Source organism: Pristis pectinata, chromosome 20, assembly GCF_009764475.1.
Source record: "Pristis pectinata isolate sPriPec2 chromosome 20, sPriPec2.1.pri, whole genome shotgun sequence".
In the NCBI taxonomy this organism is placed as follows: Eukaryota; Metazoa; Chordata; class Chondrichthyes; order Rhinopristiformes; family Pristidae; genus Pristis; species Pristis pectinata.
Window position 1 is genome coordinate 35,501,216 of NC_067424.1, and position 144,179 is coordinate 35,645,394.

Sequence of the window (144,179 nt, forward strand, 5' to 3'; positions counted from 1 at the left end):
TAGGAGACTTTTAACTTCCCCAATATTGACTGTCTCTTCCTTTATGCAAGAGGCTTAGATGGGGTAGAATTTGTTAGGTGCAGTCAAGAGAGGTGAGATCCCAGGACTGGAGTGTAGCCAATGTTATTTCTTTGTTGAAGGACAATAGAGATAATTCAGGAAATTATAGTGAGCCTCACATCAGTGGTAGGAAAGCTATTGGAAAGCATTCTTAGGGATAGAATTTACTCACATTTGGAAAAGCATGGGCTTATTAGGGATAGTCAGCATGGCTTTGTGCAGGACAGGTCACATCTTACAAACTTGAGTTTTCTTTGATGGGGCGACAAAGATGATTGACAAGGGTAGGGCAGTGGGTGTTGTCTACATGGACTTTCGTAAGGTATTTCACAAGGTCCCTCATGATACGCTGATCCAGATTAAGATGCATGGGATCCATGGTGACTAGGTAGACCGGGTTCAAAATTGGCTTGGTCATAGAAGACAAAAAGGTAATCGTGGAGGGTGTTACTTTGACAGGAGATCTGCGTCCAGTGGTGCTCTGTAGGGATCAGTGCTCGGACCTTTTGTTTGTGATTATGATTTTTTTTTAAATAAATACACACACACACACAAAGTAGGCTGATTAGAGAGTTTTCAGGTGACACAAAAATGAGAGTTTATGGATAGTGAAGAAGGTTGTCAAAGGATACAGCAGGATATAGATCAGTTGCAGATATGGGCAGAGAAGTGGCAGATGGAGTTTAATCCAGGCAAGTATCAGGTATTGCACTTTGGGTGGTGAAATGCAAGAGGAATGTATACATTAAGTGGCAGGACCCTTAGGAGCATTGATGTATAGATGGATCTTGGGGTCTAAATCCATCATCCCCTGAAAGTGGCAACACAAATAGATAAGGTGATAAAGGCAGCATATGCCTTCAGTCAGGACATGGAGTATAAGAGTCAGGAAATCATGGTGCAGTTGGCATAAACTTTGAATAGGTCACTTTTGGAACATTATGCAAAGTTTTGGTCGGCCCATTACAGAAAGGATGTGCAGGCTTTCAAGAGGGTGTAGAAGAGGTTCACCAGGATGCTGCCTGGATTAGAGAATTAGCTACAAGGAGAGGTTGGACAAACTTGGATTGTTTTCTCTGAAGCATCAGAAGCAAGACCTAATAGAGGTTTATAAAGTTATGAAAGGTATAGATAGGGTAGATAGTCGGTCTTTTTCTCAGGGTAGCAATGTCAAATACTAGAGGACATAACTTTAAGGGGGGGGGGGGAGGTTTAAAGGAGATGTGTGGGGGTAGTTTTTTTCTTTTCAAAAAACAGCGATAGATACCTGGAATACACTGCCGGGGTGGTGGTGGAAGCAGACATGATAGTGAGTTTAAGAGGCTTTAGACAGGCACATGAACATTCAGGGAATGGAGGAATATTGATCATGTGTAGGCAGATAGATTTAGTTTCATTTGGCATCATGGTCAGCATAGGCATCATGGTCTGAAGGCCTGTTCCTTTGCTGTACTAATCTACCACTATGTTTAGGGCATTCTCCACACATAAGCAAATTCACTTGCACAGGCAACCAGTACACAATTTCCTACAGCACATATTTTTGCATTCTGAGTTGCTGACTACTTTAAGCAATCAATTCTGGGGTTATTTAAGTATTTCATGTAGCACTGCACCACAGGGTTTCTTGTTCTATCTCCAAAAATAAAGTAGAACTGGTGTCAATCTAGGTTTTGTGCTCAGGACTCTGGATTGGGACTTGAACCCACAATGTACAGACCAAGAAGAGTGTTCTATCGCAAAGCCGGGGATGGCTTGTTTAGTTTGTGTTTCGTGGTGGATCTTTTCCATGACATGTTCTTCTTGTACCTTTGGCTATCTTTCCAGTCACGACATAATCAAACCATTGACAATTTGATTTGTCTAATTTAAAAATACATTTCATCGTTTTTTCCAAATTAAATCAAAGACCAGAGCCACACAATACTGCAGGTAATATGAATTTTCTGTGTTATTACCATGCAGTAGACAAGCTTTGTGTCAGCATTAGCAGGACAAAGCACCCTGCTGAGTGCAGGTCATTGCTGATAAAGACAATAATCAATCCAATCACTGTCAAAAGCTTCCTCACTTGCATTTCCACTTCAAAGCAACAATTGACCTATTTTCATGAGGAAAAGCTACAATAATAAAGCAGCATCAATCCACTTCACTGGAACCGAGATCTGACAAGATAAACCAGACTCACTGTTTGTAAAATGTTCAGTGATCAACAAAGTTCAAACGTTTCCTTCATCTACCAGCTATTCAAACATCCCCTCAAAGGTCACATTTTTGATCTTTGGTATTGGTGGTTTAAATGAATAGACTGAGGCAGGAATTCAGTGATTCCCTGGGAAACAAAAAGTGATGCATTTCATTTGATGATTCAGTGAGGTTGAGCAATGATCCAAATTAATTGCTTCCACACACCCCCCCCCCACAGAGAGGGGTACCCAGTATGCATCTAAATTCTAGCCAGAAGGAAAAGCTGTTGCAATCGATTTTTTTTAAAATAAGAAAAGAAACATGCACATAACAAATGTCAATGTTATCAAGGAATTGATAATGAGTCATAACAGATGGTAATGAAGCGAAACCAGAAATGAGCGGTTAATCTTAACAGCAAAGACTGAACATCATGGCAGCACTTTCATTAGAAATTGAAAGGCTAAATGAGATGACATATTTGATAAAGCAGTTGTGAACATATTTTTAATAAAGCTGAATTTTTTAGTTTTTATTTTTGGTTCAGTTATTTTTTTCTTGGTTGGCAAATCATAATTTTGGATATTACAAAACCTTAAGAGATGCATCAGCTTTCTCTCTTTCAGTCTCTGTAAGGATAATAAATCAAAAGGAGTAATAATGTATGTGTATTAAAAATAATGTTATTTAATTATTTGCTTGTGCCCTGGTAACTTTCTTACAAAATTCTAGTAATAAAATTTTAAAAAGTGTACAAAACATTTACTTACAAATATGAATATAAAAATAGACATTGATTTGTCCACTTAATATTAGGATTCAAAAAATTCATTGTACAAAATATGGCACTCATTTTTAAGGGGTCCTCAAGATGCAAATCTGAGAGAAGGAACATTGTACATTTCCACCAGCTCTGGGCAATTCCAACAACAAGAAAGGTGGCAAATTTCAGCATTATGAACACTGCCCTTTTCGTTATCCAAATGCTGTAACGATGATTTGTAGTGGGCATGCATTCCATAAACTGAACCTGCCACCTCAATCTTCTTCCCAAGCAAAACAGTTAAAGGATAACCTGAAAATCAAAAAAAAGACTGCAGGTGCAGGAAATATGAAGCAAAAAGAGAAAATGTTGAGCGTCAACATCTGAGAACCTATCCAGCACCCAACACATTGATGCAATCACAAAGGCAACATGCCAACAGCTCTACTTCATCAGGAGCTTGAGGAGATTTAGTATGTCACCAAAGACTCTTTCAGATTTCTGTAAATGTACGGTGGAGAGCATTCTGACTGGTTGCATTGGAGCCCGGTATGGAGGCTCTACTGCACAGGATTGCAAGAGGCTGCAGAGGGTTGTAGACTCAGCCAGCTCCATCACAGGCACAACCCTCCCTGCCATCAAGGTCATTTTCAAGAGGTGATGCCTCAAAAAGACCACATCCATCACTAAGGACCCTCACCATCTGGGACATGCCCTCTTCTCATTACTACCATCAGGGAGGTGGTACAGGAGCCTGAAGACCCTGAACAGCTTCTTCCTCTCCACCATCAGATTTCTGAAAGGTCCATGAACACTACCTCGTTATTCCTTTTTTTGCACCATTTATCTTGTAATTTATAGTAATATGTCTTTGCACTGTACTGCTGCCACAAAAAAAATAAATTTCATGTCATAAGTCAGCGAAAATTAACCTGATTCTGAAAGACTCAGGTCAGGCAGCATCTGTGGAGGAGAAAAAACAGTACAAGTTCATTAGAACTTGAAAAGAAAGCAAAGGTAAGATTTTAAATTGCAGAGAAGTTGGGAGGGTCAAAGGTTTTGCCTGGGTCAAAAAGGGCCACGAATGGTGGCTTGTGTTGCTCCCTGTACTATTCTTGGAGTTGTAGTGCAGTGAAGATCATGTCCACTAGGCCTGTGGATGGATAGAATCCAGTGATTCAGGGAACAGTTCTTCAGCCATTGGGAGAAGTTGGTTGAGGAGAACACTGATGATGCATTTCCCTGTGGCAGAAAAGAGGGCAATCACTTTGTAGTTACCATAGTTGAATACATCTTTCTCAAAAGTGATCACCATTGCAGTATGAGGTCTGCTGGTGAGTCACCAAACTTCAGGCATTGTGTCAATCTACCATCTATCCTTTAGGTTCTGGGTTTTTTTTGCTTAACCTTTCTCTTCTGGTAGACAGGCAGAGCCCTCAGTTCACTAATCCTTCAAAAAAAAATCCATCTGGTTCCTCTTAAATACCTCTAATGATTGAGCCTCCACAACCCTCTGTGGTTGAGAATTCCTGCAATTCACCACTCAGATTCTCTTGAGAAAAGCAACCACTGACTGCACCCAAAGACACAGAAGCAGTTCTTATCCTGATGATGCCACATGTTGCTATCTTATGACTTTGAAACTTAGGAGATGCAGAAGTGTTGCCAAACTCCAAGGACATAAATATATTTATATCTATACTCAGATTTTGTGTAGCCTCTATCAAGGGATTCATACCACCTGTTTTCCTCTATGAATGCAGACCCCACCAGAAGAATACATTACTTACCCAAGTTAGCTTAGCCACAGCCACACAAAATAATTCTGTACCTCATTACAAATAATGATGGCTGCTGCACAGCTAATTCCTTGAACTACCCTGCTCCTGTAGTCTAACCTTAAAGCTATGCTTGCTTTGAGCACCTGCTTATAACTTAATGGCAAGAACTTGTGGAAGCATTTGACCAGGTGGAAAACCTGGTCCACCCTACCTTTAAAGATAGCATCAAATGACTATTGGGTAATTGACCTCCTGCAGGTTAGAGCTTTTAAGTTCAATTGCTTGAGAGAACATACCACCAGGCTCAACAACAGCTTTTATCCCACTGTTATCAGACTCTTGAGTGGACCTCATGCTAAAAGATGAGCTCAGTCTTCCAGTCTACCTTGTCATGGTCCTTGCACTTTGTCTTCCTACACTTTCTCTGTAACTGTAACATTATATTCTGCTTTCCTCTTTACTACCTCGATGTATTTGTGTATGGAATGATCTGTCTGGACAGGATAAACAAAAGCTTTTCACTGTATCTCAGTAGATGTGACAATAATAAACCAATTCAAATTCAAGGGTTCAATTCAGTCAGAAAATTTGAGAACTAAACTTAAATGAACCAGTTGTATAACCATAAAGGACAAACTGCCTGAGGAAGTTCAGTAAATTAGATTTAAAATTTTGTCAGTAGGTGTACAATGGCAAATGTTTATGGATGCATTTCATAATTCCCAATGAAAGATTCCACTTTGGAATAAAAGTACATAACATAGCCGTGGGTAGTGTGCTGAAAAACTGGGAGAATTTTAGGCACAGTATCAACACAAGGTCAAAATTTGATGAGACAAGAGATTCTGCAGATGCTGGAATCTGAAGTAACACAAAATGCTGGAGGAACTCAGCAGGTCAGGTGGCATCGATGGAGGGAAGTAAGCAGTTGATGTTTTTGGTCAGGACCAATAAAAGGGTTGGGGAAGGGGAGGAGTACAGGCTGGCAGGTAATAGAATCCAGGTGAGATGCAAGAAGCTGAGAGGTGATAGGTAGAAGGATTGGCAGGATAAAGACAAATCAAGTAGAAGGGTCTCAACCCAAAACATTGACTGTTTATTTCCCTCCCTAGCTGCTGCCTGACCTGCTGAGGTCCTCCAGCATTTTGTGTGTATCAAGATTTGATAGAGGGATCAGGTACAATGAGAATAATTCAGCAAGGAATATCTTAAAGTTTAGCAAATACTTCAACTATATAAAAAGAAATTTGAGTCTATTGGGGGGAAAAGGCAAGTTATAAGCAGGCATTAAGCAGATACTTTATATTTTTATTTATCATAACAAATAGAAATACACAAGTAGTGGGAAACAAAGGGTCTAATGACAAAGAGGAACTTAATGACAATATTCCAAAATGCCAGATTCTGAAGTAGTCCCAGCAGGTTGGATGATACTACCCAATTATATCACAATTTTCTGTATACTTGATGTACTCAACATCAAGTGTTGGGATAACAGGTTTATAGCTCGTTAAGGTCAGCAACTGAAAATTAAAGAGCCATAAACCTATTATCCCAACACTTGATGTTCAGTACATCAAGTATACAAAAAATCGTGATATAATTAAGTAGCATCAGCATGGTTTAATGCAAAGGAAATTGTGCTTGACAAATCTAATACTCCTCCCCCCCCCAATTAATGGAATTAGCAGAGAGCAGCAAGTTTCTACAAAGGTACACGGATAGGCAAGTGACAGATTTCCTAATGTGGTAGGGAAACAATCTTATTTTTTTTAAGGAGAGAAGGTAATAAATTTTGGCAGCAAGAGACATTCTGGTTTCTAGGAGACAAAATGCAGATACAGCAAGCAATTCAGGCAACAAGTGTTTATAGAGCCATAATCAAACAATATGGAAACGGGACCAGCAGCCCACCACATCCACACTAACCACCCATTTGTATCAGATCTTCCAGCAATTAGCCCGCAGCCTTTATGAGGGAGTCATCTAGACACCCAAAACGTCGTGAGCCAAGCTGCTTGCACCATTTTCTGTGGCAGTGCACTCCAGTTGGAAAATGGTCCCCCTCACATCCCCATGAAGTCTCTTAGCCCTTTGCCCTCAATTTATGTTCTCTACTTTTATTCACCTCTACTAATAAAGTTTATCTTACCTACACCCCTCAATTTTTTATACCTTAAAAACATCCCCGCTCCACGCCAGGTGGGAAATAGGTTATTACTGATCACAGACTCACTCACAAAGCAACTCACCCACCATCTGCGCCACTGAGGCTGCGAACAGACGAGCCGCGGGCGCTGGGTTTTAAACTGGCGAGGAGGGGGCGGGGCCGCCTTCCAGCCATCGACCAATCGTATTGTAGAACAAAAGCGAAGGAGGCGGGGCGGTGGGTGGCGCTCGTGCTGAGGAAAGCTCAACCGCCGGGGCGCGAGGCGGGAAAGGGGGTGAGGGCGCATGCGTGGGAGCCGCTGGCTGCAGCGCTAGGATGGGGATTTGCCCGCGCAGTACCGAGGAGCAGCGTTAGCGGGCGGAGATGGCCACTCACTCCATGCACTGGTTCCGCAAGGGGCTGCGGCTGCACGATAACCCGGCGCTGAGGGAGGCTCTGCGCGGAGCGAGTACTGTCTGCTGCGTCTACATCCTCGACCCTTGGTTCGCTGGCTCGTCCAACGTTGGTGTGAACCGCTGGAGGTGAGTGTGCCCATCACCACGCCGAGGGTGCAGGAGTTACTGGGCACTGAGTGCTGGTTAATGTGCCGTGAATTGTCTCTGCGTAGTTGTTGACTGAAGAGCAACAGTTTGCAATGGGGTCAGTTATGTAAGGCACTTATTAACGAGGTAGTTCCTTGTGGGTGTTGCTGTCCGTCTGTGCTAAGTAGTTCATTCAGTTTTGGTGGACTAATTGAAGTCCAGTGAGGCGAGTAGACCAGCAAGGACCATGGGCAGTGGGTACAGAATTGGCCAGGGAGCGCTCCAATGTGTATCCTGGGGTTTTTGAGGACCCATACTCTTTGAGGTCAATGACCTGGTCTTTGTATGACGGGGCACAAATCTCCTGTAATCCAAACGGGAAGTATTAAGAAACTGCATTTATAATAGTGATTTTAAACTTTTTTTATGTGTTGGAAAAATGCGAATCCTGGAAACGCTCAGCAGTTCGGGCAGTATCTGGAAAGAAGAACAGTTAACATTTCAGGTCGAAGACCCCATGTCAGGGTTGGAACATCTTTATTGCTGTTGTTATTGATTCAGTATGCATGAATAGTTTTCGTTTGATATTTTCATTTTACCTTGTAACACAGAAGGTCATTTGGCTCATTGAGTCAATGCAGACTGTCAGACCTTTCAAAAGAATAGTTCTGTAGAAAAAGTCCACGATCTGCAACCTAGACTTTGATTTTCTCTTTATGGATGCTGCCAGACCTGTTGAGTATTTACAACATTTTGTGCTTTATTTCAGATTGAATGGTTCAGTCTAATTCGTCTAACTTTTAGGGAAAGTTGGCAAAGGTTCACATTTTTATATTGCCTTTTTGTGTGAACTCTTTTGTGAGTGGGTCCATGTCTTCCCCCTCCTTTTAAAAGTAGACGTTTTCTTCTGATGTAGAATAACTCTGAGAACAGTGTTGGACAATACAGGCAGGATGAACAGCTGGTCTGGTGTAGGTTTGTTTTTAAAGTACTTTGGTGATTAATGGAGTGCAATTGAAATGTAAGTAATTCAAAGGTGATCAATGAATGAGATTAAGATAATGTTCCTATATATAATAATATCTGAAGGCACGAGTGAATTTGTTTCTCAGAAATTGCTCCTGTATATGTCTCCGTTTATCACTAAGTACTCTACCCAATAACTTTGTGCAATAATATCATGGCATTTAATGCATGATATTCATTATACTTTTCAAAGAGCTTGCTATTAATCCTTAAATAAAGCTTCTATACAAACTTGTATTTGGATTTATTACAGTTATGTTAACCTTCAGCCCCATCAGACAAAGATTTGATCTGAACAGCAATACAGTAGGACGCATATGTTTTTAAAGCAATGTTATTAGATTTTCTAGGTGGAAAATCATGCAGCTTTGTTACTGGGTGGGTTGAGGGGAGAGGGATGATATTGTGGGAAAGGGTTGGAAGTATTAGGTGGAGGGAATGTTCATGTTATAGAAGACAAATTGGATCCATATTTTAGCGGTGTAAGTGTTGGAGAGAGGCGGGTCAAAGTTTGAAATAATCACATTGTCGGTGAAGTATCCAAGTGAAACCAGTAGTCTCCAGCTCACTATGAAGAAAACCATGGTAAATCATTGTTAAATCTCCTATGTTTAGTTAATATGATATGCAGCTATGGGAGTGCTACTATTTTTCAATACTTCCCTGGATTTTTATTGTTTATAAAATAAGCGATTCCTTGGTTCCACATAAATGATGTCACAGGTGATATGTTTTTGATGCAGGTCTGCACCTCCTGAGTGCCACATTATCAATTGTTACAAAACAACTTCTAGTTGTAGTGGGCCCATAATGAAGTAAGAAGTCCCAAGATGCTGCACAAGAGTGTTATCAAATAAAAATTGGCACAAAACAATTTCTAAATGGCTGAGTAGGAGCAGAGAGAGCTAGTTTTGAATTTGCATTAGTGTTTGAAAGTGGCATGATGTACTGAGAGAACAAGAACAACAGGAGACTCTTGACATCATAAACAGAGGCATGTAATTAATATGAAAACAAGAAGGTTGTGCTGAATGCTTATTAAATCCTGGTTAAGCTGGTGGTTTCCTTGGGCCAAAGAAGACTGGGATATTAGGCAGAGGTTCACAAGTTTTGGTGTGTTTAGATAAGAGAAATGAGAAGAAGCTGTTCCAGTTAGTAAATGGTGCAAGGATTAGAAGAGATGGATTTAAAGTGTAGGGGAAAAGACACGTGGAGTACAAGGATTTTTTTTAATGCTGTGATTAAGATCTGAAACTTTTTTCCCACCGCTCTTGCAAGCAGAGTCTGTCAGGGCTTTAATGGACTTGAACTGCATGGGAATTTTTTTCCATACTCCCATACAGATGAGTGCTAGAAAGAAACTGGGAGTGAAATCCAGAGTTTGTGTCCCTGGTAATTGAAGGTACAGCAATAAAGCTGAAGCTTTTTTTAACATAAGTTTGGGTATGTTGGAGATGAGAATGGGGGGAAAAGCATGGATATGTCAGGGGGTTATAAGGTTGGAGGAGATTAGACTTGGGAAGAGGCAAAGCAATGGAGGATTTGAAACCAGGATGAGATTTTTAAAATCAAGTTGTGCTTAATAGACAGTCAATGTAGATCAACAGTAAATAAAAGTCAACGGAATGGCAGGTGCTGGAAATCTGAAATAAAAACAGAATCTGCAAGTCATGCATTTGGTGTTCACAATGTGGTCTTCACTCTATTGGAGAAACCTAATGTACATTGGGTGATGACTCTGTGGAGCACCTGCATTCAAACCACAGGGGTAATTTGGAGCTCCCCGTTACCTGCCACTGTAATGCTCCATCCCACTCCGGCCTTTTTTGATTGTGGCCTCTTGCACTGCTATAACAAAGTCTAACTTGAGCTTAACCTCATCTTCTGTCTGGGAATGTTGAAATCTTCTGGACTTGATATTAATACAATTTAAGATAACTTATTTTCTCTGTATTGCAACTGTAAGTCACCTATCTGTGATACTGGCTCAGTTTTTTTTCTCCATTAGCATAGCCTGACCTGCTGGGCATGGTCTACAGCCCTACATTTGGCAACTTCTGCTTTCCTTTGTATTTTCACTCTCCAACTGCTTTCAGTTCATAGTTTTTGTTCATGTTCCCTCACTCTCTAACATGTGGACCCCCTTCCTTCCCCACTGCCCCCCCCCCCCCCAGCCCATTGACTGGATGATTTTGTGAACTCTCTAAACTCATTTTAATTCCCATTTTTTTTTTAAATTGACTTGCATTCCTGTCTAATTTATCCATCTCTTGGCTCAATTCCCAGTAAAAGAAAGCTATGTGGCCAAGGGTTCAGGATGTCTATTTAACTTGTATTTTTCGAACATTCATAATTCAAAATGCTAACAACTCTTGAAGAAAAAAAAATGGAGATTGCAATTTATTGATGACTTTTTATTGCTGTAACCAGAATATATAAATGCAGCCTATTGGCTGTTTCTGAATGCTTTCAATTACTAATCTATCAGACCAGAATTGTGCGAAGTATTACTTATTGACATGTTTTTGGCAGCACTATTGTAGTTATAAAGAGCATAGAGAGTACTTTGAATAATTCATTAAAATATGAAAAGTGTGACGGATCTTCAAATTCAGAGTGAATTTTGAGATTTCCATTATATTGAATTATAGGGAGATTTTATTATGCAATTATGGAAACAACTTTTAGTTGTGCAGGACCTTTGATAAAAGTGATCAAAATAATCTCAGACTGAATCGCAAATGGTCAAGTTTCTGAATATCACTTGGGTACCTTCTAGGGCCAGTTCCATCAGGGAAGTTGTGTTTCCTGCTTCCTTTTTGCCTGAGACTAGCACGAACCACACATGAGGCCTTCAGAGCTTAAATCTCTAGGCCATACAATGCTGAGGGATAGATGGTATTCTATCCTCCTCTGAACCTGTTCGTCTGACTTGCAGTCAAAATTTGGTAAGGTAATATAATGCAATATACTGGGCTCTTAGTTCTGAATGTCCTATTTACTGAACTGCTCTTAGCAAAAAAATGTATGAACCTCTTACTTGATTAATATAATTGGTGTGTAATCCTAAATTGGAATAAATTTTATTTAATGAGTATAAAGCACAACAAATTTAAATCTGGCATTTGAGAGAAGTAATACCGAAAATGACGCAACTATATGTGCATCAAAAAACACTAAACTAAGAAATTGTGAGGAAAAAAGAACACGTAATCTGTTCACATGACTACATTTAGTCATAATAATCAAGTTACGTTAGCTGTAGAATATACAGCTTATAAGTACTGTTGTGAACTTGGGGATTTAGACTTTCCAACCAGTCAAGCAATTTAATGATCCTATTTGGCAGACAGCCAAAGTGTGTACATAGCTATTCTTTGACTGTTAAACTAAAGTGACATGCTGATGTTTTACTTAAAAATACAAGCCAAATGGAAAGAGCCAGATCTGATTTGAAGCAGTTTAGCATCTTTAATCTTCTCTATTTCTCTTCCTCATGGAAAGGGAAAGAAGTTTGTTTTAATTCATTAACGTTAGAACTGACTGCAAAAATACTTACTGGATGCCAGTTGAATTCCTTTATCAAATGCAGGAATGTCTTTAGTCAACCAGTCCAATCTATTTTCTGTAGGTGTTATGTTGTCATAATATATTTGACAATCCTCTTAAGTATTTGAATATCCATTGAAAAGCATAGATCTGCTTGCATCCAGGGATATGAAATCTCTTATCTTGAAAATTTTAAATTCAAACTGAATTTGTTGCTCTTTCCTGGCCTATTGTTATTGAATCATGAATGGAGCATTTGGAGATGAGTGTTGACAGTCTGTCACATTTTCATGAAAAGGCTATCAGCCACTGAATGAGAAAGTGGGCTATTCTGCTGGAAACCAACTAAGTTATTGGCCCCTGCCTGTCAGCTGAAATTAGACATTCAAATAGTGCATGTTTGGTAAATCCTTGTTACTTTCATAACCTTAGTTTGGGAAGCTGTCATATGCATAAAATTTGATATTTAAAATTAAGTCACTCTAGCAAAATATACATTCATAGTTTCCAAAAAAAATGTTCCAATACATTTGGTTGTGTTGCTTGATGAGGTACAGTATAAAGAAAAACGTGCATGCAGCTACATCACAGACACCTGGGTACAGGTAACACACAGAAGACAAATTCTACATAAATTATGCCATACAAAGAAAAAACACTGCAAAAACAAGACTGTAGTGCCAAAAAAACCCACAAAGACAAGTCCATAGCAGTGCAAGAGATGGTTTCTAGTGTTCCATTGCTGAGGTAGGGTCAGGGTTATGCAGGTAGGTTCAAGAACCTGATGGTAGTCTACCTGATGGTAGACTTAAGGCTTCTGTACCTCCTGCCTGATGGGAGCAGCATTCATTGTACAATGAAGTTCATTGTAAAACAAAAGGTTTCAAAGATTTTGCATCAGTTGAGCGGAGGTCTTACTGTTAGCTCCAAGAATGTTAGTTGTACATAACTCTAAGCACTGTTAATTATTTCTTTTGCTGTATTTGTCCCTATTTTCTCTCCTTCACCCAAACCTCCTTGTGCAGGAGTTCCCTTTCCATCCTTGTTGAGAGTCATTGAGGGAAAAATGCTTAGAAAGCTTTAGTTTTTAAGTCTTTACTATTTTGTATATATTGTAATGGGTTGCATGCAAGCAATGGGACTTGGTGGATTTCCTTCTATTAGTCTCAATGAATAGAAAATCTGAGCGATTTTGTTATGTGATCCTCCTTGCTATATTTTACTTTCTGAGCTCTTCCCATGTAGGACCTAGTACCCAAGTCAGATTCATTTTGCTTCTGTTTCAAAGTAAATGAAATGAATTAAGAACTTTTCTATTCATCAGATTCCTGCTGCAGTGCCTAGAAGATCTAGATGCTCGTCTTCGAGAGCTGAACTTGCGGTTGTTCGTTATACGTGGGCAACCTGCTGACGTCTTTCCTAGACTTTTCAAGGTAAGTTCTAAATGTCATGAAGTTTACACACTATAACTCTTGCCATTTAGATTTGCTGTAATTAAGCTCCATATTCTGTTAGTCCATTAGAATGAAACTTGAAATAACCTCGTCTCAAATCACAAGTATTTAAGTTTGCTGCTTTTGGATTGCAACTTGCCAGTTTCTGTCTTTCCTTGATCATGTTTAGTGACCAGTATTCTCCATCATTTTGTCCTGATAATGGTTATGGTTGTTCTCTGGAGTTAATATAATTTTATGGGAGTTTTTAATGGGGCATTACATTTTGATTCATTTCTAAGCTCTTGGTGCTTATAGGCTGGACTTTCTGTTCCAGTGCTGCTTTCAAATGGAGATCCTTTAAACCTTTAAATGTCCTTTAAAAGGACATGCCAGTTGCAAGACCCAGTTCACCAGGTTTTCTCTATAGCCCTGGAATGTTTTTGTTCCTCAAGAATCTAACCTGTACCCTTTATGAAATTGACAATTGGATTTGCTTTCACCTTGGTTTCAGGCCGTGAATTGTGGATCACGAGTACTTTCCTGGAAAAGAGTTCTCATTCCTTACCAATTGCCATAATTGTGTAACTTCTGGCTCTTGACACTTCTGCCAAAGGAAACTGTTTCTCTTTGTTGTGATTGTACACACCTCCATCTCATCACCTTTCAAACTTCTCTAAAGAGAACAATCCAAATTTCTTCAGTCTGTCTACATGACCGAAGTCCCCTATTTGCAAAGCCATTCTACTAAATCATTTTCACACTGTCTTTGCAGCCATACTAGTGATGGAGCTGAACCAGTGTTTTGATTAGACATTACTTGTTTTAGTATTAGAAGGTATAATTTGTAAAGCTCAGGATTCTGCATCTCATTTTAATCATTTTCTCAGCCTATCCTGGCACTTCAGAAATCTGTGCACATATTAAACCAGATTTCTCTTTGCCTTTTATTATCCTTTTAAATTATCTTCTTCATCCTACTTAAATATATATCAGTTTACATTTCTGTGTTAAATTTCATCTGTTTTTTTTGTATTTGACCATTCCACCAGTGTCTCTTTTGTGAAGGCATCTTATTTGCTTAAGTCGCAATTATTAATGTATCAATGAAAACAGTGATCCTAGTACTGATCCTTGGGAACACTGCTGTATTCCTTTCTGTAGCCAGTAAAACAACCATTCACTTAAGCTGTTTCCATATCTTAAACCAATTTTATTATTTGCCCATCTTTTTCCTTGGGTTTCTGTTAGGCTGATGATCATATCATGTAGCACTTCAAATATATTTTGAAAGTTCATACACACAGTATTAACTACATTGCTTTATTAATACTCTGTTCATATTAGTTAAGCATGATTAGCCTTTAATGAATCTGAGCTTTCTTTACTAATCTACACTTCAAATTGTTTCTAGTGCCTTCCTCACCACAAAGGTTTAATGTTTGGCTGGTAGTTAATGGGTTTATTTTGCATTCTTTATGCAATCCTCCAATCCAGGCTGCCACAGCTGTGTCTAAGGAGCATTGGAAGACTATTTTGTACCTCTGCAATTGTAATCCATAACTTTCAGCAATCTTGGATACATTCCATCTAGAGCTGGTAACTTAAATACCTTTAATACAGCTACACTTTCTGTACTTCACCTAGACTAGATTCAGGGAGCTGGAAAGGATAGAACCAGAGATCACAACCTAATAGTATGACCTATGCCATTTTGAACTGTGATTGGGAGAAATTTTTTCACCCTATGGATAGCAAGCTTGCGGAATTCTCCATCACTGAAAGCAGTCAAGGCCAAGTCATTAAATATATTCAAGGAGGAGGTACATATATTTCATAATGTCAAAGGGATCAAAGGATATTGGGAGGAGGCAGGAACAGGGTACTGGTGGGTGATCTGTTATGATCATATTGAAGAGAGGAGGAGGCAAAGGACTGAATGTCCTCCTGTTTTCTGTTTCAGTTTTCAACTTGACCATTACCTTAACTATCATTACTATGACCTTGGCATTATCTTCCTTTGTAAAGAGAGATGAAGTGTACTCACATAAGACCTTCAAGCATAGGTCTTTTTGACCCGTAAAAACTAGGCATATCTCTCCTATTTATGTCTAGTTGTTGTCTTGATTCTCTTTGTTAATTGCCAATATACGTTTGTATTCTCTTTGCCCTTGTTTCTCTTTTTACTTCCCCCTATGATTTTTCTGTATTTGGCCTGATCATTTTTATTTTCAACCTGACATCTGTCATACATTCCCATTTCTAATTTTATGATGTGCTGTCATTACCCATCTTATTCCTTGGGTTCCAGCTAACTTCCATCTCTTTCATCTGGAGAATTCAGGCTTTGCTTGTTCTATTTGGACTGTACTCAAACCACTTCCTCTTAAAGGGCTGCCTATTGTTCAATTACAGATTTGCTCACCAACTTTGATTCCATTTGCACTAGTCCAATCCATTTTGACTCCCAAAAAATTATAGTTCCGAATGAGTTTTTTTTTCTAGGTGGCCTTGTTCATAATTAGTCCAAGGCTAATGTTCAATTATCATTCTTCCTTGAATGTCCCACAGACAAAAAGTGGGACAATTAGTTCCCCACAAGGGGGTAGATACACTCTTATGAAAGGGTGAACATGAAGAGAAGGTCCATTTTTGTGGTATGCTTTTTGCTGTCAAGAATGAGCAGGTCTGGCATCTTAGCCATTCCCTCTATGGGATAAGGGAATTCCTCATGGTCTTCCACTCTCTCTAACATGAAAACCAGCATGCTAATGCACATGTCCCAACCTTGGAAGATATGGATAAAGCCAAGGAGAGCTGCTGCTTGGATCTTAAAAAAAATCACTTGCCCACATTCCAGAGGAAGATACACTGATCCTCCTGGGTGACTTCAAAGCAAGAGTCGGAAAAGAGAGAATCTTCTGGTAAAGGATGATTGGTAAGGAGGGAGTTGGGAAGGCAAACCCCCAATCAGGTTGTCCTCCTGAATAAATGTTTGGAGTATTTGTCTTTTCCAGACAAAATGTGTTTAGCCAGAGAGACGATATAAGACCTCATGGCAACATCCCTCATCTAGGCATGGCCACCTTTTACAACGTTATCTTAGCAAGAGATTGCAAGGATGTACTTGAAGGAGAGTGATGATTTGTTGGATTGACCACCACCTAATCCGCTCTGCCTTTCCATCAATCTGGCATCAAAACAATGTCAACAACAAACGCTATGGCAAGAAGATCAAAGTTTCTCAAGACCCGTTAAAAGGTACACCTTCTAAGACGTCACCTCACAGAAAACTTGCTGGCTCCCAGCCAATGGGAGCTGCATAGAATCTGCCATTATTAGAGGAGCCTCTTTGTTGGTTTGTTGAGAATGGCCAGAAGATTTGGGAGGTAATCAACTGCAAATGCAAGGCATACCAGGATTGGAAGCTCCATGTCTCACAGCAAAAGAAACAGCTCACCAGGAACCTGAGGGCTGACGTCCACCATAAAACTTCAAAGGACTCCTTAACCATGACTGTCCTCATAAGTATGCTTTACTCCATCCCACAGCCAATGACCTTGTCCACCTCTGGCCACAAAAAAGTTGTAAAGGCCAAATTCCAACTAAATGAACTAGGTCTATAGAGAGAACTGTATCCTTACTGAAGTTCTAAAACTTGGCATTGAGGAACTTCAGTCACAATTCATATCTTCTCTTTCACCTGGGGAGATGAGGACATGCGAAGGGACTTCAAAGATGCCATAATCTTCAAGAAGACAAATTCAACTCTGGGAACAGAGGAGTCCCTCTGCAGTTTGCCGTGGGAAAGAACTAGAAACAGACTTTTCATGAATAGACATCAAGATTTTTCCCCACCTCCTTTTACCTTTTATATTTTTACTGCCCTAATCTATGTTAGGATGCTGGTCCTCTCCAGTCCACAGTTGCCTGACTTATGTACAGCCTGTATGTGTAAATGAGTGTTTGGGACACCAGTGGGATGGGTTTGCTGGCTGCTGTGGGGCTGCAAGTATCTTCTACTGTGTGGGAACTCAGTTCACGGCTGCATTTCTGACTTGCAAACTGTTTGGATTACGAACTGTTCTCGCAAACGGAACCCTGTGGTAACCCTGGGAGAACCTGTAGTTCAATTCCCTCATTTTCTTTGCCATATAATTCTTGTATACCATTTCCGTGCAGGTTTGTCCCACTAATATCAGCCTAAGAAATACACCCAGAAGCTTTATGACCCTTGATGTTATTGAATCTAACCAGTCGTGCAGTATTCTCTTTAATCAAATCTGCCATACACCACCATCTTCCTTTCCTTTCTTATCTTTCCTAAGCACCTTGTATCTGGGAATACTTAGAAATCAGTCCTGTCCTATTTTGAGCTAATTCCCTATAATTACCACAACATAATCCAGGGCTATTTTGAGCCTGCAGCTCATCCATCTTATTTACTAGGTTTCATGTCTTTACACGCGTGCACAATAAAGCTCTTAGTTCTCCTTGTACTCTTAATGTGATCCCATTTAATGCCGTACTATTTCTTACTCTATCTTGTGTCTGCTTATCCAATCCTTTGAGCACATTGTTTTTCTTAGCTAATGCTCCATCCTGATTTCCATCCTCATGCTAAATTAACTCAAACATCCCTTTTCCATGCTATCCAGCATTTCATTTACAAACCCTATTCCCTGCTAGAGCACTGGTCACAGCTTTTCTGTGGCACATCGTGACCTGCTTGTGCACTTGTTCCAGAACCAGTTTCAATCCCCACAAATGTAAAGTCCTCCTGCATCGTCCCTTCAGTTGCATATTTCTCAGTATTACCCTTCTGTTCTTGCTAGTAAGTGGCACCGGTAGTATGTTGAAGATTGCTACCATTTGTCCTGATTTTTCAATTTTTCTGGCTCTAGAACTTCTCCAGTTGTCCTCATTCTTCATGCATTATGGTCTTGGGTAGTTTCCTGCATCAAAGAGGTAACCTATCATTTGGAATCGCATTTATGGGCCGCAGAAATACTTTTACAACCCTTGCCGCAGCTCATCTACGCTTAACTATTGATCACTGTTACAAGTTTTCCAAAGCCTCAAAGTCAATTATGTCTGGATTAAAGATCAATGTTGACAGCTACAATTCAATGATATTATACCCAGTGCCTTACTAATTGGCATATCACTAGCCATTATCATGACATCTGCTCATACCAGGAATGGAATTTCTGGATGTTTGCCTTCCTTACAGACATGGAGCATAACTCATTTGATTTCTCCTGACATCTGCTGGATCAAGTCACCCTGCAACTGCCTTCTTCCGTAACTTGAAATGAAACTCTATTTTGGTATATGTCCAAACTGACCACTGAAACATTAGTTTAAGCTGGGGTACCCAGAATTGTCATTCCTACCTTGTCTTTCACCCTCTGCTTAAAGTAGCTTGTTACCAATTCAAGCAAAACTAATGTGCATTTTTTTTGCATAAATTGTTCCAATCTTTCAAAAGGTAAACTAAAATCTATTGAAGCAAAATCAACAAATGAAAGCTATTCAGTATTTTATGGTCGGTAGCTGACAATTGTGATTGAATTTTCTCATCTTGGCTCAACCAACTGCAGAGACAGAGACATTAAATGAAAATATTCAAGTAATTTTGAATAGGTTTCTAATTCTAGTTTTTAAATGTGTTGGTTTTTTTGCTAGTCACCAGGTCAAGAATTGAACCAGCACTTGCAAGTTGATAAGCTTCAAAAATAATGATGCACTTAAGGAAGTTAATGGTTAAAGTCTGGAGATTAATTTTCAAGAACTTTTATTTTTGATTTTATTATTCACTTTGAGCTCATTACCCTTTCAAATTGTAATCTAACAGGAATGGAATATTAATCGTTTAACATTTGAGTATGATTCTGAGCCATTTGGCAAGGAGCGAGATGCAGCCATCAAGAAGCTGGCTAGTGAAGCTGGAGTGGAGGTCATTGTCAAGATTTCACACACATTGTATGATTTGGATAAGTATGTACAATTAAATATTTAAACTACCTTAGGTATAGAGAATTAAATGATATTGTAAACTTAAAACTGAACAAAATAAGAGTAGAATAAATGGAATGCAAGCAAAATTTCTGCTTAGATTTTAAAGATCTTATTTTCAATTGAACTTTAAAAGCAGGTTACATGTTAAAATGAACGGCCTTTCAAGCATACAATGAGAGCTGGAGAAATTTTATTTGCGAGGAAGAATGAGTGATTGGGGAGTTGTTGGCAACCCCAAAACAAAGTCCTAATTTAAAGGGGGAATTGGATGCCCTGTTCAATACTGCTGGATGTCTTTATTTTTGTTTTAAATTTTCCCAGACCAAGCAACCAGCCTTTGAAAATGACTTCTGGACTGGTCCAGAATTAAAGAGCTTGGGGATGCTTTTCCACACCCCTTCCTTCTCCCCCCAACTCCCTGGCTATCACCCAGCCCCCAGGGTCACCTCATTTGTAGTCAATTCTCCTCTCACCTCTAATAATAAAAATTGAAACTTGTCTTGCAGCAATTCTTCTGGAAGTTGCTAGTTAGAATTCTTTACCGGTGGGGCAAAACCAGCCTCTCCAACAAGCTATCCCTTATTTTTATTTCTAAATGGTATGGATTTAGTTGATTAAAGAATGCCAATAGTCATGGAGGTAACTGTACCAAAGATGTTGCCATCTCATGGCAAGGGTGTCTTAGTCCATGTCAAGCAGAACCACTACTCTGTATATTTCTTCGCATTTTAATGCTGAAATGCTTAAGCCTGAGTTTTCATACACCAGAAACTTGCCGTGAATTTCAAGTTAAGTATTGACAAATCAAGCAAAGTTAACAGAGGCCAAATTTTTAAAATTTTATTTGCTCACTTCATGTTATCCTTTTCTTGCAGAATAATTGAGTTGAATGATGGACAACCCCCATTAACATATAAACGATTCCAGACACTGATAAGTCAAATGGATCCTCCAGAGCCACCAGTGGAAACAATTGATCAAGGAAGTCTTGGAAAATGTACAATATTGGTGCTCGATGATCACAATGAAAAATATGGAGTCCCATCGCTGGAGGAACTTGGTATGTCTGACATGCAACTGCATTATGTAGTTGAGAGTGATCTTTTTGCTTTCTATCAATCACATCTAACAAAAGTTCATGTAACCTGGTTCAGTAATATTCTTTTGATATCTACATTGGCCCAGAGGAATAGTTCTTTCATGAATAGGGTTGTCTTTAATAGAAACTAAAATTGGGTGACGTGTCAAAAAAGCAGCCAATCTAATTCCACCTGATTTCTTGCTGAAAGATTTAGGTTAAATTATACCTCAACACATTTACTTGATCTTGAATCTGTTATTATCTACCATTGGCCTTTCCATTTGTTGTAGGAGGTCAGTGTTTGTTTCTGGGAAGTGGGCAATTTGTTTGGTCTCTGCACTCTGCGATCTATTCTTATAGCTGTTGATTTTTGAGTCACTGAACCCTAATTATATTAATTATTTTCTTTAATTGTAAGGGAAAAAAGAGCATGTTTAAATCTCTATTGAAGCTAGAAACACAGCAAAAAGAAGTGGTTGTATGGTAACCTTGGCCAATGGAAGACTTTGGTAGTTATTGAGATCAGCCAACAATAAGCAAGGTTTTTGAAGCATTATAATCCTAAAGTGAAGCTTTAATCATATTAATTTAACTATGAATATGTGACTAAATATTAATTGACCACTTGACATTTGTCTTAGCAGGTTTTGATACAGAAGGTCTAAATCCAGCTGTGTGGCCAGGTGGAGAAACTGAGGCTCTAACTCGACTTGAAAGGCATTTAGAAAGGAAGGCAAGCAACTTTTTTTTCTAAATTGTTATACTGAATTTTTCACGATTGGGAAAAGTACTTGGCTTAGTCAGTAGTTTTGGAACGATCACAGTGAACAATGTCGAGACTTCTAAGGGGACTGGGTGAAGTTTGAATAGTTTGTGTCTTGAGTGCCCAGTAATGATACAGGAGGAGGCTGGAATTTGGTAAAATAAATATTTGAACTTTAATATGACGATGTTTTCACTACCTGTTTCTCATGCAGGCTTGGGTAGCAAGCTTTGAGAGGCCCAGAATGAATGCCTTTTCACTGCTGGCAAGTCCTACAGGGCTCAGTCCTTATCTTCGATTTGGTTGTCTGTCCTGTCGGCTCTTCTATTTCAAGCTAACAGATTTGTATAAAAAGGTAAGTTAAGGTTGCATCTTGTGATAAGTTTATTTGTAGTAGGGGCTGTCCCTGTCAATTTGAGGTCGTGGTATACCAGTGACATTCAAGTATAATCCTTCCCTGAATCTCTAAGAACCACACTGAAAAATTACTTGAGTAAGGCTGTTGTGTGGGTGTGGTCATACGTAATGTTCTCATTCTAAAGCAGATTGACGCAATATAAAAAGAAATTATACAACTAGCTATTTTAATGCTTTGATTATGGAAGTAAAGTTTTCATCCAGTCCAAGTACTTTGATTAGTTTTGGGTATGAACGTGACCCAAGATGGATTTTTTTTAATGTATTGGATTTTTTTGGCTGCATCAAATGCACTACCTGAGTTGAGTACAAAGGTAAAAGTCAAAAAGTTGACAGTATTAAGGCATTGCATAATTTAAAGATTGCAAACTTGACTCATGTTTTTTTCCCTATTCCCTCATTGATACTTAGGAAGAATGCAGTGGTGAGACCAGCTTTCAAACATTTGCCAGTAATGTTCCCACCTTGAAATGAACAAGTGTGCAAGAATGGCTAGCAAGTCAACTTTTGATTTGGTTATTCATGTTATCTTTCTAATGTAGAATGTCAGAGTTTATCAGGTTATTTTTGTTTGAGGAAATGTTGCAATTTCATGTGCATGTTTTAGATTTGTTGCTTCTCTTAATGCAGAGTGATATCTAAGCAGGATATTTCTTCCACTATGCCCAAGCTTGCTCTAAAGAACGCCTATGATTATTCCCACTCCCCTACACTTTTCAACGGTTCTGTGCCTTGTTTCCCCTTTTCAAGTATTTATCTAATTCCCTTTAAAAGTTTACAGTTGAATCTATTTCCCTCACCCTTCCAGACCACAACAGCTTTCTGCGTGTTTTTTTTTTGTTTCACATGTTCCTTTACCATTGCCATAAATCTCTGTCTTTGGTTACTGACCATTTGGCCACTGGAGGTGGTTTCTCAAGAAGGCAGCATCCATCATTAAGAACCCTCACCATCTGGGACATTCCCTTGTCACATCAGGGAGGAGCTACAGGAGCCTGAAGACCCACACTCAGCATTTCAGGAACAGCTCTTCCCTTCCGCCATCAGATTTCTGAACAGTCCATGAACACTACCTAGTTATCCCTCTTTTGGTCTATTTACTTATTTTTGTAACTTATAGTCTTGCACTACTGCTGCCGAAAACATACGTCAGTGATAATAAATCTAATTCTGATTACTGAGAGCTCTGTATTTTGCACCTATTGCATTTTTGATTTTGCTCTATAACTGCCCTCATTAATCTGCTGCTCAGAATACTTCAGAATATCCACACAGCAACCCTGACCTCGCCATATTGGAGATATTGCCCTTGTCCTTCCATCCCTCCCTGCTACGTAAAACTAACTTGTTTTCTCTCTTTCCTGGTTCTGATGGAGGGTCTTCAACCTATGTTTCTCTTTCCACAGATGCTGCCCGACGTGCTGAGGTTTTCCATTGTTACCGATTTTTATTCCTACTTTGTTAATGTTGTTAAGAAATAATTCAATAGTTGCTTCTGCTTTTTCTTTCAGGTGAAGAAGAATGGTTCACCAGCACTCTCTCTCTATGGCCAGCTTCTGTGGCGTGAGTTTTTCTACACGGCAGCAACAAATAACCCAAACTTTGATAAGATGGAGGGAAATCCAATCTGCATGCGTATACCTTGGGATAAGAATCCAGTCTCTCTAGCTAAGTGGGCAGAAGGAAAAACTGGCTATCCATGGATTGATGCTATTATGACACAGCTACGTCAGGAAGGTTGGATCCATCACCTGGCTCGACATGCTGTGGCATGCTTCCTAACACGAGGGGATCTCTGGATCAGTTGGGAGGAAGGAATGAAGGTAGTGGAAGAAGTTTAATTATTGTTTGGGGAATAAATGTTGTTTTAAACTATTCAGCAATATAATGGACAATGGTACTGTAATTATTTTTATGCAAGTGCAATAATTACACATTTAAGGTAACAGCATAAGACTGAAGAATTCATTGTCACATTTTCAAAGATTTAGCAGCTAAGTTTTTGTATTGAATTCTGAAGCATTTGCCCCCCACCCCCCCACCACCACCTTTATTTTTTGAACCTTTCTTTCACTCTGCCTGCATAAGTTTTGAAACATGAGGACTCTTATCTCATACAATAAGCTGTAGTGATATCAGTTTTAACAATCTGTCTCCTTAACCACAATCTATAAAGTCATTCAAATGGAAAAACTTATGGCCATTTCGGATTGCCTTGCAGTGAGTTTATCACTTGCCTTCCACAAATTTGTTCCTTTGAGGCTGTACTCTCCAGGAAAACAGCTGAACTGTTTAAGACTAGGTCAGACACACTGCCATCTAAAGCCGATGATTTCGGTGATGAGGGTATTTGTAAGTTGTGCTTGATCACATGGTTTGTAACACCTAACACTTATATTGAGAGTAGATGGTGAAGTAGTAATTATGGAGATTGGATTTTGACTGCTTTTAATTGATCTTGTCACATTGTCAGGTAATTGCCAAAGATATACTACAACAGCTTGGCCAGACGTATACTTGGTTCTGGCACCTCTCTTCAGCACTGCAGCCAAAATCTTTTAGTCTTGGCCACTTTTTGATGTCACATGGAGATGGGTCATCCACTCGGCACTTTTTGCCGAAGGTGATTACAAACTCTTCAGTTGTGATTTTTCTACTCTGGTGCTGGACTGCACCATTATGAATAGGGACATTTTTGGAGCTTTTTTCCTGGTAGCTGATTAATTGTCCATCACCATTCATCACTGGATCTGGAAGGGACTCCAAGGTTTGATCTAATCTGTTGCAGGATCACTTGGCTATCTATTAAAAGTTGCTTTTGCTGTTCTAGCACATGTCCAATGTTGTAGCTTTGCCAGATTGGAACCTAGTTTTAAGTGCACCTGGCGCTTCTCCTGGTATGCTCTTCTACACTCAAATCACAATTGGTCCTCTGGGTTGATGTTAACTGGGACTGAAGGATATGCCAGGTTCAAGGTTGCAAACAATGGCAAAATTTCTGCTGTTGGAGGCTTGCAATGCCTCATGAATTCTCTGTTTTGAATTGCTAAATTTATTGAGTGTTAACACATTGACAGTGCTACACATTACAATGGAGGGTGCCCTCACTCTGGAGACAGGATTTTGTATCCTCGAACTGAAGAGGTTAGTTCGCATACTGTCAAGAACATTTTTTAAATCAGATTTCAGTTGATGAAATTGTAGCTTTATCACCAATGCCAGTCTGGTAGTCATGTCCTTCAGGGCACAGTGTGTTGCTCCTGAGTCATTCTTTCCGTTGAATGTTGATGTTCTCCAGCCAGAGTATACTCTGTGCCTTTGCTGCTCTGAGCTTTCAATTGTTGATCAATATAGTGAAGTAACAATTTGTCACCAGCTGGAGAGTTTTTCTTAAAATTCATCCAATGGAGTGAATTTTATGGAGATGGTCATTGCTTGGTATTGCTATGGCATGCATGTTACTTTCCACTTATCAGCCCATCCCTGAATGCTATAAAGGTCCTCCTGCAAGCATGGGTTATGGGCAGTTATGGAAAGAAACAGCATTTATTTTTTTGCCCATCCCTAATTGCTGCTCGGAAAGTTGTGGTGAGTCACCTTGAACCACTATAGTTGTTCTAATGAAGGTGCTTCCACAGTGCTCTTGGGTAGGGAGCTGTGGGATGTAGATGCAGCAAAAATGAAGGAATGATAAAATATCTTCAGATCAGAATGGTATAACTTTGTAAGGAGCCTGGATGTTTTTATGTTCCTATGCATCTGTTGTCCTTCACGGAGGTAGAGGTTGAGGGTTTGAGAGGTGCTTTTGGAATAAACTGGGCTGTTTATTCCAACTGCGCTGTTTCTTAATATCGTGAGGTGAATGTAATTAGTTGAGGATTAACTTCTGTAATGGGGGGTCTTGGGAAGCAGAAATGGATCATCTGCCTGGCATACCTACGTACAATAATACAAAGTATTAAGGATAAAATTTAATTCACAGCTGGAAAATACAGGTTACTAAGAGATGGTCAAGATGGACTTTAAGGGAAAATAGTTTCTGATAAATCTGGATTTTTTTTAACTAACAGGATTGAAGAAGGTAGAATAGTAGGTGTATTGACTTAAATTCATACAGCAGATTTACTGGACAATGGGAAGCGTGACAGTGGTAACTCTACTACAGTGAACTGGACAACGGGTTCCTCTCTAAATAGAAGGAATGTACTTCTCAGCAATTTGAAGTGCTGATGTCTTATGAATCTAAAGTATTAATTCTGAATCTCTCTCCACAGATGCTGCAGGGTATTTCCAGCATTTTCTGTTGTTAAATACATTTGAGTTCCTAGGGTTTGTATTAGGACTGTTGCCATGCTTGTATTTAAAGGGAAAGGTCATTGACCTGAGACACTAATTGCTTCTTTCAGGACACATGCTACCTGATATTTCCAGAAGTTTCTGATTTTTTTTTTAATTCCTACCTAGCTCCCAGTCTAAACATTTTTCCAATACTTTGCTGCAGGTGTTTGAGGAGCTGCTTTTGGATGCAGACTGGAGTGTGAATGCTGGCAGCTGGATGTGGCTGTCCTGTAGCTCCTTCTTCCAACAATTTTTTCATTGCTATTGCCCAGTTGGCTTTGGACGCAGAACAGACCCCAATGGAGACTATGTAAGGTATGTGCCTGGCTGCTTTTGATATATGGTAAAGGAAGGTGGGGTTTGTACTTAGTTTTTGAATTGTTGGGGAAATTATGGGTAACACTGGAGCTATCAGAAATCTGAATACACATTCTTGGAAGCCAGATTTTTCTTGAATGCTTGCCTTTCAAAATTTAAGTTCATAATTAAGAATTATTTACAGTTGAGGTATATATTGCAAGCTCAGGAAAACTGACTGCACAATTTCAAGGCAGTATAAATGGCTGGAATTGTTAATACAAAGAAGAATATTAAAATATATAGCTCACAGCAGTTAAATACTATAGATGTAGAGATTGACTAAAATTATTATTACGCAATTTCTCTCTTGGAAATGTCATTTGAGATGCTGCTCTGAATTGTATCATTTACAAGTTGACCAGATGGTCAAGTAATCTGGTAGGCAATGTGGAAGTGACTAAAAAGAATCTTAAAATGAACTGTTTATTTCCAGAGGTTAAGTTGGCTGTCGATGGTGCCAGTGCCAGTCATTCTCTGCCTGTGCCAGATTGTTAAAAATGATTCGAAGTGCAAATCAAATTGAGAAATTTGGGATCAATTTCTCCAACTAACATGGCATTGGTATATAAAAAAAATACATTAAACAAGGTACACATCCTATACATTACCAGACCAGACTACCTGGCAATTAGAGCCTTTGCTGCCTCGACTGCTCAGATTCTTCTAAGTGAGGTGTGCAAAGTTCCTCCACTGTTCAGTAGGGAAGTGGTCTTAGACTGAAAATTTATACTCCTGAAAGCTGCAGTTCTGTAGTACACAGCCTTCTGGATCAGAAACATTTGAGGTGCTACCAACTTCTAGACTATCCAAAGGTTTGAAATTCATGATCTACTGATGTTATCAATGTTCCTTGCTCTTAACACCTGTTCTTGTATTCCAACTCATACCTTAAAACTCTGCCAAACTTCTTAGACCGAATTTCTTTGTCTGAATAAATCCTCTATTGCTAAACATCTCTATTCCTTCTTTTTGAACCCTTAAATTCTTATGTTCAAGTAACTTATTCCATGGTTGGCTAACTTGTCTCACCAATTCACTTCCATCTGGTTTCTGATGAATTTCATGAATTTTATTTGCACTTTCCCTCTGCTGTGCCTGTGTAATTATTTTAAGGCAGAGGAAGAAACTTGCATTTCGTTGCTTCTACCCCAGACTGGAGTACCATTTAAGTATTTCTTCGTGTGGTAATAGTATATGCAGAAGAATCATGTTGCTGTACTTTAATAGCAAATTACTCATTTTTATCATTATTCCTGTATCTTCTATCTTAATATTGCTTTGTGTCCTGAATTCACATTCATACTATTTTTACAATGTGTTTTATGAAACTTTTTTCCTGAATTTGTATTACTGTCTTACCATATTGTAGTAAATTGAATGAATAGATAAATTTGACCTTTTTATGCCCAACTTTAAACAATCCTTGTATCTGCACTATGTTTCATATCTTATTAACAACATAACAGCCCATTTGACAGGCAGGCATTCACAACCAACCACGCATTCACTCTCCACCATTGACACACCCACCCACTCGCTCTCACTCTACCACTGATGCACAGTAGCTGCAGTTTGTACTGTCTACAGCATGCGCTGCAGCAACTTGCCAAGACTCTTTAGACAGCACCTTCCAAACCCACCACCTCTACCAGCTAAAAGGACAAGGGCAGCAAAAGCCTGGGAAACACCACCACCCGGAAGTTGCCCTCCTGACTTGAAAATATATTGTTGTTCCTTCCCTCTCACTGGGACAAAATCCTGGAACTCTAACTGCATTGTGGGTATACCCACACTTCAAGGACTGCAGCAGTTCAAGAAGGCAGCTCCCCACCACCTTCTCGAGGGCATCTGGGGATGGGCAATTTAAATACTGGCTCAGCCTGCAAACCACACAACCATTGAATTAATATATTATCTTAAAAAAACAAAATAATGCAAAATATGATGGCATAAATTGGGAGAATGAGAAGAGTTTTTATGTAACTTTTAGTTCTGATTTATTTTGCCTTGTGTTTTAATAAAATTAATACGTTTCAACAATGAATAAATGTGTCACTGCATTTGGCATTTTTTTTCAAAAAAAAAACTTGCTTCACTGTTAAGGTAAATGAAAAAACAAATTTTGTCACAGGCTATGATGCATAAACAGGCCCAAAGTAATTAGCACGTCATAACTTAATGCAAGGAAAGCCATGTAGTTAACCCGGCTTCCCATCATCTCTCTCCAAAGACACTAACAGTATAGGTGAGGTATTTGATGCAGCAGCACGTGAGTAGGGTTTAATGTCCCTTGGTAGCTTCAAGTCTGTGGCTGGTACACATGCATGATCAATCAGAATATCTTTACTTCCAACCGGCAGAGACTAGCACGTGTACTGCCATGCCTTGTTAACCAAATTGGCACTAAAATAGCTCCAGCCATTTAATCATGATTAAACCTTTTCTTCCTATTTGTCTGAATGATTCCAATCTCATACAGCCTTAATAGGGCCCTTGAGCCATTCTGGGGAAACTGATTGTGGGAGCAAAATAAGTCAAGAAATTGTGCCTTGCGTCGCCAAGCTCTGATCCCCACAGGCAGTGTCTCCAGACTGAGCTTATGGGGTAATTTCATTGCTGTGAGGACACCAGTGAAAAGCAGGGATTCATGGCACAGTTGTTTGGGGGGGGGGGGGGGTTGCGAGCATGGGTTTGAATCTGGCTTCTTGCACCCAGGTTCTTGACATAACAGTGGAAAGAGCAGGGGTTTGCACCATGTTCCTGGGACAGCAGTAATGCTGTAATGACCCTCTTATTGCTGAAGTCTCTTGTTCCTGGGACCACATCCCGAGCATTAAGTGAAGTTCCACTATACCATGTGGGGACTTTACCACAACTCCCTCCACTGCTTTGTCCCTTGCTGTTCCTAACCTACACCCACAATCTACAGTTTTTTTTTAAAATGCAAGAAAACTAATGCAGGTTCCACTGGGGCAAAGCAGAGATCCTTGCTTTCCATACCTTTAAAATGTTCTCTAATAGGACAACCCCACTCCTTTCCATTCTGCTCATCTCTTCTAAATGTTTAATATCCTGGAATCACATTTCATTCTATTTTACATGTTATGAATGCTGTATGTATTTGAATAACAGGTCTTCAGATTTGTGTTTTTAGCACTTTTTCCTGCTCTGACTCATTGAGAGTATATGCATAATGTTTGCATGCTTTATCTCCTCCCAACTGCCCACTTCACTATCTACCTTACTTCTAAATTTTTCCTATTCAAATCTTCACACTCATTATTTAATTTAAAGCCTTAACCACAGCCCTGGTTGGTCAATGTGCTAGAATACTCGTCTGAGCCCAATTTAAGTGAAGCTCATCCCAACAGAACAGCTCCCTCTTTCTCTAGATCTGGTACCAGTGCTCCATGAATTGGAACCCATTTCTCCCACAGCAATCTTTGAACCATTCTCTCAGCTACCTGACCTTATTGACCCTGTGCTAATTTGCACGTGGCTCATGCAATTATCCAAATATTGGTACCTTTTGTGGTCCTGCTTTTTAATTTGGACTCTAGTTATTCATGTCCCTTCAAAAGAGCCTCCTCCTTTGTCCTATCTATTTTCAAGGATCCGCTGTGGTGTACAATGTGATATAAGAAATGAAAGTATGTATAGGTGATGTAGCAATTCAATCTTCAGTAAGATCATGGTGGATCCTGTATCTCATTTACTTTCCCATCTGATTCCCATGTCCCTCGAATTCCTTGGTGTCCAATGTATTCAACAACTCAATATCCACTGGCCTCTGGGATAGAGAATTCCCAAGATTTGCAACTCTCTAAACAAAGAAATTCCTCTTCCTTTCAGTCTGAATCGCTGACACCTTGACCTGAGGCTACACTGCCTAGTTCTAGATTCCACAATAATAAAGAACAGCCCTTCTGTATTCACCCTGCCAATGAGATCATCTGAACTCCAATGAATGGAAGACACTTACTTAATCTCTCATTGTAAGGCAAACCTCCTCATCCCACCAAGGAAAGCTGTGTTTAGGTATGCAGACCAAAAGCGCACAGTACTGCAGGTGTGGAATTGCAGACTTTACCAAGTACACACATTACCCTACTTCATCTTGTATTAAACTCCATTAAACTTGGTTTCCTGAATTGCTGGTATGAGTTAGCTTTCTATGTATCATAAACCAGCATAACAAGATCCCTCTGCACCAATATTTACTTGTATCTTTGAGGATCTGTGATTTCACCATGTCTTCAGGGTTTTCTCCATTCTGGAGAACTGCCAGAATAAACATTTGCCTTTGCACTCAGTTAATGAAAAGTATTTAACAATATGTGCAGCTGGGATGATTGCAGTTCTGGCATGCCTTTCAGTATTTAAAGCACTGACTTGTTAAGATCATGTTCAGAAACATGTTCACAGGGTTCCTACCATCTCCCAAGGCCTTATCCTTATCAAGTTTTTTTTTCTCCATTAAGGTGAAAGGTGGGCCTTACATTCATTTCTGTGCATTTTCCAACAAGTCTATGAATAGTTTGTTGGCTATTTGAAAGCCCCTTACTATGTAAGAATGCTTGCTGTTGAACCTCGTTCAGTTACATCCACTACTTAGTGAGAATTTTGATTTTGGATCAAAGTTTTGCTTTAATGGTGTAAAACTGGGGATAGTAGAGATCCAGGCAATTTGCAGATTCATGTATGCAGGTCATTAAGGTGTAGTTAGACAAAAAAGAAAGGTTAGAGTCCTCGAAGACAGAAGATTCATTACATCCATTCAAAACTTTGGTTGGATCACATCAGGGATACAGTGTCCATTTCTGAGTTTCAGGTATCAGGATATTTTCCCTTGATAAGGGGTGTACCATGGAGCCAGAACTCCAAGAGTTGGATTACGTGGAGAGGTTGAATATATATTTTTTATTGGTATTGGTTTATTATTGTCACTTGTACCGAGGTACAGTGAAAAATTTCTTACAAATTGATCTTACAGGTCAATTCATTACACAGTGCAGTTACATCAAGTTAGTACAGAGTACATTGGTGTAGTACAGGTAAAAAAAATAACAGTACAGAGTAAAGTGTCACAGCTACAGAGAAAGTGCAGTGCAATAAGGTGCAAGGTCACAACAAGGTAGGTCATGAGGTCATAGTCCATCTCATTGTATAGGGGAACTGTTCAATAGTCTATCACAGTGGGGTAGAAGCTGTCTTTAACTCTGGTGGTATGTGCCCTCAGGCACCTGTACCTTCTACTCGATGGAAGAGTAGAGAAGAGAGAATGTCCTGGATGGGTGGGGTCTTTGATTATGTTAGCTGCTTCAAGACAACGAGAGGTAAAGACAGAGTCCGAGGAAGGGAGACTGGTGTCCATGATGCGCTGGGCTGTGTCCACAACTCTCTGCAGCTTCTTGTGGTCTTGGGCAGAGCAGTTGCCGTACCAAGCCATGATACATCCTGATAGGATACTAAGTTCATATAACCAATGATATAAAATGTTAAGTAGTGACTTGATTGAGGTTTTGATTGATAAGAGAGGAGTCTTACTGTGCCAGTGCAGAGTCTAAGACAAGGAGACATGTTCTTGCAAACAGAACCAAAACACTTGGAAAAAGTTTTACAATTTGAGTGTGGAATTTGAGAAAGCAGGAAACTCTACAAATAAACCCGTGGAATGAAATTTTGGTAGCCTAAGCTATTGAGGGATATGGAATTGAGGCCAGAGAGGGGAGTCTGGATCCTGAAGGTGGAACAGGCTTGAGTGGCTGATTTACCTCCTCCTGTTCTAACTTCTCTGTATTAAAGAGACATTGTTCAAGAGTTCCCCCCAATGGTCAAGTGAGTAAGTGCACTGGAGACTTATGAAGATCATCTAGATTCCAGCATCTGCAGTCCTTTGTTTCTCTGAAGATCAAATTTAGTTTGTACTGATCTCAAGGTGACAATATATATTCAGAAACATAAAATGCTGGAAATACTCACGTCATGCAGCATTTGTCAAAAGAGAAACCTAGCTAATGTTTCAGGTCCAGAGAAAGCCGATTAGTTTTTATCTGCAGGGGGGTTGGGGAAGGGCAGATTGGACAAAGACCATCTCTGAAAGATGAGGTTAGGGTTGCTCTGGGAAAAAGCCATAAATGAAGTTACCTGGTTGAGAGACTAATGAGTAACAATGTCTTCATGAGGGAGTGAATTGTTGATGAGTGGAATGAGAGAATTGGGGATCAGTGGAGAACAGGCTGCTTTCTTCATTCCCTGACCACCTACCAGACAGTTTTAATGGTCTTTAGAGATTTACAAGGACTTGTTTAACAGGTCCTGAAGAGGGAAACTTGCTAGATTTACTAACTAAAACTTAATCCTGTTTTACAGGAGTTCCCAACCGCCTTCTGATGTGTGAATCCATTTTAAACAGTTTTGTGGGCCACCACATTGTTGCTACTTAATATTTGCATGGTGTTATTTGCAAGATTTAGTCTGTAAGAACAACAAAATGAAATAAGCAGGTACTATTAATAACTAAATGAATTGACAGAGCAGGAACACAAGGGATAAGAGTGAGAGTGATTTGCAGCTGCACTGCCTCAGATAGCTCACCTTGGCTACATTTCCCTGCTTTAACTGCATTTCCTTTATCTCTGACTCACTTGATCCTGGGACCAATTCCCTGTTTTACCTCCATCTCTCTGAGCCCAGGATTTAAAGCATAAACTTTGTTATTCTTTTCACTATGATAGGACCTAGTTACCCAAGGAACTGCATATTAATATTACATGCACATGGAGTTTGCAGCCTAGGTTCATCCACACGGACCTCTCCCTTCACCTCCTGCTTTGTAAGCATCGGCCCTCTCTAGTTTTATACCATGGTCTGCAATTTGGGTTACTTGTCACCTGCTGGTGTCCATGTGTCTGTGCACTGGGACACTTCAATATGTATGAGTCGTGTTCTGCTGTGCTTCAAGTTTTATGATATCATTTTGGAGTGTGCCAGTGTTAGAGTGGGGAGCTGAGGCTTTGGCTCAAGAGGCTTCAGGAAGAAGAGGTGGAGGCTCAGGAGTTGGCGACCTGGAGTGAGAGCAGGAGAATTGGAAAGAAGAGCGTCTCCTTGCTTATGAGTTTCACTTGCAGGAGCTTAAGAGAAGTCAGCTAATTGTTAATTAATAGGTGATTGGCTAATTATCAGCAGCTAATGAAAAGAATTTAGGGTCAAGCAGACCGGCCATTTTGGGGCAGCCATTATGAGAGGGGCTGCTGTCTAGTCAAAGTGCTGCTGTTTGTCCAAGTGTGGGCTTTGGTGAATACCAGGCTTCAGTAAGGAGGGCGAGCAACACTAGGGTGAGGGTAGGTTCTTATTCTTTTTTTTCTGTCTTTATTTTCCCTCAAAGCTTTTTAGTCATGGCAGGTGAGCTCAGACCCATGTCATGCTCCTCCTGCGCAATGTGGGAAATCAGGGAGGCTGCCAGTGTTCTTGATGACTACGTGTGCAGGAAGTCTGTCCAGCTGTATCTCCTGACAGACCACATGATGGCACTGGAGCTGTGCATGGATTCACTTTGGAGCATCCATGATGCTGAGAATGTTGTGGATAGCATTTAGCGAGTTGGTCACACCACAGTTTAAAGGCCTAGGGAAAGATGGGAAATGGGTGACCAACAGGCAAAGCAGTAGCGGGAAGGTAGAATAATCCCTGCGGTCATCTTCCTCCAAAACAGATAGACCACTTTGGATACTGTTGGGGGAGATGGCTCCTCAAGGGAAAGCAGCAGTAGCCAGGATCATGGTGCAGGAAAAAGAGTGGCAGAGCTACAGTGGTAGGGCATTCCATGGTAAGGGGAATAGAAACAAGCTTCTGTGGCCACAAACAGGACTCCCAATTTGTGTGTTGCTTCCCAGGTGCAAGGGTCAGGGATGTCTCAGAGCAGCTACAGGGCATTCTGGAAGGGGAGGGTGAACAGCCAGTTGTCGTGGTGCATGTAGTACCAACGATATAAGAAAAAAGCAGGATGAGGTCCTACAAGCTGAATTTAGGGAGCTAGTAGATGGATTAAAAAGTAGGACCTCAAAGGTAATAATTTCAGGATTACTACCTGTGCCACGTGCTAGTCAGAGTAGGAGTAGCAGCATAGTTAGGATGAATATGTGGCTTCAGCAGTGGTGCAGGAGGGTTTTAGGTTCTTGGGGCATTGGAACCGGTTTTGCGGGAGGTGGGACCAATACAAACTGGACGGTCTACACCTGGGCAGGACCGGGATCCATGTCCTAGGGGGATTGTTTGCAAGTGCTGTTGGGGAGGGTTTAAACTAATATGGCAGGGGGATGGGAATCCATGCAGAAAGACAGGGAAGCAAAGCAGAGACTAGAAGAAAAGTTAGAAAAGAGAAGAGTAAGAGTGGAGTACAGAAAAGTCAAACGCAAAGGGCACAAAGGTTACTGGATTCTAAAGGGTCAATGAGTGTAAGGGAGCTTTATCTGAATGCCTGTAGTATTTGAAACCAGGTCAGTGAACTTCTGGCACAAATCAGTACAAAGGGGTATGATTTAGTGGCCATTACAGAAACATGATTGCAAGGTGGAGATGAGTGGGAATTAAATATTCAAGGTTATCAGGTAATACGGAAGGATAGGCAGGAAGGTAAGGGAGGTGGGGTAACACTCTTAGTTAAGAATGAGATCAGGGTGATAGTGAGAGATGGTATAAGATCTAGGGAGCAGAATGTTGAGGTGGCAGTTGCGTATCGTCCACTGAATAATAACATTACAGTGGCATAGGCAATAAACCAAGAACTATTTGATGCATGTAGTAATGGAATGGCAGTTGTCCTGGGGGATTTTAACTTCCACATTGGGCAATCAGGTTGGTCGAGGTAGTGGTTAGTCAGGTAGTCACGAACCAGCAACAAAAGAAACACACTGAGTCATGATTCAGTGTTAAAAACTATTTTATTAATCACTACTTATGATAGTATGAAAAATAGAAGTAAAAATGTTAGTATGTTAGAAGTAAAAATGTTAAACCTTGAACATTGACCCCAAAGACTAAACTCTTCGTGTGTGTGTGTGGCAAATTCCCAAACTCCAAGTCCAGGAATAGTTTTCAAAGTTCAGTTCAGCAAGCCGTAAGGTGAAACATGAGCAAAGGCTTCTTCAACAACCACCATTGTCTGAAGATAAGACGTAGATGTAGAGAACATAGAGAGAGTAATTACAAAATCCAAATGTTCCACGATGGAACCCAAACGATACCTCAGTGTTTACTCAGTAGTGACTTCCTCACCCCGAAAAGCATCCGAGTCGTGGCTGTCCACACAAATACCTGTTTTCTTCTACAGGTCAGCAACAAAGTGAACTCCACCGGATTACTTCCAATTTCCATACGTGGATTGCAGTGACAGACACAGTTATTGTTTCTCATCCATCGATAGAGAAACTAGCAGGCTGGTGTCTCTCTCTCTCTCCCCTGACTGACTTCGACTGACTTCTTCAACAACGTCATTACATCCTTTATCTTTGGTTGACGTAAGCACGCCACACACACACACACTACTAACTCTATCTTAAAGGGACATTCACCGAGTCCGTAACATGAGAAGGACTTCATAGAATGCATCCGTGATAGCTTTCTTGAACAGCATGTTAGTGAACCTACAAGTGAAAATGCTATCTAATTCTCTGGACTCTGGGCAGGTCCCAGCAGATTGGAAGACAGCAAGTGTCACGCCACTGTTTAAAAAAGGATGTAGGCAAAAGGCAGGTAACTATAGGCCAGTTAGCTTAACGTCTGTAGTCTGGAAAATGCTTGAAGCTATCATTAAGGAAGAAGTTGCGAGACATTTGGATAGAAGTGATTCCATCAGGCAGACGAAGCATGGATTCAGGAAGGGCAGGTCCTGTTTGACAAACTTACTGGAGTTCTTTGAGGATATAATGAGTGCAGTGGATGGAGGGGAACAGATGGATGTTGTATACTTGGATTTCCAGAAGTCATTCAATAAAGTGCCACATAAAAGACTTATCCATAAGATAAGGATCCATGGAGTTGGGGGTAATGTATTAGCATGGATAGAGGACTGGTTAACCAATAGAAGGCAATGAATTGGGATAAATAAGTGTTTCTATGGTTGGCAACCAGTGGTGAGCGGGAGTGCTGCAGGGGTCAGTGCTGTGCCTGCTACTTTTCATAATGTACATTAACGATTTGGAAGAAGGGACCGAATGTAGCATCTCTAAGTTTGCTAATGACACTAACTTGAGTGGAAAAGCAAATTGTGCAGAGAGTCTGCAGAGAGAAATAAATAGGTTAAGTGAGTGGGCATGGGTCTGGCAGATGGAGTCCAATGTTGGTAAATGCAAGGTCATCCACTTTGGAAGGAAAAATAGAAGATCAGATTAGTATTTAACTGGTGAAAGATTGCAGCATGCTGTTGTGCAGAGGGACTTGAGAGTGCATGTGCATGAATTGCAAAAAAAAAGGTTTGCAGGTGCAACAGGTTATCAAGAAGGCAAATGGAATGTTGGCCTTTATTGCTAGCGGGATTAAATTTAGGAGCAGGGAGGTTATGCTGCAACTGAACAGAGTACTGGTGAGGCCGCATCTGGAATACTGCGTGCAGTTCTGGTCTCCTTACTTGATGGAAGATATTTTGGAGGCAATGCAGAGGAGGATCACCGAGTTGATTCCGGAGATGAGAGTGTTAACTTATGAGAAGAGATTGAGTTGCATGGGACTACACTCGCTGGAATTCAGAAGAATGAGAGGGGATCTTGTAGAAACATATAAAATTATGAAGGGGATAGATAAGATAGAGGCAGGAAGGTTGTTTTCACTGGCAGATGAGACTAGAACTAGGGGACATACCCTCAAGCTTCAGGGGATTAGATTTAGGACGGAGATGAGGAGAAACTGCTTTTCCCAGAGCGTAGTGAATCTGTGGAATTCTCTGCCCAGGGAAGCAGTAGAGGCTACCTCGTTAAATCTACTGTATTTAAGACACAGTTAGATAGATTTTTGCATAGTAGGGGAATTAAGGATTATGGGGAAAAGGCAGGTAGGTGGATCTGAGTCCACGGCCAGATCAGCCATGATCTTATTGAATGGTGGGGCAGGCTTGACGGGCCAGATGGCCTCCTCCTACTCCTATTTCTTATGTGCCACCAACAACCAGGACCATTATCCTTTGCGGCAAAGTATGAATCCAACCATTTGATTGTGTTCTCCTTGATGACGATTGACTTTGGATTCAGCAGGACTCCTTGATGCCCGTCTGGTCAAATGCTGCTGAGGGCAGTCACTCTCACCTCTAGAATTCATCACTTTGGTCCATGTTTGGAGCCGAGTGATTCTGATAAAATCCAAACCGAGTATAGTTGAGCAGCTGACTGCTGGAAAAAGTGCAGCTTGATAGCACTGTGGAATGTGATAATAAAGTGCCACCATGAAGCATTGAATTTCAATGCAGGCATCTTCATCCATTCACCAACCTTGAACCCTTAGTCCAGGGTATGCTGTAATTTCCAAACTGTAAGCAATGGGTCAGCTGAGGTGGTGGGGGAGGAGGGGTAGGTGGTGGGAATGGATAGCACTTTAAATGTGCTAAAGTTTATTTTAATTTTTTATATATTTTTATTGGTCCCATTAAAATTTTGCAGACAGATGTGGCTCCCAATGCATAATTGTACATGGAAGATGCTTCTGTTTGAAGAATGAGGCCCTTTAAATGTGCATCAATACTCTGTGGGTGTATGTGCTTCAATCAGAAGGTCAAACATTATAAACACGTAGAAAGCTGCTTTACAAAAGGTTCTATTTCAGATGTATATTGTTAACAGTATTTTCTGAACTGCAACTTGTCACAAACATGATGTTCAATGTTGATTTAATAATGTCCAGTATAATAATCCAAGGATTTATTAGTAATTCAATAATCAAGCAGCAGCATTCCATAGTTGTTTCTACTGCTGGCCCATTGCTTGGCTTTGGTTCAAGAATGTTTGGTTCTCCTTGTATTTTCCATTAATAGTTTTTCTATCAGAGCTTGATATGTATATTGTAATAATGGATTGAGAAGCTAGCTCCATCTGTAGGTCCCCATCAGCCAGAAACTGTTTCAGCAAGAACAGTCAGATTCTGGATGTCCTGTGGAGAGTGACTCTCCAACTAACGAACCAAAAACTTTCTACCATCTACAAGGCACAAATCATGAATGTGATGGAATACCCTCCATACATAAATGATTGCAGCACCTAATAATTCTCAGGCAGCTCAAATACACAGGATAAAGCAGCCTACTTGATGGGCATCCCATCAGTCTCCCTAAACATTCATTCCCTCCACTGCTTGGACTTAGTGGTTTCAGTGTGTGCCATCTTCAAAAAGCATTCCAGTTACTTGCCTCCGGCATTTCTCAAACCTCTGACCTCTAACACTACAGATGACAAAGGCTTTGGTGCATGGAAACACCACCACATGCACATTCTCTCCCAAGTAGCACACTATCGTGCCTTGGAAATACATTGCTGTTCTTTTATTGTTGGGTCTAAACCCTGGAAAACCTTTCCCAGTAGCACTGTGGGTGTATCTTCAGCAGAAGGACTGCAATCTTGAAAAGGCACCTCACCAACACCTTTCCAAGAACAATTGGGGATAGGCAATAAATACTGATGTTGCTGGTGACATCCCAAGCCCAAAAGGCCAATGTAGCCCAACCTACAAAGTATTTCTGTTTTTATGCAGGTTCTAGGTTTGGCATTTTGTGCATCTCTCATAAGGTTGCAACCTTGTTACTGGTAAGCATCTAATTCTGTGTTAAATAGCAATGAACTGCATTTTTAATTTCATTTGTTTCTTTGCGTGCTTTACCTATGACTGGATTCACTAAGTTATCAATGGTTATCTAGGAGGTAGATGTACTTCATGTTTCTTGTTTCAACTTTGGTGATCTCATAACTTCCATTTACAGTGTTATTGGGAACAACACAGAACAGTTTAATGTGAAATATAAGCCTTATTGTTTCTCACATTTTCTTTTTTTGTATTTTCTAAATTGTTCGCTAATTGTGTTGTAATTTTTCTTTCAGCACGTAGATAATGTGTAATTCAGAGTGGGGAATCATTATCATGTTACCATATCAACTTTTCTTTCCTAAGTACTCCCATGTCCTCTATTATCCTAGCACTTTAAATAGCTCGCAGTGGACCAAGGTCACCTATTGCCCCATGGTTTTTGAAAATATCCATGGCAGATACCACGTGAGAATAGTTCTGGTTTTGACTTCTAATATGTTCATGCTAGTGAAAACATCACTTTTATACTTTGTATTATCGTCAGTGGTACAAAGTGTTCCAATAAATATGCTGCTTGTGGTGCCTTATCAAAGCTATCCCTAGAGCTCTGGGATGTTTGTCTCATCACTGAAACAGATTATTGGTCATATTACAAAACTACTCATGGGGTCTGCTCTGTACAAATTGGCTCTTGTTTCCTGCAATAATAAAACAAACATCTTAAAAAAAAGTACATCATCAGGTTTGAAGTGCTTTGAGATGTCCTGAGGTAAGGAAGGTTCTAAGTTAATGTGTGCCTTTTTATTTCCCATCCTGAGCATCCAAGTCAAACCAACACCCTACCTTAAGCACACAACAATGAAATTAACTCATCAGCCCAACTGCTCTGCACTGATATTTAAGCACCACACTAGCTTCCTTCCATTATGTTTCATCTCCCCAACAACATTCCCTTCCATTCATTCCTTTCTTCCTTGTATTTATCTGCCTCTCATTTGTGTAGCTCTGTTATTCTACTCAACTACACTTTGCAGGAGAACATATTCTATCATCTGATCACTCTGGATATATATTTTAAAAATTCCCGAATTCACAATTGAACCTCTTTGTAACTGTCTTGTATTTACAATCTATTACGTAGGGCTTACCCCAATCTCTTTTATACTTTTGGGAGAAATCAGAGACCAAAATGAAATTTACTCATGTTGATGTATTTAATTAATACTTTTCATGTCTTTTCCACGGAAGATGCTATTGGGAGTCTCAGCATAATTGAGATTCTGGATAGGGTTAAAAAACAATAGAGGTATTAGAAGGGCTGGGTGCACTTAAAATAGATAAGTTGCCTATTCCAGATTGAAAGCATCCGAAACCTCCAAATATCTGTAGATGACTGGAAAATTGCAAGTGTTCAAAAAAAGGTATGGGGTAAATCTAATAACTGCAGACCCATCAACTTAACCTCTTATGTTGGGAAAATTTCTGGAAATTGTAATCAGCATCAGAATTAGTTGTCATGTGGACAGGTTTGGATTAATCAGAGAAAGCCAACGTAGATTTCTCAAAGGCAAATCATGTCTAACTAACTTAAAGTATTTATGATGAAGCAGCATAAGATTGATGAGAATATATGTTCTTCCAAAAGGCATTTAATAAAATGCCACATTATGGGTTGTCTTGAGAATTGAAGACCATGGAATAAAAGGAGTTCTAACAGCATCGATAAAAAATTGGCTAACAGGAAATGAGAGTGGGAGTAAAAAGTAGAGTTTTGTACTCCAGTAAAATGTACTCTTGAATTGCTCTGGTGTCAGTCCTGGGGCTGCTGCTTTTCTTAATGCAAATTAATGACTTGTCCTTGGATGTAGAGGATACTGTTTCCAGATTTACAAATTGGCAGGTGCAGTGATGTCATGGACATCGAGGAGCTATAATCAGGCTGCTGGAATGGGCAGATGGATGGCAGATGAAATTTAATGCAGAAAAATGTGAAGTGTAACACTTTGGTAAGAAGAATAAGACAAGGCAATATAAACTAGAGGGCACAATCCCAAAAGGGATGATAAAAAGGAAATATCTGGGTATATGTGCATAATTCATTGAATAGCAGTACGGGTAGAGGAAGTGATTAAGAAAGTGTTCAGAATCCTGTGCTTTATAAATATACATACAGTGCAAAAGCAAGGAAGTAATGATGAAATGTTATAAAACATTGGAGTATTGTGGACAGTTCTGGTGCCATTCTTTAGGAAAGATGTGGCTTGGGAGAGGGTGCTAATGAGATTACCAAAATATTTCCGGGGATTAGAGATTTTATTTATGTGGATAGATTTAGAGAAGCTTGTATTGTTCTTATTGGAAAAGAGAAGGAAGCATCTAATCATGAAGGTAAAGACAGCAATTAGAGAGAAACTGTTCCCTTTGGTGGAAGGGGCAAGCAATTGCATACATAGGTTGAACGTGATTGGCAGAAAAACCAGAAGTGACAATGAATAGTTAGGGTCTGGAGTGCACAGCCAGGGATGGTGGTTGAAGAGTCTGGTACAATTGTAACCTTCATATTAGGAGCTGGATCAGTAGCTGAAAAGAGAGAATCTGCATGGCTTTGGGGAGAGGGATTGAGACAACTAGTTTGCCTTTACATCAAGACAATATGCACTCAATGAATGGCCCCGTGCAATAACATTGTGTGAAGTATAACTGTTTCATATAAATTTACTCTTCTAGTGTCATTAACATAACCAAAGGCCTTGCCACATCAGATGTCAGCACTTGGTCTTTTTATAAAGAATAGATCACCAGCCTGTTGGTCTTTCCTAATAAAGATATTCTGTCATTTTTGGGATCATCCTTGTATACACTTTTGGCACCTTTAGCAAAGTCTCATTCTCCTTTTATTTTAATGGGAATAAGAACTGTGCACAGTTTTCCCAGGTGTTGTCTAATCAAGATTTAGTATTTTAATATAACATCCTAGCTTTTCAATTATACTCGTATAGGAATGAATCCCAATGCCTGAAGAACGGTTCTGACCTGAAACGTTGATCGCTTGCTTTTCTCCACGGATGCTGCCTGGCCTGCTGAGTTCCTCCAGCATCATTGTGTTTTTCATCTAGATTTCAGCATTTGCAGTCTTTTGTTTCTCCAATGCTTTGTTTGCTTTTTTTTAATGTTTTAATGTTTTTTTAAACCTGGATCACCACTTTTTATGTTTTATATTTTTGTACTCCTCAATGTCCCTTTGCTCATTTATTCTTACTGTTATCCAAACAGGATGTCGCCTCTTATAATTTCCCACCAAAATGTACCACCACAAATATATCAATATTGCAAGATTTGCCAATTACCCTCGTATTTTACAAGCTAATTACCCTCTGCAGTTTGTCACCAGTTTGTTTTGTTATGTGTGCCTTTCAGCTTTTTGTATATTGTGCCTTTTGAAATTTAACCTTCTTCCTGAGTCTAAATCTTTACTGTAAAATGTGAACAACAGTGGTCCCACCACTGATTCTGTGGAGCACCACTTCCCACCTTCTGCCAGTCTATGCTGTAACTCATAACTTTTGTTTTATGTATTTTCATCAACATGGTATTTAGTTTTTTTTCCTCCTGAGTTGACAAGCTCATGGTGCTTTTTGAAAATACAAATGTGTTATATCTATTGTATTACATTTTTGTATGTACTGTTTCAAAAAAGAAAATCCTAACAGCTTTACAACTTGCTAAGATCATGATCACTTAATTTAAGAATACGTCAGCAAAACTTATGAGAGTAGAGCCAATTCAAACTCTCTTCACTTGGAACAGTGTGTAACTTCAGTCATGAACTACACTACTGTCTTAATGCAGCATGTTTCCAGGTGCTGAATGTTCGTACATCTGCAATATGTCAAAGCAGCAGCAACCCTACTTGTGCAAGCTAAATGGTTTACACCATCCAGCCACATCATGAAAATCCAAGTGAAACCCGGGAGTATTTGGTCTTGGCGTCAATAAGCTGCCTGATGCCTAATTTGACACTGTTCTCATTAGTGTTTTTTAAATGCATGTTTCCCACTAGGGTCAATAAATAGTATTAAGACTAAGCCCTGCCAGATTTTTAGAATGCTGCAACCAATTATAGACATGCAGAGTTCCTCCAGCAGATTGTTTGTAGTACAGAACACACCTGTTACCCTGGCTATTGGCCAACAGAGGACAGACCATCAGTCATTGGCAAAGATTGGAAATTTTTCCCCTTTCTGTGGCATTGTATTATCTACAATGCCAGTTAAAGTTGATAAAAATGTAGCCTTCCATCATGCCCCAAAATACCATACAAATCTATAAACGTGAAATAGGACTAGAAGGCGGCCACTCAACTCCTCAAACCTCCTCCGACATATGGCTAACTTGATTATAATCTCAACCCTGCATTCCCATCTACCTTTGCATATCCATGTACCTCTACATTAAAAATACTCAAAAGACTGTTTCCACCATCCTTTGAGGAAAAGAGACTCGAAGATTTTTCAATCCCAAGTTGAAAAGGTTTTGCCAGAACTGTCTTACATTGTCACCATTATTACTAATACTGGTCCCCCAGGCTCTAGATTCATCCACAGGAAGAAACATCCTCGCTATATTCACCCTATCAAGACACTTCTTGATCTTTTATGCTTCAACCCAAATCCCTCTCACTGCCCTACATAAGTGATTACGTTTGGTTGTAGTTAACCAGCCACTTCTTTGAAAAGTCCTGAAGCTATGAAAGGTGTTATATAAATTCTCCCAGTAGGACTATAATGGAAGCATAAATGCAGTCCAGAATAACTTTTGACTTGGCCCATCCCGTAGGGTGACTGCAGTTCAGAGTTAACCATATGAAGTTGCATGGCTTGTGACGTATTGAATCTACACCAAATCCTTAACCTTTTAAAATCTATATCAGCATTCTCAGTTAAATGCAAATAGACGCATTGCTGCTGTAAAATAGCTGCATAGATAATTCTGCTTTTGTTAATGGATGTGAGGTGGGGGACTCCATACCACAAAGCAGGAAACTTTCATACCAGAATTACCTTCTTAATACGTTAATATTTGCTGTATAACTTTGTGTTTGCAGACGTTACTTGCCAATTCTTAAAGAATTTCCTACAAAGTATATCTACGATCCATGGAACGCTCCTGAATCTGTGCAGATTGCTGCTAAATGCATTATTGGGGTGCATTATCCAAAGCCCATGGTGATACATGCAGAGGCTAGTCGGCTTAACATTGAGAGAATGAAGCAGATTTACCAGCAACTTTCGCGCTATAGGGGACTTGGTGAGAAATCTATTATCTCCATTCAAAAGCTAAACCAAAAGTCTTCATTTCAAACAGTGCATTTGAATTGTCATTTTGATGCACTATGTGCTCACATTGATATAATATCTTTTATATGAATGTCTTCCTTTTATTTCAGTGAGTTCCACCTGCAAACAGAATTTGTTCTCTGGCTCTAACTCACATCAGGCAGAATGCCTCCAGACATAGTTCTTTAAGAAACTTGTGCAACTCTAGTCCATACGCCATCAGGCTTTTTGCAAGATGATAACCACATTCACAGTATTTCATGATATTTATAACTAAAAGCTAGCCTTAAAGGAATTTACTGCAGTTTTGAGACCCTGATAAATGCCTTTCATTAGACAAGCCTCAGTCTGTGCCCCCGAGACTCTAGCAAATGTGTTGACCAGAGCTCCCAGCTTTGACTCTGCATTGCCTAATGTCAAACATCAAACAGTGCAGCACTGGATAGGCCATTCAGCCCACAATATTGTGCCCATCTTGATGCCAATTTTTACTAAATGTCCTCCTCCTGTGTATCAGCCATATCCCTCCATTCCCTTCACATTCACGTGTCTATCTAAAAGGCTTTTAAGCTCCATGAAATTGACTGCTTCCACTACTACTCCCGGTAACCTATTCCAGGCACCTACTACTCTGTGTTTTAAACAAAAAACTTGCTCCTCATGTCACCTTTAAACTCCCCACCCCCCCCCCCCCCCCCCCCAACTTTAAAAGCATATCCTCTGGTGTATGACATTTCTACCCTGGCGGAGAGATTCTGACTGTCTACCCTATCTATGTGTCTCATAATTTTAAAAACCTCTATCAGGTCTCCCCTTACCCTCCAGTGCTCTAGGGAAAACAACCTAAGTATGTCCAACCTTTCCTTATAGCTCATACTCTCTAATCCAGGCAGCATCCTGTTAAATCTCTTCTGTACCCTCTCCACAGTCTTCACATCCTTCCTGTAATGGGGCGACCAGAACTGCATGCAATATTCCAAGTGCCGTCTGACTAAAGTTTTATATAGCTACAGCATGACTTCCTTACTCTTGTACTCAACACCCCTACCAATGGAGGCAAGCATGCCATATGCCTTACTTACCACCATATCCACTTGCATAGCTACTTCTAGTGAACTATGGACCTGGACCTCGAGATCCCTCTGTACCTTAATGCTATTAAGGGGCCTATCATTAACTGTATACTTTATCCTTTCATTTGATCTCCCAAAGCGCAACACCTCACACTTGACTGGATTAAACTCCATCTGCCACTTCTCTGCCCATACCTGTAACTGATCTATATCCCGCTCTTTTTTTTGGGAGTCCTTTACACTGTCCACAACTCCACTTATCTTGGTGTCTTCTGCAAACTTGCTAATCCACCCATCTACATTTTAAATACTGACACAAAGTACTCATTTAGTACCTCAGACATGTGCTCTGACTCCAAGCACAAATTTCCTCCTTTATCCTTGAGTGGATTTGCCCTCTTCTTACTTATCCTCTGTTTCTTAATATAATTCCTTGGGATTATCCTTGATCCTGCTAGCCAAGGACATTTTGTGGCCCCTTTTGGCCTTCCTAATTGCCTGTTTAAGCACTGTCCTGCTGTTTTTATATTCTACAAGGGCCTGGTCTGATTTTGGCTTCCTAAACCTTACATATGCTTACATAAACAATTGCACTCTTTCTACAAAACCATTATTTGGAACATGGAGGTGGCAGCACTGTCACTATAACCAGGACACAGTCTGTGTAATAATATTGGTTGAAGCTGTGGTTCACAAAATGTAGTATTGTTCTCAGATCTTGAATATGAAGCCTAATGATTCTTGCTCTGCTGTTATCTAGAATATCCCAATCAGTTTAACCCAGCAAAAACTCCAATCTTTATAATCCCTGAATGAAAAATTGAGATTAAACACTTGTCACTAAAAACAAAAGCAAAAGAATACAATGTCAGTTAAACAAACTTACAGTTTAACTTTATACTTGAATAATTTGGTAAACTGTTTCAAATGGCAGTTTAGGTAATTTATACAAATATTGAAGTCTTTGTATTTTCTTTGTACTTTGTTGCATTGGATATTTTTCTATATCTAAGGCACTATATAAATGTTAGCATTTTTCAAATTTTAATAGGTCTACTTGCATCTGTGCCTTCAAACCAAAGTGGAAATGGAGGAATAATGTACTCTTTGGGAGATCAAGTACCTGAGAACACTGGTAAGTCTGGAGTTTCCTGTTTCCTTGGAGCTAAAATAACAAAATGCTACTTTTATTACACATGGAAGGGATGCAATCAAAATAATGACATGTAATAAAAAAAAAGCAGAACACTGGAGGAACTCAGCATGTCAAGCAGCATCTGTGGAGGCAAAAGGTGTATGTCAATGTTTCAGGTCAAGGCCCTGCATTAGGACTGAGAAGAGGAAAGATTGCCGCCGTATATCAGTACGAGGGAGGTGTGGGACAGAGGACAGTAGGCAATAGGTGGAACCAGATGGGAAGGGGTGATGGGCAGATGGAGGAGGAGGGGGAGAGGATGGGAAAGGAGAACAAAGGGAGAAGAAAACTAGATGGACAGTTAGGTGAGTGTGTGTGCGTTTGTGGGGCAATGGAGGGGTTGGGAAAGAAGAATGCCGGGGTGTGGGTAATCTGAAATTGGAAAATTCAATGTTCACAACATTAGGTTGTAAGATACCCAAGCAGAATTTGAGAAGCTTCCCTGATTAGAACAGAACAAAATTAATTGGTGTCCTGTGACACCAGGTGGAGCTCTAGAGGATACTTTGTTCCTAATCCAGGGCGGACTGTCCGCCCTTCAGTGCCACTGTGGTGTGTCTTTATAGAGGGTGAGCCAAGGGTTCTTGTAGATCTAGGACACCCGGACCTACTACACACTAGCTCAATTCAACGTACCGAATGTAGGAAGATGTTAAATCATTCAATTTGGATCCAAGAAAGATAAATAGGAACATTCCCTGGTGAAAGAAGAAATGTAAAGGAACAAAATAAATTGTGTGTCCCACAACACGGCACTTAAAAAATTAGAGCACCTACAGAAAAGTAATCAGAAAGGCCATTAGTAGTCCCTTTGAAGAGAACAGGAATGAAAAGGATAGGATTGAGTTGCAAAGAGCCTTGAGTCACCATCTGAAGCACTCCATTTGGGTTTTAAACCAAATCTGTGGAGTGGGATATTGGTATTTGAGGGGATAGAACAAAAATCCAGAGTTTCAATTAAAAACAGACTGAATAAATTTGACTTTCACATTGGGCAATTCTAGTAGAACTGTTTAAAATAATATAGTTGCAGCAGTTTGGAAACTGGTTCACTTGGAACCCTTTTTTCATAGTGAAATAGGTCCAGTGTGATAATGGTTGTGCTTGCTCATTCCTTATTGGAGTTCACTGCTTTAGCACTGAAATTGTAAGCATTCGGCAAATGTTCCGGAGATGAACCTAATCCTTCAGTACTATCAGTTCTGTCAAGGCCAAGGCCCCATGCTACTGAGAGCCAAGAAATTAGATGAACTTATCAAGAAAGCAGAAGCTTTTAATTCCTGCTAGAAGGAACACTTTAAAGATCTCATCAGCTGTGGTTGTGTCCTTGTCATGAGCTCATGGGTCAGGAGCACATAGAAAATGGTGGAAGAAGTACACCTCCTCTGAAACTACCCACCTACCCCACCAAGCACCTTCTGCCTCACCTGGAGCAAACTCTGTGGGTCCTACATTAGCCTCATCCGACACCTCAGAACCCACAGAACTGGAATGGGAGCAAGTCCCAGGGGCTGCCCAACAGACAGGTATACAAAACTATACAAATTGAAATTAAGAGCAAGATTTAGAAAAGTACTGGGTGGAGAGTGGTTGGCACAGATTGAGGGAAAAGAGGATATGCATTAATAAGGCATGTTTTGTATATTAAAGTGCTTTACTGTCAGCATTTAAAGTATAGATATTGTTGCATTGTGCAATTATGTAGCTATTTTGTGCATTGGCAGGCTGCCACCAAGAGCAGTATGGCAATGACCAAGCAGTGTTTTTAGAAGTGTTTGAGGAATAAATATTGACCAGGACACAAGGGATAATTCTTCCTCCTTTTCAAAACAGTGCCCACCAAGAGAACCTTGTTTTAATGTACGCTTTGAAAGGCAACAGTAATGCACTGGAGTGTGAGCCTAGGTTCTTGTGCACAAGACAATGAAATGGGACTTGAACACGGAGCCTTCTGATCGGCAAGCGTGCTCCCAACTGAGCCATAGTTGACCCATAACTGAAAATGCCGTAAATTATTACCATATTATTTTGTTAACCTGCGGGGAGCAGGAATGTTTCACTTTACTGTGTTTGTTGTGGCTCAGTGAGTGCATTTCAGAGGGCTCCAGGTTCAAGTGCAAATCCACATCCATAAAAGTTTAAACTGACCTTGGAATGTGGTATTGAGGGAGTTGATACATTGGTCTTTTGGATGAGACTGAGCTTGTTTTCTTTTCTTAAAAGTAAACAAACCTATGATGCTGAGCCCATGGATATTCCTCCTTCCTGCCTGCCTGGGCAGTGTTCATCTCAATCACAGTCAAGAAATCAATATCACATTGCCATTAGCTGGAGTTTATGTGCATACATTGACCGCTGCATTTCCTACATTACAACAATGACAAGAGTAGTTCATTGGTGATTGTAAGTATCCAGCCTTGCTCACCCATTGCCGGCATGGCATCATTAACGCTGGGTTCCACTAGTAATGGGGCCTGGCATAAGCCCTAGTAGTGCAATGGCCAAGGCACCAAGACTATAAACTAAGTTTCAGGTCCTTTCTGCAACTGCCCCACATCCAGAGTTAAAATCAGTGATCATATTTCACCATTTTTAATTTGTTTTCCTTTCCCTACATTGTCTTTTGAACCAGGCGTGGTTCAAAGTTGTGCAGGTGGAGCAATGACTGCCAAGCGTGGATTGGAACATGATAATGGTGCTGCTGATGCAGTCGAATCTTCAGCACAAAAGTTCCGTCGTCAGAGCGATGATGTAAGTACTGCATTTGGAAAGTTAGTTTTACTGCTGTCAATTCCCTATACTGTTCAATTATTTAGTCATATGATGGCATGAACTAACACTTCTCATCGCACTCCCTTCCTCTGATCTAACCCTCACCCTCCATTTCAACTCCTCTCTTTTAGATTATAAATTACACAGCATGAAAACAGGCCTTCAACTCACTGTGTGTCTGTGCCGAGCATCAAGGACCACTCTATACTAATCCTATTTTCCACAAACAGCCTACTTCTTTACCCCCCCCCCCCTTCACCACACCCCTCTCTTATTTGGTGGGGGAATTAATTGCTGCTTGTGGTGGAAATGAGCTGTGTTGTTGGAATGCTGCAATCTTTGGTGGGAGAGTCAAGGAATAAATTATCCCTAGTAAATTGGTTCCTTCCAATCTTCTTTCATCCATTGTGTTCCCTTCAGTTTTTAACTTCCCATTTCCAGCATGTCCTGGTGGGAAGGTGGATTTGGGGCCAAAGAATAGATTATCATAATCTCACTGAATGGTAGATTAGGTTTGAGGGATTGACACCTGTTCCTTGCATTCTTTCACACTCTGAGTCTCATTATCAATAACTGAGTGATGTCTCATGTTGCCGGTGGGCACATGTGATACTGGAAGTCACTAATTTCAAAGGGGGATAAATTGTTCCAAATGAGATCAATGTAGGACTGTCTGCTTCCTTCACATTTTTTGCTGACCTGGGCACCTAACCTACAAAGTTGGTTTTTGTGCCCCAAAAGGTCCATTCGACAGGATTTGCAGTTAGAAAAGAGAATCACTACTGCTGACTGCAGAAAGAAATATAAATTCTCATCTCGTGTGCAACTGACAAAAATTGCATAATTGGCCAGGGTGATTTATACCAAAGTGCCAGGTCAAATTGCCAGAGTGTTGTGATCCATGAATGGTCACAGCTACATTCCAAGTTCACAAATGAGTGACTTGTTTCTCAGGCGTAACACAGAGAAATAAAGTGCTTCATAACTCAGTTTCCAGGCCAGGAGTTTGATATGTTAACAGACACTCTCACTTATGGGAAGGAGGAGAGTTGGACGCAAAGAGTTGGTGGCAAAGAGCTGAAGAATAAAGAGGGGTAGAACCCAGTATAACACTTGGCAATCTATACATGCTCTCTCCCATGTCTCTTTCTACCATGTTCTTCCTGGAATTAATCTCTTTCTTACAGTAAAGAATTCAGAGGTTTTCTACCTGGGTTCAAAATTTAACTCCTTTGCATTTTCAAGTTCAAATTAAGCTGAGGAAAGATGGTATCCTTGCCTCCCTCTTGTCTTCCTGTTCCGCTCTACTTAAGTTATCAAGTACAATTCTTGCACCAGCTATAACTCCAACAGGCTGTCATTACTCTTTTTATTCTCTCAAATTAACCCACAAAATAGTACAAACTAAAATCAGAATGCTGCACGGACTCAGCAACTCTGGCAGTATCTGTGGAGAGAGAGTGCATGTTTCAGGTTGATGACAGTAGAGAATAATACTTCCATGGAGTAGTACTACTGGCTTAACTCTTGAAACCCGTCCTCTACTTCCCAAAAAAACTTCGACTAACAAGTTTCAAAAGACGAAGATAGGCCACTCGGCCAAATTCTGGGGTATGGTAGGAAATCGAGACCACTACCCCACAAGTTCAGGCTACAGGATGTACCATCAGAGCTCACAATCACCAGTCTGCACAGGAATTGACTATCCTTCTCCAACATGGGAAACATACAGGTGCAAAGGGGTGGAAACCCATTGGATTAAATATCCAATGCCTCTACACAGGTCAAGGCAGAGTGTTTCCAGCCTTTCTGCCTGAACCACCACCTTTACTTAGTTGTGGTCTCTTTTCAGGGCTTCCCAGAAGAGATACCAGTGGGCCTTGCCCTGGTAACCTCTTCAGATTAGGGAAAAGGCAGGAGAACAGGGATCTGAAGCAAGATCAGTAAACAACTCCAAGTTTGTTTTATGGCTACTGTTTGCAGCAATATCTTCATTTTCAACATGTTCTTTAGCCTGCAGCTCAATTCTGGTCTCTGTCCTGGTTCCGAGCACAAGGCCATGATGAGTAACAGGTCTGTGCTAGGGACCTGCCCAGATATTTAAGGGCTTGGCCCAATGAATTCAAGCATAGGTGAATTTTTGGTGGCCCACGGAACGCAAATCCATCAGAGAGCAGTGTAGGCTTGGAGAGGCTGAAGCCTACAGATGAGATACTTCACAATGGTATTAAATAAATTGAACTAAAATTAATCAAATTGTAAATTGTCACTTTATTTTGTTTTTAAACTATATTTTATCCTTTTTTAATGCTTCAGAAAATTCATTCGCTGAGAACTTCAAGAACTTTGCACAATTTAAACAAACTGTAGATGAAACACGTACACTTTTGATTAAGAATTTGCTACTAAAAATGCCTTTAAATAGTTATCATGACTGGACCAACAAGTGCAATTCAATCATAAAACCAGCAACACTGAATATAATCACATTAGGGGCAATGTTTTAAAAACACTGAGGCAAATTTTCAAGTTTTTACAAGTATTACAGTCAGTAGCATTTACCTCTGAGCTGGTGTTACTTTAGTTATGCATCTGTTTCCATTTACTGTTAACTTCAGTTGACATTTCAGTGTGTGGCCAGATGTCTGTACATGATGCTTTTTATGTTTTTCAGAACAACAAAGTTGTCCAGAGTCCACACTTTGTGTCTTACTGATGTGATTTAATTTATTACTGGAGCAGTCGGCAAGAGGACAGACATCCAATTGTTTGTGTTAGATTTTAAATATGGTGTGTAGAATACTGTGGCTTACTTCAGTTATGTGAAAATTCAATGTACAACTTGACTATGGTCTCTTAGGATATTTTTAATATTTTGTAACCTTTAGCATCTTAATGTTTTAATGTTTCAGAGGTCTAATAATTTGCTTTTTCTACTTCAGTCACCAATTACCATCCATGTCGCAGGTCTGCATATCTGGAGCAGATTTGTGGAACTGCTCTTGTATGTGGAGAGACTGCACCTTTATTATAACAGCACAGCCTCTGGGATGGGTACCTGAAAAAATTGAAAATGCTTTTGCTTCTTTGATGAAATCGAGTTACTGCGTCGTTTCCAGATCTCTTTTGTGTTTCCATTTCAAACCAACATTTACTCTTGGATGCAGTTTTAATTTTTTTTAAATTCCTATATTTGAAGACTCGCCAAACCTAGGATGAGCAATGATGGAAAAAGTCAAGATGGAATCAAGCACCAATAATGTACAGTGATCACAGCTGACAGGGAGCTGAAGTTACGGGTCCTATTCCTCTAAAACAAGTCTTGCATTTCTTCAACAGTGGGATGTTAATGGGCATGGGAAAGAGAATGGGTTACAGTGAAATAAGTGGGAGCATGAGATTGCACTCAGCGCAAGTATAGACTTAGTGGGCTGAATGGGCTCCCATGTTGTACGTGAATGACATTGTGATTTACTGCACAGTAGATTACAGGGGGAGCATGTTAGCTTAAGTGAACCAAGCATCAGCAAAGGAGTGCAATGTCCAAGGCAGTTAGAAGGTCACAAAACAAGTTTCTTTTTCACATCTTATTGCATTTTGGATGTGCCCTTTTTCCATTCAGGTAGATATCTTTGCCCCCCCACCACCCAAGAGTTAAAGATGCTGATCATTTTTTTCCCATTTTTACTTTAGTTTCTATGTGTATGAATTTTGGAAAATGTATTTTTATTGCACCATTGTGTCTTGGACTGTTTTACAATGTTACTGAGGAAAAACTGACACCAAGCCATATATAAACGAAAAACTGAGGGCTGAGAAATGATGTTGGTTGAATGGATGGGTTTGGAGGTATCTGGGGAGGAGAGAGACAGAGGTTTTTGGAGTAAGTTCTGGGGCCAAGACATCTGAATGTATAACCACCAGCACCAGAGTACAGATAACTGGAAATGCATATGGGACCAAAATAGGAGCACAGGTGTTGATGAAGACTGGAGGTGCAAGGTTGGGATGACACTGGGATGAGCATCTGGGTTCACCTGTAACAAACTTTGAAGCTCTTGTGTGAATTAGCAGTCTGTTTTACATTCCCAGTGTAAAATGGACATTAGTATACCTTAACCCTTTGGTTATGGCACTCCCCACCCTGCTGAATGAGCTAGTGTGCCTTAACGCAATGTGCGATCACATCTTCATTCAGCAAACCATCAGGGGAGCTTCTTTTCTCTTGCTGATGCTCTATCATTTAAAACACACACACAGTGACAGAATCCATAATTACAGCATGAAAACATGTCAGCAAAAAAGTTTGAGACGGAAGACCCCAGCTGGATCCAGAGCACCTGAGATGTATATAAAACCTATTTTTGTCCTAACAAATGCTATTTTTGTAAATGGTTACACACAAAGTTTGGAACAAAGTGGGGTCATACCAGACATTGAAATCATTGAAAATAAAGCATATCTTGGTTTCTTTGGCACTCCGTCTCCATTCATGAAAGCTGTGTGTTTGTGTTATGTAATGAGAAAGAGTACTATGGGCAGTGCTTGAACCATGCATTGGCTGCAGAGGGACACTATGGAACAGTGGAATTTCAATGTAATGTCGATTAGGTTGTTAACATTGAGCTCCAACAATAAGGAACGGGTTAGTGGGGCTACAAAAGGCGCCACTGTGTAGACCATTCTCTTGCTGTTTTCCCACAGCCCTGCAACTTGTTCTCTCTCAAATTCCTTCTTGACAGGAAACTTCTGGGAATACACAGTAGGTTGGGCACAGATGTTTACTAGGTATCCCCTTGCATCCGCCTTGCATCTTCCCCTGAAATCTTAAACACATCCCCTGGTCCTCAGACAATTTGCTAAAAACAGCTTCCTGCTTTTTGCTGTCACAGTTTTGTACACTTCTATCCAATTCCCTCTGTCTTTGCAATGAGGAAAACAACTGCAGCTTCACTAGTCCAACTTAACAGCTGAAGTCCCTCAGCCACAGAACCATTCTAGTAAACCTTCCCTGCAACCTCTCTCACCCTGTTGTATCCTCCCAGAACTGAACAGAATACTCAAGGTCAAAAGCTTCAGATGCCCAAAAAGTCTGAAATCAAAACAACATGTTAGAAATACTCAGTAGGTCGGACAGCATCTGTGAAGAAAAAATTCAATATTTCAGCTTGCTGACCTTTCACCAGGACTGGGAAATATTAGACATAAAACAAGTTTTAAGTTGCAGAGAAAATGGAACAAACATTCCATCTCCAAAACTCAGCCGCACTCCCCCTGTCCCCAGTATATCCTTCCTTCCAATACCTCCAGAACTCTCTGCCCTAGCACTTGGTGGAAGCTGGATCATTAGAAATATGTAAGGAGGAGGTGGATAAGTATTTGATAGATTGAGGAATAGAGGCGTATGGAGAAATGACACAGAAGTGGAGTCGAGGCCGGTATAGATCAGCATGATCATGTTAAATGGTGGGGCAAGCTTGAAGGATCTCCTACTGTTCCTATTGTCTTGTTCCATGGGTAGGGAGGCCAGATCTGTACACTGCATTCCAAATGCCCTCTCACCAGGGGCTATATAATTAGAACAGGGCGTCTTGTACTCAGATCCTTTTGCAATATTGGCCAGTTTACCACTTGCCTTCTTTAGTGCTTGCTGAACCTGTAGGTTGACTTCCGGTGATGGATGTACAAGTACGTACGCCCATGTCTCTCCCAACACCAACACCTTTCAATCTCTCACCATTTGAAAATACATCAACTTGCTTTTTTTTTCAACCAAAGCAGATGAATTCACATTTTCTGCATTATATTCCACAATTGCTCCATCTGCCCTGCCCTTCTTTTCTCTCTGTTTCCACCAATCGCTCACCAGCCTCTATCTCCAGACTCGCACTTCCCCTCCTCCATCTGGTTCCAATTGCCCCTCATTTCCCTCACCTCACTTGGTTCCACCTATCACCTACCTGTCTAACCTCTCACCTCCGTATACTGGCTGTCTTCCACAAGCTCAGTCCTGATGCAGGGTCTTGACCTGAAAAGTCAACCATCACTTTGCCTCCACAGATGCCGCCCGACCCACTGAGTTCCTTCAGCAGTTTTGTTTGTTTATGTTCCAGGTTCCAGCACCTGCAGACCCTCATGCCTCCAACATTTCCACCACAGTTTGGGGGCCCATGGATAACCCCAACCAAGGTTTCCTACCCCCTGCTGTTTCTGAGCTCTGCCCACGTGGATTCCACTTCCAGATTCTCTGAGCTCAGTCCCTTCCACTCTCTCTCCACCCAACTCAGGGCTGGGACCAAGCTACGAATAACAACTGTGCCAGCCAGAGGTTCTGGACGCTCCCTCAGCACTGCCCCTCACACAACCCCTCCCCTCCCTCAGCACTGCCCCTCACCCTGCCCCTCCCCTCCCTCAGCACTGCCCCTCTCCCAACCGCTCCCCTCCCCTCCCTCAGCACTGCCCCTCTCCCAACCACTCCCCTCCCTCAGCACTGCCCCTCACCCAACCCCACCCCTCCCTGAGCACTGCCCCTCACCACGCCCCTCCCCTCCCTCAGCACTGCCCCTCACCCAACCCCTCCCCTCCCTCAGCACTGCCCCTCACACAAACCCTCCCCTCCCTCAGCACTGCCCCTCACCCAACCCCACCCCTCCCTCAGCACTGCCACTCACACAACCCCTCCCCTCCCCTCCCTCAGCACTGCACCTCTCCCAACCCCACCCCTCCCTCAGCACTGCCCCTCACCCAACCCGTCCCCTCCCTCAGCACTGCCCCTCACACAACCCCTCCCCTCCCTCAGCACTGCTCCTCACCCAACCCCACCCCTCCCTCAGCACTGCTCCTCACACAACCCATCCCCTCCCCTCCCTCAGCACTGCCCCTCACCCAACCCAACCCCTCCCTCAGCACTGCCCCTCACCCAAACCCACCCCTCCCTCAACACTGCCCCTCACCCTGCCCCTCCCCTCCCTCAGCACTGCCCATCACCCCACCCCGCCCCTCCCCTCCCTCAGCACTGCCCCTCTCCCAACCCCACCCCCCCCTCAGCACTGCCCCTCACCCAACTCCTCCCCTCCCTCAGCACTGCGCCTCACACAACCCCACCCCTCCCTCAGCACTGCCCCTCACACAACCCCACCCCTCCCTCAGCACTGCCCCTCACCCAACCCCACCCCTCCCTCAGCACTGCCCCTCTCCCAACCCCTCCCCTCCCCTCCCTCAGCACTGCCCCTCACCCTGCCCCTCCCCTCACTCAGCACTGCCCCTCACACAACCCCTGCCCTCCCTCAGCACTGCCCCTAACCCAACCCCTCCCCTCCCTCGGCACTGCCCCTCACCCAACACCTCCCCTCCCTCAGAGCTGCCCCTCACACAACCACTCCCCTCCCTCAGCACTGCCCCTCACCCAACCACTCCCCTCCCCTCCCTCAGCACTGCCCCTCACACAACCCCTCCCCTCCCTCAGCACTGCCCCTCACACAACCTCTCCCCTCCCTCAGCACTGCCCCTCACCCAACCCCTCCCCTCCCTCAGCAGTGCCCCTCACCCAACCCCTCCCCTCCCCTCCCTCAGCATTGCCCCTCACCCTGCCCCTCCCCTCCCTCAGCACTGCCCCTCACCCAACCCCACCCCTCTCTCAGCACTGCCCCTCACCCAACTCCTCCCCTCCCTCAGCACTGCCCCTCACACAACCCCTCCCCTCCCTCAGCACTGCCCCTCTCCCAACCCCACCCCTCCCTCAGCACTGCCCCTCACCCTGCCCCTCCCCTCCCTCACAACTGCCCCTCACCCAACTCCTCCCCTCCCTCAGCACTGCCCCTCACACAACCCCTCCCCTCCCTCAGCACTGCCCCTCTCCCAACCCCACCCCTCCCTCAGCACTGCCCCTCACCCTGCCCCTCCCCTCCCTCACAACTGCCCCTCACCCTGCCCCTCCCCTCCCTCAGCACTGCCCCTCCCCAACCCCACCCCTCCCTCAGCACTGCCCCTCACCCAACTCCTCCCCTCCCTCAGCACTGCCCCTCACACAACCCCTCCCGTCCCCTCCCTCAGCACTGCCCCTCACACAACCCCTCCCCTCCCTCAGCACTGCCCCCACCCAACCCCTCCCCTCCCCTCCCTCAGCACTGCCCCTCACCCTGCCCCTCCCCTCACTCAGCACTGCCCCTCACACAACCCCTCCCCTCCCTCAGCACTGCCCCTCACCCAACCCCGCCCCTCCCTCAGCACTGCCCCTCTCCCAACCCCACCCTACCCTCAGCACTGCCCCTCACCCAACCCCTCCCCTCCCTCAGCACTGCCCCTCACCCAACCCCTCCCCTCCCTCAGCACTGCCCCTCACCCAACCCCACCCCTCCCTCAGCACTGCCCCTCTCCCAACCCCTCCCCTCCCCTCCCTCAGCACTGCCCCTCACCCTGCCCCTCCCCTCACTCAGCACTGCCCCTCACACAACCCCTGCCCTCCCTCAGCACTGCCCCTCACCCAACCCCTCCCCTCCCTCGGCACTGCCCCTCACCCAACCCCTCCCCTCCCTCAGAGCTGCCCCTCACACAACCACTCCCCTCCCTCAGCACTGCCCCTCACCCAACCACTCCCCTCCCCTCCCTCAGCACTGCCCCTCACACAACCCCTCCCCTCCCTCAGCACTGCCCCTCACACAACCTCTCCCCTCCCTCAGCACTGCCCCTCACCCAACCCCTCCCCTCCCTCAGCAGTGCCCCTCACCCAACCCCTCCCCTCCCCTCCCTCAGCATTGCCCCTCACCCTGCCCCTCCCCTCCCTCAGCACTGCCCCTCACCCAACCCCACCCCTCTCTCAGCACTGCCCCTCACCCAACTCCTCCCCTCCCTCAGCACTGCCCCTCACACAACCCCTCCCCTCCCTCAGCACTGCCCCTCTCCCAACCCCACCCCTCCCTCAGCACTGCCCCTCACCCTGCCCCTCCCCTCCCTCACAACTGCCCCTCACCCAACTCCTCCCCTCCCTCAGCACTGCCCCTCACACAACCCCTCCCCTCCCTCAGCACTGCCCCTCTCCCAACCCCACCCCTCCCTCAGCACTGCCCCTCACCCTGCCCCTCCCCTCCCTCACAACTGCCCCTCACCCAACTCCTCCCCTCCCTCAGCAGTGCCCCTCACCCAACCCCTCCCCTCTCCTCCCTCAGCATTGCCCCTCACCCTGCCCCTCCCCTCCCTCAGCACTGCCCCTCACCCAACCCCACCCCTCCCTCAGCACTGCCCCTCACCCAACTCCTCCCCTCCCTCAGCACTGCCCCTCACACAACTCCTCCCCTCCCTCAGCACTGCCCCTCACACAACCCCTCCCGTCCCCTCCCTCAGCACTGCCCCTCACACAACCCCTCCCCTCCCTCAGCACTGCCCCCACCCAACCCCTCCCCTCCCCTCCCTCAGCACTGCCCCTCTCCCAACCCCACCCATCCCTCAGCACTGCCCCTCACCCAACCCCTCCCCTCCCTCAGCACTGCCCCTCACCCAACTCCTCCCCTCCCTCAGCACTGCCCCTCACCCTGCCCCTCCCCTCCCTCAGCACTGCCCCTCACCCAACCCCACCCCTCCCTCAGCACTGCTCCTCACACAACCCCTCCCCTCCCTCAGCACTGCTCCTCACCCAACCCCACCCCTCCCTCAGCACTGCTCCTCACACAACCCCTCCCCTCCCCTCCCTCAGCACTGCCCCTCACTCTGCCCCTCCCCTCCCTCAGCACTGCCCCTCACCCAACCCCACTCCTCCCTCAGCACTGCCCCTCTCCCAACCCCTCCCCTCCCCTCCCTCAGCACTGCCCCTCACCCTGCCCCTCCCCTCACTCAGCACTGCCCCTCACACAACCCCTCCCCTCCCTCAGCACTGCCCCTCACCCAACCCCGCCCCTCCCTCAGCACTGCCCCTCTCCCAACCCCACCCTACCCTCAGCACTGCCCCTCACCCAACCCCTCCCCTCCCTCAGCACTGCCCCTCACCAAACCCCTCCCCTCCCTCAGCACTGCCCCTCACACAACCCCTCCCCTCCCCTCCCTCAGCACTGCCCCTCACCCAACTCCTCCCCTCCCCTCCCTCAGCACTGCCCCTCACACAACCCCTCCCCTCCCTCAGCACTGCCCCTCACCCAACCCCTCCCCTCCCTCAGCACTGCCCCTCACCCAACCCCTCCCCTCCCCTCCCTCAGCACTGCCCCTCACCCAACTCCTCCCCTCCCTCAGCACTGCCCCTCACCGAACCCCACCCCTCCCTCAGCACTGCCCCTCACCCTGCCCCTCCCCTCCCTCAGCACTGCCCCTCACCCAACTCCTCCCCTCCCTCAGCACTGCCCCTCACCCTGCCCCTCCCCTCCCTCAGCACTGCCCCTCTCCCAACCCCTCCCCTCCCTCAGCACTGCCCCTCACCCTGCCCCTCCCCTCCCTCAGCACTGCCCCTCACACAACCCCTCCCCTCCCTCAGCACTGCCCCTCACCCAACCCCACCCCTCCCCTCCCTCAGCACTGCCCCCTCCCAACCCCACCCCTCCCTCAGCACTGCCCCTCAGCCAACCCCTCCCCTCCCCTCCCCTCCCTCAGCACTGCCCCTCACACAACCCCACCCCTCCATCAGCACTGCCCCTCACCCAACCCCTCCCCTCCCTCAGCACTGCCCCTCACACAACCCCTCCCCTCCCTCAGCAATGCCCCTCACACAACCCCTCCCCTCCCCTCCCCTCCCTCAGCACTGCTCCTCTCCCAACCCCACCCCTCCCTCAGCACTGCTCCTCTCCCAACCCCACCCCTCCCTCAGCACTGCTCCTCTCCCAACCCCACCCCTCCCTCAGCCCTGCCCCTCACCCAATCCCACCCCTCCCTCAGCACTGCCCCTCACACAACCCCTCCCCTCCCTCAGCACTGCTCCTCACCCAACCCCTCCCCTCCCTCAGCACTGCCCCTCTCCCAACCCCTCCCCTCCCCTCCCTCAGCACTGCCCCTCACCCTGCCCCTCCCCTCCCTCAGCACTGCCCCTCACACAACCCCTCCCCTCCCTCAGCACTGCCCCTCACCCAACCCCACCCCTCCCCTCCCTCAGCACTGCCCCTCACACAACCCCTCCCCTCCCTCAGCACTGCCCCTCTCCCAACCACTCCCCTCCCTCAGCACTGCCCCTCAGCCAACCCCTCCCCTCCCCTCCCCTCCCTCAGCACTGCCCCTCACACAACCCCATCCCTCCCTCAGCACTGCCCCTCACCCAAACCCTCCCCTCCCCTCCCTCAGCACTGCCCCTCACACAACCCCTCCCCTCCCTCAGCAATGCCCCTCACACAACCCCTCCCCTCCCCTCCCTCAGCAGTGCCCCTCACACAACCCCTCCCCTCCCTCAGCACTGCCCCTCACCCAACCCACCCCTCCCTCAGCACTGCCCCTCACCCAACCCCACCCCTCCCTCAGCACTGCCCCTCACACAACCCCTCCCCTCCCTCAGCACTGCCCCTCTCCCAACCACTCCCCTCCCTCAGCACTGCCCCTCACCCAACCCCTCCCCTCCCCTCCCTCTGCAGTGCCCCTCACACAACCCTTCCCCTCCCCTCCCTCAGCACTGCCCCTCTCCCAACCCCTCTCCTCCCCTCCCTCAGCACTGCTCCTCACCCAACCCCACCCCTCCCTCAGCACTGCCCCTCACCCAACCCCGCCCCTCCCTCAGCTTTACTCCTCCATTAGCTCCTCCTCAAGTGCTGGTCCCAACACAATGCTGGATTGTGAAGTGCTGGATAACAAACATTTCACGGTATTCTTGTGATAATTCTGTTCCCTTTTATGTTTTGAACGAAGTTAAACCGCGTGAATATTTCTTACGATTGAAAATGTTGCATAAAGTTCATCACCCCAGCGGAGGGCTTGGATTGCGGCCCAGTTTCGACTTCGCCAGGAATAGACCGCGCTGGAGCTTGTTTCTGGGTGAACGTGTGCTCGAGGTGTTGGACCTGGCACTTCATGCTCCGTGTTACTGGGCCGGACGTTTTCCTGGAATCAAGGGCGGTCTGACTGGCAGCAGTATTTGTGTTACACCCTTAGATGGTACAGTCAGCTGAAATATACAATTGTCAAACAGACTGAGTGGGAATCATAGAGCCATGGAGAGAGACAGCACGGAAACAGGCCCTTCGGCCCACCGAATCCGTACTCACCCTCAACCACTCAGGTACACTGATCCATTCGTTCACCTGCCCCCAGATTCTACCACTCTCGGACACACTGGCCGATAACCCATCAACCCGCACGTCTTTGGGAGGTGGGAGGAATCCGGAGCACCCGGGGGAAACCCATGGGGTCACAGGGAGAACGTGCAAACTCCACACAAGCAGCACCCGAGGTCAGGATCGAACTCAGATCTCTGACACGGCGAGGCAGCAGCTCTACCAGCTGGTGGGTGCACATGACTCCAGCTGTTCAAAGGAACTAACATCTGGAGACCTGACCGGGCTCCTTCAGAACCAACAGCAGGCAGCCCAAGCACCTCGCAAAGTCTGCAGTGCACAATAACTAATGGCGAGTGCTTCTTCACAGGACCGAACTGCTGAGGTATTCATTCAATGGGGGTCTCAGTGTTGACTCCACTGGAAGCATCAGGTATGGCGGTGGCCGGTCACCCAAGAAGAGTCAGAGATGTTTGGGACAGGCGACAGAGACATCCCCGTCCCACCTAATCGTCGGAGCCACCACATCCTCACGGATGGGCTGTGTATTCAGAAGCTCGGGTTTCCCAAGGCCGCTATCACTTGAGATTTCTGACATTCTGTGAAGACCTTCAGCCGACACCTTCCCAGGCCCGTCCGGGAAGAAGGTCACGTCGATTGCGATGTTCCTCATCGTGGGATCTTTCCTTGCGGCCGCAGCAGGTCCCTGCCACGGACCGTGTTTGTTACTCTTTTATGCATAAGGCAGGTTACAGGCACGGTGTTCATGAAGAAGTGATTTCAGCCACATTGGAGAGTCCAGCACGGTGGTGCAAGGGGAAGAGCCGCTGCCTCACAGCACAGGAGACGACGGTTCGATCCTGACCTCCGGCGCTGGAGGAGTTTGCATGTTCTCCCTGTGACCACGTGGGTTTCCCCCCACATCCCAAAGATGTGCGGGTAAATTGCCCCTAGCGTGTGGGTGAGTTGCAGAATCGGGTATACGTTGATGGGAATGAGAATAAAATGGATAAAAAGAGGATTAGATTCGTGTACATTGTTGCCTGAATCAGCTCTGCAGTAAACCCCAAGGAGACGAGGAGAGAGACCTCACCAGATGCTCGCTGCACAACTGTACCAACCGATAACAACAGCCGCTGGTGGAAACGCAAGGAGACCTGTAGCCCACGGGTCAGGAGGCGAACTTTGAGGGAACAGTGGTGAGAGTACTAAAGCGTGTGTCCTTGCTGGGGATCGGCAATCCCTTAGTTGAGTGCGGAATCCAGGCATCAGTCACACAGTGAATCAGGGAATCTTCAAAGGAACAGACATAAAGACCCTGCAAAATTAAACTTCCCACCGACATTGGACGCACGCCTTGCAGCTCCAGAGACCCGGGTTCGAACCTGACCTCCGGTGCTGTCTGTTTGGAGATTTTACCCCGTGGGTTTCCCCCGAGGGTGCTCCCAAATCCTGGCTGGCCGCTGTAAATTGCCCCTAGGGGTAGAATCTGGGAGGGTTTGGTGGGGTGGTTGATGGGAATGCAGGAAAGAATAAAATTGGTCAGCGAGGATTCGGTGGGCCGAAAAGGGCCTGTTTCCGTGCTGTACCTATAAACACCCAATGTATGAAATGCCGTGACGATCTGCCAAGTAGGTCCACCAGCAGTGAACACAAGCACTGAATTCCTGCTCCAGTCACTTCAGTGACGTGCTGCAACATCGCCCTATTACCTGATGAGCAGGAACTCGATTAGGAAACTTCTGCAGAAGGTGTACTTTATGGCAGTTCCTCCGCTCTGCCCAGATCACCCGACATATCATCCGAGGTCAGGGAATCTGTGTGGAGATTCTTCCCCCTCGGGGTGGGTGGGGTGGTCGTCACTGCAGCCACTCTGTCCCGGGCTCTTCTTGGGCGTGTGAACCAGAGACTCCCAGTGCCTCTGGCTCACAGGAGCTCCCTCCCAGCATGTCACAGTCACAGCACCGAAACAGGTCATTCGGCCCACTGAGTCCGCACCGATTTAAGAGGACATGGGGTTAAAGTGAGAGGGGAAAGATTTAAAGGGGCAAATTCACACAGAGGGTGGTGGGTACATGGAACGAGCTGCCAGAGGAAGTGGTGGAGGCGGGTACAATTACAATGTTTGGAAGACATTTGGACAGGTGCATGGACAGGAAAGATTTAGAGGGATATGGGCCAAACACAGGCAAATGGGACTTGCTCAGGAGGGCATCTTGGTCGGTTTGGGCAAGTTGGGCCATTCTGTGTGACTCTATTATCCACCCATTTGCACTAATCCTGCCTTAATCCCATTCTTTTAATTCTCCTCACATTCTTATCAACTCCACCCTCCCCTCTCCCCCCCCCCCCCCCCCCCCCCCCCCCCCCCCCAAGATTCTACCGCTCACCTACATACTAGGAGCAGCTTACACCGACCCGCAGGTCTTTGGGATTGGGAGGAAACCGGAGCAGCAGAGCAAGCCCGTGTGGTCACTGAGAGAAACTCCACACCAGAGGTCAGTGCCTGGCGCTGTCAGGCAGCGTCTCTACCAGCTGTGTCACGGCACTCACCGCTTTTCTTATCGGAACTTGACATCCCGTTGAGTGAGTGTGGGAGCTCTCTCCCTCCCCAGTCTCACTCTCCTCCGTGGCAAGCGTCTAGTGACCATGGGGTCACCCTTTAAGAGGTGATGCCCTTCTCTGAATACTGTGCAGCTAAGTACCGGGAGCTGTGTTAAAATTGGTGAAGCCCCCATCAGGAATCACCCAGGGTTTGGGGCTTGTTTCGTGGTATAAACAAGCCTGATGTAGTTTCAAACTGGAACTTGGCCAATCTTTGCAGTTTTTGGTTGCAGGGAACCTACTAGGTTTTAACCTTAATCTCAACCACACTTTTAGCACAGGATGAATCGCTGCAATCACTCTCAAGACGCCTGAATTCAAAACCTATTGTACAAGCATGGCGCTGTGAGAAAGATTGTTTAAACTTGTACACCCAACTTTTTTTTGGCTAAAGTTATAATACAGTGAAATAAAAACCATTAGGGGTTACTTTTCAAAGTATAAGATTTGATCTTGAAGCCTCAATTCAACAGTCACAGTTGCAGGATTATGCCTGGTTTCAAATCAATTAAAGTGGAGTACAAATTAAGTGGAGTACAACTAACAATTTCTATTGCTTCATGTGGGATAATTTGAACAAAAAACTGTGGCCTGTCTTAAATCAATGCATAAACCATAATTAGTTCATTTTTTGTTCTTCCAAGACTTATTACTGCAAATCCTGAAAAGCCTTAAGTTTTTGGTAAATAATCAGAGATTGTAAATTCCATTGAGAGAAGAAAAAGTGCTTAATGACAAATAATTAAAATTTAATGGTGGGTTGAAAAAGTAAGACAGGGAAAAGTTAGGTTTTTTTCCCCCTTTGTTACAAGTTTCGGGAGTTATTTGGTTTTCAATTTGTGTCCCTTTGTAAAGCCTGCGGGAACATTTCAGATTCCCCATGCGTAGGAAGTCTCACCCATTGCGTTTTTGTATAAGAAAGCAGTAAGATTTGTTTCAACGTGAAAATTCATCTTCTAGATTTACTCAATATTCCTACAGGTCCAGTAAAACCGGCATCCAATGATTGGGAAGATCCTGACAATCCGGCATCTGGTTCACTTATTAGTCTGAGATGGGAGCTAGGGTTCCAGAGTGTAAGTGGAGTGTGGGTTAGAGCCGGGAACCTGGAGTGGGGCTGGGGTCAGGGTCTGTAGAGCCTGAGCCGGGGTTGGGCCGAGAACACCATGGATCAGGAAGGCGCAACATACACTCTGCTGGAGGAACTCAGCGGGTCGATCAGCATTGGGGGGGGGCGGGGGGGGGGGGGGGGGGGAAGCTGTCGATGTTTCACGTCGAAACCCTGCATCAGGACTGAGAGTGGAGATAGCCAGTATAAAGAGGGGGGGGGGAGTGCTGGAGTTGGGAGACATGACAGAAGAAGGCAGACAAAAAGAAGATGGAGCCTGGAAGGACAGAGGAAATGCAGGAGAGGTCTTCGTCGAGGGGAAGGCACGTTTTCTCGAAGAAGGGGGATATCTCAGATGTCTTGGAACAGAAGGTCTCATCTTACGAGCAGATGCGGCAGAGACGTAGAAATTGGGAGGAAGGGATGGCATCCTTACAAAAACGCAGGGTTGCAGAAGGTAGTTGTGGGAGTTGGTGGGTCTATAATAAATGTCAGTGGATAGTTTGTCTCCTGAGATGGAGATAGATCTTGGAAGGGAAGAGAAGGGAGAAGCCTCTCTGCTTCCATTCGCCAGCCACCTGCCCACTGCCGCCACACTCTCCAGAGCAGCCCACAGTCTGCTCATTATCCCCTGGCCACACACTCCTGTAGTTGCATTATGTTTAACCACGGTATGCTGTCATCTCCCTCCACTGGCTCTCCGAGGGCTGGGTTGGGGGGAGGGAAGGGAGGTCTAATGGAGACACAAGAGATTCTTGCAGACGCTGGAATCTGGAGAGAGACACACACAAAGTGCTGGAGGAACTCAGCAGGTCGGGCAGCATCTGTGGAGGGAAATAAACAGTCGACGTTTCAGGTCGAGACCCTTCATCGGGACTGGAATGGAAGAGGGCAGAAGCCGGACTAAGAAGGTCTAATGGATGTGGGAAGGACGAGAGGTAAGCTTCCAGCACTCGTTTCAAAATTTGCTCGTCCACTGGGTATGATGGATCTTTGTTGGCAAAGCGACAGTTGAGACCCAGAAGTGTGGTTACGTTTCCGTTAATGCTTTGCAGACACCAACTGAAGCTCAGACCACAGACCAAAAGCAGATGTTCGACTTTACTGCCAGCTGCGAATTCCTTCCCCTATCCCACGCCTCAAAAGCTCGCATTGCAAGGAGAATCTCCTCATTGCACTGCGGAAGTGACGGGTAATTGAGAACAGAGTGATGCAAGGAAGCTCCGGCCAACACTCCCTTGTGCACAGAACACAGAATGCTGGCACACACGAGCAGCAGGTAACAGGGAAGGTGAATGAAGTGCCGGCCCTTCATCGTCGCGGTGACTACATCCTGGATCTCGCCACCCAATAGCGACCACGGAGCCCCTTGCCCACACCCAGTGGTGTCAAGGGAGCCCCACCATCATCTAATAACATGCAGGGAGCACCTTCACCGGAAGGACAACATCAGTTGGCGATGGTGACTCACCCAGAGGATGGTTCTCTATTGCAATATGCAGAGAGTGAAGTACAAACTTGGGGAGGAACTCAGCGGGTCGAGCAGCATCGGTGGGTGGGGTGGGGTGGAGGGAAACATCCAACGTCCATATCTTGGGCCGAGATCCTGCATCAGGATTCAGGGTTTAGACCCGAAGCATCAACAATTCCTTCGTCCAGCAGATTGGGTTTTTGTTTTGCTTCAGATTCCTGCCTCTCCAATGAGTAAAATATACTGGCTACATCCACATTTGGAAATGTGAATTAAAAACAACACAACTCCATTTTTTCTGCTCCATGGAGTACATCAGAACCAGACGTCCACACTCCATGGTACACTCCAACATACATTCCCCACATACCACACTATCAATCATTAGAGATCCCCACCATCCGGGCCATGCCATCTTCTCACAGCTACCATCGGGCAGGAGGTACAGAAGCCTGAAGTCCCACACCACCAGGTTCAGCTACTTCTGTTCAACCATTCAGTTCTTGAACCAACCTGCACAACCCTAATCACCAACTCAGTACAGCAACACTATGACCACTTTGCACTACAATGGATTTCTTTTGTTCTAATTGTAGTCTTTCTTGTATAATTTTGTGTGAATGTTGTGTATCTGATGCTCTGTGCCTGTGATGCTGCTGCAAATAAGTTTTTCATTGCACCTGTGCACACATGAACTCGTGCAGACGACAATTGACTCGACTTTGACTTTGTGTAACACTCAGTCACTATTATATCCATTGCTCTCTGCCACATCCACTCACTAACACACACACACATACACCTGGTGGACCAAAATTGTCTGAACAATCCCCTGTTACACAACCAGTTGCAAAGTGGAAGACACCACACAGAGATCTGCTAAATATATTTATTCACTGAAAGGTGTAAAATACAATACTGATAAAAAGTGTTTCTATGTATAGACACATACAAACCGCTATCAAAATGTGGCCTCTTTCCACGAGCTGGTATACAAGACAGTAGCACACCCGGTCAGAGACTGGGCACAGCTCTGCCGAGTACACCTTAGGCTCTGACTATGCATCGTCCATCCAGCGTTAACTCAGTACACAGGCAGGCAGCCTGATGATGGGTACAGACCTCAGCTCCAACGTGCACAGCTGCCCAAAACCCAGCTGGTGTCAGGGAAGGTATGCTGGGCTTTAAGGGCAAGGTGTCCAGAAGTCTTTTAAAATGTAAACTGAACACAACATGCTTCCCCCCCCCCCCCCCCCACCCCGCCCCTGAAGTCCATTTTTTCAGCTTAATCTTGTTTTGGGCTCAGCATAGGCGGCAGTCCACTGACACCAGGCCTGTTGAGTAGGGAGTCCCAGGGGGACACACTATAAAGCTACAGTATGATACATCATCCATGCCCAGTACAAGGTCTGAGGTGGTTAGGTGACAATATTGGTGCAGTCTCTATAGCTGCAGTCCCATGAGTATGGTGGGGGGAGTTTAAGACCACTGCTGCTCACAGAAAAAAAAGCTGAACATTAAACAGTGCCAAAGATCCCAGATTTCATGTAATAAGAACATCTCAAATTTATTCAGTTACAACTCATTTTTAATTACAAACTAGATCACAACAAGGTATGCACCTCATAATTTGAAGCAGTTCTGTAAGGTAGCAGGGATGCAACCTTGCAGGCTCCCTGTCAAGGCACGGCCCACACTCAGACATGGGAGGGGAAGTAGAGCATCAAGGCAACAGTCGGATTGTCAAGTGTGGATCACTCGCTTTAACACACACCTCCTAGATTATCTCGGTTAATGACCGATCTCCTGGACCATCTGGGAGAAAAAAACCAAGAACGTTCTCTGCCCTTTCACAATTGTCAATGGATTCAGGATGCAATGGGGGCACTGGAACTGGTAAAACTGCATTTGGGGTAGGAGTCCAGAGCACTGGGGGCAATTGCAGGGCCCATGAATGAACAACCGATAGGGTTCAGGTAGCTGGAAAGAGAAGTCATTTGAGAAGACCTTCCAAAGTATGGTCCCACCAGAGAGGGCAAACCTAACAGATGGACATTCTCATGATCAGGAACCACGAGGTAACTTGGCAACTTACCTTTCCTGACAACATCAGATTTAAAAAAAATCTTTTTCCTTAGCTTTCCACACAAAAGCTTGACATTGTAAATACAAATCCCAATTCCTGCTTACCTTTCAGCTGCATTGGAGAGATTGAATGGCTCAGAGTGTTCTGATGTTACCAAAACTAGTCCCAACTTCAGAAGTGGAGGAGGAAGTGCTGAAACCCAACATTCTGGGCTCTATTATGATGCCTGCTCTGTCTGCAAAACCCACCCCTGACCAGCTGAGCTGGTTAGGCAGTTATCATTCACAACCAGACTGGGCAGTGAACAGACCTATTGACCCACGGCATAACACCGCAGGATTGGCCTCTGAAGGTCGGGTCCCAGTTTTTGTTGTGGCAACGAACAGAGTGCCCTTCACCTAGCTAATGGGCCTTTTCAAAAATAGGACTCAAGAGATTCCAACTGAGGAGAGCCAGGATCTGCTTCTCTTTCAGTTGCGCGTAGTGTTCAACCGAGCTACAGACAGGAGTACTTGAAATGGAAAGCGCCCCATTCCCCACTGCCAACAGCCTCACTCATAATAGTCACTAAAACTAAAACAAAAGTGGATGCATTGACTGTGGAAATGGGACAGAGGCACTGACGCCTCATCAAAGAACAGGGGCCTGCTCTGGTTTACTGGATCTTCTCAGTAAAAGTGAGCAAAGACAGAAAACAAGAGGACAGTCACTGACACTCATTTGGAAAACTAATTCCTCGTTGGGACTTGTCATGGACGGAAGGATCAGCCCAGCCGCAGAGGAAAGGCGCAGCTATTTAAGCAGGGCTGTTCATCCTCAAACAATGTTAGGACTTCTGCAGTGGGCTCTCAGCCTGGGTTATTGGTGCAGAGCATCTCGTGTGCCCCAGCGATGAGTGCTCTGGATCCCTCTCACTCACACCCAGGAATCCCTCCAATTCTGGATGACAATTGTGTGTGCACCAGGGGGATTTGAGAGGGGGAGCTGTCATCTCCCAAGCTGCCAATGGCCAGAGCTCTCTCCCCTTTCCATCTCCCCCTCTTGAAAAGATCCAAGCTTCTCTCGCGCAACTGATAGAGAGTCAGGCAGCTCCCTTGGCAATCCACACTGATGCTCCTCTTTACGCCTCTGCTCAGATAGACCAACACATAGCAAATAAGACCCAGTGTGCATGAAGCTGATGGATTCAAAAAAGGTCCAAATCACAACCCCTCAGACCAAAGGTGAAATGTAGCAAATCCGTATCCCCACCCCCCCTCCCTCCACTCAACAGGTCTGGCAAGAGTCCAAGTGACATGTGTCCATTTTAGGCTCTCTGCCATATAGTCCTTAGTCAGATTTGTCCTTCTTCTTGGCAGTGAAAGGTACTTTGCTGGCCACGGTGGAGCCCACTGTCGAGACACCTCCCGCCACGGCGGACATGCCACCTTTCACCAGTCCCACGCCAACCGCTGGCACAGAGGTAACAGCCGTCTTGGTTGCCGACAGCCCCTTGCCACCCAGCCACACCACGCCTCCTACTGTGGCACCGACGGCTCCCTTGGTGATGTTGTAGAGACCGCCAGTGACTTTCCAAATCATTCCGCCTTCTGTCTTGGGATGATCCTTTGAAGAGTCGGGAACTGGGAAGGAGAAATAAAAAGGTCAGTGGTCAGGTGAAAACCCAGTGTCACTGGGGAATCACCACAGCAACCAGCTCAGTTGTTGGATTTACCCTTTTTCTCCAACCCTAGGGTACCAATGCCAGCTGAAAGGAATAAACAGCCTGCATTTATACAGCACCTTTCATTACTACTTCATGTCCCCGAGCACCTTACAACATGGGAACTATAGCAACCAAGTTGGTATTGGTTTATTATTGTCACTTGTACCGAGGTACAGTGAAAAAACTTGTCTTGCATACCGATTGTACAGATCAATTCATTACACAGTGCAGTTACATTGAGTTAGTACAGAGTGCACTGAGGTAGTACAGGTAAAAACAATAACAGTACAGAGTAAAGTGTCACAGCTACAGAGAAAGTGCAGTGCAATAAGGTGCAAGGTCACACAAAGTTCTCTCAACTAGCAATGAGATAATAACCAGATATTCTCTTTCTAGGAATAAGTTAAAAAATAAAACTTCTTGGGGATCTCCTTGTTCCTCCTCTAAATAGAGCCTTGGGACCTGTTTATCTAAGAGGGCCTTTCTCCACGTGGAAGTTGGAACCTCTGACAGTACAGCCTGTCTCACAGCAGCACCGGAAAGTCAGCTTACGTCAAAGTGTCAGGTCTCTGGACTTGGACTCACAACCTTTGGGCAGGGTCCGGTGTGCTGCTCCCGAGCAAATGGCAAGATGTGGGTGGACCACAGCAGACACCGTCCCTGGCCACCTTCAGCTACCTCCGGCTCCGGGGGATCTCGACTGGTGTGTGGCAGGAACATCAGCGCGTTCCTGATAAAGCAAAGCTCAGATTGAGCATTGTCCAACTATTCCCCTGCAATATAGATAATGCCAAGGTTTCATGGTACATATTGATCATCTCTCGGAGAACTCTGCTATCCTCGTACTTATCCGTGGTTAAGTGCATCCACCAACATCTCCACTACATTACCGTTGAGTTTTAATTCCCAGCTGGACCGAAATGCTATTAAATTAGGACAGTGCAAAGAATAGGCTGGACTTGTGTTGAATACAGAAGACAGAGGGCGATCTAATCAAGGTGATTAAAGGAACAGATAGCTGGCAAGGAAATAACTCCTGGAGAGCCCACAAGATTTGGCCATAGTCTTAAACTTAGAACCAACCCATTCAGGGATGGTGTTAGGAAATATATTCTCTGCTAACAGGTCAGTGAACATCTGGAACTCTCCTCTCAGAGAGCTGGCGAGGCCTGGGTTCAATTAAAAACTCTCAGAAATGAGATGGAAAGGGTTTTGAGAGTATTCAGGGATCTGTACCAAGGATAATAGATGGAGTTGAAATGCAAATCAGTCATGATCCAACTGAACAGACTGAGGGAAGTGAATGGCTTCAGGATGTGAAAGCTGAAAACCTGATTCCTTTGTTTAAAGCACTTGATGTTGATTCAGGAACGTGCACTTCCATAGCAGCAACCCTCCATCTCGGCTAATTCTGCTGCCTGACTCAAATAGCAGGGTATTTGCTCTACACGGGCAGGAAAAGGGCATCGCCCCAGGCTACCGCCACACCAGCTGTGGCCCATTAGTTATCGAGCAATGCGCCTCCAATTTGGGGAATGGCCATGTCCCAAGGTAACCACAATAAGGAAGAGGTGAACCTATGCGCTGGATTCTCTCTTCACTAGTTTCCAGTTAGCAGATTGACTTTGTTACCTTCTGGTTCACCCTCCAGAACATTTTCCTCCTTGGTGCTTTGGGATGGTGATCGGTTCATTTCTGCGCCGTTCACAACCTGTAACGACAAGGAAGAGGGGTAATTCCGTAAAATGTTCTGTAGAGAGCGTGGAACAAGAGGTGGCCGCATAACCTATCCAGCAATTACTGCGACACACACTGCCGGACATCTATGGGGGCAAAGGAACTGTCGACATTTCAGATGGGGGTCCTGCATCAGGACTGATTACTCCAGCACATCCGATCTTCAACTGCACTTCATCGCATTTGTCTTCGACACAAGGATACACCAGATTCTCCGCCGTCTCACACTATTTCTCCATGCCCCCTACTAGTGAAAAGATTTGCTCTTTCTGCATCTGTGACCTTTCTTCTCTTCCTATTGCTTCAACCCTCTAAAAGAACTCTACAGCCTTTGAGATCAAGGCTTCTGTGAGCTCATACCCACAGACTGTAGGGCATTGAAATTATTTCTGGGGCAGGAGGGAACTGTGTCAACTTGTCCCAAGCAGAACAAGGTCATTGTTAACTGCAGCAGGGTGGGTGGTCTTAAGGTAATAAGGGAGGGGGATAAAAAGAAAAATAAAGCAGTGTAAATGGGTTGGAATAGAATGCAAGTTATACAAGAAATAAGAATTACGAAGGATGGAAGGAAGTTAAGAGGCCTAGTTAAAAAAAAATTAGAAAAAAACCTGAATGTGTACTTTCAAGCACTGACAGGCTTCCAGTGCAGAAGGGACGAGCCAGCTACAAGCTCAGTGTCCCGGTGCCATTGCAAAATGTACACCCAATGTTTTTACAAATGATTAAGGTACAAACCACCCTAATGACTTTTTTTTAAAGAAACAAGAGATCAAGTTCACCAATTTAGCCATTAGTTTTTTTTTGCACGTACCCCAGCTGAGCATCAGTGCTGAATGCAGCCTCCATTTTAACCCACTTCTGGTGCACTGTATCTAACTACCGGGCACTCAGGGGCAGAGTAAAGTCCCCTCTGCAGTCCCCCTTCAAACACTTCCCAAGCAGGGACGGCGTGGGTTACGTGCAAGATTACTTTAGTAATGAGGTACAAAATGTCCAGTACGACCCTTGTTCTGCCCTCTGTCGTTCATGCAGGTGCAAGTAAAGCGTTGTGTACCAACAACAGTCCATCACACATTTGAGCCCTGGGCTGGGAACTCTCCGCTCTTCATTTAAACACGTTTAAAACAAAAATCAACGACCAAGGCTAGAAATTTTTTTTCCCACACACTTCTGAAAAATGGACCAATTTTACACATACTTCTGGGCCACAGCGACTTTGTAAATTCCACCCTTGATTTTTTAGTGGGAATTTCATCCCTGCTCCCCCCCCCCCCCCCCTGCGTTATTTTCCTAGTGAGAACCCGCCCCCCAAAACAACTTTGGCAGTAGTGCAACACCCGACATTCGTCACGAATAGGATTGCACATCATGTTGGTCTGTGAAGTGCCAGCCGTCGTCCACACAGACCAACCTTTTACCAGTGCCGACTGCTCAGAAACTGTGTGATTTAAAGACCTGGGCTGACAGCCAGCCTGCTGTAGATCAGTCTGCAGGCTGACAGCCTGTTCTGAAGGCTGCTTGAACTCAACACCAAACCTTCCCTCTGCTTCTTCAGTTTACTGCGAGCTTACCACCTTCCAACGGAGACCTGGCGAGACCTACCAGTCCTCTTGCTGGGTGGTGTGGATGTGGAACATAAAGGCAATACAGGCACCCAGGGGACCACTTGCTGAGTATCCATGTTCCATATGCCATGGCCGTCTGGAGCTCCCAGTTGCGTGCCACGTAAGTTCCCCTCCCCGTTCCCACACTGACACGGCCTCCTCCACTGCCAGGAGGAAGTTAAAGGCGAGCTGGAGGAACAGCACCTCATATTCCGCCTGGGTCGTCTACAACCCAACAGCATGAATGTTGAATTCTCCAGTTTCAGGCAAACCGCCCCACCCTCCCCATCATTTCCCTCTCCTCCTGATTTACCCGGTTCCTCCGACACCCACCCTAGCCCCTCCCCTCCTCCATCTGCCCATCAGCCACGCACTCCTCCTGATGGGTCCCCTCTGCCTCCTGTTGCCACCTGCCCTCTCCACCTCCCTCATCACTTGATTCCATGCTCCACCTTCCTCTCCCAGACTCCACCATACGCAGCCCTTTGTCACCTCCACCTGTCACCTCCCGCCTCTATTTCCATGCTTCCCCCACCTCCACCTGCCTATTACCCCTCCTCATCTGTATCTACCGATCGCTTGCCAGCTCTTGCTCCACCCCCCTCCCCTCTTTATACTGGCCATCTCCCCTCTACCATCCAATCTAGAAGAAAGGTCTCGACCCGAAACGTCAACTGTCCATTCCCCTCCACAGGTGCTGCCCGACCCGCTGAGTTCCTCCAGCAGTTTGTTGTTTTGGACTGATCACGTCCGCCCAAGATTAATGGGGAGTAAAGCTCCTACAGAGACATCATGGAGAAGCAACGTCCTCGCAAGCTGCACTTCCACAAGGGCTTAAGTACGATGAGCGTTTGTCGGCTCTTGGACTGTACTCGCTGGAGTACAGAAGGATGAGAGGGGACCTCGTAGCGACATTTAAAATGTTGACAGGTAAGGATAGAGTAGATGTGGCTAGGCTGTTTCCCTTGGTGGGCGTTGTCCAGGACCAGAGGGCACAATCTTAGAATTAGAGGGTACAGTTTCAAGACAGAGATGAGGAGAAATTTCTTTACCCAGAGGGTGGTGAAATTGTGGAACTCCTTGCCACGCACAGCAGTGGAGGCCAGATCAGTGGGGGTATTCAAGGAGGAGATAGACAGATATCTAAATAGTCAGGGTATCAAGGGATATGGGGATAAGGCTGGAAAATGGATTAGAATAGTTTTTTTTTTCTTTTCTTCTTTTTTTTCCCACCCCATTTCTTTTTCCCTTTTCCTTGGAGCAGACTCGATGGGCCAAATGGCCTGCTTCTGCTCCCTTGTCTTGTGATCTTGTGACTACTAAGTTACAAAAATAAATAAATAGTGCAAAAGAGGAATAATGAGGTAGTGTCCATGGGCCATTCAGAAATCTGAAGGCGGAGGGGAAGAAGCTGTTCCTGAAACATTGAGTGTGGGTCTTCAGGCTCCTGTACCTCCTCCCCGATGGTAGTAACGTGAAGAGACCATGTCCCGGATGGTGAGGGTCCTCAATGATGGATGCCACCTTCTTGAGGCACCACCTCTTGAACATGTCCTCGAAGGCAGGGAGAGTTGTGCCTGTAATGGAGCTGGCTGAGTCTACAACCCTCTGCAGCCTCCTTCGATCCTACACATTGGAGCCCCCATACCAGGCGGTGATGCAACCAGTCAGAATGCTCTCCACTGTACATCTGCAGAAACTTGCAAGAGCCTTTGCCGACAATAACAAATCTCCTCAACCTCCTAATGAAGTAGAGCTGCTGGCGTGCCTTCTTCGTGACTGCATCAGTTTTGTTAATGTGCTGGGCCCGAGATAGATCCTCAGATGTTGACACCCAGGAACTTGAAGCTGCTGACCCTTTCCACGCTGACCCCTCAATGGATACTGGTGTGTGTTCTCCCGGACTTCCCCTTCCTGAAGTCTACAATCAATTCCTTGGTCTTGCTGACGTCAAGTGTGAGGATGTTGTTGCGACACCACACAACCAGCTGATCTATCTCACTCCTGTACGCCTCCTCGTCCTGTACATCCTGTAGATCACTGTACAATCTACGATGGTCAATTAACTGACCTTTCTGCATGCCTTTGGGATGTGGGAGGAAACGGGAGCACTGGGGGGGGGGGGGGGGGGGAGGGGGGAAGAGATCCCACAGGGTCATAGGGCGAATGTGCAAACTCCACACAGACAGCAGTCGAGGTCAGGATTGAATCTGGGTTACTGGTGCAATGAGGCAGTGGCACTACCAGCTGCACCGCTGTGTTGCCCAGAGTAGAGGGACGTGGTTAAATTAAAATAAATCGCCAAAGCTCTCTCAACTTTAGCAGGCTGTTTTCACAGCTTCCTCCGAAGAAACAGACCAGAATAATACCTTAAAGTAGACAAGCACTGTTACTCTTGTTTACACGGGTGGCCACCAATCACTTGACTGAAAACCACAGTAAAATTTCCTGGAAGCAGTTATAGACATTTGAACAATGAACAACCAGTCAAGCCATCTGCAAAGTCAGACACTAGGCCTGTACTGGGGTAATCAGAGAATCGTAGGAGGTTGATATCGAGTAGGAGTCAACTGGTGTTCGACTGGTCCAGAGCCCATGGAGACATCAATGGAAAGTGTAAGCTGATACATTTTGTTACACTGGTCTATATTGTTGCTCTTGATGAAGACCGGTCAGGCAACTCTCCAAGATATTTGCACACAATACTTCCCTCCAGCAAGTAACATTATCTACCAGCTTCTGAATCTGGGAGCACACTCCCTGTCCCCAAATAATTGGGGCAAATCAGCAGCTGCAAGAGTGCTGAGGTTGTGGCTGATGAAGTCTCAGCTATTTGGCTATATGCAGGCATCAGCAAGGAATTCAAAAGCAGCTTCTTGGTACTGCCACTGAAACCTCAACAGCTTTTGTTTTTCCAGGTAGGAGCCAACAAAGATGACTTTTAAACTGCACAGTGCAGAATCCCACAACCTTTTCTGGAATTTCTGAAAGCAGCACTAGAGACACACATGCAGAGGGATTTCTAGCCATTGTAATTACTTCTAACCCAAGATGGCAGGCACGGTAGTGTAACGGTTAGCGTAACGCTATTACAGCGCCAGCGACCCGGGTTCAATTCTGGCCGCTGTCTGTAAGGAGTTTGTACGTTCTCCCAGTGTCTGCATGGGTTTCCTCCGGGTGCTCAGGTTTCCTTCCACATTCCAAAAAGACACATGGGTTAGGAAGTTGTGGGCATGCAATGTTGGTGCTGGAAGCGTGGCAACACTTGCGGGCTGCTCCCAGGACACTCTACGCAAAAGGTGCATTTCACTGTGTGTTTTGATGTACATGTGACTAATAAAGATATTTTATCTTATGTTTCACAGGAGCAATTGCAAACAAAATTCACAGAGTCGCAAGAAGATATCAGGGAAGGTGACAAAAAGCTTTTCAAACTAAGGAGTGTCTTAAAGTAGGAAAGATTGTGAGGCAGAACAATTTCGGAAGGGGGCTGAGAATGATTTCAGTTTAGGGCCCTAGCAGCTGAAGATACAAGAACCAATAGTGGACCAATTAAATCTGGGGATGATCAGAATCGGAGGAATGCAAGCATCAGAAAGCTGCAAAGATGAGCTGTAGAGAGCCGGAGATTATGAAGTGCGAGATCAAAGCATGGAATAATTTGAAAACAAGGGCAAGAACACCAGGACCCCAATCATGCTCAGCAAAAGGCCGGCACGGCAGCATAGCGGTTCGCATGATGCGATTACAGCATCAGCAATCAGTGTTCAATTCCCGCCGCTGTCTGTAAGGAGTTTGTACATTCTCTCCGTGTCTGCGTGGGTTTCCTCCGGGTGCTCTGGTTTGCTCCCACATTCCAAAGACGTACGGGTAGGTTAACATGGACGGCTCGGACTCGTTGGGCTGGAAGGGCCTGTTACTATGCTGTATAAATAAAATTTTGAAGTTTTAAGTTTTAAAAGGGGACGTGTGTGGCAGAATTTTGGATGAGCTCAGGTTTATGTAAAGAGAATAGGACAAGGGAAACCAGTCAGAAGTGTGGTGGAAAAGTCAATTCCAGGAGGTAACCAAGTGTTTCAGCAGAACACGAGCGGAGGCAGATAACATTACATGGTGACGACAAGGATACGGTGTTCAAAGTCCACCTCAATGGCAAATATTTGGTTTCCTCTGCAAAACCTTCTTTCGGTCAGGTGCAGTTTTATTTTAATGATGCTTCAGGGAAGCACTTTGGGACTTTTCTTTGTGCTAAAGGCGTTACATAGATGTGCTCAAGTCCTGCAGGTGTGGGTCCTACCAGCTTTTGTTTGTTTACTCTCTCCATTTTTGTCACTCATGTAGAGAGGAGGGAACCAAATATTAAATTTTATAACAAGTCATCATCAACTTGTTCACTGAAGCACGAGAGCATAAAACTTCATTTCACACTCTACCAACCTCCCCCCACTGCATAACACGGTGCCCTGACAGCAAACATCCGCGACCAGATTGTGGAAAACATGAGCCACTTCCAATGTCTCGGCAGGCATCAAGAGGTGAAATTTGCCATCACCTTCAGTGCCCCTAACACAGCCCTTGGCAATCTGAGGGAAAAAGCAAGAAGTCAAATCTGGTATAAAGCTCATAGTCCAACAGGCAAGCCTGCCCTACTATATGCTTCGGAGATGTGGACTCCCTACAGCAGGCACCTCAAAACACACACAAGATGCTGGAGGAGCTCAGCAGGTCAGGCAGCATCTATGCAGGGAAATAAACAGTTGACATTGCAGGTCGATTATTTCCCTCCATAGATGCTGCCTGACCTGCTGGGTTCCTCCAGCATTTGGTGTGTTGCTCCAGATTCCAGCATCTGCAGAATCCCTTGTGGACCTCAAAACACTGGAGATACCACTGATCTGTCTCTGCAAAATCCTCAACAGCATAGGCAAACCATTGCCCGCATCCTTACCCAGACCAACATCCCATGGGTTCTGATGGCTGGTCCACATACCCTACAGCAGACTCCCGAAAATGACACTATTCTGGGCTCTGCCGCAGGTTACTCTGCAGATAGACGACTCAAGGATGTTCTCAAAACCTCGTTGGAGAGTGCAACATCCCCACTGACGTCTGGGAATCACTCGTCCATGACTACTCAAACTGAAGGAACAGTTGGGGTGGCATCAAGCACCCGAGACCATTCGACAGGAGCATTCAGAAGTTGACGTTCTGGCACCACCTCCCAAACTGCCCGCCCACCCCGTCAGGCAGTGCCTGCATCACCTGTGGCGGAGCCTGCTGGTTCTGAGGTGGCCTCCTCAGCCAGAGTGGAGGCAGAACATCCTCGATCCTGAAGGTCTGTGCAAGGAGATTTTGATCAGGGTTGTATCTGAATGAAACATCAGCAAGATTTGTCAGAGACTGATGGACATTCATTTGCAAAACCATGTTTTTCCCTCAGCATTGTGTAAATGAAAGTCAACTTATTTCTTCCCCCAAAGAGTAATGGATATTTCTGGATTGCTTCACATCACACTGGAAACTTCTGTTGTGAGTCACTCTTGCATCCAAAGCAATGATCAGGTCAGAGTTTCACGGGATGATGGCATCTCCACGTAATGCTCTGTGCTCATTCCAGGGCAGTTGGTACTCATTCGACCTCAGGGCAAACGTGCTTGGTCAGTCCGAACACAATGACACATGGGACCCTATTCAGCCAAGGACTTTGTTTGCCTTCCAGTCTGCTTCTCCCCCCACCACATTGCATTGCACTCATGCCTCTGACGGCCTTCCTGTCTCTTTGACCCTCCGAGCTGCTGCCCTTCCTCCCAATGTCCTGACGCAGCAACCTTGAGAGGCCCTGGACTCAACAGCATTTAACCCCTACCTCTCATCTCAATGTTGCTCAATCCTTAGACCCAGCCACAGGTTCTAACCACAAGCCCAAGTGCTCCTCCCACTCAAAAGCCCCAGTGCAGCACCGGCCATGACCAATCTTGCTTCCCTACCCGACCACAGCAATGACCAGACCTGTGCCTTCTCCCTAACCAACTCCACCCATATCACTGGGCTGCCATCATTCTCCCTCTCAACCCCAACCACAGCTGGAACCCCCACCACCAACCACAACACCAGCGGCAACTGCTCTTGCCCCAACCCCACCCAAAGTGCCAGCCACGTTTGTTCCTCCATCCAAGTTCCCAGATCACATGATAATTCTCCCTCCCCAGAACCCAAGGCATTGGCCCCAATATTTCAGTAACCAAGCCCCCCCACCCTCACCAACCATTCTTTCATCCCTACCCGGTCCCTACTCCTGACGATACACAAAACTTTGAAGTTTGCAGTGGAGGCCCACTCCAAGACCAAAACAGTCAATAAGGCAGCCGCTGCTTTACCTATCCAGTGCATCTATTTGAGCTCACCAGTATACCTAGGTCATTGTAGCTTGCCAGCTATTCAGGCATGAAAACAGAACCGTGCTTCAGTGAGGCGTGGGATACCCGAACAGGAAGTGTTCCAATTACTTCTTAATCAGTGGTCTCGCAATGTTTGAACTCAAAGGCCAACTTTTATCTGAATGGAGCAAAAAAAAACTCGTGATCCTTGCTCAGCACCCCGCCAACAAAAGTGTGGTTGGCCACGCACCAGTCTAACTTTGGAATTCTGAAGTGTATCCACGTGTGTAGCTACCTTCAAAATAACTTGGAAAGCTAAAGCCAGTTCTGATAGAAGGTCCCACACCCAAAAACATTAGGTGTGTTTCTTTCTACAGACACTGCCTGAGCGGCTGAGTGCTTCCAGCATTTTGGTTGTATTACATGTAACTGCATTAATTGTTTATGTGATTAAAATTTTTTTTTATATAATTTTATTTACAGCGTGGTAGCAGGCCCTTCCGGCCCAACGAGTTCACGCTGCCCATTTTAAACCCAAATTAACCTACCCGTACGTCTTTGGAACGTGGGAGGAAACCGGAGCACCTGGAGGAAACCCACGCAGACACGGGAGAACGTACAAACTCCTTACAGACAGTGACAGGAATTGAACCCTGATCGCTGGAGCCGTAATAGTGTCACGGCCAACCACTATGCAATCTATTCCCATACACATAGCTAAACTTGACAAAGCTCCTGGCTCTTCACCCAGGCAGGTCAACACACTGTTTCTCCAGCACATCACAAACCACTAGAGGAAACTTAGGAATATACCAAGTGGTTCAAACTTTGTTTTAATCATAAATACTGTTACTATTAAATATCTTACATATCAATGCTAACCCAAGTGAAAAACTGGAGGTGAAGACCTATCCTTTAACATATGTGGTGAAATGTGCATTGTACTCCTCTGAAATGAAGGGGAAATGAATTTCAGAAGTGGAATTTAACACATATATGCTACAACATCAATATTTAGCTAATGGCAGAAGATGCAGCACCATAGATTAGATACTGGAGTGAGTTATAAACCATCCCAAATTTCCGTCCCAATACTGCACATTAACACACTGCAACAACTTGTTTTTAATAATGTCAAACACTTCACAAGAAGGAAGTCAGAAAAAAGCTAATACTCAGTCAAAGAGGCAAGGGGATGGAAATCGCCGTCAGTTTTTGCCACTGACATCCAATAAGAATTCACAGCTGCCTTTTGCAAACTTCCACGTGGGAACTTCCAGAAATACCAAGTGGAGACCTCGGAGGTGGGACCTCGTGTGTGGAGAGGAACCTTTACTTCATAAAGTCACAACCTGGGGAGGTGTCTCAGCAGAGCCCCATCCACAATCGTATAATGCTAATACTCTCAATGGTGCTGGGAATTCAGAAGCATTCGAAAACTAATACAAGTTTAAAACAAAGGCTTAAAAGATTGTAAAAAAACAAAACAAAAATATACACAAGTTAAATCACCAAAACACATTTAAACATCCTAAATATTTTTAAAATATCTTATATAACAAGCCAGTAGAGATTAAAAAAAGTAAAAGGCCATTTCTACACTTAGAACCGAAGAGTCCTTCCACAATATAAAGAACACATTACTGAGGCTCTAACTGGCCATTTTCTTCCATTCACACTAAAGGGAATGGTGTCAAGGTGTGAATGAATTCTCTTCCATTCACACCTCATCTTACCCGATGTAGGCACCTTTAGCAGGTTTGGCCTCCATACATGTGCATTGAGCTGTGTAATTTGCTGACATTTCCATTGGGAATGTTAACAAACTTGGCAAAATCCAGGCCATTAGGCCAGCTGGTTAAAATCTTGGCCAGGACTAAGGAAGGGCGTACATTCAGACAGAGATCGAGGCTCAGGCAGGCAGTTCCAAATTTCAATGTGCACACAACTGAAAGTACACGCATCAATGACTGTACAAAGGCACGGGCAATGCATAAAAGGACACAGGTGAAACAGTGTAGAAATCTTCGGGGGGGGGTGGGGAGGGAGGGAGGGAGGGAGGTGGTTTGGGGCTAGAAAATAGGGAGGTTGGAGGAATTTACAATTTATGGCCCTTCCAGCAGTTATTGAAGTCCTCTACCCTTGATAAGTTCACCTCCGTTCTTGGTGGCATGGGCCTTGAAAACACACTTCACAGAGCAACACAGCCCGTCATAGCCCAATGGTGCACAGTAACAATTTAGATTACTAGGATACTGCCAGGACTCTAGGGCCCCGAGTTACAGGGAGAGGTTGGGCAGGCTAGCACTTTATTCCTTGAAATGTAGGAGGTTAAGGGTGACCGTTGGAGGTGTATAAAATCATGAGGGTGTGAACGCACATAATCTTTTTCCAAGGAACGTTTAAAGATGTTTTGGACGAGTACATGGATGGGAAAGGTTTAGAGGGATATGGACCAAATGCAGGCAAATGGGATGAGCTCAGGTAGAGACCTTGGTCGGCATGGACAAGTTGGGCTGAAGAGTCTGTTTCCATATCTTGTAACTCTATGACTTTCTGACTCTCACTTCTTGCAGAAGGTTGTGCAGAGGTAGGAGTGTATCACATCTACTCTGGAGATGATGTATATGTGCACCAACCACCGTGAACACTTCAGCAACATGGAGGCACATTCAGAGCCCTCTTGCCCACAGTCCTGAAGATTTGCTATCTATGAGTCAGTGCCAAGGTGTCCTCCAGGGCAAAGATATCACTATTCTGTGGGAACAGAGGGATGCACACAGGGAAGGCTGCCATTTCCAGGAGGTGTTGAGTAGAAGGCAGGAGGCTTCTGCAACAGTGGAGTGATCTGCACAGCTTTCTGCCCCATCCCTTGCAAGTCCCAGCTGCGTCATGGAGCCCAAAAGTCCTGTCTCTTCCCTCAGCATGTTCTGTTCTCCTGTCTCCTCCCACCACTGGTTCTGAGACAGTGGAGTCGCCTGTACTATATAGCCAGCCTTCCCAGACTGCTGCCACTCCTGGTGGAGCACAGCAGTCAGAAATTAGTCCTTCCAGTGCAAGGCCTCCAGAATATCCTGTGGTTACCTGCTCCCTCAGTGTTGGAGAGGGGACAGTTGCAGGATAAATCCTTTGATGCAATTTCAGACCAGCGAAGCCCACTTGGAAGGCAGGCACTTGGGTTTTCTTAATCTAATAAATTTTGTTTAGCTGTTATCAGTTTTGTTATTTTTTGCCTGTTAAGTGACGACCTTCCCGAGTCTGATTTTTAGGTCTGGTTCTGCCTCTTGTTTAAGGTTGAAATTCCAAGCAAACCAAAGGAGTTATTGCAGAGCATTGTGCAGCAGTTCCCATTGTAACTGGAACACCAGAATCAACCCTGCGACATGCAGGGAAACAACAGTTCACCGAGGCAGTCATTCTGTTGAGAGGTGGGTTTGTGCACAGCTTTGAAGGGAGCTCTGTGGTCTGTGTCTCCCAAGAGGCCATTAATGAAGAGCCATTTTTGTCTTCCATTACAGAAGGTTAAATTGCACTCACGGGAGATACAGATGTAGGAGGCACTGATCCTGTTTCTGGGTCTCTGACAAGAATGACTGACAAGCTTCTCTGAGCCTGTCATACATTACTTCCATGTTGATAGCTCAATCATGTCAACTTAAGTGTCCTCAAGCCTCATTATTATGGAAGGAGTTACTTGAAGTTTGACATTGCCATTGTACTGGTGTAAAGAGAAATTATGCCATGGCATCTCATGATCTATAGGCAGAGTCCCTTTCAAGAAAATTACAGAAGCCAACCACCGCCCCCCTCTATAATCAGTGATCCATGTCTCACTACAGTGGCATCACTCCCAACACTTCCATCCCTGTGAACTCCTCAGAGAGTGAGATTAGGTGACCTTGATGAGCACAAAGTGCTGCATTTCTGTTTCCTTGCCTGACACAGAGCTCAATACTTGTTGGGCGTAAACAGAAATAAACTGTAATTATCAAAAAGGATGTGGCCTTTACTTAAATAGATTTGAAGATCTTGCCAATAGAACTACTTGATTCTCATTGAGATATTGATGATGTTATGGATTGGCCAGGATTTCCTCCGTTTGCTTCACCATAGCATTAGTCCTAATGAAACTTATCAATAAGGTTACGGCACATCTTATTGGCTCCCTCTGTACCGCTGGCATTGATCCGAATTGTGCACAATTGAGCTGATTGACTCCAAGTCTATTTAAGCATCACAGTTGACTGAAATCCAGAAGTTGTCTAATGAAAGGGGCAGTTTGCCACTGAGTTAAGTCTGTCTGGTGAGCAATTTAAAATACAACAGGTGCAATGATTCCGGCCTGGCTTAACTTACAGAACTGTCAAAAAGGATTGCAAGAAGAAGTTCAATTTGAAGCTAAGTAATGTAACCTTGCAGCCATTTGTGCTTTGAATCTGACCTTAAATGCCTGGCACAGTGATCTTGTGTCCTTGAACAGGAGCCATGCAATAGGCAGGGTTTAACTCAACAGTAGGTTATGAAAACCTTGGTAAGGTTAAACAGGTCTTTCGGTTGCTTGTGCTGATGGGAACTAGAAGGATGGTGTAGATTCTCTGACCTGTCTCCTTGGTTCCTTCCCGTGTCAGCAGCTGGTTGTTGGGGTGCTTGTACAAAGTCAATCCAAAAATGGCAGACATCTGAGTGGGCTGGAATCCAGTGCGTTGCACATGTCACGACAATCTCTGCTGTATTAGGCCCGTCCCTGACAGCAGGACTGGACAGGCCCCTCCCTTCTGTGTTGCCCTCTCTTACTTGCTTTCCACTGGTACCTACTATAGCTGTGCCTGACATTGAGGGATTGGAAGCCGTTGTGACTAACTTTAGGTTCTGAAATGATAAATGAGTACATTCTTTCATAACTGAACCACAGGGAAGCCGGCAGATCCATATGCCCGTGCTGTTTCCTCATCTGTGCTCAAAGGAAAGTACAGCAAGTCACATTTCCTGGAGTATAATGCATCAGTGAGTTTACTAGTGTACTGTAAACAGCAAATTGAAGCCAGGACACTGAGCACAAGAGTGACCTTGTCCTCAGCTGACTTTGTCCTCAGCACTCAATGCAGCAACATGAGCCTGGAGACAAGGCTGCAAAAGTTTGCAGATGTCTGTGACAAGTGTTTTGATAAGCATTAACTTCTGGAGAGATGGAGATAGAAGGGTGGACCCTTGGGGTGGGAGGGTATGGGATAATGACTGAAGTAGTGAGCCCTTCTGTGGTGCCCATTCCAATGGCCACGTCAATGCTTCAGACAGCAATGCACGAGTTCCAAGACTTCCAGCAAAACCCAATGGGAGCACCTTGTAGGGCCCATTGTGTAAAGTTTCCAAGTTTGAAATAGCAGTTGAGGACACTCAAAATATCAGTGGTGATTAGGAGGAGGCAGCCTCTGAGTGTTCTGCAGTGAGTGTGTGATTGGTCCCTTTACACTGTGCAAATGCCAAGCATGCAGCATTATGAAAACCTGGTTGGTCTGTAATGACCCACAGCAGGTGTGCTTGGAAAAATGTCACTCAGTATAACCTGGGAATGTTTTTTTAAAAAAAAATGGCATTTCCCAACAAAGGACGGGACTGGAAGCATTTCTGATGCCAACAATGGGAGATTATGGTTAATAATGCTGGTTTGATTCCTATTAACGTGTTGAGCAAGCTTCTGCGTTTTAAAAATATATGCTTTAAATATGATGACCTGGGCTTTGTGTTGTGTGTTGTTCTGCTGCATGGGGCATTAAATTTGTGTTGATTTCCTCTTCCCATTGGGCTTTGTGGTGGTTTGCTAAAGACTCAGAGTAATACAGCATGGAAGCAGGCCTTTTCGGCCCTACTCGTCTGTGCCGACCATGGTGCCCACCAAGCTAATCCATTTGCCTGCATTTGGCCCAATCCCTCTAAACCCCTTCCTATCCATGTACTTATCCCAATGCCTTTTGAAGGTTACTTATTGTACCTGCCTCAGCCACTCCCTCGGCAGCTCGTTCCACTATACCCACCACCCTCTGTGTGAAGAAGTTGCCCCTCAGGTCCCTTTTAAATCTTTCCCCTCCCACCTTAAATCTATGCCCCCTAGTTTTAGACTGTTCTATGCTGGGAAAAAGACTGACAATCGATCTTATCTATGCCCCTTGTAACTTTATAAACATCTAAGGTCACCCCTCAGCATCCTATGCTCCAGGGAATTCAGTCCCAGCATATCCCGTCTCTCCTTATAATTCAACCCTCCAGTCCCAGCAACATCCTTGTGAAGATTTCCGCACTCTCTCTAGTTCACAACATCCCTCTGCTTGTATTGGCGACAATACAATATTCCAGGTGCGGTCTCACCAACGTCTTGTATAGCTGTAACATGACAACCCAATTCTGTACTTTAATGCCCCATCCGATTGAAGGCAAGCATGCCACCATCTTGTCTACCTGTGTTGCTACCTTCAGGGAACTGTGTGTACCTGGTTAAAGCCCATTAACGTCAGGTGACTACCCCACTCTCCCATGTAACCCATCCCTTTCCCCTTTGTCTGCATCTGTAGTGCCTGCATCTGAATTGGTGCTGAGCAGGTAGAGATGCAATGCTCTAACTTCCCTCTTCGTCTTCCCCCCCCCCCCAACCTTTTGTTGTCCCTTGTCTTCCCTCATTCCTGTGCGCCCCTTTCCCCTTCCCTCATGACCCACCCATCTATTCCCCACCCTCCTTCCCTTTATTCCCTGGTCCACTGCCCTCTCCTATCGGATTCCTTCTTCTTCAGCCCTTCTGCCTCTTCTGCCTCATCACCTCTCAGCTTCTTACTTCTTCCCCCCCACCCTCATTGAGAAGCAAATATACCGTGTGGGACTCTCCCCTCGGTGGGTCGCATTGCTCAATGTTGGGCAAACATCACTCCTGGTTAGATCTACTGCCAACTTCTGATAGGCCAGCCTGGCTGTAGTGCTCAATGGCCTCCTACTTCCCTCCCTTGCACAGCCACCCACTCCTCATTGGTAGATGACTCTACTGCTGTGGGTCATCTCAACAAGAGCCTTTGGGTTTCACTCAATAAGCAGCAGGATCTACTCACTCCCCTCACTTGCGACTCTCTGCCAGGTTGGATGACATCACTTGAATGTAAAGGTACATAGCCAGCTTGAAGAATGAATGACCATTGCACATGGATGTGTGCATGTACTGTGGGGGGTCGGAATGGTTACCTGTGGGTCCTGTGCAGGGGCAGTGGGGTGGCCCACTGCCTGGGGTGGCAGGGGTGTGCGGACAGGGTGGTGTGGGTGGTGCATGGGTTCATGGTGCCTGCCTGTCAGAACTGCGCGCACATGGAGTCTGAGTACTGTGTGGAACTGGGGTCTAAGCCTCTGCAATGCACATGGGATCAGAGTGCATGGGTTGTGGGTGCCATGCAGGTACGTGGGTGTTGGGTGCATACGTGCAGGCACTATGTGGGGTCGGAGTGGGTGCATGTGGATGATGTGTAGTTTTACGGTGGGCAAACTGTTCCCACTGTTGCTTCAGATGTGTGCGTGCTGGTACTCTGGGTCAGGCGCCGGTTGTGACGGGGCGGGTTGTTGGTCTTCGATCCTCTGTAGGTTCAGAGTATGTTACTGTGTGGATGTGAAGGTAGGTTTGTGTCAATATTATTTAGAGTCACAGAATTCTGTTCATACAGTATGGTTGTGGCGTATTTGTTGCTGTATTTATTGAGACAATGTGAAATGGAAAATTAACTATTTCCAATCTCGCTCCTGCATGCTGGTATGGTATTTAAATTATGCCGATTACTTAAAGCACTGGACTGCTCTGGACAGAGCAAGACCATCGCACAGCAACTCAAATTAGGCAATTGTATCAGCGAGCTTACAATGACATTGCTAGAAATGGAAACTGAATCACAATTTCCAAGCATACATTCCAACATTCTCAAACAGACTCTAACACACTGAGCCTCTCTCAATACTCCCCATCTACTCAACACTCACCACAGGAGCATGTTCACTACCTGGTATCATCCTGCTATGCTCATCCATGCCAATATATTCCTCCCGAATGTGGTGCCCAGAACTAAATCCAGCACCCCTGATTGGCTGTGACCATGGCTCTCCCTCACTTTTGCTCTCCTCCTCCTTGAAATAAAGACCTGGCGTGCTACTAACGTTTCTGAAAACTGCAATCCACTACTTGGAAACAAAACAAGTTTCACAGAGCAGATCCCTCTCACCCACCACTGAGTGGGACAGGTGTTTATGTACAGCCCATTGCCACTCTTTGTTGCAATATGAAGAACAGTCATATGGTTATGGAAGAAAGTTGGTTGTCTTTAAAGCCCAGGTAATAAGTAGGGACATTAATGCTGTAGCTTGGGAACTGTAATATACCTGAAAATGGGAATTAAAGCAAAACTGCTTTTGTGCCAGGCTCCAGGACAGTGATATTCTACTATGCACATGAGACGAGGCACACTGCTCAGTGGAATAGGCATTGCATTGAGTCTAACTTGAACTACATCCCTCAAGCTCAGGTGCTACCCCCAAGCCACAGCTGGCATATCAAAATGTGCGTCTTTCTTTCCAAAAAAAAAATTATAGCTGGAGGAGAATTAAAGGGCACTATTATGGTTTGCAGGAGGCACTGTAATTCCCCTAGCATGAGGAACTAAAAATACTCCAGAAATGGGACTGGTTTGCCTGCATAAATGCACTGCTTATTCTCAAACCTACTGGGGATCAGCCACATAACTAATAAAGCTTAGTTCTCTTGTACACCTGAACAGGCCCCCGAGGCTAAGATCATCAACCTCCAAGCTTTATAGGGTAGTTCCCTGGTTATGTTTTGGAGCATCCATTCCTACAGCTCACAAAATGAGTAATCATTTTTTTAAATTAGATAACAGATGCACACTTTGCCTGCTGTTTATTTTCTAATAAAAAGTGCAATTTATTTTTTTTTAGCCTATTGTGTCTTTGCAGGAGGCATTCTCCTATTCACAACCATGCCAAGTGATTTATCAAGAGCACTCATCTTTGTTCTGTCTCTGTAACAGATGGAGTTAGGGGATGAAATACAGATCGATAACTACCGTTATCCTGCAAAACTCAAGTCCAGTTGATTTCCCTTTGGTCAGTTCACTTGCATCCAAGTTAAATACAAGCAATACAAAGTGAGTGGGTGGGTCTTATTAAAATCAGGATAACAAGACAAAGTGGGTGGGTCTTATTAAAACCAGGACAACAAGATTAACTTGCCAATGGCGCAGTGTGATTCTGCATCAGTCAGTACTTGGAGAGCAAGAGTCTCAAGATTACTGGCCTAGCCAGTATTGCCTGAGCTCACCCAAAACAGGGCAATACTCAGAATAAATGGCCAGAGTTAAACTGAGCAAGGCAGGGTAGGAAAACACCAATATGCACACACATAAGAGTGAGAGATCATACATACAGAATGATCCAAAACTGCCTGCACTAGAATTCCATTCTCAAACACACACAAGAGCCACCCGCGAAGAGTTAAGGGAGAGCTGCCTTCCTCATCGAACCAATAACGAAATGGAATCCAGCAAGAGAACACTGAAATGGGCCTGTGATTGGGGAGGGGGATCAAGAAGGGCAGAGGTTTAAAGGGAAAAGCAGATTCATCCATAATTCCAGAGCTGTCGGGTTCAGGGTCATCATTAACAGCTACACAACCACCACTGCACTAACTTGATGAGGCAACGCACCAAAGAAAAATCTTTTTCTCCCTCAAAGAGCTCGCACTTTATGAAACTGCTATGAAACAATTATTTCACCACAGCTGGCAGTTGACTTTTCCTGGAGGTACATCTTACCTGCCAAGGTGGTACACTTTTTATGGATGGTAACTGTGTTCAACCCTTTAGAGTCAGAGTTAATCAGCACAAAAGCAGGCCATTCAGCCCAACTTGTCCATGCCAACCAAGGTGCCTGTGTCTGGCCCATATCCCTCTAAACCTTTCCCATCCATATACCTGTCCAAATGTCCTTTAAACATTGTAATTGTACCCGACTCTACCATCTCATTCCATATACCCACCACCCTCTGTGTGATAAACTTGCCCCTCAGGTCCCCTTTAAACCATTCTCTGAACCTAGAAATTAGATGAGAAACACAACATTTCTACCTTTGTTTTAATGTACGAGTTGCATATTAAAAGCATTTTAGACGCATCTAAATGTTTGCACTCATTTCCAGTGGAAATCCTGCCAGTCAGGAAATTGGATCACACACTTCCTGCTGCAATTTACCCTGACACTTGTGTCATTTCTCCATCGTGCTTTGCACAACTGATGATGTGTGGCATATACTTCTGACTCTCTGACAAAAACTGGATCAAAAACTAACAAACTACAACCTTCATTGTTCATTCACAGTAAAACAAGTACATCATTCAGAAAGTCGTGAACCATATCCAGTTAAAGGTCCCCCTTCGGGACATTGATTTTACTTTCACTGACAACCCCATCTTGGTGTACCTTTGTAAAGGCAGGTAGCACTGACAAAGATTGCAATATTGTTCCACGTTTCAGGATCCGTGAGTCACTGGTAAGGCCAGTGTTTGTTGCCAAACCTGAACTGCCCTTGGAAAAGTGGTGGGGAGCCACCTTCTTGAACTGCTGCAGTCCTTCTGGTGAAGGTTACCTCTCAGTGCTGTTGTGTGGGGAGTTCCAGGGTTTAGGTCCAGCAATGATGGAGGAACAGTGCACTAGATGCCATAACAGTGGCTCGATTGCAATACAGGATCCAATTCGGCTGCTCCAGGGACCCCCATTTTGCAACAATGCACCATTTAAACTGAATCCCACCATTCACCCCCCTCAATTTCCCTTCTTCCTCTGCGTTTTGGTATCTTCTCTGCCACACCCACTGTTTTGCCAAAATGTCGACTGTGTTTACCTCCTTAGATGCTGCCTGACCCGCTGAGTTCCTCCAGCGCTTTGTGTGTTGCTCCAGATTGCAGCATCTGCAGTCTCCTGTGTCTCCACGGCAAGCCATATGGCTGCCACAGAGCGAGCTCTTTCACAATGCTAACCCACTTCCCAGTTGGCACCATGCAAATCAGACTGTAACTGTGAGCTCATTTGCCATCAGTGAATGAACAAGTCAGCTTCTCGCACTCTTAAGTGTGAGAAAAATCGCAACTTGTAATTTCTTAAAGTGAGGATGTCCCATTTATCACTTTTCTTTTATGGAACTCTGTTTTGCCCTAAAGCCAAATCAAGTGCCTATACAGCACAGCAAAACTGGGTTAGTGATGAAGAGCATGGGTGTGAAAACCAAAAATGCAATCTCATCTACACAAGAGGAGCAGAGGGAAGTTTGCAAACCTCACAGGCAAACCTCCATTCAACTACCTCTTAATAATATTCAGTGAATCATGCAAAAACCAGAACAAAACTGGAAAAGAGCAACAGAAGTAGGCCACTCAATTAGATCATTGGCAAGCTCAGCCTGCAAAAATAATCAGCTAATTACGTTGTAGTTGTACAAGAAATTGGTGAGAGCCGCACTTGGAGTACTGTGCACAGTTTTGGTCAACCTGGAAGGAGTGCAGAAAAGGTTTACAAGGACGTTGCTGGGACTAGAGGGCCTGAGTTATAGGGAGAGGTTGGCCAGGCAAGGTCTTTATTCCTTGGAATGTAGGAGAATGAGGGGCGACCTCACAGAAGTGTTCAAAATTATGAGAGGGCATAGATAAGGTGGACGGTACAGTCTCTTCCCCAGGGTAGGGGAATCCAAAAACTAGGGGGCATAGGATTAGGGTAAGAGGGGAAAGATTAAAAAGGGACCTGAGGGGTAACTTTTTCCACGCAGAGGTTGGTGAGTATATGGAACAGGCTTCCAGAGGAGGTGTTGAGGCGGCGTACCATTTAAGAAGCACTTAGATAAGTACATGGAGGGGTGGGACTTAGAGGGATATGGGCCGATCGCAGGAAGTTGGGACGAGCTGGGTGGACAGTGGTCGGCATGGACTCGTTGGGCTGAAGGGCCTGTATCCCTGCTGAATTGCTCTATGACTCCCTCTAGGATTTTCTAGTTCCCTAGAAAATGGCTCCTATCCAATCACTAGAGCAAGAAGTACCCATCCAACATCAGACCATGAGTTGTGTCAAGCAGCAGCAACACAGGAGGACATTAGAAGCCCATCATTGCCAGATCTTAAGAGCCTTCAAACAAAATTGTTGAGCATTCCGCATTAAGGTTCCCTCCTATGACGGAGCTCTCAGATCTCTAAATTTACCCTGTATAGAGTTACTTAAACTAAGTTGTTAGCAGCATTGGAAATGCCACAGTAGTTTGATCGAGCCAGTCCAAGACCATCCATCTGAGCAGATCATCAGTGTCAGATGCCATATGGGGGACAATCACTCTTAGTCAGAAGGTAAAGGGCTCAGAAGTTCCCCTCTAGAGACTCGAGTACCAAATCAGGCTGATACTCCAGTGCTGTACAGAGGAAGGACTGGGGCTGACCGAGCTGCCACCTGTTGCAAATGTTGAACTGAGGTTCCACTCGCCCCTTAAGTGCATCACAAGAGATCTGATGTTAACTCTGAAGAGCAGGGGCATTTTTTCTGGTGGCCCAGACAATACTTATCCCTCAATCAATGTCTGAAACACATTATCTGGCTATCATCATGTTATTGTTTGGGTGCTTGCTGTATGCAAATTGGGTGCTTTGCTTCATGCACCATCACCATAATTTTCAGTTCAAAACAACTGCTTTGGCTGCAAAATGCTCCAGGCATCCCAAGGTGAGAAAGACACTAAAGACGTGCACGTGTTTTTTCCCCTATTCTGGAGCAGAGTAGGAGAATCTCAATGTCCAATGATTGGTCAAAATATTGACTAGACAACTCATCAGCGTCGCCCTAGTGTTCTGCAGATGGCGTTGAAGGGTCAAATACAAAGGTTTTTCCACCATTGATCTACCATCATTTAGAACCCAAATACCCCAACTTAGAACTATCCCATCACTATATCACTTGGTTTCAACATTTTCTGCATGACTTATTCCCTCCTTTAAACCTTGTTCTTAAGCTGAGTTAAAAATCACATTTTGTAGTCTGCCATCCTCCAGTAACCAGATTTTATTTGCTTTTTGGTAAAATTAAGAGAAGTTTATTCACTCCTTTGGCCAGGATAACGTTCAATCAGATGACAACTGTTCGCCAACTCCATTTACCTGCCTGTGATCCATATCCCAAGTACATCACTCAACAAATCTATTCATTTTGTTCTGAAAGCCCTGTTATGCACAATCAAAGCCACTGCGGAGCGAGTTCCAGGTTTCCACTGGCACTTGTGGAAAATGTCCTCCCTGATTTTGTTCCTGGTTCTCATACAAGGATTCCGTCCCTCGACCTTGACTTCCCTGCAGAGGAAACTTAAATAGATTGGAGTGTCACTGCATGGGGGACCTGCCACAGTTTCACTTGAGGTGGCAGGCAAGAGACACTCTGACCTACACAGCATGCAATGTGTCCAGTGTGTTGGAATCGCAAAATTCTGGCCCTGCATGCATAACACAAACATTAGGCTCAAAACTTCATGAAAAATGTGGATGTTAAAGTGCAACTTGCAGTCACGGTAGGAGTGGTTTCTCATGGCTGGGAAATGCCACTCAAAGTATTGGAGTTGAATGGCATTAATCTGCCCTTGAGTGACTGAAGGGAGGTGGCATTTTATGCCCTTAACAGACTATGGGGCACTGTGGTGTCAGAGGTTGGCACTGACAGAGGGCAGTGGTGGTTGGTACCCTTGTCCCCACACCCCAGAAAACAGAAAGAGGACTTGCCTGGCTGAAGGACCACTCAGGAAGGAATGGAACAGCTTCAAGTTCAGACTTCACATGGCCTGGATAATGACAGGCACTTAAACCAATACACAGGAGACTTTATACTGGTGAAGTGCTTAAGCATAGAAAAGAATTGCAATGGTAATGATTATCATTTGCAAAATAGTGTGTCACAAGCATTCGGGTAGGGGGAGGGAGGAATGCACTACATTATTCCAAAGCAGGCTGCATGTGCATGGAGTTACTGATCATATTCAGCAACCAGGTTTCAAATAGAATTTTACCATGCAGCATAAAAAAACACTGCATTATGCAACAGAATTTCCAGGCCATTGTCTCTATACCAGACTTATTTTTCTTAGCATTTTAAATACCTCAATCAGATCTTCTCCCACTATTCAGTTTCCCAATTCACAGATTCATGAACTCTGTAGGTCAAGAACTCTATGAATCACCATTGGGTGTTCATAAAACTCCAGTGATATATTAGATATTCAGTAGGATTATCATCAATATATTGAAAGTGCAGCTTACATCATGTTAGTGGTGAAGAGGCAAGAACCGCAATCCTTTTGCTCACATTTTTGAAAACTTCAGTGAGAAAGTGTGATCCCTATCTTTAAAGTCCCACCTGAATCTGCCACCTAAAGTTCAGAGCACTGCCTTGTGATTAAAGGGAGCTCCTGAGAAATAAAACCCAAGGGATCAATCCTCAGTGAACAAACTTCCACTTCACACTTTTCACCACTTCCTGATGTTGTACAGTGTGGAGCAGCCATGGAGGTATTTTTGAACTCTAATCACTGTGGTAGTGCAAGAAACTCAGCAGCCAATTACACACAGTATATCCCACAAATTGTAAAGCAATGATCAGCCCCTATCCCAGGTACCCAGGCACAGTTTTGCTACCTCTAACTTACATAGACAGGAGAACTCAGTTTTAAAACATACTGTATCGAAACAAACAGTGGTCTGAGCTGAAAGACTGACAATGACGGGCAAGGATGGGATGTGGGGCCCAAACTAGGTGGATGACAGGCATTAGAAAGTCTCAGAGGGACAGGGAACCCCCCCATGATTGGCAATAACAAGCATGAATGTACTGTCACTATGCTCCGGCCTGCAGGTTGGCCATTTATAATATCCCAATGAGAAGTGGTTTTACCATTTGGATGTTCAAACTGCTAGGAGCACCAGCAAGCTCGACAAGAGGCATCAATCCTTCTGCAGTAAAGGACTCACATTGGGGATTTTACAACATGCCCGTCAACACAGCAATACCTCAAGTTTAAAAATATCCTAGTATTCAAATCCCTCATGGGCTCAGCCCTGTTTTCCATCCCCACAGCCATCCATGAGCTCTACATTTTTCCAATTCTGCTCACGTCTATCCCAGGTTTTCATTGCTCCACCACTGGATGTTATTCCTGTCCCGTCCTCAGCTTTTGATCACTTGTCTTACATTTCTGCGGCTCCACGTCAAACTTCATCTGAAAATGAACCTGTCAAGCACTTTAGAAAGTTTTATTAGGTTAATAGCCCCACCTGAATGGAAGTGGTTCCTCTTGGTGTTTTAGCATACAAGGAGCTGCATTGTGTAATCATCACCAACTGAACAGCCCAGATCCAAGTGCAAGGTGGAACCTTGACAAAGAACACAGCCTACCAGAAAGCTGGTACCTCGACCTGGCACTCACTGGCTACCTACAGTTTAGATCATCAGTCCATCTCATGACTCAGACTGGGATCTTGTAAGCGCTTTGACGAAAGCGCTATGCTTAAATGCTCAAGTCATGCGTTTTGCTTAATAAGCTTGGGCTATATTGGGATCATGCTGCAATTGTAGAGACAAGAAAGGCCATTACAAGGACCCAAAGAACTGTTTCCAAGCCCAAGTGGCAGCCAGCAGATCATTAGCAATAGCCTCTAATATGGGCCAGGAACTCGAGCAGCCAAGACTTACATATGCCAATCACGGAGGGCACAGTGGCACTACAATTAACACCACTGCCTCACAGCTCCTCTGACCCTGGTTAAATCCTGACCTCAGGTGCCATCTGTGGGGAGTTTGCACATTCTCCCTGTGACCACCTGGGTTTCCTTGTGTATCCCAGAGCTAACCAGATGTTGTAAATTGGGTAGCCAGAGAATGGGGGGGGGGGGGGGGGGGGGGGGAAAGAAGAGTTGGAGAGACGATGGGAGAATAGGTTACAGGGAAATAACTGAGGGGATGGGCTGGTGGGAACATTGTGTGACCTGGCACAGACTCAATCAGCCAAATGGCGGTCCCTCTGTAAGGAAATATGAGATACTGGGATCCCATATTAAGCTGGGGCAGTGTTATCAGAGGCACTCCTGTCACCAAGATAACAGGTCAATCCTGAACGTACGGCTAAAAAGAAACGAAGGTCATGAATCAAGGAGCTGAGATACACAAACAGACAAATGCAATTCCACACACCAGGGCTCGGGATAAAGGGAGAAATCCCTGCAAACGGCACCACATGCCAGACCCAACCTAAGCGCCCCATCGACTGAGATCTTGGTGACATGGCGCTGCTGACTTGTCACCGAGGAGCCTGCCTGACAGGATGGGCAAACGGGGACTCAAACTGAACACAAAACAGAACTGCTTCCACAACTTTATCCCATTCGTTTGCAAACAACCAACTCAGTTGAACAAAGTAAACCGAAGAGCACAACCGTGCTACTTTTACCTCGTGTTAGCACCGTGCAAGTGGCAAACACCTTCTCTCCCTCTCTCCAAACTACACGGGGTTCTTCGTGCAGATCCTCCGCTCCTGAAACATTTATTTCGGGCAGTCTATCAATTTTCTCTCTCCCTCTTTGACGACACAGTGTCAAGAACACACGTGAACGTTCGTTTCGTTTGGCTATTTCAACTACAGTGAGCAGATTTTAAAACAATGCGCGAATCTTTGCCTTAAACATGAATATCTGGGGGAAAAAACTACACAAAACAAAAAGTTGTGCACTTCTCTCTCTGAGGTAACTGCAAAATAAAGAGGCGCCCGCGTGTGGTACCTTCACCATTCTTGGGTTGCTCACTGCTCGTCTGCCCTCTGCTCTGCCCCCGCACCGGACGACGTTCAGCTCCTCAGATCAGTGGGAGGGGGTGAGGGGTAACGCTGATGCCCCCGTGGCACCGACCCTCTCGCCTGCTCCACGACTCCTGGCTCAACGCTGCCGACGTGGCGCTCCGCCCCGCTACACAACCGGACGTGGCGTCAAGTACAGCGCAGAGAGAGAATAAGCTGCCAAAAAAGCAAGGTTAATTGTTGCTGCACAGCTGTCGCTGTCAGGAGGGGTAACTTCTGTGAAGTGGAGCCATCTGCATCATAACCCGAGGCGGCGGCGGCCCATTGTTTAGAGGTGCCAAGTGCAAAGACTTGAGTGGTACAAGAGCTAAAGCCACACTCCGCGGGCTGCAGCCGTCCCTGCTATAGGATGCTGCGGAGGGACCGCACTCATTGAGATAGCCTGCAAAAATGCAGGGGACTTCTCATAATCGTTCTTTCTTTCCCTGGGGTGCACTTCTAGCCCGAGAGCCGACAGGAGGTGGCCTGTTAAGTGCTGACAGTCCGAAGGGCCAGCTCCCCTCGCACTGTGTCTGTATGAAGGGGGCGAGACAGAAATGGAGATGGATAGGTGCACTGGTTCTAAAAGATTGGAGAGTCCAATGGTCTGAAAGTTGGAAGGGGTCTGGTGTCTCTGACTCCAGCGAGCATTGTTCGAGCAATACTTGAAGGAAATCTTCCACCACCCTGCTTCATTGAGTTCATCTGATCCACCACAGGATGGGAAGCATTACCAAGTTCAAACTGAGAAGAGAGTCCAGTGATTCGCTTCAGACAGCCAGTATTTGGTACATCATTGTGTGGTCTAATGTCCCCATCTCTGGCATGCTATTGTTCTCCATGGCCCCTCCCTCTGATAATACCAGCTGCACTATGTTTGGCCTGGACCTATCTCCTTTTTATACTTCAGCAGTGGGAAAGGCACAGTTTGTAAGGAATGCAATGTACTTGGTGAACATGACCATAACGTTGGACTGAGTGCAATGGATAAATATATGAGGAAGTGCACAGAATATTAACCTAGAGACTGGGATATTAAAGTGCTAGTAAATTGGAATTAAGTACAAATCATATTGAGGAACAAACTTGCGAGTACATTGCAGAGATATGCAAAAGACATGGTTGCATAACTGGTAGACTTAACTATCCAAATACAGATTGGGACCAATGACATAGGAAGAAAGAAAGGGAGGAGTTTCTACAGTGTATTCAGCAGAACTTTCTTGATCAGCAGATTTATGGCCCAACAGGGAACTCCTCATTGGACCTAGTTCTTGGAAATGAAAGGGGCCAATTGGAACAAGGATCTAGAAGGGAACATCTAGAAAACAGTGATTGTAATATCATAACATTTAGGATAGCTATGGCCTTGTTAAATTGGAACCCAAGCTTGTCAGGCAAAAATATAATTAAGTAATGGGAGGCCTGTAAAGTAGAGATATTTCAGCTACAGTCTGGATCTCAAGAGAGAGAAGGTTAGGGAAATGAAAACCAGATTGATAGAGGACAGGAAAACCGCAGATATTATACCCTTGTTCAGAAAAAGGTATATGGATGAACTCAGTAATAACAGACCCGTCGGTTTGACATCAGTGGTGGGGAATATAATAGAAACAATTATCAGAGATATTAGCAGTCACTTGAACATGATTGAATTGATTAGAGAAAGCCAGTATTGATTTTAAGCAAAATCATGTCTAAACCACTTTTAGAGTTTTTGGATGGAGTAATAGAGAGGGTTGATGAGGGAAATCTGGTTGATGTAGTAGACATGGACTTCACAAAGCCATTTAATAAGGTGATACCACAGGCTTGTCATCGAGATTGAAGGCAGTGGAATAACAGAAGCTGTAGCAGTATAGTTAGAACAATGGTTAAGTCACAGGAAACAGAGTAGTAGTGAAAAGTTATCAGACCAGGCGAAAGTTCACAGTGGAGTTCCCCAGGGATCAGTGCTCAGAACACTACTTTTCTTAATATATATTTGTATTTGGGTGTACAAGGTGCAATTTCCAAATACACAGATGAAATATAAGGCAGATGGTAACAGACGGTCTGGTGGAAAGAGTGATAAGGTGGCAGATGAAACTTAAGGCTGAGAAATGTGAGTTCATTTGTACATTTTGATACGAAGATTGGGAAGAGGCAATATAAACTAGAGGGTGCTACTCTAAAAGGAATAAAAAAAGCAGATACGTGGAGGTATGTGTGCAGCGTTCATTGGAAATGACAGGAATGATTGCAAATATGGTGATAGAGGTACATGAAATCCTGGGTGTTATAAATAGAGGCAAGGAAGTCATGATGAAACTTTATAAAACATTGATTCAGCCACAACAGGAGTACTGTGCAGAGATCTGGACGCACACTTTAGAAAAGATGCAAAGGCTTTGGAGAGCATGCTGAAGAAATGTATCAAAATGATTCCAGGAACGAGGGATATTAGCTATATGGATAGACTAGAGCAGTTGGTTTGTTCTCTTCGGAACAGAGAAGGTTGCAAGGAGATCTGATAGAAGTATTTAAAATCATGATGGTTGTAGACGTTAATTGACAGAAATTATTCACCTTGGTGGAGGGGTCAAGAACCAGGGGACATAAAATAAAAGAGATTGGTAGAAGAACCAAAAGTGACATGACGACAATCTTATTTTACACAGCCAGTAGTTATGGTATTGTGCACTGCCTGGGTTATAGTGAAGGCATTTAAAAAGGAGCTGGGTAAGTGATAGGAAAACAATTGCAGGGCTACAGAGAGGGAGTGGGACAGTGGGAAGAGAGAGATTGCTCTTACATTGAGCTGGTACAAATGACAGGAAAATGGCCTCTGGTGCTGCAGCCATTTTGTGATCCAGTTGAAGTGAAAAATGAAATCAATGAGTTCGAGAGGAGTCTTACCTCGCACCAAGAAAATTGCAAAATGGTTGTAATGATTGGAAGTGAATCATCTCAACACCAGCTTTCTGGAAGAACTCAGAAAGTTCCTCAGAACAGTTTTGTAGGTTGAACCATCTTCATCCTTCCATTATGAGGTGAGAACGAGGGCACTTGCAGACACAGTTCCTCAGAAAATGAACCAGTCCCTACCCTGTAGGCAGCAAAACCTTGACAACATTTAAGGGTGACATTGAAGTCCCACCCAGAGTACCTTCTGCTCCCTGCAACTCTCAGTGCTTCTTCTGAGTGGCATGTAAAATGAACTGATTTTTCAGTTGAGGAAGGATGGTAAAATGTAATCAGGGAGGTTTCCTTGCTGATGCATGTCCAGATACCACTAGGTAAAGGCTAAGGACTTGCAGAGCTATCCCCTCCCAACACCAAATGCCATAGTCCTGCCACATTGAGATCTGGACAAACAGCTGCAGCAAGCAAGAGGAAACAGTTTAGAAGGATGAAGGAAAGGATTTTTCTGGCAACCGAGCAGAGGGCTTTGACCCAGTAGTTCCCACACATTGATAAACCCTTTCAACATTGGCATTCCGTGGGTTGAGAGAAATTTTCTTATTACCCCAGATCTTGCTGATCCTCACTTCTTAGAGAGACCTGTTATGCCATTAGTCAGACTAAAGACACAGGATGGCAAAGGTTCTGTTCTACCAAGTTTGAAATCCTCTGTGCAGATACCATCTGAATTTGGCATCCTGTGTTCTTAGTCTGATTAATGGCAATGACACAGCTCCCCAAAATTGGGGATCAGCAAGAGGTTCTAATATTAGATGTTGGTGGACGAACTCAATGGAAGCAGATGAGAAAACAGATTTGTGACTCAATAGAGCCTCGGTGCTCCTTCTAGTGTTGCTTGATGACTAGATTGCCCTTCGGAAGAATAGAACTTTCCCGAAGGAGTTCGGCCACTAGAACTTGCCCATGGATGACTTCTGCTTGAAAGGAGCTTTTTTATGTCATGTTGGTGAACAAAACTTCTGCTTGCCACCCTCTGGTTCACTTTGCCTACTTTGATCTAGGTCTGGCTACCTGACTTCAAACAGGACTTATCTGGGTATATGATCAAGTCCTTTCAGGCTCAAGTTAAGTATCAAAGAAAACTCTCTGCCTTTGTGATTGGAAAGGAATGGATGGCCTCTTAATAAATGAATGCATCAAGGCTCAATATTGTGAAGTGTGATAGGGTTGGCTGCCTACAAGTAGCCAGGAGGATGCAGGTAGCAAAGCAAGTTGTTCCTTTTCACTCAGTGCGTGCTTTCTGAATAATAGACAAGCTTCCAACAATATGCTTGGATGTCACTGATATTGTCTGATAGGTCAGAGGATTCCTCAAAAACACAAGAAAATATGAGCAGGAGTAGACCATAGGACTCTTCAAGCCTGCCCCACCATTCAATATGATCATGGCTGACCCATGCTGGCCTCAACTCCCCTTCAATACCATTTCTCCACAATCCTCAATCTTACCAATATTTATCTATCTGTACCTTAAATATATCTGATGATCCAGCCGCCACCACCCTCGGGGACAGCGAATTCCAGAGATTCACTCCCGTTTGAGAGAAGAAATTCCTGTGCACCTCAATTTTAAATGACCTGCCCCTATTTTTTAGCTATGTCCCTTTGTTTGTGACTCTCACTAGTGAAAACATCTCAACATCTGCCCTGTCAAGACCCCGGTAGCACTCACATCTACTGTGATGAAGTGCTTTGAGAAGCTGGTCATCGTTAGAATTAACTCTTGCTTGAGCAAGGACTTGGACCAGCACAACAGGTCTACAGTGGATGCAATCTCACTAGCTCTTCACTCAGCTTTGGAGCACCTAGACAACAGCAATACATACGTCAGGCTGCTGTTCATTGATTACAGCTCAGCGTTCAACACCATCATCCCCTCAGGATTAATTAACAAGCTTTAAAATCTGGGCCTCTGTACCTCCCCCTGCAACTGGATCCTTGAGTTCCTTATCGGCAGATTACAGTCAGTGTGGATCGGTAATAACATCTCCTCCTCGCTGACAATCAACACAGGCGCCCCTCAAGGATGTGTGCTTAGCCCACTGCTCTACTCTCTCTACACTCATAACTGTGTAGCTAGGCACAATTCAGATGCATTTATAAATTCGCAGATGACACCACTGTTGTTGGCAGAATCTCAGATGGAGACAAGGAGGCGTACAGGAGTGAGATAGATCGGCTGGTTGTGTGGTGTCGCAACAACAATCTCGCACTCAACGTCAGCAAGACCGAGGAATTGATTGTGGACTTCAGGAAGGGGAAGTCTGGAGAACACACACCAGTCCTCACTGAGGGGTCAGCAGTGGAAAGGGTGAGCATCTTCAAGTTCCTGGGTGTCAACATCTCAGAGGATCTATCCTGGGCCCAACACATTGAAGCAATCATGAAGAAGGCATGCCAGCAGCTCTCCTTCATTAGGAGGTTGAGGAGATTTGGTATGTCGCCAAAGACTCCTGCAAATCTCTATAGATGTACTGTGGAGAGCATTCTGACTGGTTGCATCACCACTTGGTACAGAGGCTCCAATGTGCAGGATTGAAAAAGACTGCAGAGGGTTGTAGACTCAGCCAGCTCCATCACGGGCACAACCCTCCCCACCGTCGAGGACGTCTTCAAGAGGCAGTGCCTCAAGAAGGCGGCATCCATCACTAAGGACCCTCACCACCCGGGACATGCCCTCTTCTCGTTACTGCCATCGGGGAGGAGGTACAGGAGCCTGAAGACCCACTCTCAATGTTTCAGGAACAGCTTCTTCCCTTCCGCCATCAGATTTCTGAACGGTCCATGAACTCTCCCTTGTCATTCCTCTTTTGCACTATTTTATTTACTTAATTTCTGGTAACTTACAGTAATTTTTATATTTTGCACTGTACTGCTGCCATAAATCAACAAATTTCATGACATGTGTTAGTGATAATAAATTCTGATTCTGAATCTGATGCAGAGCCAGTACTCCAGGTCAAAGACCCTTCATTAGGAATGGAAACACAAGAGATTGCAGATGCTGGGATCTGAAGTCAAAAAACAAGCTGCTGTGTCTGTCAGAGAGATTAATTTCCACAATGTAAACTGTTTTACAATCTTGTTCTTGACGGCAAAGCCAGTCCCTCTTTTCGCATGACTTTGCTGTAACGACTTCCATTATTCTTTAGTTGGACTTCCTCTGACCATCATTGTTTTTTTCCATGTAGGTTGTTTGGAAACGTTGATAATTCCTTTCTCGGGGCAGTAATTGGCCCAGATATTCTGCTGCATTTTTCAGTGCATGCATTTGAAAATCATGGTTTTGTCCCCAGGGTGTAACCTGATACCAGCTACGTCAGAATTGTTTCAGGTCACCCTGTAAATTTGACCTGGAGTGAGCCACCAGTGCCCCACGTTAGCCATATGTGGGATGATGTCATGGTGATGCAACACTCCCTCCACAGTGTATGAGTGAACTTTGACCAAGATATCACAGAAGCAACCATAGTTGATCATTCCCAGCAATAACCAGGACTTCTCATACCTGGACCCTGCTCAGAAGTCCATTATTTACACCAGTCCAGGGGACACAGTCACTGAAACCCTCAACCCTTCAATCATTGGCACATACTCCAATCTCCAGGCACCTGACCCCCAGTTACCTGATTGCTGTTCACGATACTCAACTCTGACCACAGCACAGGCCCTGACCATCCTTAACCCCACACCAACCACACACAGGCCCTGACCATCCTTAACCCCACACCAACCACACACCAACCACACACAGGCCCTGACCATCCTTAACCCCACACCAACCACACACAGGCCCTGACCATCCTTAACCCCACACCAACCACACACCAACCACACACAGGCCCTGACCATCCTTAACCCCACACCAACCACACACAGGCCCTGACCATCCTTAACCCCACACCAACCACACACAGGCCCTGATCATCATGATCCCCACACTCAACGATAGAACAGGCTTCAATTGTTTCTAACTGCACACCCAACAACAGCACTGGCCCTGATTGCCCTAAATGCCCACACCCAACTAAAGCATGGGCGCACTGATCCTTAGCCCCATACCCTACAGCTCAAGCTCTGAGCATCCTCATCTCTGCACCCAACTACACCACTGGCTCTGACTATCCTTAATCCTACACCAACGGCGTAGGCCCTGACCATTCTTAACCATGCACCAACTGCTCTATAGGCCCCAATAAACCCCACACCCAAATACAACAAAGGCCTGATTACCCTTTATTTTACAGCCAACTACAGGTCAGACCTTATCTGTTCTTAAACTCACAACCAGCCACAGCACAGACCCTGATGATCCATAATTCCTAACTTAAACATTGCACAGATCCCAATTGCCCTCAATGCCACACCCAACCACAGCACAGGCCCAGATCATCCTTATCCCCACACCAAACTACATAACAGATCCCAATTGTCTGTAACCCCACACCAAACTATAACAAAGGCCCAATCCTCCTTAAACCCACACCCAAATACATTACGGGCCACCGTTGTCTGTAATGTCACACCTAACCACAGCACATGTTCTGATTGTCCTTTCCCTCACATAACTCCAGCATAAACCCTGATTGTTAATCTTCCCCACCACCTGCAATCCCAATACGGGTTCCAATAGTTTCCCTGTCCACCCCCCTTCCCCCCCAACCACAGCACACATGCTGATCATCCTTCCCCATCTCCAATCACCGCAGGGGCCCAAATCGTTCTCTTCCCATCCTCCACGAAGCACCGCCTGCGACCATTTACCTTGCTCTACTGACTTTATTGTGCCAAAGTTATTAATCTCAGCTACAAATGCACTCAACTAGTCAATATCTACAGCTGTCTGGGGTGGAGAATTTCAATGATTCAGAAGCGTCTGCATAAAGAAAGCCACCATTATCTGAGTCAGCACTCAGCAATGGAACAGTCTGTGCCACCCCCTGCAGTTCCATGGACTTGTCTCTGATATTGTTTTTGTCTTTGCAATAATTTCCTGGTTTTGCACACTTTTTTCTCTCTCTCTTCACTGTTTGTATTATTTACTTATAATTTATGTATAACATATATCCTGTGTGTCGCCCGTACCTGCGAGCCTGTGATGCTGCTGCAAGCAAGTTTTTCATTGTACTTGTACCTCACTGAACTTGTGCACGTGGCAATAAATTGCACTTGACTTGAGTGGCTAGAAGGGTTGTGGTCACCACACTTTCAGAAGGATATGATGGTCCTTGTGAGGATGCTGAAGAGCTCTTCCAGAATGATTCTATGGATAAATTTCAGAAATGATGTTAGGCTGGAGAAGCTAGATTGCTTTCCTTCAGGTAAAGGAGGTAGAGAGGCTATTTAATGATGGCGTGCAAGATTAACTTTAGCTTAGATAAGGCAGATAAGAAAAAAACTATTCCCATTACCTAACAAGGCAAGGACTATGGCTTACAGATTCAGGTGGCACATAATGATGTAAGGAAGTTTTTTTTTACATGATATCCGGTGACATAGAACACAGAACAGTACAGGAACAGGCCCTTCAGCCCACAATGTCTGTGCCGAACATGATGCCAAATTGAACTAAATCTCTTCTGCCCGCACATGATCCATATCTCTCCATTCCCTGCAATATACATGTATCTATCTAGCAGCCCCTTAAACATCACTATTGCATCTACTTCCACTACTCCCCTGGCAGCCTGTTCCAGGCGCCTACCACCCTCTGCGTAAAACAAAAAACTTGCTCCGCACATCTCCCGAAACTTTTCACCTCTCACATTAAATGCATGTTCTCTAGTAGTTGACACTTCTACCCTGGGAAAAAGATTCTGACTGTCTACCCCTCTCGTAATTTTATACTTCGATCAGACCTCCCCTCAGCCTCCGATATCCCAGAGAAAACAACACAAATTTGTCCGATCCCTCCTTATAGCTCATACCCTCTAATCCAGGTAGCATCTCCTTTATCAAGTCTCTACTAAGCTAATTTATTAAGCCTCTTCTGCATCCTTCAAAGCCTCCACATCCTTCCGATAATGGGGTGACCAGAACGGCACACAATAATGACTTGGGTACTTGCTGGTAAGAGGTGGTGATGGGCAGGTGCGGGGGAGGAGGGGAGAGCAGATCCACTGGGGGATGGGTCAAAGGTAAGGAGGAAGAAAGGGTAGAAAAAAGAGGCCAGGAAAGGAAAGAAGAGGGGTGCTTGGGGGTGTGGGGGGGTTGGGTTTGAGGGGATCACTTAAAGTGGGAGTATTCAATGTTCATGCTCCTTTAATTCTCCCACTTTAAGTATCGGCTCCACTGCCCCACACAACCATGCCTCTTCTTTTCTTCCCTTTCCCAGGCTATATCTCTTTTTTCTGCCCTTTTTCCCTCCTTACCTTTGACCCATCCCCCAGTGGATCTGCTCTCCCCTCCTCCCCCACACCTGCCTATCACTATCTCTTACCTGCATCTACCTATCACCACCCTGTGCCCACCCCGCCTCCCCTCTTTTGTCCACCTATCACTGCTCTGCTTTTCCCTCCTCTTGGGCTTCCCCTTTTCCTATCTTCAGTCCTGAAGAAGGGTCCTGACCTGAAACGTTGACCGCCTGCTTTTCTCCGCAGATGCTGCCTGGCCTGCTGAGTTCCTCCAGCATCATCGTGTTTTTTTATCTAGATTCCAGCATCTGCAGTCCTTTATTTCTCTTCTCCGGTCATTTAATCTCTCTGGCCCTCTGCCCTACCACTGGCCTTTCCTTTCATTCTTTCTTTCCCTCATTGATTTATTTGCATTATAAAACATGCTTTCTCAGAACAGGTCTAACTCTGTTTCTCTAACCACAGGCACTGCCTGGCCTACTGAGTGTTCCTGGCACTTTAGAGACACTGAGTCATTGAATCACGCAGCCAAGAAACAGGCCCTTCGGCCCACCATGTCTATGCCTACTATCAAGTACCTAGCCAATGGAAGCACAAGAGACTGCAGATGCTGGAAACTGGAACAACAAGCAAGATGCTGGAGCTGACCCAAAACGTCAACTGTCCATTTCCCTCCACTGACGCTGCCTGATCCGCTGAGTTCCTCCAGCATCTTGTTTGTTGCTCCAAGTACCTGTCTCTCCTAATCTCATTTATCAGTACTTTCTCTCTGGCCCTTTATGCATTGGCAATTCAAGTGCTTGTAATAGATACTCCTCAGATGGGTGAGAGTACTTGGCTCCATCTTAAATGTGTGAGAGTACCTGCCTCCACCACATACTCAGGTTGTTTTGTTTTAATCTCTTGGAGAAAAAAACATTCTCCTTAGGGTGGAGCTAGACTCTAAATTAAGAAGAAACACCAAGGTAATAATCTCTAAATTACCAAGCAAACTGTGCACAAATTGGAATTGGCTCAAACAGATGAATACGTGGCTCAAAGGGCGGCTTGAGGGATGGGGTTCCACTTCACGGGGCACTGTAGGACTTAGTGAGCTTTTGGGACTGGAAGGATCCCTGCTCAATTTGTTAAGGCAGGTGCTTATTGTGGGTACAATGTTGTAATGCTGAGAAGGGCCAAGGCAGTGAGGAATGCAAGAGGGCAGCTGGAGGAATAGTGAAAATGCGGTCTGTGTTTGTGAGTTGAGCTTTTAAGAGTGTGAGTGATGCAGCTGAATGAATTTGAGGGCAGCACATGATGCAGAGGTTAAATTGTCAGCATACTAACTTTGACATATTTTGCAAGGCCATAGCATTTCTTCCTACACTGCTCCAAAGTACAGGAAGACTCATTTCTGGAGGCTGACTTAGTGGGTGCCTCCTGCCGCTTGTGTGTCATTTTTTGCACTGGGATTCCTCCAGCAGCACTTGGCACAGAGGGCATGGCTTTTGATCTCCACCATTCCCACCAGGATCCACACATATTCCCTTGTGTCATGAGCTTCCCCTGCAGCCATTCCAGCACTAATAATAACCCTTCAGGTGTGCCGTGGCTGAATGGAGAGGGCTCTTTAAGAACTGGAGCCCTGACATCAGTCAGCACAGGAATGGGTTGGAGGCTGTGCTGTGTTAAAGTCACTAATGATTGTGCCTGCACGTTAACAGCTTAAGGGTGTGGTACATGCTGATTTTCAGTAGAATCTCAATCATTTAGAGTTGCTGTCTGGTGCTGGCAAATTTTGCTTTACTAATCTGCGACAATCCAATTTTTTGGCAGAAGATTTTTTAAAAAGTAGGAATGAATGCTAACAAATTGATAGGAAAGACAGCAGTGAGAGTAAATGCAAGAAATACAACATGGATTGGAAGAGTTTCTACAATATATTAAAAGGGAGTAGCACAAATAAATGTGGGTTGCTTAGAGGCAAAAGAAGATTAAAATGTAATAAAGAAACAGCTGAATAATTAAATAAATATGCCTAGAAGAAAATACTTAGGAGAAAGGGAGTTCACCAGATTGGACGTAAAGGAGTAAACTGCTCGGCTCCTCAAAGCTGCCCTGCCATTCATGTGGCTCATCTGCCTCAGGCCTCATCACTTCTTCTGTGTTGATTCCCCATAGCTGTGAAATCCATGATCTTTCACAATTTATCTACCCTGTTTCACTAGATTGATTCCAGAGCATGGAATGATTATTATCGAGGAGAGATTAAACAGGCTGGGTTTATAGTGCATTGAGTTTAGAAGAATGAGAGGTGATATCACGTAACATATAAAATTCATGTAGGTGTTTGCAGGTTATGTACAGGGATGATATTTCCTCTGTCTGAAGTGGCAGAGTCTCAAATAAGAGATTGGCCTTTCAGTGGGTAGTGAATCTTTGCCCAAGAGGGCTGTGGGGGGATCAGTCGCTGAATACATTCAAGACGTGGCGTGGTTTAGGTATTAAGGGAATCAAGGGATGTGGGGGTCAGTGCATGAAGGGTGGTCATAGAGTCATAGACAGCACTGAACCAGGCCCACTGCACCAATTACCAACCACACATTTACCCTAATCCGACATTATTCGTGGTGGTGAAGTAAAAGACAAGCCAAGATCATATTAAATGGTAGAAAAGGGACAAAGGGCCGAATGGCCTGCTCCTATTTCTCATATTTTTATGAAAGTGGAGCATGTGGCGCGGTTGAGAGCTGGATTGACAGTTCTGATGAGAAGTCACTGACCTGAACCGTTGACTCTGTTTCTCGCTCCACAGACGCTGCCTGACCCGCTCAGCATTTCCAGTATTTATTGCAGATTTCCCGCACTGTGCCGGTTTTTCCCAATCGGGTTGTCAGTGCAGGGAGCAAGGCCACCGCCGGGGGGATGGTTACCACGGTACCGGGGGGGCCGGGCCCAGACTGAGCGTTACCAAGGCAGCAACAATGTGGGTGGGAGCGGGTTACCAGCACAGTTAGGATGGGCCGAAGGGCGGATACTGAAGGGGCGGGGCGAGCGTTGGACTGACAGTCGCCGGGAGAAAGGGGGCGGGGCGGGCGTTGGACTGACAGTCGCCGGGAGAAAGGGGGCGGGGCGGGCGTTGGACTGACAGTCGCCGGGAGAAAGGGGGCGGGACGGGCGTTGGACTGACAGTCGCCGGGAGAAAGGGGGCGGGGCGGGCGTTGGACTGACAGTCGCCGGGAGAAAGGGGGGCGGGGGCGGGCGTTGGACTGACAGTCGCCGGGAGAAAGGGGCGGGACAAACGCTGGGCTGACGGTTAACGAGAAGCGGGGGAGGGGCGTGGTTAGCATTGACGGTGACTGTGTAGCAGGGGGCGGGCGATTCATTGGCGACTGGGGCGGCAGAGGCGGGGCCACATCTGGGTGCAGAGTAACCGGGCAGCAGCTGGCGGGGCGTGGCCTTGCTGCCTCACTGACGGTTACCGGGGCAGCAGGGGGCGGGGCGAGGATGGATTGACGGTTGCCGGGGCAGCAGCGGGCGGGGCGAGGTGGACTGACGGTTGCCGGGGCAGCAGGGGGCGGGGCGAGGATGGACTGATGGTTGCCGGGGCAACAGGGGGCGGGGCGAGGATGGACTGACGGTTGCCGGGCAGCAGGGGGCGGGGCGAGGTGGACTGGGTTACCGGGCAGCAGGGGGCGGGGCGAGGATGGACTGACGGTTGCCGGGGCAGGAGGAGGCGGGGCGAGGATGGACTGACGGTTGCCGGGCAGCAGGGGGCGGGGCGTGGTGGACTGGGTTACCGGGGCAGCAGGGGGCGGGGCGAGGATGGACTGACGGTTGCCGGGGCAGCAGGAGGCGGGGCGAGGTGGACTGACGGTTGCCGGGGCAGCAGGGGGCGGGGCCAGGATGGACTGACGGTTGCCGGGGCAGCAGGGGGCGGGGCCAGGATGGACTGACGGTTGCCGGGGCAGCAGGGGGCGGGACAAGGCGAGGCGGGGGTGGACTGACGGGTCCCGGGGTGGCTGGTAGTCGTAGGTTGCAGTGCGTCCGTGAGGAGCTGCAGGATGAAGGACCCGGTGGGGTTCCTGCGGCGGCAGCAGGAGGCAGACAGCGGGGATGCGGCCGAGCGCTGGCAGAGGATGGAGACCTTCTACAACAGGAGGTGAGGCCTCGCCCCTCCCTGCGGTGCCCTAGGCCGGCCGGGGCTGTGCGGGATGGCGCTGAGCCAATGCCACCGGGAGAGGCCCTGGTCCGTCAGCCCACCCTGCCTCCCTCCCCCGCCCCTCCCTCTTCCCCATCTCCCTCTCCCTCTCCCCCATCTCCCTCTCCCCCATCTCCCTCTCCCCCATCTCCCTCTCCCCCATCTACCTCCCCATCTCCTCTCCCCATCTCTCTCTCCTCCCCTCTCCCCCCTCCCCCCCTCCCCCCCTCCTCCCCCTCCCCGTCCTCCCCCCTCCCCTCGTCCCCCCTCCCCCCTCCCCCCTCCCCCCCCTCCCCCCCCTCCCCCCCCCTCCCCCCCCTCCCCCCCCTCCCCCCCCTCCCCCCCCTCCCCCCCCTCCCCCCCTCCCCCCCTCCCCCCCTCCCCCCCTCCCCCCTCCCCCCCTTCCCCCTTCCCCCCTCCCCCCTCCCCCCTCCCCCCTCCCCCCTCCCCCTCTCCCCTCTCCCCTCTCCCCTCCCCCCTCTCCCCTCCCCATCTCCCTCCCTCCCCCTCCCCCTCTCCCCCTCCCATCTCCCCCCCTCCCTCTCCCCCTCCCCCTCCCCCCCTCCCCCTCCCCCTCCCCCCCCTCCCCCTCCCCCTCCCCCTCCCCCTCCCCCCTCCCATCTCCCTCCCCCTCCCCCCCTCCCCTCCCCCCCTCCCCCTCCCCCCCTCCCCCTCCCCCTCCCCCCCTCCCCCTCCCCCTCCCCTCCCCCTCCCCCTCCCCCTGCCATCCTCCCTCCAGGGGTGTGAAGGGGTCTGGGTCTCCCCTTCAGCAGTGGGGTGGGGCTGATGATCACAGGAGCAGCTGGACCCCCTGAAATGCGACCTTCCGCCCTCTCCTGGAGATACTATAAGTGGTCGACTGCCCCATTCCAGTACCAGGCTGGTGGGGACACTGGACCCTGTAATCTCTTCCCCACTCCCACTCCCGGTTCATAATTCATGAGTAAGGACGGGTTGACTTTCCTCCTCTTGAGTTGGATGGCATGGTGGGGGATGGGCTGGTTGGGGAGTTCATGGTCAGTGATGCAGCACCTAGCGCCATATTCCATTTGCGACGCCTGGTATTTACACAGCCTGCCCTGCCTGCCTGCCTGCTGTAGGAGAAAAGTTCAGTTAATGTTGCATTGGTTACCAGTGGGATGCAACCCTGCCCTTTATCTGAAAGATGCTGACCACATTTTGTCAGCTTGTGTGTCTATTCATTATACCTTCTTGAGGGCCAGTCACACGGATAAATTGCATCACTGTTCTCTTCCATTCACTGTTTGAGTACTGCCTTGTAAAATACACACCTATTTCAAATGTTAACTCTTCTTTTTCATCTAGGCTGTGGCATCAACTCACAGTGGAACTGCTGGAATTCACGCTGATACCTTGTTTCCCATCTGGGGACAATCTCTTACAGGTAGGGGATGTAATTAAAGAATCATTTACTTGTAGACTGAACTGATAGCCTCCTATTTCCCCTTTCACTTTAAATCCATGCCCCCTTGTTTTAGATTCCCCTACCCTGGAAAAAAGACTGTCTACCCTGTCTATGCCATGATTTTGTAAACCTCTTCATCCATCAGCATCCTTTGCTCTAAGGAAAACAGTTCAGCCTATCTAATCCCTCCTTGTAACTCAAGCCTTCCAGTCCCTGCAACATCCTTGTGAATCTTTTCTGTGACTAGAATTGCACACAGTACTCCAAGTGTGGCCTAACTCTTTATACTTAGTGCATGGCATGCTTACTGAGGCATTGTCTTCACCACCCTGTCTACCTGTGTCACCACTTTCAGAGAACTGTGTACCCGTACTCCTATGTTTCTGTTCTACAACAGTCCTCAGGGCACTACCATTTACTGTGCATGTCCTGCCCTGGTTTAACTTCCCAAAATTCATCCCCTCACACTTGTCTGAGTTAAACTCCATCTGCAATTCCGTTACCCACTTTCCCGGTTGCTCTCGATCCTGTTGCGACCTTAGACGGTGTTCCTCACTATCCACCGCACCACCGATCTTGGTGTCATCTGCAAACTTGCCAATCACGCCACTTACATTCTCATCTAAATCATTAATATATGTGACAAACAACAGGGGACCCAGCACTAATCCCCGCAGCACATCACTGGTTCCAAGAACGTCTCTATCCTCCACAATAATGGAGCACAATATGTGAGGGCTAAAGACAAGGTTGAAGCATTTGTGACCATGTTCAGCCAATAATCCTCTGCTTCTCCTGTTTCCCTATCATTTGCAAAAGTCAATCTTCAGCAAATTCATTTCACTCCATGTAAAATCAAGAAGCAGTTGAAAGCACTATGGACAGCAGAGGCTGTGGGACCGACAACATCCTGGCTGCAGTACTTGAAGGTTTTTGCTACAAGACTTGCCTAGCCCCTAGTTAAGCTGATTCAGTAAATTACAACACTAGCATGATCTTCACAGTGTGGATAATTGCCTGGGTAAGTCCTGTGCACAAAAATAAATCAGGACAAATGCAATTTTGATAATTACTTCCCATCAATTGACTCTCACTCATCAACAAAGTAATGGAATGTGCCTTCAGCAGTCTATCAAGCACTACTTGCCCGCCTGTAACTTGCTCATTGATGCCCAGTTTGGGTTTTGCCAAGACCACATGGCTACAGATCTCGTCCAAGTCATGATCCAGACACGGATCAAAGAGCTGAATTCCAGAGGTGAAATATGAGTGACTGCCCTTGACAGCAAGGCAATGTTTGGCCTAGTGCGGCATCAAGGAGTCGACAAAACTGAAGTGTGTGGTCGTCAAGGGGAAAACATTCCAATGCTTAGAGACATCGCTTGCACAAAGCAAGATGTGGTTGTTGGACATTAATTATCCCAGCCTCAGAACATTGCTGTAGATGTTTCTCAGGGCAATGTGCTAAGCCTGACCATCTTCAGTTGCTTCATCAATGACCTCCTTTCTATCATAAGGTCAGAAATGAAAATGTTCTTTATTGATTACGCAGTATTTAGCCATGGGCTGACAAGTATAACATTCATGCCACAGAAATTCCAGGCAGAAAGTCAGCAGACACACAGAAATATCACCACTTACATGTTCCTAAGTTTCTTGTATCCTGAGTTAGAAATATCTTCCCTTTATTTCGTTGACAATTTTGGGTCTAAATCCTGGAATTCCCTCCCCAGTACCTTCACTTGAGGGACTACAACAGTTCAAGAAGGTGGCTCAAACCACCTTCTCAAGGTCATTTAGGATGGTTAATGAATATTGGCCTTGCTGGCAATGTCCAGATCCTGAACAATGAATCTAAAACAAAAGCTCTCCAACAAAAGGCAGACTGCAATGGTTCTCCTCCACCTCCTCATGGGCAGTAAATGCTGGCCTTGCCATTGATGCATCGTAAAGTGTATATAAGGCAGGTGATCTCCAACGGCTGGAGATTGGGTGGATGGAATAAATTTCCGTGCTGTTCTGAAATGGAATTGGGTTTGCAGTTGCAAGCACGTTGAGAAGATAGTTGTCTTCACAGTGTTTTTCCCTCCTCATCCCGTATTTTGCGTCTGTGCCCAACCAAAGTTTTGCATGGCTTCTAAATATTTTCTAAATATTTTCCATCAGCTTCTGCATCCCAAATACCCCTAATGTGAAATTGTTGGTCCAGTGTTTAGAATCCCACATTACTTGGCATCAATCTCTTTAGTGTACACAAGTTTATAACCCAGGCTGGCATTTCTTGCTAAAGATGTATGGGGATTGACTCTCCCAATTTTGTTGGGGGGGAGGGGGTGGGTGTGGAATGAATTTAAAAAAATGTTTATAGTTGCACCATGGTGCTTGGGACGACTCCTCTTACTCCAATGACAGAACCTCTCTGTCTCCTGACTGAGCCAGCCATGGATTTCCTCATGAATATAAGATAGAATATAAAGGCTAAATGTGATCTCTGCTGACAACATGCGCGCTGGCAGCGTTGACTGAAGTTACAGATGTTTCGAATAGCTTTTGTTTTGCAACAGCCAAGAATTTTGATCTGTTGGTTGCTTAATGCTAGAATGTTAGAATGCATGTACAGAATTTTAAAAAAGATCGACAATGTTGCAGCATGTTTCACGGGAATGAGGGGTGGGGCAGATGTGCTGAAGGCAGTAATTGAGCAGGAAGATTGGAATCAGCAGATTTGGATAGAGTGGTGTTGTGATCTTATTGAAGCTATTGCCTTTATTCTCATCACAAATTCTGGCCACTGATCACATCCGTCTCCCAGGCAATAGTTTGAACCTGGTTCAGGTTGTTGACAGCCTTTCGTGTTTGACTGAGATGAGCTACCAAACACGCATCTGCTCCATTATCACACAAATTCCACCTCCATTGCTTAACTCCACATCTGCATCAACTTTTTTGCAGCTGAAACCTGATGCGTGTTTTTCCTGGGCTTGACTTTTTCAATCTTTACTGGACAACCTCCCACCTTCCACCCTTTTGACTCATCTATAAGTCAATTGCCCAAATCTGCACATTGCCACTGTTGTTGCCCACCAACTTTGACCCTTGGACTGGCAACTCTCATCCTCTGTTTCAGAGCCCTAGATGTCCTCGACTTGCCCTATCTCTGTAACTCCTTCACCTCTAGAACCTGCAAAGAAACCCGTGTTCCCCTGCATGTGGAATCCAGATTTTAATCCTACCACCATTGATGCCCAAGCATATAGTTGCCAATGTCCTAAGCACCAAATCTCCTTCTCAAAACTTTTCTGCCTCTCTCCCTCCTCATAAATAACTCTTTGACAAAGCTTTGGCCATCTGAGCTAATATCTTGTTGGTTTGGCATCTTTTTTTTTCAAAATGCTCCTATGAAGTGATTTGGGATTTTTTGGTGCATAAATGGCAGTATATAAATATGTTTAAAGAACAGATACATTCATTCCAGATACAAAGGCTCCACATATAACAGTACCATTTTTGTATTGCAGTTGTATGAAAACTTCATAAGTGATTTTGAGCACAGGTAAGCATTTGGCAAGATGACTAATGTTGCACTGAAACATGATTGATTTAACTGGGTCTGAAGTGTAAACTTTTTATCTGAGGGCTCTCGTGATAGGCTGCTGGGGAAGTAATGGAAGCAGCCCGACTGGAAAGTGTCACTGTTGACTTGGGATACAGTAGGGTGGATGTTTGGATGCTTTTTTTTTCTGGTGTGATATTCATTCTTGTATGAGATTCAGTAGGATAAGAATGGCTTCTGGAAATCAAAGGGGAAAAGGCACCAAGGCACTTTGAATGCACTCAATTGACAATATTATTGCGGCATCTTTAATGATTAACATTAAAATGTTCCCGAAATGCATGTAGACAATGAAAGGAAACTTCTCTACAAAGAGACATCCATCTCTTTGATTCCTTGCTTTTTCAATCCATTCTTAGTATGCAAGCTTGGCTGACAAAACTGATATTTGTTGCCTATTCGAAGTTGCCCTTGAGAAAGTTGAGGGAGCTTTCTTCTTAAACTGTTGAGACCAGGTGATGAAAATTTCTGTTTGGTGGGTCCAGGATTATGATCCAGTTTACAATAGTGAAAGCCAGACAGATTGCACCTCAACAGGAATGGGACAGATATCCTTGGATGGGGGTGGGGGGGAAGCAGAGGGCAGGGTTCTAGTGCTATTGGGGAGGGTTCAGTCTTGTTTGGAGGAGAGATGGGAATTGGAGGGTAGAATCGGGAGAGAAAAGCTAACTGGAAATAGGAGAAAGGGGTTTGGGTGAAAGAGGTATCTAGGAAAACAAAGAGAACAGAAAGGCATTAGTGTAGGTAGTGAGATAAAATTAAAGGCCCTTTATCTGAGTGCACACAGCATTAGTAACAAAATCAATGAGTTGATGGAACGATTGCAAAGAAGTGAGTATGATCTGATTATATTTATGGGGACTTGGCTGCAAAGTTGGGAGCTGAATATTCAGGAGTATTTAACATTTCAGAAGGATAGTTAGGAAAGAAGTTGTGGGGTAGGTATTTTAATAATGGATGGAAGACTGAGAAGGGGAATTGGGCAGGTTGCGCCTATAGCTCATTGGAGCTTAGAATAATGAGAGGAGATCTGAGAGGGTTGAAGCTGAGAGGATGCTTCCTCCAGTGGGCATAGTTGCAGAGTAAGCTATTAACCCATTTAAGACAAAGATGAGAAGGAATTTCTTCTCTGTGGGTTGCAACTCTTTGGAATCCCCTGTCCCAGAGAGCTGTGGAGGTGGAGTCATTGAACGTATTCAAGGTGGAGGTTGGCAGACATTTAAACGACAAAAGGGTCAGGGAATGTGGGGAAAGAGGGGAAAAGTGGTTTTGAGGACAAGATTGGATCAGTCATGATCTAATTGAAAGGTGGAGCAGGCTTGGGGCTGACTGGTCTACTCCCTCCCACTCCTTATAAAAGAAATGGCAGCAATTTGTATCCAAGTCAGGATTGGATGTGTACTGAAGACAGTTCCCTTGACAACGGCACACGTCTTGCCTTTGAATACCTGTTTTCCCCTGGCTATTTATAGTTTGTTTTGTCTATCCTTTTTCACTTCATTTGATGTCCCCACTTTCATTCACCACCCACTCCCATATACCAGCACCACCAGTGTGTGTTAACACCTTGATCTCAGGTTGGGCAATCAAGCCTTCAGTTATGCACAGGTAACTGTCCTGATGGATGGAGGCCGTAATTTTTTTCCCTGTCTTTTACCTTGCAACATGTTAGGCCCCTTATCTAGGGTGGGACCTAGAATACTTATTTCTTGGGAAGAAGTCTGCATGCAAAAGTCAGCTTGGCCTGTGATTTGATCTCTCATCCCACCAATAGGTAGCATAATCTGGTGATGATTATAGTGGATCTGTATCCCAATAGTTATGAGTTTCAATCCAATTGCGAAAGTTTGTGGGCTGGCAGCAGATGGGATGATATTAATTTGTTGAGCTTGCATGAGCAGGTTCTATTCCTTTAGAGAGTGAAACCTGTCACCCTATTCAGCCCAACTCAAACATGATACCATACCATCACAATCTGATTCAAAATACCCCAAGGGCAACTAAGAATGGGCAATAAATTAATTATTACATTACAAAACCTTAAAAATGTGCAGACTTGTGTCTTGTGCTCTGCATCAGAACTGCCCTTTTGAGTCAGTGATACCAGTGGATGCATATTTGAAAGCTGCCCTTCACATGCGGACATTTAGCAAAACAGGCTGGGCATTGGTTTGTAGCTGGATGTAATTTTTTTTTAATCTGTTCTGAAATTGGAGTCGTGCATTCAACACAGAAGGTTCACTATGGCAGCACTGATGCTGGAATTAATGCTTTCTCACACAGAATAAACCCATTATCCCTGGTGGAAATTATTCTACGTGTGGTTCGACAGATGAATGGTATGTTTCTGAGCTCCATTTCAGTGTATCCATTTGTCCTGTCAGTTTGTATTGTGTAATTAGCAAGCCCATGTGTATTTTAGGGACTTTAAAATGTACAGGCCATCCCCAGGTTATGGGCGCCCCAACATGTAAATGAGCTGAGTTACAAATTTTTGACTTTACAAATATTTTCCAATGAATATTTAAACAAATTTTGAAACAAGTTAAGCTTCCCTAACTTTATAGCAGAGCTTCTCACGAGTGTGAGGCGACTGAAGTGATTTGGAGGTCGGAGCCTGACCCTGCAGCTTCCTGGCTGCTGAGGCAGAGGCGACATTTTTAGCAGGAATGAATAGTTTGAACGGTTGTGACAGCTGTTTGGTGGTCTGTATGGGGATGGATTTGCCAGTTGCTGCGGGGTTGCAGACACCTTCAGGTGGGAATGGGTCATTTCCAGGTGTCTTCTCTCCTCACACCTCCCCTCCCACCCACCCACCGCCTCCGAGCTGCAACAATCGGGGGCTGGGTGGAGCCGAGCGGAGCTGGGAGCTCGGAGCTCACTCACTGAGTCGGTGAGGCCAGCTGGCAGCTGCTCACTCTCCTGTCACAGCCGTTCCTGTCATCCTTTCCCACACGCTGTTGTTCAATTCTGGCTTACGATAAACTCGGGCTATGAACAGCTCTTAGGAATGGAACCCTTTTGTAACTCGGGGACTGTGTGTAATGTGAAGAGTTTGGAACTTTGCCTCATTGTCGAAAATGAAATGTTCCTTTGCTGTATTTGTTGTGAGAGAGGCCACAGTGCAGCCTCATGACTCATGGACATTAGTGTTTACCCACTAGTTTCAATGCTTTGGGAAGCATAATGATATGAACTAATTGGAAGGATTTACACTGTTAGTCATTACCATACAGCATTAAAACAAACCCTTTGGCCAACACATCCATGACAACCCTAATCTCTGATCAAAGTTGCTCAGTTCAACTGCATCTTCTCATGTTTGGTGATGGATAATTAAACAGCAAGCTAGAGGAGGAGGTTTTAAGACCATCCCCCATCCTCTGAAGGCAATGCCCAGCACGTGGATGACGAGGCTGAAGCATTCACAGACACCTTCAGACAGAAGTGCCCAATGGGTGATTCATCTTGGCTTCCTCCCAAGATCCCCACCATCACAGAAGCCAGTTTTCAATCAGGTACGTCATGGAATTCTCTTAGATGAGCACTGTTCTGTTAATGTTCCGGAGACTTGACACCGTCCTGCCCACGTCTACCTTCTACTGCCACATCATGACTGCTGTGTGTACTGTCTGCAAGATGCATTATGGCATTTTTGTTGCCAGCACCTTGTCCACCTGGAAGGACAAGTGTGTGGGAACAAAACCACCACCAAATTCCCCTTCAAGTACATCCTGACTTAGAAATACAGTATATTGTCATTCTTTTTTCAGTGTTGGGTGTAATTAATAGAACTCCCTATCTAGCAGATCTGTAAGAGTAACTTCACAAGGACAATTAGGGGCAATAAATATTGACCTTATCAGCAATGTCTACATCCTGTTCATGAATAAAAATAATTTTTAGTAGTTGCTCATTATCCTTTGTTTTCTGCCTCTCAACCAATTTCTCAGACAGTTCAGCTAACAGAATCTTTATCAAATATCCTCTGGAAGTCCATATAAATAATACCCATTGAACTCCCTGTCTGCTATTTAAGCTTCAGTCAGCTTTTCTTAGGATGGAAGGTTACTGGGGTTGAGGAAAGGTGTGTGGGAGGAGCCCAAATAACCAGTGACGGGACAGTGGTGGCAGATCCACCATTTTGACTTCGGGGAAGTTCTCACTGGAACGTGAAATAAGTCATAGCACGGTAATGTTGAATGGTTCTGCTCAAACTTGTTGCTGTGGTAATTAAAAGAATGAATGACCTAATTTCTGCCCACCTTCCTAAATTTTTGTTCTTTTCTCAGATGCACAAATGGCACTGTCTCTGCTGGAAAAAACATGGGAGAAGGTAAACTGCGAGAGGCAGGGTACTAAGTAGCTTAAGTGTTTTAATGTCCAGTTTGAACTGCACACTTATTTACCTGTACTTCCAGAGTTTTTGGAACCAAATAATAGTTTTACAGCTTTGTATACGGTTCAAAGAAATCAGGACCAGTTTATTCGGGGAAGGTTTCATGGAGTCTGGGAACGGATTTGTTTTGAGAGGAGTTCAGGGTGTTGATGAGGTTTCACAGGTCTGGCTGTAGGTCAGGTTTCGGTGCAGCTTCATGAAAACTTAGACTGGTTCAGTTTTGATTTCAGAGGGACTAGGGGAAGGTCCAGTTGGATATGGATTCATAAAGAGCAGGGATCAACATAATTGGGTATTGTTTTGGTGAGCTCGGAGTATTGCATAAGGGTTCACAAGGATAGGGATCAAAATATATTGGGGTACACAGGCTTTGATGCAGTTCCATTGGAACATAAAGCAAATTCTGTTTGGAAATGGATCAGGAGCGATTCTTGTTGGAAAGGGTTCCATGGGGATCAAGAGTAACTAAGGTTTGAGTACTGTTCCATGTGATTCGGGAATAGTTTCGGTTTGGATACAGTCACCTAGAGACCAGGTATTAGTTATATTTGCAATGGTTCTGTGGGAGCAGGGAGTGTATCAAGTTTGCATTTAGTTGCACTGTCACTGAGAGTGGTTCAGGCATGAGTAGGGTAGCATGAAGAATGTGTAGTTGTCTTTACCAAAAACAAAAAACATAGTGGGACAGTATTCACAGGGACTGGTGTGGGTCAGATTTGTGTAATGTCTTGGAGGACAGGGAGCAGGACAAATTGGGTGGGCTACAGAGGATCTGATAGCAGATCAGGGTTTAAGGTTTCTCAATAGTACTGGGTGATGTGTGCTTGGGTATATTTCAAGGATCAGGAATTGTATAGTTTGGATATGGTGCACCAGGGACTAGTGACCTTTATTTCTAATATGCTGGAGCTAGGAGTGGGTTCAGATTCTGTTGTATGTTTTCTTTAGGTTCTTAATTTTATTTTGCTGCAGTTCTGAGAGGAGTTGAGTGGTGGGGTCATTTTTGAGTATGTTGGCACTAGGTGTGTGTACGTTTAGGTGTGGATTATGGGTGTGTGTGAAATGTTTGATTACAGCTTTGTATAATGCACACAGGAATAAGGAGTGGGTGAGGTATAGGAGTGATGTCATGAGGAGCAGTAGCACAGCAGAAATGCTTAGAGTTTCACTGGACCAGGAATAGGTCAGATAAGGATACTGTTTCATGTGACTAGGTATTAATCAGATTTGGGTAAGTTTTCATAAAAAGGAGTGATTAATGTTTAGATTTGTTTCAACAATGTTTACCAATGATTTTGGTTTGGATATAGTCTCATAGGAGCTTGGGCATGTTTGATTCTGGATCTACAGGTGCCAGACCTGGGTATAAATTCAGTTGCAAGGAAACTGCATCTATCCTGTAAATTCTGAAAGATCGTCATAAACATTTGCAACTGCATGTTGTATGACAAATCCCTTAACCTAATTTGTCAGGTCACTTTAGCTCGGCTATCTCATAATTGCTGTTATTTGAGATGAAATTACTAACCTTGGACCCTTCTTCTTTCTCTCAAACTGAGCATAAAATTCAATCATATTATGATTGCTACTACCTTGTGGCACCTTTACCATGAGGTCCTTAATTAATCCCATCTCACTGCACGATGCTAGGTGTCATTTAGCCTGTTCTCTGTTTGACTAAAGGATGATTTCTAAGAAACTATCCTGAAATCACTCTGAGCTACACATCGGAGCTTTCTTTAACCATCTGATTATTCCAGTATACTTGCAGGTTAAAATGCCCCCTTATCATCACCATATCTTTCTGACAAGCTTCCAATACTTTGTTTTCTGTGTATTCTGACCTAGCACCTGGTTATTGTTAGAGGGCCTGTGTACCATTTTCGCAAGTGACTCTATTTCTTATCTCTGTCCAAACTCCTTCCGCATCCTGGTTTCCTGAATTTGGGTCATCTCTTGCTGTTTCTCTAAGACCGTCATTAAGTAACAGAGCCACTCCCCCACCTTTTTCTAGCTTCCTATCCTTCCTAAATGTCACACATTTTGTATTCCGGTCCCAGTCTATGTCATCCTACAGCCATGTCTCCGTTATACATATCAGATTGTATGCATTTCTATTTAATTCATCTAGAACGTAGAACAGTACCGCACAGGAAAAGGCCCTTTGACCCACGATATCTGTGCCAACCATGATGCCAAATGAAACTAATCCCGTCTGCCTGCACAGGATCCATATCCCTCTTTTTCCCTTCGTGTTCATATGTCCGTCGAAGTAACTCTTAAACACCATTATTGTGTCTGCTTCCACCACCACCCCTGGCAGTGTGTTCCAGGCACCCAGCACTCTTTTTTTTATTTAAAAAAAACTTACCCTGCACATTTCCTCAAACTTTCCCCCTCTCACCTTAAAGCCATGCCTCTAGTATTTGACATTTCTGCCATGGGAATGAGACTCTGACTACTTACCCTATTCATGCCTCTCATAGTTTTATGTACTTTCCCCTCAGCCTCCAACGCTCTAGAGTAAACAATCTAAGTCTGTTCAACCTCTCCTTATAGCTAATACTCGCTAATCCAACATCCTGGTAAACCTCCTCTGCACCCTCTCCAAAGCCTCCACATCCTTCCTGTAATGGGGTGACCAGAACTGAACATCTTTTTGAATGACAGATGTATTCAGACACACTGCCTTTAGCTTTGTCCTTTTAACATTTTTGTAACCTCTACCCTTGCCTAATAATTTACTCTTCAATTTGTATTCTTATCCCTTCCTATCACATCAGTTTACTGCTTCCCACATTAATACCTTTTTCTTTAGTTTTTCTTCTCTACTACTTGATTTTTCATGTCTTCACTGTCATGACACCCCACTATTTAATTTAAAATCCCATGTAGTTATGCAGCATGCTAGAACAATGATGCCAGCACAGTTTAGGTGTAAACTGTCTCAAAGATGCAACTTCCACTTTCCCCAATACTGGTGCCAGTGCCCTGTGAACCAGATCCCCCTCCCGCTGCACCATTCTTTGAGTCAGGCGTTCATTTCTCTAATCCCATTTAACCTATGCCAATTTGCTCAGTAGCAAACCAGAGATTGTTATTGTTTGAGGTTCTACATCTTAATTTGGTTCCTTGCTCCTCATACTGACTGCATTAGTACTTGTGTCGTTGGTACTAATGCTGGGTCAAGCTTGTTGACACTTTCATAAGGACTAGCCACGGTTAGTTTTTGGATATGGTTTGGAGAGAGCGAGTAGCGGTTTATCTTTGTGTACAATTTTGTGAACATTGAAAGAGAGTAAGATTGGGTTAGGTTTCACAAGACCAGGGTCAAGTTAACTTTTGATTATAGTTTCACGTGCAAGGAGTGAGTCCTGTTTGAGTGCAGCTTCGTTTGGGACCCAAAAGTGGATCCTTTTTGGATCTGGTTCCGAGTGAAAGGGATGGGTTCATATTAGGTATGATTTCATAATAAATCAGTATTCATAATAAATAAGTATGTCAGGTTTGATAGAGATTAGAAGTAGGTTAGATTTTGGTTACTGTTCCACTGATGTCCGGGTTGGTTTAATGACTGGCATCTAAATTTGTGTTGGAGAAATTCCGCTAGCCAAAATGATCTGACTGTGAGAGTGCTATTGTGTTTGGGGCACATGAGAGTGCATGGTATGAGTGGGTAGGGAACCGCAAACCAGCAGAACATAGAACATTGCAGCACAGTACAGGCCCTTCAGCCCACGATGTTGTGCCGACATTTTATCCTGCTCCAATATCTAGAAGTGTATAACTGTTGAGAGATCAGATGGGAATTGAACTGGTGGACAGGCAAAACTTCGGAATTGGGTCACCTGGGCAGGCAAGCAGCGGAAGTGGTCTCTGCCCAGGGCTGCAAGTTTGGGTTCCAGAGAACTCAACATGCTCTTTGCACTCCGTGTCTTTCTAGGACTAGAAGTTTAAATATAATGCAAGTATATAAATCTACTCATTGCTTTTTGGCTTTAAGCTAATCTCCTAACCACACTGTTACTGAACCCCACAAATGACGCAATAACATGCATGACTTTTCTGTTAGCTCCAGCTTACTTTGGGTGTATGTGTGTGTGTGTGTGTGTATATATGTGTGTGTGTGTGTATATGTGTGTGTGTGTGTATATGTGTGTGTGTGTGTGTATGTGTGTGTGTGTGTGTATGTGTGTGTGTGTGTATGTGTGTGTGTGTGTATATGTGTGTGTGTGTGTATATGTGTGTGTGTGTGTATATGTGTGTGTGTGTATATGTGTGTGTGTGTATATGTGTGTGTGTGTGTATATGTGTGTGTGTGTGTATATGTGTGTGTGTGTGTATATGTGTGTGTGTGTGTATATGTGTGTGTGTGTGTATATGTGTGTGTGTGTGTATGTGTGTGTGTGTGTGTGTGTGTGTATGTATGTGTGTGTATGTATGTGTGTGTATATATATATGTGTGTGTGTGTGTGTGTGTGTGTATATATATATATACACACACACACACACACACACACACACAAACAAACTTCTTGCTGTGAAACAGACCTAAAGAAAAGCTTGAAAAACACTGCAGATGCTAAAATGCTGGCAATTCTCAGCCAGTCAGGCAGCATCCATGTGAAGAGAAACCGAGTTAACTTTTCAGGTCAACCTGAGACAGTAACTCCACATCTTCCCACAGCTGCGGCCTGACCTGTTGAGAGTTTCCAGCATTTTGTCCTCTTATATTACAAGAAGAAGAAGAAAACTTATTGTAGAAATCAAAATACATTTCACGTGATTACAATGGGAACTGATTACATACTTTCTTCTTCTTTAATCTGTCAGGTAAAGGGTAATGATGAAGCTTTAATTCTCTGCAGGACTGCCATCGCTGCTATTAAGATCAAAATTGGAGACCTCCAGGAAACCAAGGTAATAAAGGATTTGAGGATTCTACAGGGGACTGGGAGGGCTGTCTCCAGAGCTAATGAGAGGTGGAAAATATGTGGGGTTTGAAGTGTATTATCACTGTTGCGTTCTTAAGTTTTCAAAATGAACTCTGTTGAAAACATTTTTATTTACGGAAGAGCACAGCCAAAAGAGAAGCCTTTTGTTTTTACTTCAGATAATTGATATTGGGGTTCTTTTTAGTGTGTTTGTAAATGTTTCTTTCTTTTCTTACTTGTGCTGAAACTTTAGCAGTACCATGGCCTCTGATCATGCAAAATTATACCTGAGAATCAAAAAGCTACAAGTTCTCCTTGAGTTATAGATATCATAACAGCTTAAGGAGGTTGGTTCTTTGATAAATGAGTCAGAACATTGTGGAGTCAAGCCCCACTTCAGAGACTTGGGCACATAATCTATGCTGGCAACTCAGTGCAACCGAAATGAGACCTAAATTTAAAAATTATAACAACTTTAATACAATAAAACATCCCAAGGAGTGTTACCAAACAACATTTGATATCAAACATGAGATATTGGGGCAGGTGACCATAAGTTTTGAGGGGAGAGAGTAGAGACGTTTGAGACTGAATTCAAGCATGGGATGTAACCAACAATAAGAATCAAAAGTCAGTCTGTTTTCAGCCTAGTGAAGATTTCCAAGATATTTAAGGGCAAGGGCTTGGATAGATTTGTGAATGGGGATGGCAGTATTGAATTTATTGATGGGGTCACTAAAGGTTGATGAAAGAAGTGCAGTGAATGTCATCTTCATGGCTTTTCCGAAGGTATTTTGATAAGTTCCACACAAAAGGCTAGTTAACAAAATGAGACCCAAATCAAACAGTTGATGATAATGGGGATAAAGCTAGCTTAAAGATTAGAAAGCAAGAGCAGTGGTAACTGTTGTTGTTCAGACAGGCAGTTGGTAGGCAGTGAGGTTCCCAGGGATCAACTCGGGGAATATTGCTTTTGTTGATGTGTATTTGTGACATGGATGTGGGTGTGCATGATAAAACTTACAATTTTGCAGCTGACACAATGCTTGGAATTGTAATCAGTGAAGAGGACAGTGATAGACTGCAAGAAGACAGACTGGTAAAATGGTCAGATGAAATTTAATACAGAAGTGTAAAATAATACACTTTGGCAGAGAGATGAGGAGACTTAATACAGACTAAATGGCTTAGTTCTAAAGGGCATACAAGAACAGGCATGGGTGTACATCCTTGAAAGTGGCAGAGCATGTGACAGTGGTCAGTAAAACATGGCTCCTTGGGACTCATAAACATGCATATGGTACCAAAAGCAGGTAAATTATATTGAACCCGTATAAAACACTGGGTACACCACATCTGAAGCATTGCATTGAATCGTAGTCACCTCATTTTAGGAAAGATGTGAAGGTCCTGGTAGAACGGTTCCAGGCATGGGGGATTTCAGCTATGAGGTTAGACTGGAAAAACAGATCATTCTCTTTGGAGCAAGAAAGCTTGAGAGAACACTTGGAGGTGTGCGAGATCGATGCTGGTGTAAACAGGGTAAGGTATTCCTATTAGCAAATGGTACATGAACCAAGAAGCGCAAACTTAAAATTTTGAGATACAAGAGGGATGTGAGGAGAATCTTTTTCAGGAGAACGTAGTTATAATCTGTAACTCATTACTTTTAAGGGAAGTGAGAACTGGATAGGCACTTGAGGGAAAGAGCGAGGAAGTAGGACTGATGGATGGGATTGCCCTATTCAGAACCAGTTTTGACTCCTTGGCTTCAGTCTGTGCTTTATCAATTCTGTGATTCTATGAATGTTTATTTCTAGGTTTTACCAGATTGGGAGCTAATACAGGCCAGCAAGTACCAGCGAATCTCAGAACTTTAGAAAGGTTATGACAGGAGGAGATTTGGCCCCTCACGTCTGTACTGGTCAAAAAAGAGTCGCCTTCCAGCATTTGGTTTGTAGGCCTGTAGCTTGCGATTCAAGTGCAGAAGGGTAATGGGTAAATGGAACTTGGTGCGAGTTAGGGTATGAACAGCAGAGTTTGAATGAATTCAAGTTAACACAAGGTACAAGGTCAGTGGCCGATCAAGCAATTAAATAGTCACCGATTGAGTACCAAAGATGTGGAAGAGGGTTTCAGCAGAGTGATTCCTCCTTCCTCAGGAGGCTGAATAGAGGGAGTAGAGATGTGTGTTGTTGCAGTCTCAGGGATGGAAAGGCTCTGGACAAGGCTCAGCTGAGGGTCAAGTGTGATGCCAGAGTTGCAGTATTATACTGACTTTATGACCAGGCTTTTTAACCAAGCCTCTATTCAGTTTGGTGCAAAAGATTTTGCAGCACAATGAAGAATAGAAAATTCTCCTGCCCTAGCAAATATTTATCCCCAAACATCAGCAGTTAAATAGTGTAACCTTGTTCCTTTGTGTTATTTGTGGCTTCTTGCATGTGTGTGACTAAACCTACAAAACGGTTACTGACTGCATTTTATAAGTGACTCTTTGCTAAGCATTTTGGAAGGGTTTCGGTACATGAAATGTGTTGCAGAAGTTCTGACTGTCTTTCTTTCTCCTCTAACATTACTGCTCAGTGATCAACTGGAAGTTAATACAGTGCAGGATTCTTACCAAATGGCCTGAATAAAATCAGTGTTAAGATATTAAATTCTGGACAAAATTGCTCTTAAGCCGTTTTTTTTTCTTGAAATGTGAAATTGCTGGGTCATTCTATGCAGTTGTGGTGTGGAAATGTCATTAAAAGATTAATGGCAGTGAAATAAGCTGAAGTTTCAGAAATGACGAATCATATTACAACAACAATCTTTATATCTCTACATATGAAACAAAGACTGCCTTAAAAAGGGATTATCTAAAAAACACATATATCACCTTTCATGCCTTTCACACCTATCACACCTATTTCAAAACATCCAAAAGTGCTTTGCAGCCAGTTAAGTACTATACTGAAGTGTAGTCACTGTTGAAGGAATCATGGTGGCCAATCTGTGCACTGCAAGATCCCACAAACAGCATTGTGATAATAACTAGACTATCTGTTCTTATAACATTGATTGTGGGATAAATATTGCTCAGGACACCAGTAATAGTTGCTCTGTTGTTCTTTTAGTGCCATGGGATTTTTTTTTTAACATCCATGTTGTAGCCTCAGCTCAACATCTGACCCGAAACATAGTACAAGACTCCCTCAGTTCTTGCAGTGGAGAGTCGGTCTAGATTTTGTGCTCAAGTGCAAGCTTAGAGAGTCCAAAATGAGTTGCAGACTGAAATCGACAACCAGCACTCTGATATAGAGAGACTGCCAAATTATGAAGTGTGGCTAAACTTTAATTCACCAAGCATTGATTGACATTAAACAGGGGAATCAGCAGGACAGCATGAAATAGCAGTGTGTCTTGTGAAAGGAGCTCTTTATCCAGCATTCATACCAGAAGAGCAAACTCCCTGGCCTGGATACTCAGTTGCATAATGCTGCTTTCTTTTTTTATGGAATTGGTGAAACACAATAATGACTATTTTTAAGTTGTTTTGCATCGTTCTCAAAATTCAGCCTGGCACATCCTGTCATTAAGTCATCCTTATGATCCCAATGCAGTTTTTGTGTCAGGATCCATGGGATGGAGTCATTCATCTCATTTAGAGCAGGGGAACCTGCATCATGCTGTCCTGAGATGCCAATCATAGGGCCTCCTGGGCAATATGGTCTTCATGCTGTAGCACTGAACGGGAATATTTAATTACCTTCTCCCCTTACATATACTCCCCACCCTCATCTACCTCTGCACCAAAATGACACCTCCACCCCAAACACACCTCCATCTCCAGTCCATCCACAATTTCCCTTTCTCCAACTTGCTGCAGGTCCCGACACCCTCCTTCCACCACCTGCACCCAGTTATTGCACTCCCTACCCCTCCCCACCTCCTGAGCCAATGTGTTAGCTGCTGACATCTTGTGTGATCTTCCACACCTCATCCCAGCTACCCACTACACCCCACTTCCTGCACCCGACAACAGCGTGCTTGCCTTCTCTCCTGAACCAACCAACCCCTCCCTCCCCCCCCCCCCCCCCCCCCCCCCAACAACCCAAATGCGTAAACGCTGGGCTCTTGGAAAAGTGAACCGCAAGCACGTTTTTGTCTCCAGAAGCTGGCAGCACCTGAAGTTGCCCTGTGGACACAATTGAAGTTTTATACGGTCAGCTAACAACAAAAGTGGCTGGTTCCCTGCATGCATGCCTTATCAGTGCACTCTAACTGCTGCAGTAGAAAACCCAAACCTCTGTCTCTGGGATGGAGTGTTTGAAGGGATCTGTCCCAGGGAAAGAACAGTTCTTTACCATGCATGCTACTGGGTGAAGAACTGACCATTTTATTGAAAATTTTTGCACTCCGTACAATGAAAATGAGAATACCAGCAAGAGCAGGATACCCTTAAGCTGTCTGTAATTTATAGATTTCTCTGTCTATCATTTAGTGATGGTGCCGTCATGAGAGGTATGATCTCCTATATATAGTATACGCATCCAATAACATTATTTCTTCCATCGCTTTGTTTACCAGTAATTGCTAGCAGCTATTTTTCCCGATCTAATCTGCATGATCCTTCCACTTATTAGAAAATCATTGAAGAAGTTGACGAGATGCTGGAGAAGTTGCCGGGAGTGACGTCAGTGCATGGCCGGTTTTACGACACTTCCAGCAGTTACTATCAGGTGGTGGGCGACCACGCTGCTTACTACAGGGAGGCTCTGCGGTATCTCGGCTGTACCGAACTCTCTGACTTGTCAAGTAATCACTGGTGCCCTCCTTTTGCAAATGTTTCGATATATCTGTTTCTGTGATTACTGCAGTGTGGGGAGCTGGTTGGAGAGATTCTATAATTCCTCACTCTTTGCTTGTTTCCCCTTTTAATTTTTCAACGGATTCCGCTTCCATGCCAAAACTATTCCTTATAATTTTGCATCCCTCTGCAAGGTCTGATAACCTTCTCAGCTCTAATAAGAGTTTCCCCAGGCAGTATGGCATCATTAATGCAGCAATCCTCAGAACTTAAGTGAGTCTTCCCTGCTTCTGTTACATCTTCACGAAAGTAGAGAGAATTCTCTTTCAAAGCAGAATTTGATTTGTACTTGAAGGACAAATGAATTGGTTGGTGCTGACAAAGGATCAGTCTTGGTACGTTGTCCAGAGAGCGTCCTCTTTTTCATCTTTGTTTGTGATGTGGTATGTGATAAAAGATTTCCACTTTGTCAGTTATCACCACCGTAAAGAGCCAAGGGAGAAGGGAAGTTGTTTATTTATTTTTCACATGGAGGTTTGTAAGGAAATAGAATTTCTTCTTCATCCTTAATTGATTCTGAAACGAACAGTTTTCTACTTCAGAATATCCCAGTCCCTAAAATCAGATGCGATGGGGGTAAAAAGTTGGATAACTATGAAATCTTAAGGAACTTGCCACCAATTTTGAAATCTTTGTACCACTGCATTGGAAGATTGTTGCCTAAACAGCCCTGTGTAGTTACAGTCATTGCATCATAGAAAGAGGCCATTCAGTCCATTAAGTGCACGATAGTTCTCTAGAGCAACCCATTTGTTCCATTGCCACACAACCCTACAAATGTAACTCCATGCAGTGCTTATCCAAATTCCTTTTGAAATTATTTACCATCTGCTTTCTACCCTCCAAAGGCAATAAGTTCCAGGTCATTACCACTTGCTGAGTTTAAAAAATAGTTTTTCTGCACACTTCCACTCCAAGCCCCCAAAGTTTGAAACTTGTGTCCCCTGGTACTAGTGCCATCAGCTGATGGGAATCGCTTTTCTTTGTCTACTAAACCTGCCATTGCTTTGTATTTCTCAATGAAACTCCCCTCAACCTCCTTTGTCCAAGGAGACCAATCTCAATTTCTCCAAAATAACTTTATGGCTAAAATTCCTCAACATTTGGAACCTTTCTGGTTAATCACTGCACCCTTCCAAGAGCTTTGTATCCTTCCTAAAGGTGGTAACCAGGACTGGATGCAATATTCTATTTGTATCTGAACCAGAGATTTATAAAGGACATCGCATCAATTCATCATCTTGTAGAAGGGTTTAAAGTGAAGTTTGCTGCAAGGCTGATCCTTGTGTGCTTATATGAATGTGACCTCAATCTGTATCAAGCCAGTATTCTGGCCTATGAGGAACATAATGTTGCTTCCTACTCTGATTCAACAGTGCTTGAAAAGTATAAAGGTTTATATTCACTATTTTCTGCACAACATGTTGTGAATCGATCTCTCTCTTCTGTACGATTATCTTAAACACCAGTTTGCAATCTGTATTGTAGACAAGTAAAACCTACATACATGGCTACTTTTGAGATGTCATTGAGTGAGGAGTTCTCAGTTCTTCTGCAGTGTGGCCTGACAGCCAACAGGGACGAGACTGAGGTTGCCCATATTTATTTTGCATGTTTCTGGCTGGTAGGCAGGAAATTCTTTTACCCCACCCGAATATGAATCCAGATCTCATTGCAAAATGGATAGTCACTCTCTCAGATGATATCCTGGTTCCAAGGAAAACAACCTCAGTGAGAAAACTTTGTGTTAGAAGAATCATCAAAAAAGACTATACAGTAAAGAAGTACAGTAAATAGGGGTAGCCCAGCTATTGGAAGTGTACTACCTCCAGAGTCCAAGGGAGGGAGTGTATTTGTAGGCAAATTTTAATCCAGATAAATGGGCAGCCAAGCAGAAGAGTTCACAAATAGGAACAAAAGGATCTTGGAGCATATGTCCACAGGTCCTTAAAGGTAGCAGGGCAGGTCAATGAGTTGGTGAAAATGGTACACAAGATGCTTTCCTTTATTTTCCGAGGCATTGCCACATAAGAGCAGAGTTTGCGCTGGAAGTGTACAGGCCACTAGTTAGACAACGGCTTGAGTGGAGAGATTTTGGAGGATTTTGCCAAGACTGAAACATTTTGACAATAAAGGTAGATATGACAGGTTGGGTTGACTTCTTCAGAATGGGGAGGCTGAGGGGAATTTAATTAAATATAAAATTTATGAAGGACCTACATAGAGTAAATAAGAACCTTCAGCAGATGGGTCAAAAACCAGGAGATGTGCATGTAACATAAACTGGTAGGATTAGAGGGGCAAAGGAAATGCTTTTCATCTGTCAGGTGGCAGAGGTTTGCAACCTGATACCTGAAGGGGTGGTAGGCCAGAAGCTCAAAGGTTTAAAATGTACTTGAAGAGACTTAAAGGGCTGTGGACCTAGTGATGGTGTGATTAAGCCGGGTAGCTTTTTTGACAGACATGAAGGGCTGAATGGTTTCTTTCTTCGTTGTATATTTTCTATTGTCTACCAGCCAGATCAGTCTCACCTCATTATAATTCATCAGCCCCAGGAATGTCATCATAAATCTCCTCATCTACTGCGGTCACATCCTCTTTGTAGCTTGGTGACCTGAACTGTATGTTGTGACAGCTAGCTGTCACCTAATTAATGTTTGACACAATTCTAACATGACTCCCTGCTCTTACCAGCCCATGAAGGTAAGTATCCCATATGCTGCCTTAGACATTATTTATCTGCCCTGCTACCTTCAGAGATCTCTGGACATACAATACCTCTCTGCATTTCTCTTCATTTAATATCTGAAATTTGTTGTGCATTCTCATGTCTTTTTCTTCCCTTCCAGGTGCAATATCTTGTAATTCTCGATGGAATTCCAAATGCAACACCTCCCTGTAGCTTAGAACTTTCTTCCACACTCGGTTACATTGCTGGTTTTGGGTCATCAGCAAACATACACATGGCCCCTAAATTTAAATCCATATCAGGAATATGTATCAAAGGCAAAAGTTATACAGAATCCCACTTCATGCAGACTTTCAGTCACTAACACTGCTGTAGACCATTGCCCTTTGCTTTTGACTACTAAATAAATCAACTTTCAGTCCAACACCATTTTCCTATTAACCCCTTTGCATATACCTTGAGGACGAGAGCTCAGCTGTTTAACTCGGGGGGGGGGGGTATGGGGGGGGTAGGAATGTTGTACAAGAGTGAAAGGGAGACTTTACATTGAGTAGTTCGTGTAGAATTGACCACTGATATTGGTGCCGACATTGTTGCATTAAACCGTGTTTTCTTGTGTACCATCTTGTCTTTAACCCATTCAAAAATCACAAAAACTGCAGGTGTTGGAAATCTGAAATAAAAACAGGAGATGCTAGAAACAGTCAGCAGGTCGGGCAGCACCTGTGGAAAGAGAAACAGAGGTCCTTGACCTGAAATCTTAACTCTGTTTCTCTTTCCGCAGGTGCTGCTTGACCTGCTGAGTGTTTCCAGTGTGTCTTGGTTTCACGTAATCCAGTGTAAGAAGGTTCCCTTTATTTAATCCAATCCCTTCTCTGCTCTAAAGGGTATAACCCCCAACTTCTCAACTCTATTCACATAACTATAATTCCCCATCTTTAGAACTATTCCAGAACACTCTGCCTCCTCCAAAGTCTTCCTGTCCTTCTGAAAGTATGTTGGCCAGAATTAAATGTGTGCTTCAGCTGCAGCCAAAACAGTATAGTTCTGAGGTTTAGCTTAACTTCCTGGCTTTTGTACCCTGGGGCATTATAGAAGCCAGGATCCTAATGGGTTATTAACTACTTTGTTGGCTGGTTCTGCCGTCTTCAAGGATGTATGCACAAGTGCTTTTTTTCCCCCCAAAAATTTATCTTTTGGGAACAGTTTATCATTGGCAAGGCCAGAATTTGTGGCCCATTCCTCATTGCCCTCATATGTAGGTGAGCCAGTACCTTGAACTACTGCAGTGTTCATGTAAAACTATTCCCACATTACACTTGAGCAGGGAGCACAGCCTGTTCATGTGGCTTTCCAGGATACACAAAGTATCCACCTGATAAACACTGCAGGCAAGGGATTGCAGAGATCCTGTCATTTTTCCTAAAATGTCTATTCACAGAAGATAGCTACTTTTAAAATTATAAAGATGTATACCTTTTAACTCTGACACCATTAATACTGGTATCTGCTACCAACTTATTTTAATTTTATCCCCCAAAATCTAATTAATTGCTATTATTTACTGCTTGCAGTCCCATTTTAAAAAAAGTCATCTAGTTCATATTGTCTCTCTCCATTCTACCTTTCAAAATATAATGCCTCACATTTCTCTGCTTTGGGTTTTATTCACCCCTTCCAACAACCTGTTTACATCTTCTTTAAGATTGTTACTACCTAAGTGGTGGTTTACCTCATTTCGTGATTTGTGTCGTCGGTAAATTTTGAAATGGTATCCTGTGCTCCCAAAGCCAAGTCATTAAAATTTAACAGCCTCATTAGTGACCTAAGTAAAGAACCCCCAGGCAATACCACCTCCTCACCTGGAAAAACAGCCATTCACCACAGCTCTCTGTAATCAGTCCCTTAGCTTATTTTGAATACGTGTTGCAAGTTTTATTTCCTGGGCTTTAATCTTTCTAATGGGCTGAATGTGTCCTAATTTATTTAACACCTTTTGAAAGTACTGACATAGAACTCTTGTGTCCACCTCCCCTCTTCCCATATTCGATCTAGTTAGTTAACCATGGTTTATCCCTAACGTACCTATGTTGGCTGTCTTCTTTTGCTTCATGCTTGTTCAAGTGGCTGTTAATTTTCTCCAAGGTTCACAAGATCACAAGACAAGGGAGCAGAAGTAGGCCATTCGGCCCATCAAGTCTTCTCCAAGGAAAAGGGAAAAAATAAGAAATGAGAAATTGGGAGGGGGGGGTAGGTTTAAAAAAAACACTATTCTAACCCCAATTTCCAGCCTTATCCCCATATCCCTTGATACCCCGATTATTTAGATATATGTCTATCTCTTCCTTAAACGCCTCCAATGATCTGGCCTCCACTGCTGTACCTGGCAAGGAATTCCACAAATTCACCACCCTCTGGCTAAAGAAATTTCTCCTCATCTCTGTTTTAAACCTGTACCCTCTAATTCTAAGATTGTGCCCTCTGCTCCTGGACTCACTCACCAAGGGAAACAGCCTAGCCACATCTACTCTGTCCAGTCAACATTTTAAATGTCTCTATGAGGTCCCCTCTCATTCTTCTGTACTCCAGTGAGTACAATCCAAGAGCCAACAAATGCTCATCATACGTAAGCCCTTTCATTCCGGCAATCATCCTCGTAAATCTCCTCTGAACCCTCTCCAACATCAGCACATCTTTCCTAAGATATGGGGCCCAAAACTGTGCACAGTATTCCAAATGAGGCCTCACTAGTACCCCGTACAGCCTCATTAACACTTCCCTACTTTTATACACTATACCTCTAGAAATGAATGCCAACGTAGCATTCGCTTTCTTTACCACCGATCCGACCTGGTGGTTAACCTTTAAGGTATCCTGCATGAGTACCCCCAAGTCCCTTTGTACTTCTGTACTTTGAATTTTCTCTCCTTGTAGATAATAATCTGTCTGTTTATTTCTGTTTCCAAAGTGTAGAACTGCACATTTCTCAACATTGAATCTTATCTGCCATTTCCTTGCCCATTCTCCTAAACTATGTAGGTCTCTCTGCAACCTTCCTGTTTCTTCAATACTCCCTACTCCTCCACCTATCTTGGTGTCATCCGCAAGCTTAGCCACAAAACCATTTACTCCATCATCCAAATTGTTAATGTACAAGGTAAGAAGAAGCGGCCCCAACACCGACCCCTGTGGAACACCACTAGTAACCGGTAGCCAACCAGAACAAGATCCTTTTATTCCCACCCTTTGATTCCTGCCAACCAGCCAATTCTCCACCCATTCTGTTTTCCTACCTGTAATTCCATAACCTCTCCTCTTATTAATCAGTCTCTTATGCAGCACCTTGTCGAAGGCCTTTTGAAAGTCTAAATGCACAATGTCTACCGCCTCTCCCTTATCCACCCTACCTGTGATTTCTTCAAAAAAAAACTCCAGTAGGTTAGTCAGGCAGGATCTTCCCTTCACAAAACCATGTTGGCTAGAAGCTATCTTGCCTTGCACCTCTAGGTATTCCATAACCTCATCCTTGAGGATCGATTCCAATAACTTATCATTTCTAAAAGCTTCCTCTGCCTCTGTCAGGAAACTCTCTAGTCTGTAATTTACCTGGTTTATCCTTGCTCTTTTTAAACAAGGGTGGAACATTTGCAGTTCTATAATTGTACAACATTCCTGTGTCCAAGAAAGAATGGAAGATAGTGACCAATGTTTTATATTTCTGTACGGCATAGGAGGCCAGTTGGCTTATTGAGTCTGTGCTGGGTCACAGGGCAATCCCATCCATCCCATTCCCCTACACACTTCCCTGTAAAACTATGGTTTCCACCATTGCTTTCCTCATCACCTGTGATGCATCTCATTATGACTGCATGACTTATTTTATTTGGGGGAAAGAACGAGTCATTCTGGTTCTTGCATTTTATCAGGACACCTGGAGGGGGAACAAAAATAATCTTTGTTTATTGTAGCTTTGTTCAAATCCTTTTGATAAACTTTCCTTGTTCTTGCTAACTTGCAGTAGTTGCACTCAACTTGAACTTGTACTGGTTATGAAGTATTTCTTGAGCTCACACACTGAGACTTCCTTGCTTAAATATTTTTTTTACTATTCCTCCTCGCTAGTGGGCTCACAGCAGCAGAGAGCATTCACCCTGGGCCTGGCGGCACTGCTGGGGGAAGGGATCTATAACTTTGGTGAACTGGTACGTACAAATGAAATAACTCGTGGAAATAGTTCTGACCTTGATCACAGAACACCTTCCAGCACCGCTTCTGCATTGTTATGGTTACTGACTATGCAAATGGGATCTTCAGTTTATAGAAAGCACATGGGTTTGGTGCAGTTTTCCATAATCATACAGGCAAATTTCTTGCTGACACATTTATTAAAAGCTGCAGAATTCAGCTTTTTTTAAAAACAGTACAGCACAGGAACAGGCTGAGTATGACACCAAGTTAAACTAATCCCTTCTGCCCGCACATGATCCATGTTCCTCCATTCCCTGCATAGTCATATGCCTGTCTAAAAGACTTTTGAACGTCACTATCATATCTACTACCACTACCACCCCTGGCAGCATTCCAAGCACCTACCCCTCTGTGTTTAAGGAGAAAGGGAGAAAGTTTAAGGAGATATGTGGGCACTTTCCCCACATATCTCCTCAAACTTTCTCCCTATGGCCTTAAAGCTATGCCCTCCAGTATTTGACATTTCTTCCCTGGGGAAAAAGATTCTGACCATCAACCCTATCTGTGCCTCTCATAATTTTATAAACTTCTGTCAGGTTTCCCCACATCCTTTGACCCTTCAGGGGAAACAATCCAAATTAACAGTGCTGTGAATTATTGTTTGATCGTGTCTTGTGACATGCTTCAAGTCTGAATTTAATGATGCATTGTGTGGAGCCCAATATTGTTTGCACTTTGAATCTCGAGCATTCCTGTTGAATTGTATCTTTCTGAATCTGTCCTGTTCTTGTCCTTTTTTTTGGGGGGGGGGGAAGGTTTCATATTTAAATTAAAATGCATTTGTATGCACTTGGGGTACAAGTTCATAGGTCCCTGAAAGTGACGACACACATGAATAGGGTAGTGAAAAAGGCATTTGATGTGCTTGCCTTCTTGGGCTGAGGCATTGAGTATAACAATTGGGACATAATGTTGCAGTTGTGCAAAACATTGCCTTGACCACGTTTGGAGTATTGTGTACAGTTCTGGGTCACCACACTATGGGAAGGATGCAGTAGCAATAGAGAGTGTGCAGAAGAGATTCGTCAGGAGGTTGCCTGGAAAGGAGGGCTTTAGTTATAAGGAGAGTTTGGATAGGATGGGTTCCTGCTTGTGTAGGATGCTGAGGGGTGACCTCAGTGGTTTATAAAATTATGAGGGGCATGTATAAATGTTTGTGGGATTCTTGATTTTGTAGATTTCAGGCACAGAGAACAAAGTTATGACATTATGCTAAACCTTTGTGAAACAGTTAAGCAGCAATGGAGCATTGTGTCCAATTTTGAAAACCAGGATGTCAAGACTTTGGAGAGGATCTAGGAGATATTTATTAGAGTTACTACTTCATTTAGATGAAGAGGCTTGTCAATTTTTTTTTGAGCAGAGAGGGTTAGAGGAGATTTTAAGAGAAGATGTTTTGGTAGAGTAAATAATGATAAATTGTTTCCAGTAACAGTATGAACAAGCAATCAGGAGAGACAGATTTAAGGTGATTGGCCCAGGAACAGGTGTGATAAGAAGCCACTATCATGAATACACTGTCTGATTGGGTGATGGAAGAAGGTTTAGTTATATTTTTCAGAAGTAATTGGATAAAGATAAGGGTAAAATTTTGTAAGACTGAGGAAAGAGCCAAGAATTGGGACTAAGTAGACATCTTTGTCCTTTCAACAAGCTGGGACAGGCAAAACAGGCTGAATATCTTGTGTGCTGGTTCATTCTCTGAGTACAGATGTGTCCCTACAGATTCTATGGTCAATATTGTTGTAGGTGATACTCCAAAGCATAAAGGAAAGATGGTGGCAAACAAAAACAATGAAGAATTTGATTGTGGCAGTGGTTAGCTGATCAAAAAAAGGTTTGAGAATGAAAGGTAAATTAGAAACAATGGCTTATTTTAAGTCTGTTTAACCAGAACAGGAATTATAGAGAGCTATTTATTTGGAGATTTTTGGCAATTGCAGACAGCCCCAAAACCACCGCAGTGAAAGCAGAGGGATCTGTGGGTGTGAAATTTCTGTGTTGACTCTTGCCCTGTGTGCTGTTGGTGGTGAAACTTCTTTCTTTGCAGCTAATGCACCCAATCCTGGAATCGCTGCGTGATACGGAGAACCAATGGCTGATCGATACTCTGTACGCTTTCAACAGTGGGGACGTGGAGACCTTCTTTGGTCTGAAATCCTACTGGGGATCACAGGCAAGTTGAACCCTTTTTGTCAATATTTAAAATCTGATTGACACTGTGACTCAAGGTTTGTAGCTATAGTGAGTTCTATAGGCTGCAACGTTACTTTTTGTTAATTAAGCCACTTAGGCAAATGTATTGCAAACTGGTAATTTGTAAATTCCAAATTCAGAAACTTGTTTAAAGTGTAATTAGAGGTGTTTCCATTTTAGGACCAGCATCAGTGGGTTAGGACCCAATAAATGGGTAGTGTTGAGTACAACCCCATGTGAGGTCATCAACCTAGAGTTCTGACTCATTTCTCCATGGATGCTGTCGGATCTGCTGGGTATTTCCAGTATTTTCTGTTTCAGATTTCCAGCATCTGCAACTTTTTAGAACACAGAACAGTACTTCGCAGAAACAGGCCCTTTGGCCCACGGTGTTGTGCCAAGCTAATTAGGCTAATGACACCTAATCCCCTTCTGCCTGCACATGGTCCATATCCCTCTACTCTCTGCATCTTCATGTGTCTATCTAAGAGCCTCTTTTGCTTTAAAAATTGTCATTGTTTACAAATTCCAACACCCCTTGTGTAACCTCCTCCCCAGCCTGTAACTCGTGGAAATACCTGGTTTTGTGTAATTCTGCTCTGTCCTGACTTTAGTTATTCTACCAGTGACAACCATGCTTTAACTCCCAAGGCTCTGAGTTTTTGGGATTCACTTCCCAAATCTTTCACATTATTTTTGTAATGTAGAAGGAGACCATTTGGCCCATCAGGCTTTTACCAACTCTCAGAGCATTCCCATTTGTCCCATTCCCCCCACTTTCTGGTAATCTTCAATTCCTCTCTCATTCTCCCGCCATCCGCCAACACAAGGGGTAATTTACAGCCAATTAACCTACCAGTGCATCTGTTTTGTGTTTTCCCCTCATTTAAAGAAATGAGGAGGGAAAAGAAAGCATGAAACAGATGGTTATTCTGAGATTCAAAGTTATTGGCTGCCCCATTGGAGGTAACTTGCTGAAACAGTTTGGGTGTTGAAGTGATAGTCTGGTACAGAAGCCAGCAGCCGTGTCGATGTGGGACAAAGGGAACCATGGGTAAAGCTCTCAACAGAGGGAGTGGTAGATGCTCCTCTTCTATTAATTAACAAATAAAAGCAGAATGAGAATGCCTGGTGATTTGCAGAGAACCATCCCAGCCCAGCGAACTCTCCACAATCAAAGCACGAGGGTGATGCAGGCATTAACCCTGTTGTCCTCCTCTCTCTGACAGTCGGACCTGGCCAATAATGAACAGCGACTGAAGGAGAAACTCCAGCTGCTCTGCCTAATGGAGGTAAGTCCTGCGGCTGCCACTTGCCGTGGTAATGATAGACATCCATGGACGGTGGAGGGATAGTTAATTTGAAGTTATCACTTCCTAGGATTAGTGCTCCTGGATTCAGAATGGTCCAAACTGGGAGCTGCCAGACAAGTGTTCCCACCCCTGCTGGTGCCGTTAAACTGTGTGTTAGTGTAGTTGTGTTATTCCATTGTACTAGCTATTCGGAGGCTTAAATAAATAGAGTTTTGGCATACAGATCCCAATATAGCACTTCGGCATTTGAACTTGGTTTGAAAAACACAGTTGATATCAGTAAAAGTGACCATCAAGTAGTCAGAATTCTGATTTTAAAAGCATACCTGATCCCTGAATTTCCTTTTGGGGAAGGAAATGGCTCATCCTTCCCTTCCCAGTGTGGCTCCAATCCCATGCCAGTTCGATTGACTCTGTGGCCTTGTGAGGTACATATTTACATCTAAATGTCACTGAGAGCAAACGCTGTTGGGTAACAAGTATCAATTGCCCACATCCTGAGGAGATTCAAAAGTGTTACTGATGATGTTTCATCGCACTTAATGATGCTGGGTTGTCAGCTGGAAATAATTGCCTATTATTCATGTTCTCTTCACTTCCGTTAAGAGAAATGAGAGTGGAGGCCTGGGTTCGCATTCTTGATTCTATGTCCCTCTCACCCCTCCCTCCTGTACTCGCAATTGCTACCAGCTCTGCCGCCCCCAACCCCACCCCCCCCACCCCCCGACATCCTCGCACGCTCCAGTCAGTGCCTCATCAGTGTGGCAAATCCCAACTTGTAAATGGACCACAACTTTTCTTGTAAACAAAACATCTGGCAGCATTATTCCTCGTCAAAATGCTTTAGATCTATTGGAGGTAGAAAAACAAGATTTGAGTAAGTTATAATCTTTGGGGATAGTTAAACCTTTTAAAAGATCTATCTATGCTGTGTGCAACAGATGTAAAGATTATGTAGCTAACCATCATACTTCAATGAGGATGGTGACAGTACTGTGGCTAGTGTGAGGAATCAAGGAAAGTAACCAGAATCTTTGCTACTTTTGCTAATTAATTGGTGAGCCTTATTTTTATAATATGCAAGAGTTTTTATAATATCAGGAGCCCTGATGCAGGGTTTCAACCCAAAATGTCGACAATTCCTTCCCCCCCACAAAAGCTGCTCAACCCATTGAGTTCCTCCAGCAGATTTTATTGCTCCGGATTCCAGCATCTGTGGTCTCTTGTGCCTTCAAAGATTGAGGTGTTATGGCCATGTGTGGTGCTTTGACAGCTTGTTGAGAACAAGATATTGTACCACTGGTTAATTAGTATGTTGATCAGCAAGGTCAGCAATTTCTCAGGGTAACATCTCTGTAGCAACCCCATAATTTCTGCCCTGTAATATAATCATATCTGTAATTAATATAGTTCTATACATATAAATCATAAGGATAATGAAAGTCTTGGAATTTCAATGACTTGCCATATTGTATGTCAGCTGTGTAACACACTTGCCTCTGTCGGGATGGTTTATCTGTGGGCTCAAGTCCTACAATAGTCTCTGAACTAACTGACCAGTGCAGGAGTACCAAGGGAATGGAGGGGCATCCTTCAACTAAGGCATTGAACATCTACTCCCTCAAGTGGACATAAACGTATGACACCATTTCAAGAAAGTAGGGAAGTGCTCAATCGCCTCATTACACAGGTCATTTCACCTTTGTACATGGGATTTTGCTGTTTGCAAATTTCTTTTCTTACTGTAGTGTTTAGTAGTTCAAAAAGTAAGGTGCTTTATAGTCATGCTGGGATGATTTATCATATAAATATGAGAGTTTTCTCCTTTAATCAACTCCTAATCAAAGGATTTATGTATTTTGTGGTTTGTCCACACCGTTCTCCAAGTTTCTCTCATTCATGAACTCGATGGCTAGAATTCGCACTTAAAGTACGACACTGTCTTTCCATATATCCTCTTCACAACTCCTTGCCTCAACATTATATACCATGTTCTGTGTCAATTTTTTCTTTCAGTTGAATACATTATAAAGGAAACATGGAAGTGGTCAGTTCCCCAGATGGCAGTTTCCACCCACTTGCCCAAACCGCGTCTTCCTTCTGTTGTCGAGTTTTATAGTTGTGTTTATTAAAATTCTTTTGTATTTCTGAGATGGTGTTTACAAGACCAGCCAATCATCGGCAGATGACGTTCCAGGAAATATCCCACCAGGCCAAGGTGCCTGTCGATGAGGTGAGTCAAGGACTGTGTCCGCATCTGTTGAGTGAACACTCAGTGTTTGTTATCTGTGATGGTGTCTCCTCCCCTCCACCATGGTAGAAAACTCCAATTTTCCTAATTAGTTAGATATTTTTGAAACTTGCCGTTCTAATGTGGTATGTAGATATTGTAACTCCATTTGATTCTCTCCACTGCCACCACCTCGGAGCACAGCTGTAAGTTTACACAATGAGATCTTGTGGCAGTGTGACCCACACAGTTTGCATGAAGACGTCAGACTTCGAGGACAGTGCTGTGTCCTTTCTGACTGTATATTTCATGTTTAACTTGCATGCCGTGCTGTATTTGAGATCTGTCCCACTGCAAATCAACTCATTGATAAAAGGCACAAAAAATTGCTGTACTCTCGTCATGACTACAGAAGAGCTTCTGAGTCCACAGCACTCTCTCCCTGATTTGGAAACCAATTGAGTTTTGATAACATTGAACCAAATATTGCACAGAGAAAAACCTTGGCGATTCATTTGCTCAGATGTCCATGATAGACTATGTCTGGCTTGTAGCCAAAACCTGAGGTCAACAGGGTGACATTTGACTCCATCTCTGGTAAGCCACACTTGACTTAAACTTACATTGGGACCCTTGTGCTCTCCTACTCAGCTTAATGCCGGCCACCCCCCACCCCCATCACAATAATTAATGATCTTGCAAGGCAATATTTCATACGTTGAGAGGATCGGCCCCAGCATGTGACCAGAGGGCAAACTTTGTCGATATGAGGTAGCTGCTGTCCAATTTCAATCACTCTTCTGTTCAACCAGGTCGAAATGTTGGTTATGAAAGCGCTGTCCGCTGGCCTGGTAAAAGGCAGCATCGACGAAGTGGACCACAAGGTTCACATGACCTGGGTTCAGCCACGAGTCATGGACCTGCAACAGGTAAAAGACATTGGACAGCAACTCTGTCCCAGTCTACAACCATGTACTTCATCATTATTTTGAGACTGAAATCGGGCAGTGGTTTTCCATAAAGAATGGTAAAAACCTGAAACTTTCTCCTTTCAAAACAAAATATCTGTTTGCCTTGGATTAGTGATGGATTGATAGTGAGGTTTGGGTACCAAACAATACAGAATAAAGACAAAAACAGTAAACCTCTGATAACCTGCCACACTCAGGACCTTGGTGCCAAATTAGCAGATTTTCCTATTTGACAATTGGTTGTTCATAGAGTCACAGAGTTATACAGCACAGAAACAGGCCTCTCAGCCCAACTCCTCCATGCCGACCAATCTGACCATCTAAGCTAGTCTCATTTTCCCACGTTTGGCCTATATCCCTCCTATTAATACGGCAACATACTTTCAA

The 144,179-nt window shown here is 44.5% G+C and overlaps 3 protein-coding genes across 8 annotated transcripts in view; 2 read left to right on the forward strand and 1 right to left on the reverse strand.

Annotated features, from left to right (window-relative positions):
• Window positions 1-7,179: 7,179 nt before the first annotated feature.
• LOC127580687 (cryptochrome-1-like) lies at window positions 7,180-54,107 on the forward strand. 2 transcript variants are annotated; one of them, XM_052034441.1, is made up of 12 exons: window positions 7,180-7,482; window positions 13,382-13,490; window positions 19,348-19,490; window positions 20,387-20,571; window positions 21,237-21,325; window positions 21,570-21,710; window positions 23,284-23,595; window positions 26,274-26,425; window positions 44,358-44,560; window positions 46,714-46,797; window positions 49,490-49,608; window positions 52,304-54,107. In XM_052034441.1, the coding sequence occupies exons 1-12, from the start codon at window positions 7,325-7,327 to the stop codon at window positions 52,343-52,345; spliced, it is 1,737 nt and encodes a 578-aa protein (XP_051890401.1). In that variant the 5' UTR covers window positions 7,180-7,324; the 3' UTR covers window positions 52,346-54,107. The 2 variants fall into 2 exon arrangements, with proteins under 2 accessions (XP_051890401.1, XP_051890400.1); XM_052034440.1 differs by having other exon boundaries at window positions 7,210-7,482; window positions 21,234-21,325.
• Window positions 54,108-67,860: 13,753 nt separating this feature from the next.
• Window positions 67,861-97,562, reverse strand: LOC127580690 (transmembrane protein 263-like). Of its 4 annotated transcripts, XM_052034449.1 has the most exons (5): window positions 97,369-97,560; window positions 97,041-97,124; window positions 79,380-79,485; window positions 72,409-72,487; window positions 67,861-70,693 (listed from the first exon to the last, which is right to left on the reverse strand). In XM_052034449.1, exons 4-5 carry the CDS (start codon window positions 72,467-72,469, stop codon window positions 70,401-70,403), a joined length of 354 nt encoding a protein of 117 aa, XP_051890409.1. In that variant the 5' UTR covers window positions 72,470-72,487; window positions 79,380-79,485; window positions 97,041-97,124; window positions 97,369-97,560; the 3' UTR covers window positions 67,861-70,400. The 4 variants fall into 4 exon arrangements, with proteins under 4 accessions (XP_051890409.1, XP_051890408.1, XP_051890407.1 ...); XM_052034448.1 differs by lacking the exon at window positions 97,041-97,124; XM_052034447.1 differs by lacking the exon at window positions 79,380-79,485.
• Window positions 97,563-110,696: 13,134 nt separating this feature from the next.
• Window positions 110,697-144,179, forward strand: part of LOC127580688 (26S proteasome non-ATPase regulatory subunit 13-like) — a 36,340-nt gene continuing 2,857 nt past the window's right edge. Inside the window, exons 1-12 of one of the 2 annotated variants that reach the window (XM_052034443.1) lie at window positions 110,697-110,879; window positions 112,245-112,323; window positions 115,863-115,897; window positions 118,241-118,296; window positions 120,250-120,293; window positions 125,190-125,276; window positions 129,922-130,093; window positions 136,957-137,036; window positions 139,133-139,258; window positions 140,508-140,570; window positions 142,744-142,824; window positions 143,634-143,750. In XM_052034443.1, coding sequence (XP_051890403.1) covers window positions 110,782-110,879; window positions 112,245-112,323; window positions 115,863-115,897; window positions 118,241-118,296; window positions 120,250-120,293; window positions 125,190-125,276; window positions 129,922-130,093; window positions 136,957-137,036; window positions 139,133-139,258; window positions 140,508-140,570; window positions 142,744-142,824; window positions 143,634-143,750 — 1,038 coding nt within the window. In that variant the 5' untranslated portion in view covers window positions 110,697-110,781. Of the gene's footprint in view, window positions 110,880-112,244; window positions 112,324-115,862; window positions 115,898-118,240; window positions 118,297-120,249; window positions 120,294-125,189; window positions 125,277-129,921; window positions 130,094-133,618; window positions 133,674-136,956; window positions 137,037-139,132; window positions 139,259-140,507; window positions 140,571-142,743; window positions 142,825-143,633; window positions 143,751-144,179 lie in introns of both variants that reach the window. The other variant, XM_052034444.1, reaches the window with a different exon arrangement.

Excerpts from the sequence above, each read along its gene's own strand:
- LOC127580687 (XM_052034440.1), top strand. The coding sequence starts at position 7,325 with ATGGCCACTCACTCCATGCACTGGTTCCGCAAGGGGCTGCGGCTGCAC. Across the intron at positions 19,491-20,386 it reads ACATTGTATGATTTGGATAA|AATAATTGAGTTGAATGATG; the intron begins GTATGTACAATT and ends CTTTTCTTGCAG. Across the intron at positions 23,596-26,273 it reads GTTGGGAGGAAGGAATGAAG|GTGTTTGAGGAGCTGCTTTT; the intron begins GTAGTGGAAGAA and ends ACTTTGCTGCAG.
- LOC127580690 (XM_052034446.1), bottom strand. Across the intron at positions 70,694-72,408 it reads TCTGGAGGGTGAACCAGAAG|TTCCCGACTCTTCAAAGGAT; the intron begins GTAACAAAGTCA and ends TCTCCTTCCCAG.